Source organism: Onychomys torridus, chromosome 1 (genome assembly GCF_903995425.1).
Source record: "Onychomys torridus chromosome 1, mOncTor1.1, whole genome shotgun sequence".
In the NCBI taxonomy this organism is placed as follows: Eukaryota; Metazoa; Chordata; class Mammalia; order Rodentia; family Cricetidae; genus Onychomys; species Onychomys torridus.
In genome coordinates, this window is record NC_050443.1 from 143,916,643 (window position 1) to 144,059,831 (window position 143,189).

At 46.2% G+C, this 143,189-nt stretch overlaps 2 protein-coding genes across 2 annotated transcripts; both read left to right on the forward strand.

Moving 5' to 3' along the window:
• Positions 1–5,651: 5,651 nt before the first annotated feature.
• Dmrt1 (doublesex and mab-3 related transcription factor 1) lies at positions 5,652–114,677 on the forward strand. Its single transcript, XM_036180420.1, has 5 exons — positions 5,652–6,007; positions 10,271–10,454; positions 45,643–45,926; positions 67,130–67,274; positions 114,514–114,677. The coding sequence occupies exons 1-5, from the start codon at positions 5,657–5,659 to the stop codon at positions 114,675–114,677; spliced, it is 1,128 nt and encodes a 375-aa protein (XP_036036313.1). The 5' UTR covers positions 5,652–5,656.
• Positions 114,678–121,719: 7,042 nt separating this feature from the next.
• On the forward strand, positions 121,720–134,788 carry Dmrt3 (doublesex and mab-3 related transcription factor 3). The gene is made up of 2 exons (XM_036181681.1): positions 121,720–122,485; positions 133,138–134,788. Exons 1-2 carry the CDS (start codon positions 122,014–122,016, stop codon positions 134,100–134,102), a joined length of 1,437 nt encoding a protein of 478 aa, XP_036037574.1. The 5' UTR covers positions 121,720–122,013; the 3' UTR covers positions 134,103–134,788.
• Positions 134,789–143,189: the final 8,401 nt, after the last annotated feature.

Genomic DNA, 143,189 nt, shown 5'->3' on the forward strand with positions numbered 1-143,189 from the left:
CCTTGAGGTAGAATATAGTATATACATACCAGAAAATTCACCTGTTTTAATCGTATTCTAATTTTAGTAAGATTGCAGAGTTCTGAAACTCTATCACTTTAGATCATTCTATCACTTTGTGAAAGTACTTTATACCTTTTTACACTCACTCTCAGTTCCTACCCACAATCCTTAGTTATGCTAGTTTCTTTTCTTCCTGTATTGATTTATTCCTCTGGTCATTTCATATAAATATGTGTTTTATAAAATCTTGGGCTGGAGAGATGGCTCAGCTGTTAAAGGCTAGGCTCACAACCAAAAATAAAATCTGGTCTCTTTTACTCATAATAATGTGTTGGGGTTTTTTGTGTGTGTGTGTGCATGTGTATAGATAGGTGTGTTCACATATGTGGAGGCCCAAGGTTGGCACTGGGGATTTTCCTCCATCTCTCTTCCACCACAGAACACACACACACACACACACACACACACACACACACACACAATCTCTCCATTTAACCCAGCTCAATTGTTCAGTTTGTCTAGCCATCTTTTCTCTGGCAATCCCATCCCTCAGGCGTTGATATTACAGGTAAGCCATCATGATATTACAGGTAAGCCATCACACTTGTGCTAAAGAAGTTTATCCATTCAGCCATCTCCACAGTCCCAGAATGTATTTGTTTTGTTTTGTTTTGATTCTTTTCTCATACAATGCATGCCAGGAGCAGGCCTTCCAGGGATATCAACTGGACACAGCATAACAATTAGAATAGGACTAGGCACAAACTCTCATAGCAGGGCTGGGTGAGGCAACTCAGTAGGAGGAAAAGGGTTCCATGGGCAGGCGAAAGAGTCAGAGACACCCCCACTCCCACTGTTAGCAGTCCCACAAAAACACCAGGCCAACAACCCTAACATATGTGCAGAGGACCTAGTACAGACCCATGCAGGCTCTGTTATTGCTGCCTCAGTTAGAGTAACATTCCTAAGGCTCACCCGTGCTGGAACATTTATCAGTGTGTCATTCTTTTTGATTGCTGAATAAATGAATATTTCATAGAGAGACAGCAAATTTTGTCTACAGATCCTTTGAATTGTTTCAAATGAATAATACTGCTCTGCATTTTCATATTTTCGTTTTTCTAGGCCAGATGGTAAAAACTTCAAAGTGTCTGTACTATTTTAAATTCCTGTTAGCAGTCTCTGAGAGCCCGGTTTCCCCATATCCGTGTTGACTATGCTTTAGTTTTGTAGCTGTCATTGAAAAATTATTTTGAGACTGGGTCTCACTGTTTATCCCAGGCTGCCCCCAACACCGGATTTATAAGTCTATGCCACTATACCTGTTTTTGTCTGTGTTTTTATTTTCAATTAAAAAATGTATGTACATGAGTGTTTTGTGTACATATATGTATATGTACCACCTGAATGCCTGGTGCCCATGCAGGACAGAAGAGGGCATCAGCTCCCCTGACACTGAAATTATAGATAGTTGTGAGCCAACATGTGAGTGCTGGGAACCAAATCCAGATCCTCTGCCAGAGCAGCCAGTGCTCTTAACCACTGAGTCATCTCTCCAGCCTGTGTCTGTTTTAAAATCACAGATATCCTAGGAACGAGGGCTTACCTCACTGAAGTTTTGATCTACATTTGATCTACATTCGATGGTACCAAACAGCTTTCCATGTGCCTATTGGTCATTTGTGTGTGTGTGTGTGTGTGTGTGTGTGTGTGTGTGTGTGTGTGTGTGTGTTTTACTGGGAATCAAACTCAGGGTTTTCAGCATGCTAAGCAGAAATTCTGCCACTGAGCCTTATCTCCATTTTAAATTACTGAATCAAAATAGTTCTTTACATATTTCAGATGAGAGTACTTTACCAGACAAGATTCCTAAATATTTTCTTTCAGTCTGTTTTATTTTTTTATTTATTATCTTTTTACCTTGTAAATGGTAGTGTTTGAAGCACAACTTTAAATTTTGATGAAGCCCAATTTATCAATTATTGTATTCTATTTTTAAAATGTTGTAACTAAGATGTTTTATCCCAGTTCTGTTTTAGCTATTTCTAAAGACACATTTTAAAATTACCCCTTCTTGCTAGTGTGCTATGGACATATCTCTATATCATTGTGTACAGACCTGTGACATCTCTTTTGGGCTTTGGTGTTCTGGGAAAGAAAGGAGACAAGAAGGCCAGGATTTTCAAAATATTAGTAAGAGCTTGACCTGTGGATGATTGCACAAGCCTATACTCCCTGCTTTGGGAAGGCTGAGGCAGGGGGTTCAAAAATTCCAGACTTTCTTGGGCTGCTGAGAGAGTTCAAGGTCAGCCTGGGCATCTTACTGAGACTGTTTTAATTTTTTTTTTTTTTTCAAATATGAGAAAGGGCTGAGGAGGTAGTGCAGTGGTAGTACACTTGCCTGACAACAGTTTTTTGTTTTTAATGCACAAATAAATAGATCAAGTAGAACTGCTGATTCTTGAGGCCTATTTTCTGCCCTGGGAATTGACCTGGGGCCTCATGCATACTAGGCAAGCATCCTCCTACTGAGATATAGTTACAGCCTCTCCTGTCTGTGGATCTTTCTTGCATGGTACATCCCTCTGTGCTTCATGAATAAAAATTTCATTTGCCTTTAGTTCCCTCACAACCTTCTAGGTTTCAAGGCCCAGGATGTGTTCCTGTTCTGAGTCTTGTAGAGTTAAGTCGCTCCATCACAGAGCCCTCACAGTCTGGGTTTTTAGGGAAGGTGCTTCTGCTCATGTCTGTTTCAATGTCTAAAGCTGGACAGGGACTTGGTGATGATTCAGCTGCAGTTTATTAAAATGAATAAAGAGCAGCTAGTAACAGTTGGCATGTGTTTTTAGTTAATTAATTAATTAGGTAGTTAATTTTGTGGTATTGAGGATTGAGCCTAGGGTTGAAAGACAAGCACTCCACTACTGAATTACATACCTAGTTCCATCCCCCACAGTCTCATTATATAGCTCCAGATAAGCTGGAACTGGCTGTGTAGACCCTATGGCCTTGAACTCTCTGAGGTGTGTCTGCCTCTAAATGAAAGAAAGACTCTAGGTGTATGCCGCCACATCTAGCTGTCTTTTTACTTTTTAAGATAGAATCTTACTAAACTGCTTAGCTTCATTTTGAATTCATTCTGGTGCTGAGGCCAACCTTGAATTTGAAATCTTCCTGCTTGAGCCTTCAGAGTAGCTGGAATTAGGGGCCTGTGCCATCAGGCCTGGCTACCGTGTATATTTCAGTGAGAGACTTTCAGGCCTGGGTTCAATCTGAAAGGCAACAATGGTCACCACTTAAGAGGTTCTAAGATGAGTGTTGCATCAGGACCCCTTCTTTCTGAAATGGACTTGCCTAGGCATCTCCTGTACAGTCCTTCATAAAGCTAGGAGCTTCTTTCGAAGATATTTTTCAGACAGTGAACGCTAATGGAAAAAATCCACACAGAAGGCAAAGGCTTGGGGATTGGAATGAGAGAGGCACATTAGGGGCATTTCAGAGGTAGGTGCCCTGACCATGCCAAACTGCTAAGAAGGCACGGCCACTGTCCCCTTTTTCAACGAGAAGACAAGTGAGCTGGCTGTGCCCCTTTGGGAAAAACAGCCCTAACGTGGAAGGCAAGTGCTAACCCCGGAGTGGAGGGTTGTAATGACGAAGGCCTCCTAATAGGACAAGCCTAGAAAGTGAGACACTGTACAGGGTCAGGGAGAGCTCCAAGCTGGAGGCTGTCAGAGGCTAAGAAATGCAAAGAAAACCAAGGTGTTCAACTTCTGTTTGTTTGTTTGTTTTTTTCCACATAGAAAACAGTACCCAGCCACTGCAAGGCCCTGAAGTGAGAGGGTGGGGAGTTGGGGGGGCATGCATGGAATACACTGGAAGCCTAAAGAAATAGCTCAGATGGAGGCTCCTGCAGAGACTCAAGAGTTTTCTGGGAGGTGGGGGAAGGGGTCTGTACTGGATTTCCTTTTGTATGTAGCTCAGGCTGGACTGGAACTCACTTCTCCCATCTAGGTCCCTCCCCCTCCCCAATTGCGGAGATAACAGATACTAGCCATCTTGCTAGGCTAGAGAGTCAGATTCAACATGGCATAATGGCTTCAAGAGACACTGGGCTGTGGAGAACCGGTGAGCATTTGCAGACAGAAGACAGAAGGCCATAGTGGAGAGCAGACAGGGGAGCCTAGAAAAGGCTCCAAAACGAGGGAGCTAGGGGGTTTCATTTGTTTTTTGGGGGCACATTTTCATACAATAAAAGAGCAGATCTTAAGCAGGGAGCCGGTGGTGCAAGCCTTTAATCCCAGCACTCAGGAGAAAGAAGCAGGTGGATCTCTGAGGCCAGCTTGGTCTAAAGTACAAGTTCCAGGACAGTAAGGGCTACACAGAGAACCCTGTCTCGAAATACACACACTCGCACACACCAACCCCCAAACTAGCAGATCTTAGCGTGGAATGAGTTTTGAGAATGTCTCCTTTGCACTATCCATTTCCCAGATTCAGGTTTTTTTGTTTGTTTTTGTTTTGTTTTGTTTTTAAATTTTGGTTGCAGGATCTCTTTACTTAGCCCAGGCTAATCACAAACTTAGGGATCCTTTAGTTTCTGCCAGGGTATAGGAATTACAAACTCTGGTCACTCTATGGGGCTCCAAATTCAGTTTATTTGTGTGTTCTTTCCCTCCATTTATTTATCTATTTATTTATTTTAAGACAGGGTCTCTATAACTCCAAATAGCCAGGAACTCATTATGTGGCCTAGACTGGCCTTGAGCTCATGGTGATTTTTCTGCTTCAGCCTTCCAGGTGCGGAGATGACAGGCCTGAACCTCCATGCCTGGCCAAATTCAGTTTTTAAATGCCTGGGATCCATATGCCTGCAAAGTTCTAAACGAAGCTGCTTCAAAGGGAGAAGCTATCTACACCAGAAGCAATGAAGGCTAGAGCTAAATGAACTGGTGTGACATTTATCTGTCTGGAGCCAGGTAGCAGAAATCCTACAAGGGTGTAGGAGTCAGTAAGCCAGGCCTCTAACTTTTGGGGTGCTTGAGCCTCAATCACTGAGGATCTTTATTTGACGTAAACAGAACCGGTCTGTTCTTAGACTTTCCAGGCTCGTGTCTCAATCCTACGGGAGGGTGGGGGTAGGATGGGGGAAAGAAAACGGCTGCCAGTCCCTCTTAGCCAATGGGCCTCCCTGGGGGCTAGCGGTGAGCGAAGTCGACCACACAGGGTGGTCTGCATCTCCTCCCAGGAAAGAGCACCGCTTAGCTCCATTCCTGGGAGCAAGGAGCTCAGAGCGAGCTCGTGCTGGTGCTCTGACGCCTGTGACTTGTAGCAATTTTGCAGCAACGCTGTTGGGTGCAGCTGGTGCAAGTTTGCACTCAGAAGAAGCGCAGTGGATGGAGTCGGGGGACCGTGGGCGTGGCTACGCCGACCAGCGCCGGCTCCCGCCCACGCAATCCTCGGAGGGTTCTGAAAAGTATCTAAAAGTCCTGCGCGAAGCGCGCCAAAAGAAAAAAAAAAAAAAAAAAAAGGTACAACCCCCCCACCCACTTCTCGAGCTCTTCATTTGGACTGCACGTCCATCTGCGGTGCACCCGCCTCCTGGACTCCTTCTAGGGAGCTAAGCGGCCTGTTGGGTGGATCCGCTAGCAGCTCGATGCCTAACGACGACTCATTCAGCAAGCCCTCTACACCGACGGCGGAGGTCCCCCACGCTCCGGGAGCCCCGCCGCAGGGCAAAGCCGGCGGCTACGGTAAAGCGGCAGGGGCGATGGCGGGGGCGGCCGGCGGCTCCGGCGTGGGGGGCAGCGGAGGCGCCTCGGGCTCCGGGCCGTCGGGCCTGGGCTCTGGGAGCAAGAAGTCCCCGAGGCTGCCCAAGTGCGCTCGCTGCAGGAACCACGGCTACGCGTCGCCGCTCAAGGGCCACAAGCGCTTCTGCATGTGGCGGGACTGCCAGTGCAAGAAGTGTAGCCTGATTGCCGAGCGACAGCGCGTGATGGCGGCGCAGGTGAGTTCGGGCTCCCGGGAAACGAGGGGCGCAGGCGAAGTTCTGCAAACGAAGTCGGAGAGGGGGGGCACCGACGAACGCGCGCTAGAGGCGGGCCGCGGCTTCCAGACGCTGGGGGTGGGGGGTGGTGGAGAGTCGGGGACCCTACTGACCCAGGAAAAACGGGGGTTCTCTCTGCTTGAACCCCGCGGATGCCCGGGAATCCCGGCGGTGATGCCGGTTTCGGGCCGCACACACGCGCCCTCGCCCTCGGGAGCCGAGTGGAACTCCGCTCGGCGTTCCCTCCCTCCTGACCCCGTCTTCCAGCTGAATTTCGGGGTTCGCCACGCGCTTGGGCCCCGGGGTCTCTAAGGGCGCTCTGTGAGCAGAGTGGCGAGGTTCCCCGACTCAGAAGACCCCGGAACTGCGCCCTCCCACCAGGGATGTTGGGGCGCCCGTGCGGACTTCCCGAGATCCCAGACATTGCTTGCAAACTGGCGAGGTTTGCTCCACTGGGAGGGCTGCGGGCTTTGAACTCCAGGTCCAAGCTGTATGTTGAGGGGTTCGCCCCTCTGGGGAGACTCCCCATAGCCCCGAGCCCCCCGTTACACAGAGAGTAGCGGGATTCGCTCTCCAGGGGTCCCTAGCTTGGCATCCCGCTTAAGCGGCCCGGTAGGCGGAAGGGTGGCGCGAGGACCAGTTTTAACCCTGGTGGCGCGGGAATGTGCTGCTCCTGGGGCTTTCTGGAAAAGTCCTTGGGGGTGGGCGGGAGCGCAGCGTGTTCGCGCCACGGTCGGCGCACTTTCCGGGTTCGCCCCGCGGACCCGGCCAAGCGCCTCAGCCATTTTGAGCGGTCTGAAAATGCGAGGTTTACAAACTTGTAGTCCCGACCCAAGTTATCCCAGTTCAGATTACTTTGAAAGTGTTTTAGTCATGCTTAAAAATTAAAGAAAAAAAAATACAGGTGCAGCGGGAAGATGCCAGCTTGAAGCCCTGTAAATCATTCGTGTTTTTTTTTTTTTCTTTAAATAGCTTGAACAGCAGGCTAGTAATTTAGCATCTTGACGGAAATAAATGTCGGTACCTAAAGGATTTTTAGAAAGCAATAATATACATTCTTTCCCCCTAAATGTTGTTTCATCTTCAAGCAGGTTATTTAAAATGAAAAGATACCAAAGAGATGTTTGCTAAAGACGAACTACTTTTGGTTAAGAACATCTTTGAAAGTGATGTGGATGAGAAGGTTGGACAGAGCTGCACAAACCTTAAAGATTATACACCCCTTTGGGTGTCATATTTTTAAAATGTCTTAAATTATATATGCTTGGGCTTCACATATTGTGAAATTAAAGAAAAAATTTTTTTAGTTTCTTAAAAGACGTTTTTAGCTTAGTCTGTAATGAATGAAAAGAATATACTCCACCATATTACATTGAAAACCATCACAATGAGATTATGAAACCTAAGAACTACTAAATTATGCTTGTAGGTAAAAATGATTAGATTATGTGTTTGGTGTGAAGACTAGTTGGAAGGAGTTTCCTCAAAGGAATACAATGTTCTAATGGAGATATTAATTTTGAATCACCTTGATTAGGGGGCTAATTTTGAGGCTGTTAAAAGCCGAGTTAAAAAAAATTCAAAATTTCGTACAGAATGGGGTATTAGGACTTTCTGCACCAGGAGTATGGTACTATGCAAGACAAACTCTTAAAAATCTAGATAACAGTTGGGTTTTGCTCACTTGTAAATAAATTTGAAACAGATATTAAACATAAGTTAAACAATCGCATCTTTAATCAGTTGAATAAACATTTCCTAACAGAGAAGGTTTTTGAAAAGGTATGGTTCATGGCATAGTCAAGCTGTGCATTTGGGGTATGCTAGGGCATCCTGGGGTTTGTGTAGGTGTGTCTTGATACACTTCAGAGGTCTGCAGGGGCAGCAGCTTCTTTTTGTCCAAGTCATTGCTGCTCTGTTTCTAAGCCTCTTGGTCAGTGTAAAAAATAAAAAAACGGGTTGGGGATTTAGCTCAGTGGTAGAGCGATAGACAAGTGCAAGGCCCTGGGTTCAGTCCTCAGCTCTGGCAAAAATAAATAGTAAGTAAGTAAATAAATAAATACATAAAAATTAATAAATAAAATAAAAATAAAAAACAAAACCTCACAACAAACCCAAAGACAAGCTTGTTTAGTCTTAAATAAGTGCTTATTTAAGGTCTCACATCCAAAGTCAGAGCTTCCTGTGATTATGAGCAAAACTTACCAAACTGATCTGTTAAGTTTGGACAGTAGTTTTTAAAATGTGTTTATTATAGTTGTGGATTGTAAAAATTGGGAGCACAGTGTGCAGGTGTGGAGGGCAGAGGACAATTTTGTGTAGTAGAGTCCTTCCCACTTCTAATGTGGGTTGTGGGATTGGACTTCGAACCACAGATTTACGGTAAGAGCATTTACCTGCTGAGCTACGTCTCTTTGGCCCAGTTAGGGGTTTTGTTTTTTCTTAAGTTCTGTACACAGAGCCTAGGACCTCACACCTGAAGTGAGTACCACTGAGCTGCATTCCCAGCCTGTGGGATCCTGCTTTGGAGTTACCATTTTGATTTCGCCTTTGCTCTTGGCTTTAGGCCTCTGGGGTGTACTTTACCGTCTCTTGTTATATCGACAGTGGTCAGTTTCCAGAGAAAGTCTTGTTTTTGTTACATGTAGTAAACAAAACACTCTATTTTCTTTCTGTCTTTTTGCGACCCAACTTTAACAAATTGTTATTTAAAAGACAAGTTGAATAAGGACCACACACAGGGTTTAGTAAAAGCCTGCTGGGTTCTGCTCCAGTTCCAGCTCTGCTTCCTGCCTGAATCACCTCAGGCCTTTTCCAGGGACTTCAAGCTCCGGATTCCAGCCCCCTTCTCTCCCCTTAGCTCCAGCCTGCCTTGGGAAACAGTGCTCTCTGGGGTACCTGAGCAGTCCCTGGCTTTCCTGCCCACTCTTCTTCCAGATTGTTCTGCCCTTCCCCTGGCATTTTCAAACCCTGCTCACCCCATTCCTCACAGCTCTGGTGGGATCCTCCTTCTCCTCTTTTTTTTTTTTTTTTTCTTTTTTCTTCTGGTTTTTTGAGACAGGGCTTCTCTGTGTAGTTTTGGTGTCTGTCCTGGATCTCGCTCTGTAGCCCATGCTGGCCTCGAACTCACAGAGATCCATCCGCCTGCCTCTGCCTCCTGAGTGCTGGGATTAAAGGCGTGTGCTGCTGCTGCCCCTGCCGCCGCTGCCACCACCACCCAGTTGCTAAATTCTTCTTGTCCTATGCGGATGCTTACATTTTAAAGGCATTTTTCTTTTCAAGGAAGGATCTTGCTGTGCAGCCTAGGCTTGCCTCAAACTCTCTTCTGAATGCTGGGATTCCTGGCATATGGCACAACACTTACCAACATTTTAAAGATATTTTGACTCGAATTCTTTTCCTGCAGGCTTGCTGTGTATGTCTCACGGTGTCCAGCATATTTTTTCTTGATGTTGCCTCCTTGTTTGTGTCCCTCTATTTTCTTAGAAGTGGTAAGGAACTTGGGTCTAAACTGAGCTTGCTGTCAGATTTTTCCCAGTACACTGGCCTTTTACCTGTGTGTGGAATGAAGGAGTGAATGACTTATTTCTCCTTTCTAACCCATCCATCCTAGCTTTTCTGTGGGGTTGAGTCCACAAGTTCCCAGCTTGGCATATTTTCGTTACCTAGTGTCTTAGTCAGGGTTTCTATGGCTGCAGTGAAACACTATAACCAAAAAGCAAGTTGGGGAAGAAAGGGTTTATTTGGCTTATATTTTCACATTGTAGTTCACCATTGAAGGAAGCCAGGGCAAGAACTCAAACAAGGCAGGAAGCTGGAGGCAGGAGCTGATGCAGAGGCTGTGGAGGGATTCTGGTTACTGGCTTGCTCAGCCTGCTTTCTTACAGAACCCAGGACCCCCTGCCCAGGAGTGGCCCCATTCACAATGGACTGGGCCCTCCCACATCAATCACTAATTAAGGAAATACCCTGCAGGGTTCCCTATAGGCCAGTCTTACTGAGGCATTTCTCAGTTGGGGCTCCCTCCTTTCCAGTGACTCTAGCTGGTGTGGAGTTGACATAAAACCAGCCAGTACACCTAGGGAGTCAGTCAGGTGACTGGAGAAGGCGGAAATGAGAGCCGCTTAAACCTTCCTCACAGATGTGGAGAACCACAGTGGTTTAGTAGAACTTTGCAGCTGAGTATGCTTTGCTGGACGGTGACTCGCTGCCCTGTGCTTCCAGGTTGCCCTGAGAAGACAGCAGGCCCAGGAAGAGGAACTGGGCATCAGCCACCCCATCCCGCTGCCCAGTGCAGCCGAGCTGCTCGTCAAGAGAGAGAATAATGCCAGCAACCCGTGCCTGATGGCTGAGTCCAGCAGCTCGGCCCAGCCTCCACCGGCCAGCACACCCACCTCTGCTGCCTCAGGTAATCTGGGGGCTTGGGTTCCCATGGGACGCATATAAGGGAAGAAGGAGGGCGGTAGTCATGTAAACAGTCTCAGGACCCTCCTGAGCTCCACCTGACATTTTCTGCCCCACTGCTTTGCCTTTGGCTGCTTCCCAGGATGCTCTTGGCTTCTAGAAGCAAACTGTAAACAGCTTTGACTTGCTGTTCATCAGTGTCAAGAGTTGTAACCACAGAACACCTGGGGAGAAATGAGGTTGTTCATGATCATCTCCGTTCATTATGGGGTCCTCCTGGGTGGGAACTTGGGGTCCTTGTTTCCTGGGGCTGGGACTTCTCTAATAAGGGACTGCATCCCTTAGGGAAAAGGGTCTGAAAAGGCAAGTTCTAGGTTTCACATTTGAATAAGGAGAGGGAACATGGGAGGCATGTATGTTGGCTTGTGTTCTCCCTGTGTGCTGAGTGCTTTCAGGGGCTGTGTATATGCAAATCCAACTCCCTGCCTTTCCAGACTCACTGTGAGGTAGGGATAGCAATTCTTTGTAACATGCTTGACAGCTGAGGTAGGAACTAATTGACTGCTAAATTGATTGAACTAGGAAGTCAAAAATCAGTCTGTGTGCCTTCAGAATCCAGTGTTCTCCCTCAACCCCAAAGAACCAAGTAGGTGAGCACTCACTGTCTACCGTGGAAGCCTCCAGGCATGTGTGCTTCAAAACTATTCTACTGATAGACAATGAGAAAATTGGGTTTCTCCAATGCTCTGGCCACAGTTCAAGTCCTCAGTAGCCACATGTGGCCCAAGACTACCACAACGAATAATGTATTTCTGTCCTTCAAATAGTTGGTAGTGGGATTTGAGAATTAAGAGCACTTGCTGCTCTTCCAGGGGACTCATGTTCAGTTCCCAGCCAGCTCACCTGTAACTCCTCTACCTGTAACTCCAGATCCAGAAGATCCAATACCGTTTTCTAGTGTTCATGGCCCCTATGCATGTGGCATTTACACACACACACACACACACACACACACACACTCACACTCACTCACTCACTCACTCGCTCACTCACATAATAAATAGAAAACAAATCATAAAAAGTTGATGGTATTGGTTTAGAAAACAGGGGTACTTAAGAAACCTGATAGTGTTCTTTTGAGTTCAGGACTTTTGGCAATAAGAAGTGCTCCCATCTGGGGGGCAGAGATTTCAAAACCCAGGTGAATGCTTGAAGCTGAAGACAGTACTGAATCACCACACACACAGGCATATATATATATATATATATATATATATATATATATATATATATATATATACACACACACACACACAAGTATACACACATACATACAGACAAGGTATATAAGCACATACAAATACACATACAGACATATGCATACAAGCACATCTGTAGGCACCCATGTATAGACATACATACATACATACATATATATACACACACAAACACATATACAGACACAAAATACATATATAAACAAAAACACATACACACTCTTTTTCTTTTTCTTTTCTTTTTTTTTTTTTTTTTTTTGAGCTGAGAATCGAACCCAGGGCCCTGCGCTTGCTGGGCAAGCGCTCCACCACTGAGCTAAATTCCCAACCCCTAACACATACACACTCAGATACCATACATACAAAAAGAGACTCATGCACCCATACACACATTCGTACACACATACAGATACACAATCCATATACCTATTTACACATTCAAACATACTGTTAGATACAAATATACCTACACACATACAGATACATAAACACAATCACGCAGGTACACACATAGACACATTTACACATGCTCATACAAAGACACACATGCACATACATATGCACACACAAAAATGTAGACTATGCTTCCCTGTATCTGCATATTAGTGACAAAGTTTAGTTTGTAAATTAGGTATAGCAAGATATTAGTAGCAGCTAATAACTGGGGTAATTGTAACAACTATGTATAATAAAATTTTAGGTAAGTGAAACCCCGGCACAATAAACTATGGGTAAGGGGGAGCTACTGTGCATACTTCGAGTCACAGCATATCTTTAGGGTCTGCTGTGGCTCCTTGAAACCCAACCTTGCACTGTGTGCCACCTTAATCAAGCTTTCACCAGTCACTGTTAGCTGGGCTTAACCATCGGGATAACATGACTCAGCCCTGAGTCAGTAGCTGTGCATCTTGAGACAAGTTGCTCAGGTACTCTGGGCTTCTTGTTTCCCTCTCTCAAGAGATGAGAGAGTTCTTGGTGGGGGAGGAGTGTCTTCCCATGAGTCCTGGCTGTAAAGGATAAGGTAAGCGTGCCTCCAAGAAGCAGGTATGTGTGTCTGTGTCTCTGTCACTGTAGATGGTTGAATTAACAAAGGAGAAGGTACCAATGCCCCATGTGTCACTGTTCTTTGAGTCCAGCCTGAAGTTCCCACGCATCATTTCAGTAAAAATTGCTGCATGTAAAAGGTTGACCCTTATTATATACATGAGTATAATGCTTACACACAGCCTTTTTACTTACTACAGCTTGGGATTCTTAAAGACTTATTTTTAATTATGTATATGCATATATACATACACATACACATGTGTATATATGGATGGGGTGCATATAAGTACAGAAACCTAAGGAGGCCAGAAAGCATCCAACCCTCCCCGCTACTGGAGGTGTAGTCACAGGCAGTTGTGAGCTTCCTGGTGTGGGAACTGAATCCTGGCCCTCCCTTTGCAAGAGCATAGGTACACTCAATCACTGAGCCATATCTCTAGCCCAGTTTGGAATTACTTTTTTTTTTTTTTAAAGAAATTTTTTTATTCATTTTACATAACAACCACAGATCCCACTCTCATCCTGCCTCCTGCTCCCCCCCCCCCCCCACAAGCTTTCCCTTCCCCAGACCCATTCCCATCCCCTCCTCTGAAAGGGTAAGCCCTCCTATGGGGAGTCAGCAGAGCCTGGTACATTCAGTTGAGGCGGGACCAAGCCCTTATCCCCTGCATCAAGGCTGAGCAAGGCGTCCAACCATAGGTAATAGCTCCAAAAAACCAGCTTATGCACCAGAGGTGGATCCTGGTCCCACTGCCAGGGTTCCCCTCCAACAGACCACAGCTTGGAATTCTTAATGGCTTAGTGTTTTGTTAGACAGATTTGAGAGGGCAGAGTTGGAAGTGACTTTAGTAACCAACACAAGTGGTAGGCATGGTGCTGGCACAGTAAAATCTGCCAGCCCAGCTCCCTAGGGGCCTGGAACTAAACTCTTGCTGTCCCGTGTCTTGCATGGCCTCTCGCCCTCTCGCTTGGTAAAATGAAGTGAACCTTTTTTTTTTTTGTCCTTGAATCTCAGTTATCTTCTTTTGGCTCCTTAAAATGCCAAACGTGAGTAAGAGAGCTGAAGAATTATTGCCGAGGCTACCAGCTGAGTTTTAAGGACACTTCAAAGGAACTGGTGCACCAGGCTGAGCTTCTCTGAAGAGCTGAGGCCTAAATACAGGACAGGACGTACATCAGGAGATGATCTCTGCAGTTAGTCAAGGACTGGCTAAGACTAACTACAGGTTGGATGACATAGCCCTCAAGGAATGGCTCTAAGATTCTTGCTGTTTTGGGTGGGGATTAGCGTAAAAATAGCCTTTTGGATAATTTCCGTGTTCATTATTGGTTCTTATGCCAGTGGGTACTCCACTGATTAGCAAAGAGCTCCTTCCTGGGTTTTGATGCACCCAGGGAAAGAACATTGGTTTTTTTGGGGGGAGGAGGGGTTAAAGGAGAGTGACTTAAAAATAGTAATCTAGCATTTTCCCCTATGATTTCATCTTTTGAATTTTAGCATAAATTGAAATTTTTTTCCTAGAAGTTTTCAGCCAGTGCTTCTTTTTCCTTTAACCTCCTGTGTCCGTGGACACGGTTTTACCCACAGATTCCCTGAGCCCTGCACAGCTCTGCTCCTGTGTCTGTGGACACTGTTTACCCAGATTCCCTGAGTCCTGCACAGCTCTGCTCCTCCTGTGTCTGTGGACACTGTTTACCCACAGATTCCCTGAGCCCTGCACAGCTCTGCTCCTCTCCTGTACTGCACAGCTGTCAGATGAAGGGCTGCATTGTAGAGCACTGGGTTCTGCATGCATGGCCTTTGTGAGGACCTGAATGTTATCTCTCCTGGGCTCTCCCTTCTGGAGCACCCTGGACTTCCATCCACACACATACCCACCCTCCCCCAGATCAAGCTCCACCCTGCTGTCTGGGGCTCTCTCAGGCAACTCCTGCTTGTGTGGAGCTCAGTGGCCTGGCTTTACTCCCCTTCCCCAGTTGGGCCACCTGGGCCTGTGTCTAGGGGGGAAAGGACCCTTCTGTACCTTTCTTCAGCCACTGGCTTGGAGAGCGCACGGCAGACCTGAACCGTGGCTGTGTGAGTATGGAGTGACCAGTACACATTTTCTAGAAAGGGCTCATGATTTAGCAAGTAAAGGCAAGGGATTATTTACATTTGTTTCGTTCTTTAGAACAATAGACTTTTACCTTAAAGGGTAGTTTTAGGTTTGCCCCAAGATGGAGAGGATGGCATGGAGATTTTCATATATCCTTTAGCTCTGCACAAACAGGCTTCCCCATGATAGCTAAATCCCCTGTCAAAGTAGTGGCTTGTTAATGAACCTGTACCGTGACATCCCCATCACCCAGGATCCATGATACATGTTCAGATCCACTCATGGTGCCGTACATTCTATGGATTTCAACAGATGTGTATCCATCATTACATTATTTTATACAGTGTATTTTTCATTATTAACCTTATAGAAATTGAAAATAACATTTCAGTTTTTTTTTAATCTGCAGTTTTTCCACTTGGTAAGGAGGCAAGCATTCCATTCAGATGGCTATAACAGCAACTCAAACAAACTGGATAGGAAGCTCATCTTTAAAGATTGGAGATTTGAATAAGATAGGTGTTATACAATGTAGGACCACTCTCAGTAGAAAATGGAATCAGAAATGATATTAAGTAGTTAAAGCCTTCAGGAAAAAAAAAAAAATCTCAATTTTTACTTTCAGAGTCAGAAGGGTTTCCAAACTTTCCAGCAAAACAAAGTTCATTAAATGGAAGCAATGGTTGGGACGCTGCATTGGAAGAAAACACTAGATGGTGGTGTCCATCTCACGGTCCCGTTACCGTAAACAGGCTCAGTTGCTTTTGTAGGGCCAGTCTGCTTCATGTCACATCTGACAATTGTACTGCCCTCTTGGGAATTCTCTGGGTAGTATTTTAGTAAAGTTCTAACTATAACCTACAGAGATGGTAGCCCATCACTCTGCCTTTAAAGTCATGGAACATGTAAATACAGAATTTAAGGTCATAAGTAAATTTTATGACAATATATAAAGCACAAAAGAATTTTAGCTGGTTCATACCTGTCCAAGAAAAAAAAAAAAAGCCTACAGGCGAGGATTACATCCACTCATTTTATCCTTCTCTGCACGGCATGGTATCTGGCTTTATGGTCAGTAGTCAGCAAACGTTTCCAGAATGAATCAATAAGTGGTGATTAAGTTGTGTTTTAACACACCAGTGACCATGGACTCGCCTACAGATGTCAGGGTGAGAACACTGACTTCCAGTGTGTATTTTCCATAGAATTTAAAAATTTGCTGAATGGTTGGCAACTTAGGGCTGGTGAGAGAGTTTAGCAGGTAAAGGCACTTGCTGCCAAGCCTGATGACCTGAGTTCAGTCCCCAGAGCTCACATGGGCAAAGAGCACGTGTGTGTGTGTGTGTGTGTGTGTGTGTGTGTGTGTGTGTAAGTGTGTAAGTCAGAGAGGTCTGTATAGGGTATCTTCCACGGTCACTTTCCAGCTTATATTTTGGGACAGGGTCTCTTAACTGAACTTGAAGACCTGAAGCTCACCATTTGGCTAGATTGACTGGTGAGGGAGCCGCAGGGATCTGTCTCTTCCACCTGCCCTCTGCACTGGGGTTACAGATGTGCGCTGTCACACTCGGCGTCTACATGGCTGCTAGGGGTATGAACTCAGACACTTTTGCAACAAACACTATCAATTTCTAGTCTTAGGTCTGTTACAGTGATAAAAATAAATACCCTGACAAAAAGCAACTCACGGGAGAAGGGATTTATTTTAGCTCATAATTTCATAATTGCCTGTTGGTGCAAGGACATCACAGCATCAGGAGCTCGAGACAGATGGTTGCATCGGACCCACAGCCAAGAACAGAGAGGACCAATGCACACGGGCTTGCTTGCTTGCACTCAGCTTAATTTCCTTACCCCCCCCCCCCATTTCTCCACTCTTAGGACGCATAGGACATTCTCTTGCCTAGGGGATGGCGCTGCCCACACTGGACTGGATGTTCCCACTTCATTTGACTTAAATGAGACAGTCTCTTGAAGACATTACTCCTGGCTAACTATTGTAGGCAGCCCTTCATTGAAACTCTCTTCCCAGCTGATTCTAGGTTTTGTCAAGGTGACAGTTAAGCTAAATGTCACATCAGCTGAGCTATCTTTCTGGCTCCTTGAATTAATTTCTTAATAGATTAAGAAAAATATCGTGCTATATAATTCACTCATTTAAAGCATACATTACGTATTTTTAATAAATTAACAGGGTAGTGAAATAATCTAACTATCTAATTAGTGGTGTTCCCCATCCATTCCCTACCCCAGTTTCTGGGTATCCACTGACTTATTTTTTTCTCCACAGGCTTATTTTGGACATTTCATATATTGTCATGAAATAAGATGTGTGACTGTGTGTTTGTCTTTTCCCACACGTTTGCCCATTCCTTACAAGGCTTATCCATGTTGTAGCATGGATTTATTCTTAATCCTTTAATTACTATTTGATATCCCACTGCATGGGTTTTACCTACATTTTGTTTTTCTGTGTATCAGTTGATGGACACCTGGACTGCTTACACATTTTAGCAATTAAGGGCAATGCTGCTATGAGTATTTAAGTGCACAGTTCTGTTTAAAGGTGTGTCTCATTCTCTTGGTTGTATATTAAGGAGTAGGCTGCTGAATCTTACGGTAACTCCGTGCCTGGCATTTTGAGGACTTGCTAGGCTTTTCTGTAGAGGTGCACTGTAACAGTCCTACCAGCAGCATCTAAAGGATGCAAAGATTCAAACTTCAGTCTTGAAGGAGATAAACTAGGCCTGGTGGCATAGCCTGCAGTTTTGAACCTGTCTGATAGGGTGGTGGTGAGGGAGTTCTAGGCCAGCATTGGTAGTTTAGCAAGTTCCCGTTTTTAATTTTTTTTTTCTTTCCAAAAAGGGACTGAGGCTGTAGCTTGAGGGGGGAGCATTTATTCAACATGTCATTGTACAAAGCCTTGTGTTGATTTCAAGTGCTATGACATAATGAAAATAATAATAATACAAAAAAACAGATAAGGTGCCTTTTTTCTGGCAGGCATGGCAGGTGCTAAAACCAGCCTGTGTCTCTCTGGGAACCTGAGAGTTGGTGAAATGGACAGCTGTCCTTCATGTTACCTTTGGAAAATGTTTGGTTAGAGGGACCCAGAGTTTCCTGCCGGTGTTGGAGAGCTTTGGACAGTGGCACTTGCTGTGTTCAGCTGCTGTAGTCTTACTGGTGTTGGACCAGGAAACCTGTGGAAGGCCAGAGGCTCCTCCTCTATCACAGTTTCCCTCTCCTGTCTCAGAGTTGCCCTGGAGTCCTTGGACCACATATCCCGTTATCACTAGCTGAAGGCTCCTGCTCACCCTCTCAGCTTCCTGCTTCTCTTTTGGTCTTGTGAATGCCTTTTTGATCTGCTTTGATTAACTAACTTAAAAAAATCTTTCTCATATCACAAACTACACTGCAATTTAAGCTATGCTACTATAATTAATTTTCGATTTTTGTGTGCGTCTGTACCATGTGTCATGGTGTGCATACCCTGGTGTGTGCCAGAGGACAACTTCAGGTGTTGGTGCCTTCCATCTTGTTTGAGGCGGGGGCCTCTTGTTTGTCCCTAATTACGCCAGGCTAGCTGGCCCTGTGCTTCTGGGGACTCCTCTGCCTTCCTCCCCTGTCATACTGTGGGAACACTGGGATTACACATGTTGCTACTGTGCCCAGCTTTACTCGCGTCCTGGGGATCCAAACTCAGGTCCTCATGCTTGTGTAACAAGTACTTTACCCCTTGAACCATCTCTGTAGTCCCTATTAACTCTTTATTTGACGTATTCAACTCTCACCACCATCCATCTCCAGGACTTCTCACACTGAAATTGTTCTCATTAGACAGTACCTTCTGCTCCCCATGTTAGCCAGCTTGACTGTGGGAAGCCTCGTGGACCAGCTCCCCTTCCTTCCCAGCATCACAGGCTTTGAAATCACCTGTAAACTGTTCGTGTGTTAAGATACTCTGAATCCCTTCCAGTATCCATTTTCTTCCTTCTCAGTCCTCAGTTTCGCTGCCCTGATGCTTTCTCTTTTTCCTGGGTATGTTCTATTTATGTATTCCTCTGGGGTAGCAGAGACTCGGGGATCTCTCAGAGAGCAGGTGTGGGGGGTGTGGGGGAAGGTGAACTCAGGCAGTGGTAAATGTCATACCTTGGTCAGATGACCTGGACTCTGAGCCTAGGCATGCAGGCAGTCACACACGAAGGAAGGGAAGTAGATTTGGAGTCTGTGGCCCTCCGTGACTCTAATTAGTTCTTTGTTAGTCTGACAACTGTTTGTGGCTCTCACGGACTGATGCAAGGGTGTTACTGCATTTCTGCCTCAGCCTGAGGTAGCTGCTCTTCACTTGACAAAAAATGAAATTCACAGGCTGTTTTTGACTCCCTCGTGGAAATTCCCATTAATATTGGTTGCTGTTGCTGAACAAATGACATTACTAACCAAGTTTGCTCTAGTCTCTTAGGCCTGAGGACTGACTTCCTAACAGCTAACCTGGTCTTAGTTTACAAGCACCAAACATGCTTTCCAGAGCAGAATGGGTAAGTGACTTTTAGAGGAGACTGTAAATAGCTGGCTTGTTGTCAGAAGAAAATATTGATTCAGTGTTATAGTTATAGCAGATTTTCTGATGTGTATGGGCAGTAAGAATTCTTAGCTATTGCTTCGCCCAGCCAAATGTCAGGTCAGTTCATTGTGTACTAACACATGGCTTTCGGTATTGATCTCCACATTTATTCCCTCTTTTTGTACTTTCCCTTAACTCTGAGCTCAAGGTGTGTGTGTTGGGGGGGGGGGCACCGGAGGGATGTCTGAAACACACGGGCCATGCATTAAATCAGTGGGGTGGGCTGTATTCACGAAGCACCAGTAGTGTTTGCTAAAGTGAATTCTCACTTGCCCAGTCTGCCATCTGAGCAGATTTCTCCTCCTCTTCTCCACTGCCTTCAGGTTTCTCTGTTTTACTTATTGAATGAATATTCATTGAGCAGGCTGTGTTCTCAGTGTGTGATATCTAACTTTGCAGGAAACCCGGGTCTCTCATTGATCTTATTTTTTATTTGGTAAATAAGTCCATAATTGAGATATTTTCAGGAGGGAGTGTTGTGAAGAGAAGTGTATGGGAGGGGTGGGGTGGATGCCCTAGCTGTTCAAACAGTGTGGTCCAGGCAGAAAAGCCTCTGAGAAAAATGAGTTGGAGCTAGTCCTCAGGGATGAGTTGTTCCAGTCAGGGTCTTTGGGGAAGCTCTTAAGATGGAGGAGAAAGCAAGGGGAACTGCTTACAGCAGGCAGGCGGCCAGTGTCTGCAGTGCCTTGAACAGGGTGACATTAGTGGGCCTGCATCACCCTGGGCTGTGTAGGCCAGCGCGGGTGGGTGGTGGGATTTTATTAGACGGCCATGGGCAGTCACTGGAGTGTTGAAACAGGGAGCATGTGGCCTGATTTACTTTCATCTAAGATTGCTGCTGCTGAGTGTGCCTGTTAGGAGCCAAATGGGAGCACAGGTCTACGGGGAGGCTCAGTGGGGAGCTGTGTGGACAGGTGGCGGCGGTAGAAGCAGGAAGTATGGGACTGGAGGTTGTTTGGGAGGTAAGGTTACCTGTCATTTGGGTGGCTGTAATGAGAGGGTGGCATTCCCTCCAGACAGTGGCCACCACACTGGCTCCAGAATTAAGCTCTCGGGGGGGGGGGGGGGGGGGGGCTCTGCCAGACTGAATGTCGAGGTTATATTTCAGCTTGGATAGAGGACTGAAGGGGCCTTAGAGGCTAGGTGTAGTGGGACTTTCCCCTGATCCTGGCATTGGCTGAGGCAGGAAGATCGCAAGCTGGAGACCAGCCTAAGTTACATAGAGAGACTCTTCTTATTCCTAAAAAAGGGAAAAGTGTATCCCAGAGAGATGGGTCAGTGATGAAGAGCATATTCTGGTCTTGTGAGGATCGGAGTTCAGCTCCCAGCACCTGTGTGAGGTATCTCATCACATACACAAATCCCTCCCCCCACATGCACATAATTAATTTTTTTTTTAAAGGAAAAAGTGCACTCCCCAATCTCAATCCAGGGAAGGTGTTGACTTTTGAATGCCAAGAGGGACTTGGTAGATACCATTAGGCAAAGACCTTTCGGGGAGAGAGGATCCTGGGTTTTCATGATCACACGAACCCTTAAGAGTAGAGTGCTTTCCTGGCTGTCCCCGATGTGACAAACAAAAAATGACACACTTGATATATGTGGCCTGAAGGTAACAGCTTTCAAGAGAGAAGCTCCATCCACTACAGGAGAGGCAGGAGGCAGCAGAGGCTTGGACAGCCCCGCAGCCAACAATGTGTTCTAAGTATCACTTGAATTTTTTCCAGTGACCCATCCATGCCTGTCCTTTGCCCATTTCTCATTCTTATTCCTTCCCTTAGCAAACTGGAGTTTCCTACTAGCTATAAAAATTGACCCTATGTGGTAAGAGCCTCAATGTCCTCCACTACTCGGTGTCCTAAACCATGAAAGCATGTTAAGATCGGCCCCGTAGAGAACCGAGGCAAGAGGCACCATGGAACTGAGCATTCTAGTAGCTAGCAAAGGACCCGAAGGTGCAGCTCTCTTTTCTTTTCATTTTTAAAGCTTGAGTGCTTGCCTGTTGTGTACAAGGTACATACAGTTTATATATTTATTTCGTGTGTGTGTGTGTGTGTGTGTGTGTGTGTGTGTGTGTGTGTGTGTATCTGCCTGGCTGCCTGCATTGTATGTATGTATACCATGTGCACATAGAGCCTGCTGAGTCCAGAAGAGGGTGTTGGGTTCTCTGGAACTGAGTTATAGATGATTGTGAGCCACCGTGTGGATGCTGGGAATCGAACCTGATCCTCTGCAAGAACAGCCAGTGCTCCTAACCACTGAGCCATCTCTCCAGTCCACCACTTTCAGTTCTCCTAGGGCCATTTTAGCCAGGCCAGTGAAATGTCCAAGACAGGCTACAGCAGTGTGCTCTTTGTTTTCTTGTTTTGGGTTTTTAAATCCAACTTCAGCTCCTAGTTCAGTTCTAGCCACAGCAGATTAAAAGTTACAAGTGTCAGTCAGTGACTGAGTCATTTCACAGCCCTGGTCTAGAACAGTGCTTCTCATCCTTCCTGATGCTGCGACCCTTGAATACAGCTTCTCATGTTGTGGTTAGCCCCAATAATAAAATTATTTCATTTCTACTTCATGACTGTAATTTTGCCACTGTTAGGAATTGTAATGTAAATATCTGATATTCGAAGTTTCCATACTACTGTTTGGTATGTAGTAAACTGTGGTATAGCCACTCTGAGAATGAGTAGATGCACAGCTGTGTCTAAGTGGCCTGCAGGGTTGGTTTCACATCCCCCACCCCATATACAATTCTAGGAGGCTCAAGCCACCTTAAATATATTGATCACCATTTATTTTTGCAGTCATAAAATATACTAAAATCAACTTAAGGAAGGAAGGGCTTATTTTGTCTCACAACATTGAGGTTGTAGTTAGTGATGGCAGAGGATTCCCGATAGCAGGTGCTTCAGGCAGCTGGTCACAGGGCATCCGAGGTCAAGAAGCAGACATCTATGACTGCCTTGCTCAACTTGCTTGCTCCTTTTTATACAATCCAGGACCCCTGCCTAGGGAATAGTGCAACCCTCAGAGGGCACGTCTTCCCATTTCAATTAACCTAATCAACATAATCCTTCATACCTATGCCTAGAGGCCCATCATCTCCTAGGTAATTCTAGAGCTCCTCTGGTGACGTTGAGATTAACCACTGTATTCTCAGTACTTTTGAGTCTTTTCTAGAGGGCTCACAGTAACTGATACCATGTACATGCTGTATAAATAGTTGTAATCATGGTCCGGGGTGTAGCTTGAGTGCTTGCCTGTTGTATACAAGGTCTGGGTTCATTCCAAGTGCTCCAAGAAAGAGTTATTTTTCGATATTGATTAGGGAATAATGACAAGGAAAAAGCCCTGTACATATATAGTCTCGAGGCAACACTGCTGGTGAAGGACGTATGAAACAAGGAACTGAGCGTAGGAGAGAGCTAGTATCTGCAAAGTAGAGGAAGTCCAGAAAATTAACAACTTGATGTGGATTCAGCATAATAATTTTGGAGATTTGGGTAATTTTTTTAAATTACCTGTTTCAGTTGAAGTTGGTTGGCTCCTCAATTGCAGATCCTGAAAACAGGTGGTAACTATCACCTAGTCAGCTATTCTGATCATAGAGACTAACTTTATTCTTAATAGGCAGTCATTCAGCTGTTTTAAAGTCAATTTTTCATTAATATGGAAGGAATGTCGTCATTAGTGTTATAATATAATGTCAGTTACAGTGCACTGCTCCCCTCTGAGAACAGCATATGGTAGTAAACACTTGATTGAAGGTCTTGAATATTGAAGATACTAAGGAAAAGAACTTTGCTGCTCTTTTGATAAAGTTTTATCTGGAGAGGAGGATCTATCATCATTGGAAGAATCTAAGATGATTGGAAAGGCCTTCTTATCCCTCTGATTTTGAAAGGCCACTTCATTGGTTTGTATATTCATTTCTTCACTTGCAAAGTGAATAAAATAACTATGCCTCCTGGATTTGATAACACACCCATGTTTTCCACAAGATACCTAGGATATGCTGTTTTCATCAAATATGGTACTGCTGTGAAAAGATGAGCTTGCAGACTATGATGAAGACCTAGAACACGCCCTTCAGATGAGTTCTTGCTGTGGGCAGCTGAAGGAGCATGATTGTGGTCTACATGCAGCCATAAGCTGGTTTTTGTCAAAGTCAAGCTGCATGACAGGGCTAGAGAGATGGCTTAGTGGTTAAGGGTGTTGGCTACTTTTCCAGAGGACCCAGGTTCAACCCCCAGCACCCACATGGTGGCTCACAGCTGCTGTGGATATTGTTCTGTATAAATAAAATGCTGATTGGTCAGTAGCCAGGCAGGAAGTATAGGTGAGACAAGCAAAGAAGAGAATTCTGGGAAGTGGAAGGCTGAGGCGGAGAGACGCTGCCAGCTGCCTCCATAAGAAGATGGTAAGATACCAGTAAGCCATGAACCACGTGGCAACTTATAGATAATAGAAATGGGTTGTTTTAAGATACAAGAACAGTTAGCAAGAAGCCTGCCATGGCCATATAGTGTGTAAGCAATGTAAGTCTCTATATGTTTACTTGGTTGGGTCTGAGCGGCTGTGGGAATGGCAGGTGAGAGAGACTTGTCCTGACTGTGGGCCAGGCAGGACTGGAGAAAACTTCAGCTACACACAGTCATCTGTAACTCTAGTTCCAAGGAATCAAATGCCCTCTTCTAGCAACCACAGAATATAAACACCAAGTATTTCCAGACTCCGTCACATCCAACTGTACTAGAAGTATTAGGTCCTCACATTAAAATGGAAGTCAGCTTTTCCCTTTTTGTACCTGTGCTTTTCTTTTTGTCAGCTGCACTGATAGTGTGGTGTTAGCCATCTTTTATCCTTTCTGTTGACCAGCCACACAGCTCAGGATTCTGAGGTTTGGGGGTTAGCTTCAGCATATGGCAGGGGTGGGGGATGCACCTCACGCCCTTGCTGGCCTCACAGCTGAGATGGAAGGCACACATTAGAACATGTACCTGAGAGTAAGAAGCAGGGCCTCCACATAGATGTCACTGTCAGTCACTGTCAAGAAGAAATGTGGAGAAACTGAACAGGGTATGCCGCAGTGTTTTCCCTGAGAAAGGGGCTGTTCACTTGGCAGCCTGGCTGTGAGCTAACTTTGCATAGTTTTAGGAGTTTTCTTTTTATCACTTACAAAACCGGGGTTTATTTGCAAATAAACAGTGTTAGCTTTTCTTTCCATTAAGGCCAAACAAAGCAGAAGAGGGTCTCACAGATGCTATTCAGCAAATGCGGCGTGCTACCAAAGGCAGGAGGTGGCCCGGAGTTAACAAGCAGAAATAGTGGACAGCGCGTATAATTTCTCATTAGCAGGAGTGGACCTTCTCCCAGCATCCTTCCCTGGGAGCTGCTCGCTTGCAGGGTCCATCATTCTCATTCCCTTATCACTCTCTCCTGAGTTATCTTAGAGATGAAATTATGAGTTATTGGAGAAAAGGAGTAAAAGGCACATCAAAGTGTGTGTGTGTGTGTGTGTGTGTGTGTGTGTGTGTGTGTGTGTGTGAGACATTGGATAAGAGGCCGTATTGGTGGGGCTGTTAGCTTTGGGTATGCTGTCTTCCTCATGGAGCACCTGGCTTTGTTTTTCTCTAAAAGATGTAGATAAACTAGGGCGAATCCAGGAGAAGGGCAACAAAAATGATGTATGACTCAGAGGGAAGGAGAATAACAGTCTATAAATATTTGAAAGGTAATATAAAAGGGGGAGAGAGATTATTTACAGCAGTGGAGGGGATTTTGACAGGGAACAAAAGCTTGCATCCAGAAGCAGTGGGAAATTGAATAGGGCTGGGAGAAAAAAAAAACCACACACACAAGAAAACAAAGCTGAAGAAGTGTGATTAAGCAAAGAAATGTCATTCCCATACTAGTGTTTGTTGCCAGGAACCAGGATGGCAGGAAGGAGTGATGTTCTCGAACCGAGGACGCACATGGTGTGAATCACATTTTCCTAATTCTGTTGCCTTCATTCTTCCCTTCTTAGATGTGTTCTTCGTTTAATTTCCAACTCCGGTGTTCAGTTTCCAGAAGTGTTAGTAGTTAATTCTAACATGACCAGCTTTTTTTTCCACTGAGTGTCTTCCTTGTGGCAGGGATGGTCTTAGCCGCTTTGTTATTTATTATTTTCATTTAAACTTTACAACAACTCTGTAAAATGGGAACTATTTTTTCCGCTTATGAGATTCAATAACTTTCTGGGTATCACGTGTATTGAGTTGCATCAGGTTTGGGGTCTTGGCGCAGTCAGGAATGCTACCATGCTAGACTCCATGACCCTGGTCACTGTGTCTACAGTAAGTAGTTGGGATCAATCAGGTAGCATTTTATATCCAAGTGCAGGAATAAGTAAAATGATTGGTGTTCAGAACTTCGTTTTTCTAGTCTTTTTAATAATTTTTTGTTGCTGTTTTTATTACTGATTTTATTACTATTTTATCTTATGTGTGTGGGTGTTCTTGTGTGTATGTCTGTGTACCACACATATGCCTGATGCCTGCAGAGGCCAGAAGAGGACATTGACTCCCCAGAACTGGAGTTACAGCAATTATGAGCAGCCATGTGGGTGTTGGGACTCAAATCCAGGTCCCTCCGAAAGAGCAGCCAGTACTCTTACTTAACCACTGAGCCATATCCCAGCACTCTGTTTTCATTCTTCAGAGATATTTTCTCAGTAAGTGGTAGGTTATGAATATATTAGTTTTCTTTTTCTGTAAATTCAGGAATCCCATAGGCAATTAGCCATCCCTACAGAGTGTCCTGTACAGTCTTGTTAAGGAAAAGTATTTTCCACATCAGGCCTCATCCTGGATCTCACATGCCAATGGGATGGGTACCTTTTGTGGTATTCTGCCTTTCTGGTCCTGCTGCTTTCAATTAGGGTACCTCCGTACCCAAACAGAATAGGCAGAATAAGCCACTCAGATAAAAGTGGAGTCGGGAGCTGGGGCTGTATCTAGTTCAATAGTAGGGTTCATATTTAACACAAGTTCAGTCCCTAGCTCAAGGAAAGAGTTGGGTATCTGGGCTTTTCATCATCATTGCAAGGATTTACAAAGTTGGAATCCAATGGCCTGGGTGCTAAAGTAGACTCCCAGTACTGCTATATATATCCCTTGTGTGCCAGGCACCTTTCTGGGTTCCAGCTGGCTCCTCACGCGCTCAGCTTCTGGGACCTATTGAGCATAGCCATGGACAGAGCACTTGAAACATAGATTTTTACATTTCAGAGTGTTACAAAGGAGAGACTCGAAGTCAGCCACGCTTCTGTTGGCAGCTTCAGGCATGGTTCCTTTTTGGTAAACATTGGGTGTCCTAAGTACAGTTGGCACTTTGGAGGAGGTTGTCGATATTCAAAGGGCTCTTCCCTGGTGAAACTGACTGGCTCTCTAAAGCAAAGAAGGCATGACAGGGCGGGGGCGGGGCGGTGCCGTGCCAACCTGGATGGAAGGATGAGATCATCAGGAGTAGGAGAGGCAGCTGTGACGGAAATACGTAATGTACGTGTATGAAAAAAATGGAAGGCAGTGTCTGATCATTTGTTTTGCTTTTTTTTTTTTTTTTGGTTTTTTGAGACAGGGTTTCTCTGTAGAGTTTTGGTGCCTGTCCTGGATCTCACTCTGTAGACCAGGCTGACCTTGAACTCACAAAGATCCTCCTGCCTCTGCCTCCCGAGTGCTGGGATTAAAGGCGCATGCCACCACTGCCCGGGTTGTTTTGCTTTTAAGAGATGGAGTCTGACTGCGTTCCCCAGGCTGGCCTCAGGTTTAGGGGCTCAAGTCTCCCAGGTAGCTGAGACCACAGGCATGTGCCACCATATTTGGCTCAAGCATTAGATTTGTATTAGGGACATAGTGCCATTATGTTTCGAGGATATTACTGTACCAGTGCCACAATACCCTTTTCCTTACCTTTAACTAGGGTGGCATTCGGTGAAGACCACTGCTGTGCTGACATGGAAATCTAACACGTGGCTGAAGATGGTGGCGTTTTTCATCGGCAGTTGCCTATGTGCCTGTCTGGTATCTTCCTCCCTTTGGGACTGTATGCCTTCTTAAACACAACGAGCTTTGTGTTTCTGTCCCTGTGAGTTGCCTGTGGTAGCAGTTTCTAGTGTATTCCATGCTAAAGTCACCCCTACATTACTTTAGCTATAAACTGTAATGATTCTTTCCTGGCCGTATTTTTCCCAAGGCCTCCTATCTCAGTTACTTGTAAGGCTACTCCTCCCCTTTCTTGTTTGTCTTTGATCTTTTATAATTGGCTTAAAGCTCGCCATATTTAATCTGCAGTGACGTTGTTTCTCCTCCCTAGTTTTTCTTGCTCAGCCCCTGAGAATTTAATAATCTGTTTCTTACCGTTTTCTCGTATTATTTTTACGGTGTTGTATTTTCTGTGGCAATGGTAATCATCTTTTCTCCTCGTCTGCCTGTTCACTTTATTTTAGCTGTTAACGCAGGTATGCAGGGTGTCGGTAGCAGGCAGCATTGTGCCCAGGCTGTGGAGTTGGTGGACGCGCCTGTTGCAGCTCGGCTGGACCAGAGCTTGTCCATACTAGTGATTCTCTCTGGAACAAACTCTGGTTACTCACATGCAAGGAAGAACAGTTGTGTTGCCTCCTCTGAGGATGACTTTTTTGTGACTGCCTTGAGATGGCGTCCATAGTCTCCCAGTAAGCCCTCTCTTCAGCCCAGAGGGCCTTTCGGGCACAGCACTGCGCCCTCTTCTCCTGTAGTCAGGTGTGCTGGATTTCTCTCTCCAGGAAGTCCCAAGGCTCTAGGACCTCGAATTTCTCACGTTTTCTCTTGACTCTAAGCCCTTCTCCTCGCTGGCAGGATTCTAACCAGGGGTCTTGTCCGTGGACAGGCATGTTTTGACACTGGGATCCATCATAGTCTCTTTTTTAAACTCCAGTACACTGTGGGCTTCAGTTACCCGCTGAACTTTTTTAGTTTTTTGAGATTGGGTTTCTCTGTGTAGCTCATAGACCAGCTGGCCTTGAACTCACTGAGATAAGCCTACCTCTGCCTTCTGAGTGCTGGGATTAAAAGCATGAGCCACCAAGGCCCGACACCTTTTGAGCTCTTTAAATCCATATTTCTTTAGGAAGATTTGGATTGTCTTTTCATCTGATTCTTCAAGGAGTTTGTGAAGAAATGCCACAAACTACCACTTTATTTTAAATCAACCATTATTTCTAAAAACAAACAAACAAAAAAACCCCTCAATTTAATTCAATTTTAGTTTTACGGAGGTGTAACTCACATGCCATGTAAAGTTCATCCCTGAAAATATATTCACAGGGTTGTGTATCCTTTAATTCTAAAACATTTCACAGGGCTTTCTGCTCTCCCAACTCCATATTCAGTCACTGTACATTTCCTCCTCCATCCAGCCTCTGGCCACCACTTGTGTATTTCATTCGTTCACTGTGGGTTTGTCTGCTCTGGACATCTCATGCAGCCAGTGTATGTGGTGTGTGTGTCTGTCTGTCTGTCTGTCTGCTTTTACTCAGCACCATGTTTTCAAGACTTTACCCATGTGTATTAAGTATCCATACTTTGTTTTTTATTTACTTTATTTTTCTTTCCTTATTGTTTAGTATTCTATTATATGAACCCAGTCAGTAGAGAGCATTCATGTGCAAAGTTTGCCGTGACCATTTCATTCTTTTTGCATATACAACCAGGAGTAGAATTATTGTTTCTTACTTTGCGGGACATCTAGACTGTTCTACAAAATATTTTACATCTCCACAGCAATGTAGCTAGAGGGCTCCTGTTTCTTAGCTTTGACACCATGATGGTGCATGGATCTGAGGCCAGTCTGGATTACATAGTAAAGCTGTCTCCAGACAAACAACAGCAAAAGCCCAGCATTTGTATTTGTCCCCTGGGTTACGCTGCTCTATTGCATGGGAGACAGAATCTCACAGTGGCCTTGATTTGTGCTTTGCTGATGGCTGGTGATGCTGACCATCTTGCCATGTGCCTCTTGTTCAGGAATGCGTCTTTGGAGAAATGGTTATTCAGGGCTGGTGGCACAGCTCAGTGGGTAAGGGTGCTTTGCTTCAAGCCTGGGGACCTGAATTCAGTCCTCAGGACCTGCATGGTGGAAGGAGAGCATCAACTTCTGGAAGTTCTCCTCTGACTCTTCACTTGTGCTCTGTGGTGTGCATTTGCACAATTCCAAGAATGAATGAATGATGGAATACTAGATTCTTAAAAATGGCTCTTGGAATCCCTTTCCCTTTTTTTTTTTTTTTTTTTGCTTTTTGACATTTTATTTATTTTTACACTCATGTTATTCATTTATTACACTCATGATATTAATTACATTTGTGGTATTCATTGATTTACAGTTGCAGTATTCAATAACTATATTTATGATATTCATTAATTATATTAATTGTTAATTACATTCATGATTTTATGTCCTGATACTACTGTCCATTTGTAGGGCTTTTCCATTACGCAAAACAGAAACTCTGTACTTACAAAATCATTGCTCTGTATTCCTTTCTTTTCCATCTTGAGATAACACCTAATCTTTCTGTCTTTATGAATTTGTATATTCTATATATTTCATGTAATACAATTCTATAGTATTTGTCCTTTTTAAAATTAATTTATTTATTTTTCTATTATCAGCTTGATACAGTATAAATTCAGCAACATTTGTTCCAAATGGTGCTGGCATAACTGGAGCCTGTCCTGGAACTCACTTGGTAGACCAGGCTGGCCTTGAACTCACAGAGAGCCACCTGGCTCTGCCTCCCGAGTACTGGGATTAAAGGAGTGCGCCTCCACCGCCTGGCCCTTTCCTGGGTATTTTAACAACCTTTGAAATATTTATGTCTTTGTGACAGTCTCCCTTGGTACCCCTGGCTGGCCTGGAACTTGCTATGTTGACCAAGTTCCCCTCAAACTCACTAGAGAACCTCCTGCCTCTGTTTTGAGTGCTGAGATTAAAGATACAACCCAGCTGTGATGTTTTTATTTTGCAATCCTTACTAACACCCAACACTGTAATTAAAACCTTTCTTTGTAGGCATATGGGCTGTTTGTCCAAGTCATGACCCTTGCCTTATTGTTCACTAAGGAAAGAAACTCTGTGTTCTCCTGCTCCCAGTAAGATTTCTTTGCTCAGAAGAAGCCAGTGTTGTTTCTTATCCACTGGGGACCGAAGCTGCAGTCTCCCAGGACAGTTAGGGGTTGGCTGATGATACCAAAGTGCTGCCCACGGGCTTATAAGACTATGCCACAGATAGGTGCCCTGCCACCAGATAGATGCCCCTTCCTGACTGCGCCTGGTGGCGTGGAACTTAATGTCCTCTTTCAACACAAGCTGTGGCCTCCAAGCAGCTCCTGGTACTTTTGTGACATGGAATTTCCCAAGGCATGTTAGGTTCCTGGTGATCCAGAGGTACAAAACCTTTATTTCAGATCAGTAGATGGGAAAGAAGTTTCCATGTGAAGCAGGTGACCGAGAGGCCAGTGACATAGCTTTTGTCATGTTTCTTCAGTGTCCTAGTGGTTTATGAGACAGGTTGGGTATAACTCATGATAATCTCATTCAATTTCTAACTTCTGCTAAAATTTGAAAGACTTTCTCATTAAGGAAAGGCCAGGGCTAGCTAGAAGTGTATAGCTCAGTGGAAGAGCACTTTCCTGAGAAGGATGAAGCTGTGGACTCCGTCAAAATAAAAGGAAAGAATATTTTTATCTGAGTGTGGTGACACATACTTTCTTGTCATAGATACTTGGGGGACCGAAGCCGGAGGATCTTGTGAATCTAGGAATTCAAGACCAGCTTAGGAAACTGCTGTACACACACACACACACGCACGCACGCACGCACGCACGCACGCACGCACGCACGCACGTGCATGCACAATAATGCATTTTAAAAATAAAACAACAAACGTCAAGGATGTAGGCTGGCATGCCTGGAACCAGAGTTAAACCTCATTGTTGGGGTGGAGGGAGGAGAGAAATCAACAGAAAAGCAAACAATAATCTAGCTGTGATAACACATATTTATAGTCTCAGCACCCAGAGCTGAGGCAGGAGATTGAGAGATTGAGGCGAGCCTCGGAGTGTGTGTGTGTGTGTGTGTGTGTGTGTGTGTGTGTGTGTGTACACATACATACATGTTCTAAGTTTTCAGAAGTCTGTTCTACTCCCCAGTTTCTGCCTTTGAATTGCTGGAAAATAGCCAGCTCTGCCATTATTTAATAAAACCCAAACCCTGTGATGCCAACCAAAACAACAATGGAAATAAGGTGCCACACCTGATTGGCTAAGCTATGTCACCTGTCTCGATGGAAGTTGGTGTCCCAGCCCCTAGGGTGGCATTTTCACAAGTGCCCTCTGCACCTCAGTGGTAGGCAGGTTTACGATGGAGCAGGCAGCTGTAAAGACACTGAGACCCTGGCACCAGGTCACACAGTTCAGAGGACCTTACACACACTGTTTGGGAGCCGCACCCAGCAGCTATGTGGGCGCAGCTGGCTGACAGAGGTGCTCTTGGAACATAGCAAAAGAGGCCAGCACTAGAGGGGGTGGCTTTAAGGATGGACCGGAAGATCCCCAACTGAAGGCTTTGGGACAGTGTATAGCACCCCGAGGCCAGATGACTGACCCTGCTTTACTCTGCATTTCTCAGTGAAAAGATGGCCATGACTGTAACAGTCTTGTCACAGCGTCTCGAGAACTCTTGGCCTCCGGGAACCATACCTCCAATCTGAGTCCTAACAGGAGTCATTCTGTCTCTTCCAGACTATAAGGGCCATAATGACAGAGTCCCTGTCAGCCATCGGCAGGGTCTGCACACCATACTCACCACTTCTCTCTTCCTCTCCTGTGTGGCATAGAGGACAAATGCCAGGTCACCTACTGAGGCTCCTCAGCTGTGGTCTCACTGTCAGTGACCTGTGGGTGCGTAGATCTGCCACTTGTACTTCAAGATGGATAACATTGCGTGTAGGGCCTTCCTTGCAGCTCAGTCTGTAAACGCTGCTAAATTTCATTCTTTGTGTTTTATTTGATGTCATCTGGTAAAAATGAAGGCTGTTTGTAGAAACAACTCTCATTTGAGGGGAGTTTCGTACCAAAGGATGGGAAGAAGGAAATACTTTAGGGGACCATACAGAATCCCGATTGTCTTCTCCCTTAGCAGTTTTTCACTCCTTGGGGCTGTTTCTGAACACTGGTAGCAAAGAGGTGTATCTTTAGTGTACAGGGAGCTTTGGGGCTTCCAGAGGAGGTGCCTGTAGAACAGAAATACCAAGGAATGGCCAAGCATTTGGCTTCCACGGGTTCAGCATGCAACCCAGCCCTCTGTTCTTTCCTGGCTAATATTGAACAGTTGTGTAAGGGGATGTGGCCTTGGATGCCAGTTTACATTTAAATCCCCAAATCTCATTTCCATCACTAATTTGATCATTCTTCCTTCTACGTCATATAAATGGGGGAGCATGGCTGCTCATTCTCAGATTTAAAGTTTCTCTCGCTGTGATCTGCTCAATTCTACCTTTTCTCAGTGTGGCATTTAAAAAGCATGATACAGTTTGTGGAACTCTGAAAAGATTAGCCGGATCGGCAGGTGTGGCCTTGTTGGAGGAAGTGTGTCACTGGGGGTGGGTGGGCCTTGAGGTTTTCAGAAGCCCACACCTGCTCCAGTGCTTCTCTCTTTCTTGGCCTGTGGACCAGGATGCAGCTCTAGGCTGTTGCTTCAGCAACATGTGTGCCGCCATGCTCCCTGCCGTGATGATAATGGACTGAAACTGTAAGCAAGCCCTGAGCTAAACGCTTTCTCTTACAAGTCGCCTTGGTCGTAGTGTCTCTTCACAGCCACAGAACAGTGACTAAGACATAATTAAACACAAAATCAAAGGAAAGGGAGTAGAAAGGGCTTGAGATAATTTCCTGTTTGGGCTATCCACTCCCCCGTAATGGAGAGTTGATTATGTTTTATTTTCTTTTTATTTGAGGGGAGGTAAAACTGGAGGTGAGGAAAGTCCATTGGGGTGATGTTTGAAACAGTCTAGGCTGTGGTTCAGTGTGCTCGTGATACGCACCTGTCCTCTAATGTGGCCTTAGAGTGCAGCATTACAGCCCTAAAGGTCAAAAGCTTCCTTCACAAATTTGGTAAGATGAAATGGTTTGCTATACCGGCGTGCAAAGCCTGGAGGTCACAGACTATGCTAGGAGAAATAATTATGTGCTGTAATGGGCAATTACTGATAATGGCCTTGCAGGGTGGCAGAAAATACCCAGTCCCACCTTCTTGGCTGGAACGAACATTGAATAGCACATTAACTTTATAGCAAGCTGAAAGTTCGGCCCTGAAACCGCAGCCCCCGCCCCCACTCCCATATAAATAAAAGTCTGTCTTGGGAAAGCACTGTAGCAGCAGCATTAAGTCAGAAGCAGAGAGGAAAAGGTGGGGCAGGGGGCACAGGGTTTTGGAAAGGGAAGGAATGGTGAGCTGTGTCCCACCTCGTGGAATCTGTCACTCAGTAGCAGTCTTCCCTGTTCCCAAGAGTGCACAGTGAGTGGTTGTCGCTCTCCTGGCACCAGATTTATGTTTGACATTTAAAATAGCCCTGTCAGGACTGCCTTGTGGGAGAAGCAGATTGTTCCCGCACTTCCTGATTATGGCTTTAGGGAGTAATAGCACACTGACTGCCTTCAAGGCTACCGTCTGACCTCTGAGAAGGCCAGGAGGAGAGGTCTGTGCTCCATTCCAAGTTAGGTTGCCTTTGGGAAGGCCTGCAGGTGCAAGCCAGCCCCCTATGGTGCCCTAATGAGGAGCACTGTGGACAAGGACTTTGCTGGGAGTTGTCCCATGACTTTCTGGCTGCATGGCTAAGTATGTTAGGACTGTGCTGTGGTCAAGATAACAGTAATAGCATTTTCAGAACATTTGCCGTGGGCTGGAGCCTACGTATTAGACATGTAAGGACCTTTTAGACAATTATACCTGTGTTCGGAATAGGTTCTGAGATGTGAAACAGTCAAGTTGCTTGCCTGATGGGCAGGTGGCAGGAGAGTCCAGATCTGTTTCAGCAGTTTGACTCAGAGTTGGTACTCTCACCTTCAAGTTCATTGTCTGGCCATCTGTAGTCGTTAATTGTGATCCAGGCTTAAGGATTGATTAGTCTGGAGGTGACTCATTGGGATTCCATTGCTTAGAAAGCCACCTCAGAATTAGACACTGGCCTCCAATTGCTAGAAAAAGAAATGTCTAGAAGACAGAAGTTTTCAAACATTTCAGTTGCAGAACCCCTTGGCATTCTTAAAAATATCTGAGGGTCTCAAGAACCTTTGCTTATATAGGTCATATCTGTTGATACCACACAAAGACTGAAGTTGAGCCAGGCGGTGGTGGTGCACCCCTTTAATCCCAGCACTCGGGAGGCAGAGCCAGGCGGATCTCTGTGAGTTCCAGGCCAGCCTGGTCTACCAAGTGAGTACCAGGAAAGGCGCAAAGCTACACAGAGGAACCCTATCTCGAAAAACACCCAACAACAACAACAAAGACTGAAGTTGAAAATCTAAACGTATCTTTGAAAATTCGAGTAAGTGTCCTAGTTAGCTTCCCATCACTGCAGCAAAACACTCTTAGTCAGGGTTATTATCACTGTGATGTAACATCATGACCAGAGAAACTCGGGGAGGAAAGGGTTTACTTGGCTCACACTTCTACATCACTGTTCAGCATTGAAGGAAGTCAGGACAGGAACTCCAGCAGGGCAGAAAGCTGGAGGCAGGAGCTGATGCAGAGGCCATGGAGGGTGCTGCTTACTGGCTTGCTTATCATAACTTGCTCAGCCTGCTTTCTTGTGGAACCAGGACCATCAGTCCAGGGGTATCCTCACCCACAATGGTCTGGGTCTTCCAACACCAATCACTAATTAAGAAATGCCCTACGGGGTTGTCTACAGTCTGATCTTGGAGGCATTTTCTTTCTTTTTTCTTTCTTTCTTCCCCCCCCTTTTTTTTTTTCAAAACATGATTTCTCTGTGTAGTTTTGGTGCCTGTCCTGGATCTCGCTCTGTAGACCAGACTGGCCTCGAACTCACAGAGATCCTCCTGGCTCTGCCTCCCAAGTCCTGGGACTAATGGTGTGTGCCACCACTGCCCGGCTTGGAGGCATTTTCTTAATTGAGGTTCCCTCCTCTCTGATGACTTTAGAGTCAAGTTGATGTAAAACTAGCCAGCACAGTGACTGAAAGCAGCTTGGTGAGGAAAGGGTTTATTTAGCTTACATGTTCCTATAACAGTCCATCAGTGAGGAATGTCAGCAGGAGCTCAAGCAGGAACCTGGAGGAAGGAACTAAACAAAGGCCATGGAGGAGTGCTGCTTATTGGCTTGCTCCCCATGACTTGCTCAGCCTGCTTTCTTACACTACTCAAAACAGCCAGACCAGGGGTGGCACTTTCCTTAGTGGGTTGAGCCCTCCCACATCAATCATTAATCAAGAAAATGCCTCTACAGACTGGCCTAATGTAGACCTGATGGAGGTAATCTCTCAGTTGCATTCCCCTCTCTCCAGATGACTCTAGCTTGTATCAAGTTGACAACAAACAAAACCCAGCAGCCACACAGCACAGTAAGCCCATTAATTGCTAGCATAAGAAAAGTATTTTAATGAAAAGTATCTACAGAAATTAAGAATGAGAGCATCTCTGTACATGTCCTCAGACCTCCTTTCTGGTTAAGAGGGTGCAGCCGTGTGTGCACAGCTGTTACTGGGTGCTGTTGCTTTCACTGAAATAGTGAAGAAAACTTAGCATCACAGAGGTAAATTGCCTAAAGAGAGCCTTTTCAGATAGTTGGGACTACTCTTGACCCATACTTGACAAATGGTCATCTTTTCTTTATAAGAGACAGGGTTTCATTCACTATGTGGCTCATGTTGGTCTAGAATTCACTGTGTAGCCAAGATGCCTCAAACTGATAATCCTCCTGCCTCAGTTTCCTGAGCTCTGTGATTACATGTGTACCGAAGCACCACCACTCTGCCTTGGTCTGTGCCCTCCTCCGTTATCCCCATTGCTCCCCTCCCTGCCCCGTGGAATCTTGAGTTGAACAAAAGCTACGTGAAGCCATATGAAGTAACATCCAGATTTTGCTCTCCATACTTTTATGGAGGGGTCTTCTGCTTCACTTCAGATCCCCTTTGGGGACCAGCATTATGTCATCTATCTAACAAAACTTTTTCCAGGTGATGGGCAGGGCAAGGCGACATCCTGAACCACCATTCCATAACAAATGGTGGAGTTACAAAGATAATCTTGGAGAAGCACCATCAAAGTATATTGTTATCTGTTCTGAACAAGTGTCAGGTGACCTGGAGTTTGACAACTAAGAGGTTACTAAAGTTGGAACACAAGCAAGGTCTGATATTGCCTGGAAAGGTTCCAATCATTTGCATCAGTTGCTTTCTCCACAGATCAAAGTTGGGTGTAAAGCATGGCTAGGAGGCACCAACTTAATTAGCTCCCCGTAATCCTCAGTCATTCTCTCTGAGCCATTACATTTCCATAATTTTGCAGCTCTTCCATGGAGCTTCCCTATGTTTCTCCACAACTGGTGACCTCAGTGGGCCTGATTTAATCTGCTCAGATGTAGGGGGGCTGCCCTTACCTTTTTCCCCAGGGTACTCTTGAGGAGTGAGGGATAAGAGATTTAGATAGAAATATAGAGGGGAGAGAGAGACAGATAGAAACACAGGATAGTCTTGGGACGGCCTGGATCCTTATCCACTGGCCTCCTCTGTCTCTGCTAAAGGGCTTTTTAAAAAGTGCAAAAGACCTCCCCCTAGCACAGCCAAGTGCATACCCTTCCAGACATCTGGTAACCAGGCACGTGGTTAATCCATCCCCTTATGCAGCCCTGCTAGGTAAAGCAAGCTCAGATCTCACTAGGAAACCTCTGTGGGTTCCCACCCTCAGACTTACTCAGGGCCAAAGGTGAATATGACTTACCCTCCCCTGATGCACCTACTGGCCCTCTGGGTCAGAGTAGCCCCGGGTTGGCTGTGGCTGTTTCTCCATCCACCATACCTGGCTGGTGGGGGAGTTCCTGGCTGGGAAAACCATCTGCATGTCTAGCATAACCTTTTGCTTTAGGGAAATGTACTCTCCTTAATCTGGGGGGATAATTACCCATCCCTAGGCAAGCTTGATCATCTTTACCTGTATTGTGCTAGCACAGATGTCTTCTGGACTGCTCCCCAGGCTTTAAAACCACAAGCCACTTAGCACACAGTTTGGCTTTCTCTCAGTTCCTTTCTTGGGAACTCTGGCTTGACATGAATCCGGCCACATTTGTCTCCGAGTAATCCAGATAGACCTGCAGTAGGAGTTTTCTTTGGGCCACCAACCAGCTCCCAAATAAAGACATAGAGACTTCTTATTAATTATGAAAGTTCAGCCTTAGCTTAGGCTTGTCCCACTAAACTTAATTTAACCTGTTTCTCTTCATCTCCATTTTGCCTCGGGGCTTTTTACCTTTCTTTCATTCTGTATGTCCCACTTGTCCTGCTTCCTCCATGTCTGTCTGTCTGGCCCCTGGCATCTCCCTGGTGTCTCTTTTTCTTTCTTCCCCAAGCCTAAATTCCTCTTCCTAGTAACTCTCCCTATCAGGAAGTTCTGCCTGTACCTCCTCCCTCTCTATTGGCCATTCCGCTTTTTATTAGACCAATCAGTGGCCTTAGTCAGGCAAGGTGAAACAGCAACATGTATTTACATAGTTTAAAAAATGCAACACATCTTTACATAGTTAAACAGATATTCCACAACATAAACAAATACAACACATCTTCACATAGTTGAACAAATGCAACAGATTGTTGCATAAACAAATACTGTGCAGCAGACCCCTTTTTCTTTCCTGCTTTACTATTTTTTTAAAAAAATTCCTCTAGTTCTTTTACTTCAGTGACACTCTTTACATGCCCGTGGTCTAAGTCACTGAGCTCTGACAAAGCCGTTCCTACTTTATAAAGATCTTGCCCCACTAAAGAAGCTGCCAAGGCTCCATACCAGCCTGGAAGAGCCTGCTGGGTCAATCTTTTCTTAATTCCTCTGTGTACACAGTTCTGTCTGGCACAGTGAACTCTGAGGTTCAAAGATAGCTTTTCTTTCTCTTTATCCCCTCCACCCCCCGGTTTTTTGAGACAGGGTTTCTCTGCATAACAGAGCCCTGGCTGTCCTGGAACTCACTCTGTAGACCAGACTGGCCTCGAACTCACAGAGATCTGCCTGCCTCTACCTCCTAAGTGCTGGAATTAAAGGTGCACGCTGCCGCCACCACCCAGCCAAACATATCTTTTCGTGTTCCTGGTTTCCTCAATAGCACCTGCCCCTCCTCTATTGTTTCCATTCTCAGACGTTTATGAGGATTTCAGATGGAGACATCAAGTGTTCCCAATGGCTTTAGTAAGCCAGTCCATTAAGGACTGAATTGTGAGAGCCCACAGGAGTTTCCTTGTGAGATGAGTCTGCCTGACACAGCAGAGCTGCACAAGGTGATGGTTTAATCATGGGCAGGGTTGCCAGGTGTTTGGAAGGGTCTGCACTTGGCTGTGCCTGGGGGGAGGTCTTTTGTGCCACTACTTGGCATTCCTTTAAAAGCCCTTTAGCAGATGTAGTCAGGGCCTGATGGAAAAGGATCTAGGCCCTCCTGAGGCTATCCTGTGTTTCCTGTCTCTCTCTCCAGCTATATTTTTGTTGTTCTGTTTTTTATTTTTTGAGACAAGGTTTCTCCGTGTAGTTTTGGTGCCTGCCCTAGATCTCCCTCTGTAGAACAGGCTGGCCTCGAACTCACAGAGATCCACCTGGCTCTGCCTTCTGAGTGCTGAAATTAAAGGTGTGTGCCACCACCGCTCTGCCTCCAGCTATATTTCTATCTAATATTTCCTGCTGCTCCTGCTTGAGAGTACCCTGGGGAAAAGTGGGGGTGGGATGGCCCTCCACACTGAGTTCCCTCATACTGTCTCAGGTTGTGCAGCCTTTGCCTTAAGGAGAGGTGGGGAGCTACATTACTCAGTTTTTCTGCATCCATAGCAGTCAGACTGATCCATCTGCTCCCATGTCCCACAGCCTCATGAGCTGGGCTGCCATAGGCTCTTTCATTGCTTGTTAAAAAGTCTTCCCTAATTCCAGTGGTTCAGTTGCTGAGTATTTCCTGATTTCACAAGTTCCTTGTAAGGGACCTTTGTTAAGGCCCCTATCTGCATGTCCGATCACAGCTTTTCACTCTGCCCTACTGAAGGTTGGACTTGAGGAGTGTCTCCTATTCCTTTTACCCCCACTCTCATCCTCTCCTTTAACTTACTTGCCAAACCAGATGCTAGTGTGGAGGATGCTGCCGCACCTCCCTTTCTTGTTCCACTCACTTGTTATACAAACAGCTTCCTACTGGGCTGCCATCTTGGCCACATAGGAGTTTCTAACTACACACACAGAGGCCGGGCAGTCTTTGCTGCTTGCTGTGCATTAATCTCCAGGACTGCAAAAGTTTCCTCCAAACCTTTTAACTCTTTTCAGGGCATCTCCATATTCACATGGTGGACCCCACGCATCAAGCCGGCATGCCACCATGTACTACAGAGACGTAGGCTGCCATGCCGGGGTCCCTCTCACACACACTCCTAATTCTGATGGCTCAGCCTCAGCTGCATGTCTCACTACCCGTAGCAAGAACCATGCAACCACGGTCATAGCACAGAGGCACGCTAACACAGACCACACAGGAAAGGACAGCTTTCTTGGAGTTTCCTCCACAGATGGTCTCCCTCAGGCTTCTCAGCCTCTGTTGCATGCCTTCCTTGCTACTCATAGCCAGCCAGGATCATGCATTCACTCTCCCCAACTCATCTTGGTTCTGCCATGTCCCTGTTCTTGCACCAATTATGTTGTGTGGTAACTTTTTCAGGAGAGACATAACACACACATCTACTCACTTCACATAGGGAACCCATGACAGACCAAAGTAGAGATACCACCAAAGTCCAGTTTAGTGAAACAATGAGATTTATTGGAGTTACAGGAATATGGGTGAGGGGTTACTTATGGGAGCAGCAATGACTTAAAGATAGCTGCATCACCAAGGCCCATCCCAGCACTCAGGACAGCTTACAAAGCTGGGAACCTGGGGCACACTGCACAGCCTGTAGGCAGCTCAACAGGTTGTAGTGTCCTTTCCAGGTGCCTCAGTTGGTTGGAGCCTCTTCCAGGCAGCTCAGATTGTCTGAGTCTTAATTTTCAGCTCAGCTTCAGCTTTTATTGCTTACTGTCAGGCAGGAGTCCAGTGAATCTGCTAAATTTCAGGGACTTCCTGAAGCTGTTGAGTTGTTTACCTTCCTGCTTAAGGAGCTTCCCTGTAGGGTGTTTCAGTATCTGAGGAAACTGGTACACAACAGCCTGTCTGTTCATCACTTTCATGGCTTAGATTACTCAGTTGTTCCTCAGTGTGGGATGTTCCTGGAGCTGATTAATATGGACATGGGAATGTCTTACAGAAAATGATTTTTTTTTTAAAAAAGCAGCTAGCTAGTCTATCTTCTTGTTCCAGTGAGGAACACCCCCATTTTACTCTCTAGATCCACAGAATGTCATATTCAAAAGACAGTGTTAAGCAAACAGGGACCTCCTAGTTCTGAGTTCAAATTAGTTCGTGAAGCGTAATCTTATGTTTCAGATTTATTCATATTTACTGGTGAAGGTTTTACCTTACTGGCAACACAGAATTTTGAAGCTAAGTAGCACAGACATCTGCAAAATATAGAATTACACATTAAAAAAGTCACTTCTTTTCATTGTGAAGACACTTCATTGTGAATCAAGTGTTACAGTTTGCAGTGGTAAATTTTCGTTTCGTTGATGGTCCTTTTCTTCCTTCACATAAGAAGTAGGTATAATTCCAAGCTTGAATAGAGGGTCAAGTGCAACAATGCTGGGAACCATGACACTAGAGAAGAGAGGAGAAAGCCTTCACCCACCTTAAAATGAATTACTGGTTAACTACTATTAATATGCTGCAGGCCCAGAGACCAGCATATAACACTTCAAGATCAATAAGGGTGTTTATCATGTATGGGTATTGATCTTTCATGAAGGAGTGAATCATATTTCACATTGCATATGTTAGTACAAAAAAAAAGTAACAGGACTGTGAAGGCTTGTCGGAGAATAAGATGTTCAAAAGGTGCCTGTACCAAGCCATGTGTGAGCATTACAGCGGCTGGCCTGCAGATGGATATGTGGAGACAAGGAGCTCAGGGTGTATGTGATGGTACCCACTTCTCTGCCTTCTGCTACCCTTCCAGCTGAATCTGGTCCTGCTGGTATTCTGTGCAGATTAGGACTATATGCCAGTAGTCATAACACTTAAAACATCAGATTTGGTGGTGGTGTGTTCCTGTATTCGTAACACTTAGATTGAGGTCTAAGGATCATAGATGTGAAGCCAGGCTGGGTTACATAAGGAGACCCTCACTCAAAAAACAAACGTGAGTGTCTGGTTAAAGTGTAAGGCCCTAGGCTCAGTCTCTAGCAGTGGGGAGAGAGATCTGACTTTCTGTTACAGTTTGCATCATGGCAGAAAAACCACTGAGTTGATGATCCTATAGGGGGTCACTGGTTAAGAAAAGCAACACCTTTACTTGGGCTTGATGCCATGGACTATCCCTTATTGATAGCATTAAACAATATTGGCAAGTTTTCATTCCAGAAAGACACAGAGCAGCGTCTAGTTTCAGATTTTTTTCAATACAATCATTAAGATACATCTTTTGCAGTCCCTGCCTCTGGTCTTTGTATTAGTGGTATTGGCTGTGGAACTTAAAGGACCCTGACATGATGTCTTAGGGTTTCTATTGCTGTGAAGAGACACCATGTCCATGACAGCTCTTATGAAGGAAAACATTTAATAGGGGCTGGCTTATGTTTAAAGGTTTAATACACTATTGTCATGGTGGGAAGCATACAGGCAGGCAGACTGGGTACTGGAGAGGTAGTTTAGAGTTCTACATTTGGATTTGCAGACAGCAGGAAGAGAGAATGACACTGGGCGTGGCTTGGCTAGTGACACACTTCCTCCAATAAGTCCACACCTCCAACAAGGCCGTACCCCCTAATAGTGCCACTCCTTATGAGCCTACATGGGCCATTTTCCTTCAAACCACCACACATGAAACACGAGGCCTGGAGACTGGCTGGAGGACCTCACAACCAGACCAAGGGAATGCGAGAATGTTTTAATGTTTTTCTCCTTTGATTCAGAATGAAGTGTATTTCTTTTTCTTTTCTTTTCTTTTTTCTTTTTTTTTCCGGAGCTGAGGATGGAACCCAGGGCCTTGCGCTTGCTAGGCAAGTGCTCTACCACTGAGCTAAATCCCCAACCCGAAGTGTATTTCTTGTTTGTATGTGAAGAACAACTTCATGATATGTATGTGTACACACATAAAATTTTGTTTTCTAGTTATTTTGAGTTGGAATTTTTTTGTTTGTTTGTTTGTTTTTCGAGACAGGGTTTCTCTGTAGCTTTGGAGCCTGTCCTGGACAAGCTCTGTCGACCAGGCTGGCCTCGAACTCACAGAGATCCATCTGCCTCTGCCTCCTTAGTGCTGGGATTACAGGCATGCGCCACCACTGCCCGATGAGTTGGAATTATTTTTAACTTTTTTTCTGAGGCAGGGTCTCACCAGGTAGACCTGGCTGGCCTCAAACTCAGAGAGATCCACTGTCTATATGCCTTCCAAGTGCTGGGATCAGAGGTATGTACCACTGTGCCTGGTTTGAGGTGGAAATCTTAGTTTGAGGGTTTCCATTGTTTATTGGAATACTTAGCTTGGCCTACTTAGATGACCCACCAGTATTCAGTGCTGGATATAATCCACTACTTCATTCATCCCTTTCTTTTTAATGTCTGTATGATTTGCCGTTTTTTTGAGATGTTTGTGTCTCTTTTGTAAGCAGATTAAAGGACCCAACACTGAATACAAAAGGATTAGATATCAAAAATGACCAATTATGCCAGTGAATTGTTTTATTTTATTTTATTATTTTTTATGTGTATATGTGAGAGGATCCATGTATTTATGTGTACCATTTGTGTGCCTGGTGCCTGTAGAAGAAGGGGGAATTGGGCCCCCTAGCAGTTATGAGCTGCTGTGTGGGTGCTTTTTAGCAGGCCAGATGCTGTTGTTTCCTTCACAGCGCAGCGGAAAATCCCCGAGACCCGACTTCCTCTTGACCAGCTCTGGATTTGGGTGGTGTCTGAGCAGGCATTGACACTGCAGCTGGAGCCTCTGCCGCTCTGCCACCTTTGGCTTCTGTGGTGTCACATCGGCTTTCCTCAGTTCATGCCTTAGCTCCATCCCCTTCCCCAGATGTAGCCATTGCTGCGTAGTGATTGCCGGATCTCAGCTTCCAGTCTCGGTGGCTCCCAGGAAGTCTCAAGCTCCTGATTTTTGCTGAGCGCCAGTGTCTGCATTAAACAGATCATGCCCCTCCCTCCCTCTACCACACTCAGACTCTGCTCTTCACCCCATCCCCAATCTTCAGTCCTGATGTCCCATCCTCCGCCATCTGTTTCTTTTCATGTCCCACACGTCCCGTCCCTGCACCAGGCTACCCTTCCATTTGTAGTCTGATGGACTCTGTCTGATCTTGTGTCTCTCCACAGTTGGTCTTTCTCATCTCTCTCCTTCACTTTTTCCAAGACTTTCCATCAGGTGGAGCTCCCACAGCACAGCTCTGTCCACCATCCTTCCAGCTTACAAATCTTCACTGGTTCCTATTACATCCCATCTTGAGCACTAGAGAAAGGCTCCCAGGCCTGGCTCCAGCCTACCTTTCAGTCCATTCTGTCCCTGCTTTTGTCCTGTTCTGCCTGATGCCTCACCCGCCACTCTGTCTTCTGCCTTTATCTCTTTATCCATGTTCTTTTCTCCTCATTTCCCACCTTTTATTTTACACCCCCCCCCCCCCCCCCATTGAACCCAGGGCCTAGATTCACCAGTCAGCCCTAACCTCAGCTCTCTCCTTCCCTTTCCAGAGTTTGGTACACATTTTTTTTTTTGTCCTGCAAAGGTCTAATTCTTCTCTAAACTGCAAGTTAATGTTCCCTTCCTCCGAATTTCCATGGTAGTTCACGGGTGTTGCTGTTACACTGGATGGCAGTATGATTGGAAACCCCGCCGCAGCCTTCACCCTCTACAGCAGGCTGCCTGTAGACAGTACAGGGGATGCTCCTGCCGTTTCAGGGGCTGGCTCATCTCTTAGAACATTGAATGAATGCCCATTGGATTGAGGCCAGAGACACTAGTTCAGTCTCTCATTTAGACAGGATATGCAGTGGAGCCCCTCCTCCATTTCAGTTGAAGAATCAGCAGAGAGTTCGTTATCTGAATCCCCAGATTCTTGGCAGATCCTGAGGAATGGGACGGGTTAAGTACTCTTTGGGGGACTAAACCGATTCTCTTCTCAATTGTGTGGGGAAAAAAAAAAGGCTTTATTGCAACCCAGCATCCATTGGCTGGTCCACAAAAGTTCAAGTAGTGCTAACTGTACTTTTGCAGAACAAGTTGGTCTATTCCTGGTCCATACTCTGGTTCATACTAAAGAATACAGTATTCGCCCTGGAAAAGACTAAAGAATACAGTATTCGCCCTGGAAAAGGAAACAATGTGTGCTCAAACTCAGTCCCTCCCTGAGTCCCTGGGGTGACTTTCCATTATCATGTGGTAAGAATTCATAGACAGGTTAACTGGATTCTATCTCCAGTTTCTGGACATTTGAGGGGGGGCATGTTGAGGTTACACTCTCAGGCTTTATGGAATTGAATCTACCTCTAAAGTCATTTGGTATTCTCAATAAAAAATAACTTGGCAAGGGTCTTTCAGCTCTGCTGCTGCAGGGAAGAGCCTTGGAATCCTGCCCTTGTGGCTGAAGCAGTGGATGATTTCTCCCTTGCATTTCCAGGCTCTTTGCTCACCTGGAGGGTGATCTTTCAGGCGTGGCCAAGGTTTAGAGGGCAAGATTTGTGGACTCCCCACACTAAATCTTACACATTGTCTTTTTTCTTCCATTTTAGAGGGACGCATGGTCATCCAGGATATTCCTGCTGTCACCAGCAGAGGGCATGCCGAGAACGCAGCTGACCTGGTGTCTGACCCCGCCTACTACAGCAGCTTTTACCAGCCGTCTCTGTTTCCTTACTACAACAACCTGTACAACTACCCGCAGTACTCCATGGCTCTGTCTGCTGAGTCCTCCTCTGGGGATGTGGGAAACCCCCTTGGGGGATCCCCTGTGAAGAACAGCCTCCGGAGTCTCCCAGCACCTTATGTGCCTGCGCAGACTGGAAACCAGTGGCAGGTATGACCCGGAGTTAATGGGATATGCGAAACACACATGCATGTAAAATGTACATGCATGCACACATGAGCCATGCACATGCCTAGTTCAGCACACATGTAGTCACAGTGTGAGAAGCACATTGGTTTTTCTTTCCATTTGTTAATAACGCCATTTAACTCCAGAGTTTGACTGCAGGGACTTGGAAGGGTTTATGCATGTATTTGGGTGGGTTTCTAGTTGTAGCTTTTCTCACATTGTCGTTTTGCTAGGTATTTGCAGAAATACTCAGCTGGCCAGAGTTAGATATGTCTGTGGTCCCCCACCTCCTTCAGCCTTCCTTGACTTGGGGCAGCTTAGAATATATTAGGTGCAGCTTCCTGGGTGGCAGGCACCCCCCACAATTTTTTACATTGGAAGAGAGAGTATTAGGATGTATGTGTTGGCATGGCAGAAAGGGTTGAAAGGGAATTAAGTTGTGTTGCAATGGCCCAATAACATAGGTGGGTGTTTTTAGCAGTGGATATCAGCCTTTCAAAGTACACGCACATGTATTATTAAAATAGTGTGCAGTCAGGAGCTTTCAGTATTTGGAGCCAAACAGTATTTTGCCTCATTAGGGAAAGAGCTTTGTCTGGAATGGTTCTGTTTCTGGGGGTGGACCCATTTCCATCGGGTCATTCATCATGTCAGAAGCACTCCGAGACTAGACTACAGTGTATACTCACGCTCTAGGAGTGGGTAGCTGAGAGGCTAGACCCATACCACCGGGCCGCAGAAGATGCTGTGATCCTGCAAGGACTGTGCTCACCATGTTTGTGTGAACACGTGGAGGCTTCCTCAGCACGGATTTGATTTCAGTTAGTGTGACATATATTCAGGAGTTGGTGCAAATCTTTGATGACCTTTTCTCTTTCCGTATTTTCTTAGCTCTACTGAGGTATAACTGAAAAATTGGATACATGCGTATGGTACAGTATGGTGTCCTAATATATGTGGACACGGTGCATTGCATATCACAGTCAGGCTAATGAAGGCACCACCTGTGTGCATGCTTGCATTCACGTAAGAATTAGTCCGCAGTTTTCAGCTACACAGCATTATTGATGATAACCACCACATTGTACATTAAACTTCCAGAACTTAAAATCGAAAGTAGAAACCTTGATGTGTATCTCCACTTCCCTAACCCCAAGCCTCTGGAAGGCAGCATTGTAAATTTCTGTTTGAATAGTCTTTAACTTTCTTCAGCCCAATTCTAAAATGTTATGACCTGACATTTTCCTCTCATTAAGCCTGTTTCATTCACCTTTAAAAAAAAATAAGGCAGTTATTAATATTCAAGTCATCCCACTTTGGAGACTCTCTTGCTTACGCTCAGGGATCTGACTAGTCTTCTGAGCTACAGATTTCTCTTAAGTTTTCCATATGCTTTACAGTTTTGTGTGTGGATGTATATATGCATGTTTGCATCTGTGTGAGCAGGTACATGTGCACACAGCATGCATGCAGAGGCCAGAGGTTGACCTCGGGTATCTCCCTCAATCGCTCTCTACCTTATCCGTGCAGGAAAGGCCTCTCTTGAATGCATGTATTTGGCTAGTCATAGCAGCCATCTTGCTCTTGGGGTTTCCTGCCTCTGCTCTTCTGTGGTGGGATTATGGGGAGGCTGCTACTCCTGCCTGACATTTACATGGTTCCAGGGCATTTCCATGGGTCTGGGAGATCAGGTCCTGCTTGTACAGCAAGCCTGGGGAGGCTGCCATGCCTGCCTGACATTTGCGTGGGCTCTGGGACATTTGCGTGGCTCTGGGACATTTCCGTGGTTCTGGGACATTTCCGTGGGTCTGGGAAATCTGGTCCTCCTGCTTGTACAGTGGGCACTTTACTCATTGTGTCCTTCCTCAGCCCCACATTTTACTTTTTAGAAGGAGACTTAAAACGTGTGAGTATTCAAATTGAGAGGAGTTGTGAGAACAATGGAAGTCTGGTGGACTTCCTGTTAGACCTCTTCAGACCTTTCCAGCCCAGGAGATTTTATGGTTTGGGGAAGCTTTTCAGTTGGTTTCTGTTGATAGTTCTCTTCCTGAGGGGAGAAAGAAGAATCTTAAAGATTTAAATAAACTTTTAACCCCAGCACTCGGGACAGAGGCAGGTGGATCTCCCTGTTCAAGGCTAGCCTGGTTTACAGAGCAAGTTTCAGGACAGCTAGGGCTACACAGAGAAACCCTGTCTTGAAAAACAACTTAGCAAACAAGATTTAAACAAAGCAGACCCTCTAGCTCCCAGAGGTCCTGGACATTCAGCTCTTTATTGGACCAGTCAGGTGTTTTAGACAGGCAGAGTAACACAGCTTTGCAGAGTTAAACAAATGCAGCATAAAAGAATGCAACACATCTTTGCAACATTAAACAAATATTCCACAGCATAGATGAACGCAATATATCTTAAACTAATAGTTTACAACAGTTAGTCCTACTTACTTTCCAATGGAGGAATGACATTGTCTTTTCTAAGGTGAGAGCATCAAGACTGAGAGAGGAATGACTTTCTCAAGGTCCCCACAGCCACCAAGGGAAAGAGCCAGGGTTTGAACTCGTGTCTGTCTGGCTTTGACATGTGTGTCAGCAGGTTCTGACCATCAGTGGGTGTGTAGCAAACTCAGGTCTGCAGAATGTGCCTTGCAAGGGTCATTTGTGAACAGGGACCCTGGGCATACCTGTGAGCATGCAGCCTCTGCAGGTCAACCTCAACTGCCGGGTGGATCCCCTATAAATGCTCAGGCCCTTGGTTGCTTAGGGCTTAGAGTCATTACCTAAGCCCTGTGTTTTCTGTTGAAGATCTTCTTGGTAATCTCCTTGTTTTTCTTCACTCATGCAGGTTAGGGACAAAGCACAGGTGTCTTGAAGAGAGCTGATGTGTGGTTGTTTGATTGAGGTTGTTGAGGGTAGCACTCTCCTGAGTGTGGTAGCCTGCAGAGGTTGCCCAGTGAGATCTGAGCTTGCTGCTTAGGGGATGGATTGATGACATGCCTGGTCGCCAGGTGTTTGGGATGGTCTGCACTTGACTGTGCTGGCAGCAGCGGGGGGTGGGGTGGGGTGGGGGGTGGGGTGTGGTGGGGGTGTGGTGGTGGTGGTGGTGGTGGTGGTGGTGGTGGTGGTGGTGGTGGTGTCGTCGGTGTCTTTTGCTCCACCCCCTGGCATTCCTTTAAAAGCTCTTTAGTAGAGACAGAAGGTGGGTTTTGACCCAGGCCCTCCTGAGGCTACCCTAGGGTTCTTACTCTCTCTCCTCTATATTTCTATCTAAATCTTTTATCCCTCACTCCTCAAGAGTCCATGGGGGTAAGTGGTCTCCCACAGGTGGAACCACTGAATAGGGACCCAGGGACTCGGTGAAAGGGGTGAGGGGGCATCCCAGGTGTAAGGCATGCCAAATAGGAACTGAAAAATGAAGGCGGCGGTATTTTACTCTCGGCTGTGAAGTGCTGAAGTTGGAGAGTAAGGCTCCAGCGTAGATCTCTCTCTCTCTAGGTTTCTTTCTCTTTCTGTTAACTTCTACCTGTGAAAATTAAGGAAAGTAGAGTTTTGTGATATACTGTAGAAAAATTTAAAGTAGAATGTAGGAATATAGTGTTAAGAAAACTTAGAATAAGATAAGCAACAAGACAGAGACTATGTCCTTAATCTTTTTTTTTTTGTTTGTTTGTTTTGTTTTGTTTTGTTTTGGTTTTTTGAGACAGGGTTTCTCTGTGTAGCTTTTCGCCTCTCCTGGAACTCACTCGGTAGACCAGGCTGGCCTCGAACTCACAGAGATCCGCCTGCCTCTGCCTCCCGAGTGCTGGGATTAAAGGCGTGTACCACCACCGCCCGGCTGTCCTTAGTCTTCTAACTATGGGACTAGGAACATAAACTGGGAAAAATCAGAGGGAAAATCTTATCAAAGAAGAGCTTAACGGAGAGAAAAAAGATTCCGTTGGGAAGCTTTTGGTCCCAAGTGGCAGGGGAAAGAGTTTTCCCTGAGGTGGATCAGGTGAAATAAAACTTTTCACTCTACTGACACTCCCACTGCATGGAAACACAATCAGTTTCCTTTTGGCCATTGAAGACAAAGTTTAGAGAACAGAAGTTTTGAGAAAAGTTGGTGGTCTTTCTCTCTCAAAAAAATGAAAGCTTTCTTGTGGAAAAACTTAATCTCTCTCTAAAAAAGCCTTTCAGGTCTTTGCTTCTCAGAGCTTTCTCTTTCTGTAAGGGCAGAAATTAGATTGGAACTAAACTCTCGGAAAATGGCAAAGCCTCTGTGCTAAGCCCTGTCTCTCCAAGCCAGTATTAGAAAAACAGTGGCCAGAGTTCCCTAAGGCAAGGGCCTGGTGAGAGAGTGCAGGCAGAAAACAGAAAAGGGATAGATTCCCCCCAAAAGGTGCAGGGCCTGGGGAAAGCTGCTAGTGCAAAACATCAGGGTCTAAGTTCCAAGCAGCAGCTGCAGTGGCAGCATGGGAACAGCTGAGGCAGGAACAGGGACAGTTACCTCCAGGAGCAGTTAGCAGAGGAACAGAGCCATGGCCTGAGACATCTGAGGCTCTGCATCTGGGGGTGGGGCAGAAACAGCCGGGGACCAGACAAAGATCTATGGCGGGGGGGTGGGGGGGGGGGGGGGGGGGGGGGGGGGGGGCTCTGAAAGGGCTGTGAAAAAGCTTTATTTTAAGTAATTTCATTTTCTTTCACTTATCAGGCAGAGGAGCAAGCAAGCCCTGAGGGGTTTTGCTTCTGGTATCAGAATGCCTGTCTGTCTGAAGTGCATGCAGATAGGTGTTACTTGCTTCAGGAACAGTGCCAGGAAAGAAATACACATATCAGTGCAAGCTCAGGGAGAATAGAAATCTCCCCATCATCTCCCATAGCGAAAAAGTGAAAGCCTGACCCAAAAGCCTCCCATGCTAAAAGCAAAAACTTGACTTTAGCCATAAAATGGAAGTGGTATACTTGAAAGGAAATCTGGGAAACATAATCTATAGGTTGTTTGTAACAGCTGGCTGATATAGAGAAATGCATTGTGGGAAATGTAGTTTTTCAGATCAAAATGACATTACTGCCTGAAAAAAGTGAAGTTTCTTTCCAAAATGTTGCTAGAAAGCTTAACTTTACTTCCCAAAAACTAAGAACAAACAGCTTGACTCTCAGGAGATGATGAAAATGCTAATACCATTTATCAACAAGCCATTTTAAAACCCTTTAGAAAACATGGGGAAACAGTCGTTACACTGGGAGATGGCTTCAGATGTGAAAGAAAGCTTGTGAGATTGAGTTGGGCTTAGGATTCAAGAGAGAAACATGGACATCATTACAAAAATACTCATGGTAAACTTAAAAAGCAACTTTAAAAAATTAAGAAGAGGGAATTTTACCTCATTTTACCCTTAGTCAACTCTAAAAGCCATTGTCTTCCCCTCAGGTAAGCCGGAGCCACACTGTTTTTGTCTGACTAGTAGCAGATTAATGCAGGCGTGAGATAGTGCATAATAGCAGAAGGTTTTTCCTAAGAGCTTTACGGCAGTTCAATATGGTAGTTTCACCCTTGTCCTGAGGTGAAGCTTCTGCTGTAACTGAGTGGAGTCAACAGCCTTTGTCTGAGTTGGGGCACAGGGGAGATGCAGTGGTTTTGGTAAAGGGACAGCCCCTAGTTAGAAGGAAGCCATCTGCCGCTGAGCACATCTCTGCCGGTTCAGGAATGGCTGAGAGAGCTTGGTGGGAAAGGTGACTATAGGAAGTGGCATTGTTCTGAGAGTGTTACAGCCCCTTAGCAACAAGTGTTACAACTCATAGTTGCTGAGTGAGAGTCATTGGTGAATTAGGCTCTTGTTTCCAACTGTCAGGCGAACTTTCAGAGTGATATCAAAGCTGACTATAAACTCTGAACTACTATAAACTCTGAAGTTCAGAAATGATTTGTGTGTACTTCTTGTCTTGTTAATAGTTTAGCTAAGAAATCTCTTCTAGTTTTAAGAAATCTCTTCTAGATGCTTGCTAGTGTAAGTTAGTTCTGTATAGTGATAATTGTAGTCCTTTAGAGAGTTTGCTTTTGAATGTAAGTTTGTAAGATGTATAAATACATATAGTAAATGAGCATGGTAATTGTAAATATGTAATGCTTATGCTAGAATTCTGTTGATGCTAATGAACCAGAGTTTAGTAAAAGCTAGGGGAATCTTTAAGTTTGATGTAATTTATCTGATGCAGTTTGCATCAAGAATTTGATTTAAGAAAGGGCTTGGTTCAGCTCAGGCCATTATAGACATCTTAAGACCCATTCCAAAAATGATATGCCATCTTTATCATCTTCTACTCCTGAAGAAGTGTGGCAGCCTTGGAGATGACTGTGGATGGTTGTAAACTCAATAGGAACCTGGGCCAGAGCTGAGTTAAGCTCGGTACCCCCTCCTGCCAGAGTCTGAGAGTCAAAGATATGCAAATTTCTTCTTGATAGCTTCCAGCCTAATCTAGAGTGTGCTTGATGGAAAGCATGTTTCTATGATGGGTAATAGAAGGAATAATCAGGGAGAATGACCTAAGACAGACCTCTGTCTATCTGATGGGTTCTGAGGGGCTCTTTAAAAAATTAAGAGGAGAGACCTGTGGGAGCCTACAAAGGTTTCCTAGTGAGATCTGAGCTTGCTTTATACAGCAGGGCTGCATCAGGGCATGGCTGGACCATGTGCATGGTCACCAGGTATTTGGGATGATCTACACTTGGCTGTGCTGGGGGGGAGGTCTTTTGCTCCACCCCTTGGCATTCCTTTAAAAACTCTTTAGTAGAAGGGACTGGTGGGGTTGGACCCAGGCCTTCCTGAGGCTATCCTGTGTTTCTAACTGTCTCTCTCCTCTATATTTCTCTCTAAATATTTCTCACTTCTCCCTGCTCAAGACTACCCTGGGGGATAAAGTAGGGGTGGCCCCTCCCCCCACATGAGTTCCTGAAAGACCTAGTCCCATGGATCACTCTTTAGAATAAGCTACATCTCACTAATTTGAATTTACGTTTGGAATCTGTGTAACACTTTTCTATGAATGAAATGGGAAATGAGGTACAAGGAGGGACAGTCTCAGTGTGTGTAGCACAGGGTGATGCTAAGAGACTGAGTACAAGGACACGGATATGGCAGATTCCTCTTCAGCCTGACGTGGCCAACTCTAAACACACTTGGCTCTTAAAAAGGTTTTAGTCATGCTCCCCCAAATTCCACTGGAAACAAATTCTTACATTCAAACAGAGCCAGCATAGCTAGCTGTAAGCTACCAATTTGTAAAATTCCAGCTGCAGATCAGCATGGTGATGAGCAGACCTGAAGTGGGTCCCGGAGTTTCTGCTCCATCTCATTTTGCTGCAGAGAGCTGCAGAGATGCATGGCTCCATGAACAGGCTGCTGACTGGGGGAAACAGTGCACATTAGAGAACTGGAGTTGTAACGCTGTATCTCAGTTAGGGTGTACTATTGCTACGGAGAGACACCATGACCACAACAACTCTTACAAAGAAAACATTCAGTTGGGGTGGCTCACTTACAGTTTCAGAGGTTCAGTCCACTGTGATTGTGAAGGGGAGTAGGGTGGTACACAGGCAGGTGTGGTGTGGTGCTGGAGCTGAACTACATCTTGGCTCAGAGGCAACAGGAAGTCGACTGTCACACTGAGGGAAGTTTGAGCAAAAGAGACCTCAAAGCCCACCCCCACGGTGACACACTTCCTCCCACAAGGCCACACCTCCTAATAATGCCACTCCCTTGGGCCATTTTTTTTCAGACCACCACATCCTGGAAGGCCCATATCCAGTTATAACTTTGGGTTTACCCATGTCACTTTGAGAAGAGACTCTTTACTCCAAATCTCTGCTCTCTTAACCTACAAAGCTTTAATTTGGCCGGCTGGTGGATGCATGAGGCAGTGTGGGGCTGGAGTGAGGAGATGGCTGCCATGCTTGAGGGTTCCCATGTAAACAGGGAAACTCTGCAGATAGTAACTGTTGCTTTTATTTCAGTTCTCACTATTTCCATTTGCCACACTGTTTTAAAATCTACTGAATTCTTTGCCATGTTTTCATATCTACTTAGCCAGCTACTTCAGGCATACTTCCTAATAAAATAGTTACTGTTAAAAAGCAGAACACCATGATCTATGGATCAACGTATGAAAGGAATGACCATCCTATTTTTAAGGAAGAGTTTGATTCCCTAGAGGCAATAAAATTGCAAAGCATAGACAAACAATAATGGCACAGATGTGTTTTTAAAATGTCATAAAAAAGAAGCATTGGTTGAACAGTAGATACTTACAGGTTAAACAGTTGGTTAGTGTTGAAGTGACAGAGGTAGGTGACTTACCCTGTAACCAGAAGGGATTTTATGGTTTGTTTTCATTTTGGGGGGACAGGACCTTGCTCCATAGCCTTGGGCAGCCTGGAACTTGCTGTTGACTAGGCTGGCCTTGAGCTCACAAAGATCTACCTGTTTCTGCCTCTGGAATACTGGGATCCAAGGTGTGCACCAGAGTTGTCTTTATAGCTAGCAGAGAGGGTTCAGTGGATAAAGACCTTGCTGTGCAAGCATAAGGACCTGAGGTTTGGATCTCCATACCCATGTTAAAATAGTAAAACCCAGGAATGGTGGTACTTCCTTTATAACCCTTTTGTAGGATCGTCGGGGTGAGCAGGCGGGTTCCTGGGGCTTGCTCACCAGCCAGGCTAGCCAGATTGGTTGAGCTGCAGGTTCAGTGAGAAACTCTGTCTCAAAAAATAGGGTAGAGAGTGGTAGAGGAGAACCCCCAACCTTGACCTCTGGCCTCCACATGCATATACATTCATTCATATATATCTCCACATACACACATACAAAAGAAAGAAAGAAAACACTCAAAGCTTGCAGAGGTGTTACAGCAGGGGTCTAGGAGGGATGGAAGAGTGGTTATCAACTGGATTTGTTTTTTTTTTTTTTTTTAAAGACAGGATTTCACTTAGGCAGGCCCATGATTTACTCTATAAACCCAAGTGGTCCTTAAATTTGTGATCCTCTGGCCTTGGTCTCCCGCATGCTCAGATCACAGCTGTGTGCCTCCATGTCCACCTTCACCTTCTTTGTTTCTGGCGGATGTGCTGAGCCTGCTCTTTGAGCAGTTGGGGTTCTCTTGTGGCTCATTCCCTTCCTGAAGTGCTTTCAGCAGTGTGTGTGTGGGGAGGCTTGTGCTGTTCTCTGCTGCCTGCTGCCCTCAGTGACTCAGGCTCTATCCAAGAGCTGGTGTGGGAGCCACATTCCTTACATTGCTCTTCTGGACCCGGATGCTGCTGAGACTCAACTTCCCTTTTTATACTCCGCCCCATTTCCTTACCACTTTAGTGCCATTGTGTGTTGGGGAGCAGTGTGAATGTTTTTCAACCAAAGACCTCTTTTGGTTTCTAGAAAATAGGTATTGTAGCAGAGATCATAATTTTGTTTTAAAGATAGACATCTGAAAAAAATCCCTTGACTCTTGTGTGGAGTTAGGTCTCCTTCATGCCTAGCCTGTAAAGTCAAGCAAGCCACAGACTGATTCAGCACGTATTAAGTACCCAATCTCTGGGGGCAGCATCCCGGAATCCCAGAGCGTGTGCTCTTGTGAACACCACCATACAGGCTGACAATGGTTTTAATGGCTTCTGGTCTGTCTCCAGCCTGCAGAGATTTGTGGCCCAATCATAGATTCCTGTCCTGTTGTGAAACAGGAATAACATTTGTGACATTGGAACAGACTCACGATGAATGGTTGCTTCCGCTGACCAGCAGCTCCATTTCCCTTCTGCATTTAATTGCCTGCAAAAGCTGTTTATTGCCTTGTGCACTCCTCCACGGCAACATTATCTCTTAAATAAACATGTTGTACCTGGCTGACAAGGGAGAGGTGCATATCAAGTGAGCAGAAATAAATATGGGAGGACTCAGAGCCGAGCCTGGGATCTCCTTCAGGCTCACAGCTGGCACGCTTTTGTTGGCTCTTCCTAAGCCTGTGCCACCAGACGTCTGGGTTCGCACCTGCCTCAGTCGGGTCGTGGTCAGGTGACAGCCTTAGGGGTTGCATTCCTCTGGCGGTTACTTTGGTCTCTGTCTGAGTCATCCCATGATAATGATTGTCCACTGACAGCTATGTACCTCACTGGAATTCATTTATGTATTAAGTAAACATACACCAGGGGCTGCTACACCTTAGAATTGACTGCCAAATGAAATAGATAGAAAAACATAATAGGGTAATTGCAGTTAACAGTAGTTCATAATAGTTTAAAATAGCTAGAAGAGACAGTGTTGGGTGGATATGAAGACCCTGATTCCACATCGTGTCTGTATATGGAAAAAACATGAAGGAATATTGGGAATCACCTCTATATAGTCCTTGGTTTGAACTGAGATACAGGCAGGAAGGGAAACAGATTCTGGCATATGACACTTGGCACAAAAAAGACACCTACTGTAGGTGTTCCTGGGATGCTACTCCAGCCCTCAGCTTGTGAGGGCCAGAGGACCAGGCCTGGCATTTTTAAAAGCTGCCTTTGACTGTTTGCCTGCCTACTGATGTTCTTCATCAGTAGTAGTGAAGTTTAGTTCTGGGACGCCATGGTAAAGCATGGTGAAAGCACAGGCTACATGGAGGTAGCTTCACCCTACCTTCTCCACCACGGTGCAGTATCTGTCCCACAGGAAGTGTGGCTGTGTGAAGCCAAATCTTAGATCCACCCCAGTTCCCAGGAAAAGTTAAAATTAATAATCCTTAAATCATTTTATGTGTGTGTTGTCTATTCTTATTATTTCTAATAAATTTATATAACATTATTTTAATATATATGGATGGAGGGTGAGAGATGGACATGCTCTCTGTCTCTCTCTCTGTATGGCCCTGGCTGTCCTAGAATTAATTATGCAGACCAGGCTGGCCTTGAATTCACAGAGATATGTCTGCCTCTGCCTCTGGGCTCTGGGGTAAAACGAGTACACTGTTAAACCTGGCTTGTGTTTATGTTTTCAAAGACAGAGTGTCCCTATATAGCCCAGGCTGGCCTTGAATTTAGATGTCTACCCTTCTGTCTCAGACTTCTAAGTGCTGGGATTACAGGTATGGGCAAGTGTACCTGACTTTCAGATCCTCTTAAATTTAAAAATGATAATAGCAGAGAGGAGACAGGAGAATATAAAGCCCCTTTTCTGGCCTGAGAAGATTGGCCCGACTTTTGTGAGGAACCTGACCATGTCTTTTCATTTTAGCCAAGCATACTTCTTACGGTCTTGCTGTTTATGAGCTGCCTGTCCATCCTGTGGCCCACATTATCACTAGCAAGTTTCCCTTGTCCCACTTCCTTTTTCAGAACCCATTTCTTTTTTTTCTTTATTAAGGCCTTTTTTTTTTTTTTCATTTTACGTACTAACCACAGATCCCCCTCTCTTTCCTCCTCCCACTCCCCTCTAATTTTCATCCCCCAACCTTCAAAAACGTAAGGCTTCTCATGAGGATTCAGCAAAGCCTGGTTGAGAAAGGGCCAGGTCCTTACCCTTGGATCAAGGCTGTGCAAGGTATCCTACCATAGGTAGTGGGCTCCAAAAAGTCAGCTCATGCACCAGGGATGGATCCTGATCCCACTGCCAGGGGCCCATTAAACAGACCAAGCTACGCAGTTGTCTCACTTATGCAGAGGGCCTAGTCCAGTCTCAGGCAGGCTCCACAGCTGTTGGTCTAAAGCTCATGAGTTCCCATGAGCTTGTAGAACCCATTTCTTTTTCTAGAATTAAGTGGTCATTGGCCACTGTATTGACTACTTTTCTGTTGCTGTGGTAAGACACCGTGTCCAAGGCAACTTAGAAAAAAAAAATCATTTAATTGGCTTATGTTTCTAGAAGGTTATAGTCCATGATGGTAGAGCTGAGACATGGTGGCAGGAACGGATGAGAACTCATGTCTCAAAGCACAAGCAGGAAGCCAAGAGCTAAGAGTAGCATTGGTCTTTTGGAGCCTTAATGCCTGCCCCCTGGTGACATACTTCCTGCAGCCAACCTACACCTCCTAATCCTCCCCAAACAGCCACCAACTGGAGACCAAGTATCTAAATGCCCAAGACTTATGGGGGACATCTCGTTCAAACCACCCATATCTACTGTCTGATGGTAGGTGGACATTGGCTGTCTTGTCAGAGAGAAACAAGCAGCATTCACACACCATCAAGGGAATTCATAAGGATTGTGTACTTTTAAATATTTTTATGACAATCTCTTTCCTCAGGCAAACAGGTGTAGTATCTGCTTTAGGAGTATTAGAGCTAGCCACCATAATTTGGTTTCTTAAAGATTAAGTACAGAGGCATAACTCTGTTGATGCCTGGAGGATTTATTTTAATTCATGTTCCATTACTATCATGTGTATTTATTTTATATCTTACGTATTCATTCATTCTAGCAATCTTATGGTTGCTTATTTTTTACCTTTCTAGTAGGCAGTCATTTTTGTCAAAAACATTAAATACTTTAAATATCTCCTTTTCTGATATATGTTTTTAATACATATTCAGCTTAGATGATGAGGGTGGGTAAAGATGTTACTGTTCTTTGGTTAAGGGAGAACTATACCGAGCTCAGAGGGGCTGGGCTGAGGACTGCCCATTTTTACAGAGCACTCTAGTAAACAGAGTAGATCCCAGGAGAAAATTGAACTGGCCTCTGAGGGGTAGTAGGGGACAGTAGGGAGCAGACGACCCTGACTCAAGACAGCAAGAGATGGAATAAGGCCCTGGGCACCCTAAGGAATCATTTTTTCAGCCTAGGTGGAGCAATGCCAGGAGCATCCCAGGACATCCAGAGTGTGACAGATGTGCCCGAGGCTTTGGGAGAGGCCTGCATGTGCCGGGCTGTTCCATAGAGTGGTCGACCTTCTTAGGTGGTTCTGTTTGAGCACACCTTGTGATGTGCTGGAACACTGGAAGAGCTGGCAGTTGAACTGGAGTCTGGAAGAAGTCTGTTAGCACCCTGTTGCCAGGTTGTCCTGTCACCAGTGCTGTGTGACACAGCATCAGGGTAGCAAACACTGTTGTCTTTGAGACACTGTGTGAGGTGCTTGAAAAATTAGATCATTGGGTCACAGGATTCGAAAGCTTTCAGCTTTGATTTCCTTGGGCTAGTGGCCAAAATCTTACCTATTTACATTTGCCTTTTTGGCTAACTCTTTTTTCCCTCTTGCTAATAGATGTGAATCTGATATAAAATTAGATGCTTTTCAGAACATTTAAGTACTTGACTGAGTATTACATTCCTTGAGATCCCATTTCTACGATGCTTAGTGTTCCTCATTATTTGAATAAAGACTGAAATCAAAGGAATGCATAGCAGAGACAGGTCGGTCCTGTTTTATTTGTTTGTTTCAGTACAGTATTAGAAATACAAGGAAAAAAGGACACAGTTCTAAAAGCATCTTTAATGTGTCGTAAGATGCGGATAAGAAACTTTATTCACTCGTTGGCACTCTCAAGTGCCCGACTGTACAGCATGGTGGAAGTGGTTGAGGAAGAACCAGAGGGCAGCATACTTTTCAGGTGTTGAGGCCAGAGCTCAGTTTCCCCAGGAGAGAGAGAGAGATGCTGCACTGTAGGAAGACAGGTCTGGACAGGATATGCTGTGAGATGGGGGAGGGGAATTTATCACCTCTGTTGTTGAGAATTCTCAGCACATGGTGACAGTGAGAAGTAGATAGACATGCAGTTAATCTCCGTCTTTTAACAATCTCTACAGAGAATACACCACTTCTACCTGCTCCTAGGACACTTCCCCATACCTTCTTCTTGGTGTCCACACAGGCCCTGTGAGGCTCACCTGTGGTGTACAGCTTCCTGGGTGGGGTTTAAAGGGAAGAGAGAAAAAGAAACAGTTTATCTCTTTTTCTAGTTTTTTTTTTTATACCATTTCCCATCACATTTCATAGCATAAATATTCTTTTTGCCTTTTCTATTTTTTACCAACCAGTACTTTGATAAAGAAGGCAGATAGTCCATTCATGTGTCTTGTATTTATGAAAAACTAGAAAATGAGAAGCCCTGGAAATTTAGTGAGTGAGTGAATGCATGCAGGTATGGGTGTGTGCCTGTATGCATGTGTGTTAATAATGTAGAATGTTGAGGGTTTTTTTATTTTTTAAAAAATTGAAATGTAGCAACATCTCACAATAGAGATATTTTTTAAATATCTAGCAAAAATATTTAAATGCTCAAATATTTTTAAAAGTATGTGATAGGAAGGCATATTTTGTCCGAGTCAGCACAGGGTCCTTGAATGTGGTCCTCAGTGAGTGGCCACCACTTCATGTACCATATTGTCTTAGCCCTCAACACACCCTTGTCAGGTCTTGTTAGCTCCATTTTAGTGAAGAAATTGAGGCTCAGGGAAACAGACCCACTCAGCATTATCACACCACTGGTTAGTGGGTAGCTGGAATGCGAACAGGCTTTACCTACTGTGGAGGGCTCTTCTTTCCCAGAGTGCCTCTGTCTTCTATGTAAGGCACAGCACATTTCTTAGTCTTTGACTCAAGCCTGAAATTTATAGTATCACTAAATATGCCACTTCTTAGGCTTATTTCTCAAAACCTGTTGATGCACGTGTGCACACACAGAGAGAGAGGGGGGGGGAGGGAAGGAGGGAAGGAGGGAGGGAGGGGGGGAGGGAGGGGGGAGGGAGCGCGCAAAAGCGAGAGTGAGCTTAGCTTTAGGGAAACCTATTTTCATTTATTCTTGAGTCATTTGATGTGACCTGTTCCCATGATGGTCTTGGAGGGGGATGGGCCTCTTCATGTCATTCATGAGTTGGGGATGCCCGCTAGGAGTCACCAATCTGCGCTGGAATCTTTAAACAGTTGGGGACAGTGTGTGAACTTGTGCCTCTACGTCCACTTGGAGGGTGTCTTTGACACCTTGCCCTGAAGGCAGTCTGTCATGTTCCGTCCTCATAAGACAGCCTTCATACTGCTGATTTATGCTAAAAGTATCCTAATGTTTCCAGCAGCTCATGTGTGACAGGAATATAACCCATATTTCTTAAAGCAGATAATCCAAGTGGCTTATTTCCCGATACTGCTGATAGGGCTGTATCTCTCGGTATCTGCCATGGAGATTCTGACGGTAACATATTGTTTCTGGGTCACTAGCTTTGTCTAAAACAGTAGGTTGGAACAGAGTAGCAAAGGTTAATTAAGTTTGTCCATCATGGTAGGAACACATATGGATGACTCCGATGCATTGTGCTCTAAACATCAAAGTTCCTGAATGTGTGGTTGCTGGCGTCTTTGCTTCTCATTTTCAAACGATCCAAAATGAAGTTTCTTAACTCGGTGCAGAGTGTTGAAAAGAGCCGGGCTGTGGAAAGGCAGTGGCCCTTTCAATAAGCAAGTGTCTCCACTGAAATTGGGAAGGTGTCTTGGGTCAGTGGAAGAAATCAGGAGCTCCAGGCAGGTCCCTTTCTTTCCTGCCTCCTTTCCTCGGTGCCCTGAGTAGAACCAAGCTCCTTGTTGACAGTGTCTCCATATGTTGATGATGATTAAATTCTTAGGACTCAGCGAGGAAACAGGACATGTCTCTCGGATCTTTCAGGAAATGCTCACTTTCTTACTCTGAAGTTGCGTTATTCTTGTAGTCAATAACTGGTATTTTTTTCAGGGTAACATGAAGAGTATCCTCTCAGCCCTCTACCAGTCCAGAGAGTTGCTGTACAATGCCATCAGACATTTGATGTATTAGCAGCCTGGGAAGCCCTATGTCTGGATAATTATTAGCCAGGTGTTTTAGGATAAAATTTGTCCCATCTTTTCTTCCAGTTATTTTACTGTTTTTTAAATATATATAATTGATACTGGCATTTATGTCTGGCTGTGGGAGTTTGGTTAAAAAGTTAGGGATGGAGCTGGACGGTGGTGGCACATGCCTTTAATCCCAGCACTCGGGAGGCAGAGCCAGGCAGATCTCTGTGAGTTCGAGGCCAGCCTGGGCTACCAAGTGAGTTCCAGGAAAGGCACAAAGGCAAAACTACACAGGGAAACCCTGTCTCAAAAAACAAAAAACAGGGCTGGAGAGTTGGCTCAGAGGTTAAGAGTACTGACTGCTCTTCTAAAGGTCCTGAGTTCGATTCCCAGCCCAGATGGTGGCTCACAACCATCTGTAATGAGATCTGGCACCCTCTTCTGTACATCATAAATAAAATCTTAAAAAAAAAAAAACCCTCAAAAATCAAAAAACAAAAAAAAAGTTATGGTTAGAGTATTATTTTTTTAATTCTCTCAGAGTGTGTGTGTGTGTGTGTGTGTGTGTGTGTGTGTGTGTGTGGTTTGTGTCCATATGTATTCCATATGTATTGGTGCATGTGTTCATGTGCACAAGCATGTAGACAAGAGGAAGTTGTCAGGTGTCCTGTTCCATCACATTTGGCTTTATTCACTTAGACGAAGGTCTCCCTCTCAGTCTGGAGGCAGGCTAGTGTCCAGCAAGTCCCGTCCACCCCTGTCTCTATTCTTCCCACTCCCCTGCCAGCACTGGGGTTGCAGCACTGGTAACCACTCCTGGTTGATTTTTTTTTTATGGGAGTTAAACTCATGTCCCTAATGTTTGTATAGCCTGTGACTTCACCTGAGCCACCTTCCCAGCCCTTGTGTTGTGTCTGAATTTCAGATTGTGAATCATACAAACAAGGTTCTCTCTCGAGCCCAGAAGAGTCTTTGTAGAATTTGCAAAGATAGTACTCTAAGGTAGTCATAGCTAGAGATTATTCCAGACACCCAGCCCTCTTTCATGAACCTCCTGGCATATACCAAGACCTCCCAGTTCCCAGGGAAAGGGGATATTTTAGATTGTACTTTGTTTTTTCTAACTAGGTATCTGTTTTTGAAGGTAATTGCTCCCCGTTAGCTGTGTCTTGAGTGCTTTAGACTGAGCCTACAGTAAGAAGTGTGCTTCACGTGATTTATGTACACAGACGCTCACAAAGCAGTTCGATCCACAGTGCATACACTGTTCACATGGATTTGGCATTATGTTTATCTTTGGTCTTGTTGATCTTGAACTTCTGGGCTCAAGGGATTCTCCTGTGTGATCCCTCCAAGTTGTGTGTGGATGGTGACTGCATTATTTCAGGGCCTGTGATGAGCGGCAGTTCTGTATTTTGGAAAACATCGTCTAAGGAAAGTCAGTGCCACTGATGAAGACAGAAGATGTGAGATGTTCTCACTAGAACACAGAGCATCATGGCTGAAAAATGTGCATTTGGGTTTCATTTTTAAATTAGCAGTATCCACAGATGAATTGCTTTTATGGTGAAGTCAAGCATCGTAGACCACTTAAGTCCAGATACAATCTTGAAGTCCCATGGCAGGGAGGGTATTCCTGTCAGCCATTTGGGGCTTATGAGTAACTGTCCATGTGCTCCAGGATCTGGAGACCTGAGGGGAGGGTCAGCTTTGGTTCTGTGTTTCCACATGACTTTGCCAAGCTGCATCCTATGGTTGTTTTTCCATTTCTTGAATTTAGTGAGATTAAATTCAAACTCGTTCTTCATTTCTACTGGGAAAGGCCCATCCATCTACACGAGTTTTCTTACGCTTCTTCCTATTGCTGTTGCTTTGGTAAGCTTGGGCTTTACACTCTAAGACGGCTTAGATGGATTGGTTCTTAAATTATCTTCTTTTTGCTTATCCTCCCCCGACCCTGGCTCTCAGGAGAGGAAGGGCATCCTTTCTGTGCTTAGACCAGGACAAATAGGTCTTGTGTTCTTCAGCGTCTTGGGTGCAGCCCTCATGGTGGACACCCTCCCCACAGTGTTCTGAAGAGTCCCTGGGCTCCCTCTCAGGCATCTGGGTCCTGCCAAAGGCCTCTCCCCCCCCCCCCCCCCAGCTCCCCTCTCTTTCTGTCCCTTCCTCTCTCCTTTTCTCTTCTGGGTCGTTCACTATGTGGCCACATTAGAGAAGGTGGTGAGAACATAGAGAGGAAGGACTTGAGGACTAGGTGGCGACAGGCAGTAGGGAGCCTTGGATTACAGCCAAGGGGACTGTGCCAGCCAGGGGGACTGTGCCAGCATCACAGGACTTGGCATTTGATCCTTTGTTGTTCTAGCAGCTCTGAGACGTGTGCATAATAGCAGACACTCAGCCTATACATTAAAAATAAGTCTTTGCAAAGGGCAGCACGAAGTGTGGACAGTGAACACATGTGTGTCTCAATGGGCAAAAGGGGCTCCCTGATGAAGCTCTCCGCACAGATAAGGTCTGCCCTGGCTCAGGTGCATGGCTAGGTGAACCTGGGAATAGGCATTGCAAACCAAAGAAATCATCTTAAGGATGGCAAATGTTGATCTCAGCCTTTACCCTCTGTGCCCTGGAGACCTGAGGTTCCAGTCTGAAGAGTTCTGCCTTCCCTGTAAAAGTGTTTCCAATCAGAAAACTAAAGGTTCACCTCAGATGGGGCTTGGAGGGCTTGAAAGATTAATCTAAGCAAGTCTCAGGGTCTGGTAATCCCTGCAGTCAGTTGTGTTGACCTGTGGAGGACTCTTGGGGAGCACTGTTCTCTTTAAGCCACAGCTTCCCTGTGAGCTAGCTTACTGCCAGCCAGAGCTTCTCCTTTGGCATCCTTCACCTGGAAGGAGAGCTCAGCTTCCTCCAAGATCAGACATTTCTGTCTGAAACCTTACTAGACAGACGGCAGATAGGATTTGAGAATTTTTAAAGAGGAGATGATGAGGTTGGACACTCTTGAGCTGTCCTGCAATACTACTGTTACTGGAGACAGGGTGGTTTAAGCCCTGTGGGTCAGACTTATCGCCATGCATTTTCTCAGCAGTCAGTACAACAAAACCCCAGGCAGGCTTCAAGGTTTGCTCTGGAGTTAATACTGACACTAGGAGCATTTGCTGCCTGCTGAGCTCCTGCCTGTGGGTCACACTCCAGTTTAGAGACTGGGGTGGGTAATAAGAGTATAAAACATGTCGCTTGCTGGCCAGCCAGCCACCACATGCTAATAATAATAGCAGACATAATTCACTAGAATCTTGAATGTTTTAGATTTTGCTTGGTTTGTTTATTTGTTTAATATAAAGGAAAAAAAATAAAATCTCAAAGAAACAAGTTAGTATTGCATAACGGGGGGGGGGGGGGGGGGGGGAGGGGAGAAAAGCAGCCATTAACATAACTGAGTAATTCCTCCATTTACCACTGAGGTTGTCTTTCACGGAGAGGTGAGGAAAGGGCCTTCAGGGTATTAGATTAGTTTGAAACAGGTCCCCCAACCTTGGCACAGTTGTGGTGTTGGGGTGAACAGTTGATTGTCAGGGGGACTGCCGTGGGCCCTGTGGGAGTTATAGCAGTGCCGCTGGCCTTTATCTCTAGATGCCAGTAGCAAACCGTCTTTGCTTCCGGGTTGACAGTTGAGCATGTTTCCAGATATCAAATCTCCCCGTAGGGACAAGGTTGTCCCCAAATAAAAACTACTGGTTTTAAGATCAAACAAATATCAAAGGCTTCATTATCCACCCATCCTGTCTAAGTCCAGAGTAGCAGGATTGTGTCGTCTGTCTGTCTGTCTTGTCTATTTACAATTAGAAGGGAGCAGGAAGTGACCTGGAGTTACGCCCAGGCCTTCTAGGGTGAACATCAGTTCAGTTTTAACTTTGTGTTTTAGTGGGCTCTGTATTCTTAGAGACACCTTCCTCCTCTGCTGTGAGTAGATGATTATTTAGTGGTCTCAGTTTCCTTCCTGAGTCTGGCTTCCAATGGCTTCGCCACCTTTCCAGCCCTTTAAGCTTTTCTTAACTAATTATCCCGTCTACCTTTTGCCTCTGGGCTTTTCCTGTTCTCTTATTCTGTAGATCTTACTCTTACTCTATGGCTTGCTGTGTAGCTGGATGCCTGGCCCCTGGAGTCCTCCTCCTTCTCTGGCTCCTTCTCCCAGATTTCTCCTTCTCTCTCTCTATTCTCTCTGCCTGCCAGCCCCGCCTATCCTTTATCCTGCCTTGCTCTTGGCTGTTCAGTTCTTTATTAGATCATCAGATGTTTTAGACAGGCAAAGTAACAGCTTTACAGAGTTAAACAAATGCAACATAAACAAAAGTAACATCCTTAAAAATAACATTCTACTACATCTCCCCCTTTTTGTCTAAATAAAAAAATGAGAAGGATTTTAACTTAAACATAGTATAACTACATACAACAAAAATAGTTATCAAGTAAGAATTAATTTACAATATTCATTTACATTTAGCAAATTCAGAGAAAGTACTCTACTACCCATCCATCTTAGTGACTCCAAAGTTTTATATATAATTTACTTTCTATCATAATTAAGAAAAAGTTCAAGTATAACTATCATAACACAGCATCACAGAATTAAACAAATGCCACATAAACAAAAGTAACACACTTTAAAATAACATTCTACTACGATTTTTCTTGAAGAACTGACTCGTAGATGTCGTCAAACCTGAGGGAATGTAACTAACTCAGCACCCAGAGTGAGGAGCCCATTGTTCACAAGGGCATCTGTGCTTAAAATCAGTCCCGGACTGTTAGGCCCATGCTCCTTTTTCAGACTGTGTAGCCGACTCTTGGGAAGCCTGCAGCTTTAGTTTGAAGGGTGCTGGAGTTCTGCTGAGGCACTTAACAGAATCCATAAACCCCTCCCAGTCTTAGAAGGTCTGAAGATACAGCTCAGTGGGTCAGGTACATACCATGCAAGCGTGAGGTTCAGAGCTCAGATGCCCAGCATCTGTGTACGTATGGGGCAAGCCTGGCACCCACTTGCAGTTGTCAAGAGGTGGACGGAGGTGAGATCCCTGGAGCAAGATGACCAGTTGGAGCAGCTGAGTTGGTGAACTCCAGGTTTAAGTGAAAGATCCTCCCTCGATATATAACGTGCAGAGTTTCTGTGACATGCTGAAATTGAGGTATGGAGTATGTGACAGAGCAAAGCAGCCCATCGTGTGGGGTGCAGAAAGAAAAGACGGACCCAGGAGGGTCAAAGACAACCTGTCCTCCAGAGCCACACCCCCCCAGCCTACTTCCTCCAGTTAGGTCCCATCTCCTGATGTTCCCAGAATTTCTCAAGTTAGTGCCATGCGATGGGGACCAGGCCTTGGGCATGAGGTCCTGTGGGGACATTTCACATTCAAGCCATAACAAAGATGTTCTTTAATTTTTCTGAAGCAGATGAAGACCTCAGAGAGCCGCCACCCCGTGAGCTCCCAGTACAGGATGCACTCTTACTACGGGCCTCCCTCCTACCTGGGCCAGAGCATGTCCCAGATCTTCACCTTTGAGGACGGCCCCTCCTACTCAGAAGCCAAAGCAAGCGGTAGGTTCTGTGGTGGGTATCTGGGATGGAGATGACACCTAGCAGCGGGTGAGTAGTAGTTTTCTCTGGGTGTGGCTCATAGGAGCTTTGGGAGGTTTTTAAATTGTTATTAATTCTTTGAGACTATCATACAACTCCTCGCAGATCTCCCACCCTTATATCTATCCAACTTCTTCCTTCTCCTTCTCTCTCTCCCGCCCTCCTCCCCTCCCCCAATAGAGTCCAGTTTGTGTTATGACCTGCCCTGGATAAACCAGGCAGCACATCTCTAAAGACATCTGACTTTCCTTCTCCAAATAGCAATAAAATACCAATAGCTTCTTAGCTGGGGTGGAGTTTTGTGTCCGTGTCCGTGTCCGTGTCCGTGTCCGTGTCCGTGTGCGTGTGTGTCTGTGTCTGTGTCTGTGTCTGTGTGTCCGGGTGTGTGTGTCCATGTGTCTGTCTGTCCGTCATGCGTGCATGTGCGCTTCCTCCATGCTGGGATTTTGCTGGCTGGAGCTTGCACAGGTCTTGTGCATGCAGTCACAGTTGCTGTGTGTTCATATGTGGAATTGTCCTCTTTCATCTGGAAAGTAGTGTTTCCTCAAGTCACCCTCCACTTCTGGCTCTTAAACTTTTCCACGTAGACCCCTGGGCCTTGAGGAGAAAGGATGTGATGTAGATGACCCATTTAGGGTTAAAGACTCTAAAATCTCCTAATCTCTGCAATGTGACCAGTTGTGGGCCTCTGTAGTAATTGTCATCTACTGCAAAAAGAAGCTTCTCTGATGAGGGTCGAGAGATGCGTTGATTGGCAGTATAGCAGTAAGTCCTTAGGAGTTGTTTTAATACTATGTCCATTTAATAGAGTAATAGTGGGCTTTCTCTAGGGCCCATGAGCTGTCTAGCCATAAGTTCTTGGTCTTGTTGGCAGGGTTAAGTGTGGGTCCTATTTTTGTGGTATGGGCCCTAAAGCCAAGCGGAAAGGGATTGGTTTCTCCCTTAACACTTGTACCGCTGTTCCACGAACTGGGACTACCTTACCAGGCAGGTCATTAATGAAACTCCCAGGGTCTACAGCCAGATGAGATTGGTGATTACTTTCCTCCAGATGAACATTCTGTAAAGAATTCAGCTACAAATTGGTTTTACTTTGTTCTTTTTTATAGTTTTATTTTCTTTAAAAGTATCTTTTAGTTTGTTTACTTTTCAGATGGTATTTTAGTTACAACATTTCTCCCTTTCCCTTCCTCTCTCAATCCCTCCCCCACATACCCTTCCCTGCTCTGCTTCAATTTCATGGCTTCTTTGTCTTCAGGTGTACTATGTGCATTTGTGTATTTGTACAGGGGAAATGGAGGGATCCTTAAAGAAGTAGCGGGGGGGGGGGGTGTAAAATAACAGCATGCATGACTAGAAAGGCCACATGGACTCATACTATAAACAATTTCCTAAAACAAGAACTACATGTCGTTCCATGTATAAATAGACATACATAGCTTTCATGAACTTACTTCATGTGAGCTGATGTACTCCTCCAAGAGCCAAAGACCACCTAACAAAAATTCCCATACCAGATATGAAAAGCCTCTTTTGAGTTGGTTTATTCTTAATACAATTTCCCCCCTTTCTGAATACTTGTAACAGTAGACTACTATCCTCAAATGTTATTTTCTTTTTATCTTTTTTAATTAAGAAAAATTCATGTGTGTGTTTTATCTGCATGTATGTCTGTGTACCACATGTGTGTCTGATGCCTGAAGGCAGGAAGAGGGTATTAGATCCCCTGGAACTGGAGTTGTGGGTGGTTTTGAGCTAACATGTAGATGCTGGAAGTCAGCCCTGGGACCTCTGGAAGAGCAGGCAGTGCTCTTAACTGATAAGCCATTTCTCCAGTCTCCAGATGTTACGTAGTTGAGGAACAGAGTGACATGCAAGGCTCAAACCCAGGGATTGTTGCTGATACTGAGCAGGGGCTTTGAGAGGATACCCCAGTGCCCACGGACACTTGCAATGTGTTTCATCTCCCCATGGCTTTTTTCCTTAATGAAGTGAAGTTCTGTACAATAAATAGTTGTTTCACAAAGAGTCTTGCTTTAAAAATCAAAGTGCATTCATCTTTTTGGGGAAAAATAACACGGTAAAACACTTTTTAATACTGTAGATCTGGGCTTCTGCAGTAGCAATGCAAATAATTCTGATATGGCTGAAGTTAAAAAAAAATGAGTGTTTAATGAACCAAAGCACTTTGAAATACACAATTCCTCAACTTCAGTTTTAACCTTCTCCCTAATAGTTATGCTGAGTTGGTGGGCAGGTCTTTCCTGGCTGCATTTCCAGAGCCCATTTTTAAGTGAATTATACTTAAGCATCATCTTTTAGTTTAGGAAAACTAGACGCAAACAGTGGAGCCCGGAAGTAGCAATCAGGGCAGTCCTGAGTGAACGGAAGGGACTGGTCCAGACATTTGTGATTACCTTGTACTAAATGGAAGGAGACATTCCTTTCTTAAATAATGTGACTATGGAGTCCCTTGTACTAAATGGAAGGAGTCGTTAATTTCCTAAATGATGTGACTATGGAGGAAGGCCTTTTAAAATTCTATTACATGTTTGTTGAACAGGGAGGGGAGGCCACATGTGGGTGTGAAGGTCAGAGGACTTCGTAGAGTGGCTTCTCCTCTTTAACCTTGCCATGGATTCTAGGGATTGAGCTCAGCTCGGCAGCCTAGAGTCAGGATAGGCTCCCTCTACCTCCTGGGCCATCTTTCCAGGCCAAGGATTTCTTTGCTAAGCTAAGGAAAATGAGAATCAGAACTATGACCTGATCTTCACGTTTGGAATTAAATCTTTAAAAGCTGGGCAGGAAGAACCCCTGTCCACAGAAGCAAAAACAAAACAAAAAAGCCGGGCAAATGCTGCTTTATTTACTCCCCTAAAATCCAGTAATAGCTTCCGTGGATATAGGACGTTTAGGTCATGGAAACTAGGCAGTCTGGCATGAAGAAACAGAAGTGCACGTGATGGCTGCACTTTCATTTTTATTGATACTCGGTTGCCATGCTTAGAGCAGACTGTGCCCTCCCTGTTTCGTAACATCCGTATTCTCCCTGGTGCCGCCTTCGGGCCAGCGTGCTCCTTAAGAAGAGAAAGCACACATACCACGTTCCCTTTCGGTCTGCTTGGACAGTCTCTCTTTGCTCTTTGTTGAGTGAGTGAGTGAGCGAGCGAGCGAGCGAGCCAGCAAGGGAGGGAGGGAATGAAGAAGTCTGTCTGTTTTTAAGTGAGCTGGCCCCATCAGGGAACGAAAGCCTGAACAGTCAGGCTCCTGACTCTGCTGTCAGACAGAAGCCAGTGTCCAGTTCGGAGATGAAGCGGTTACTGAGACCTGTTGTCATGTAGATAATTAGAAACGAGTTCCCCTTAACAGGAGGAAACCGCCCATGCTTCCTACTCTGGCAATAAGGGAATAACTTGAGAAGCACTGGCCTTCTTGAGATAAAGGTGTTGCTTGAGAGCAGGGCAGTAAGACAGAAAGATGTAAGGGGCGATTTATTGGAGCAGAGAGGAGCGGATTCGAAGAGGAGCACTAGAGTTGTCTGGAGTCATGGCAGAGGCGGCTGTAACTCAGAAGGAAAGAGGTAATGGTCCACGAAAGCAGGGTTGGCCGCATTGTGACCATAGCATGGGGCATCAAGAATTGCTTACTTCTCCTGAGGCCTCTGGCCTTACTTCCTGGGACTGTCTCATCCACTGATAATTAGTCAGAAGCTCAAGCTGTGGGCAAGAGGGAGACGGCCCTGAAGAACCATAGATAAATCTCAGGATTGTTAACTTGGAATTGTGGAAAAAGAAAAATGAATTAGTGGAGAATCTGAAACCCAGCTAACGGGTGAAAGGAATGTGGTTTACTGATGTCTGGCTGCCTGAGTGCCGTGTATGAAGCTTTTACAAAGCCAATAAGGAAGGTTGGGAAAATCATTGGGGAACCAGGATGTCCACAGGTTATCTTTCAGCATGTGGGGTCCCCTGCTTTAGTGCTTTGGAGCAGGCTAGGCCCCTTTGGATTGTGGGTCTGAGGGTCTGAGACAGTGGCAGGATGTGGTGTGTGGGGCTGGGGACATCATTTTAGTCACTGAGAAACTGTCCCTGGTTGGCTGGTCACTAGTTCCGCCTAGCACTGTAGTCATGGTTGAGTTGAATTCTTTTCAACAGCCCAGCATGTTTCTACATGTTTCTACATGTTTCTACATGTTTCTACATGTTTCTACATGTTTCTACATGTTTCTCAGATAACCCAAATGGTCTTCTAAGTGATTTGAAGAATGGTCTTGTAAGTGGGCTTAGTGGTTTTTTTTTTTTTCATTTTTATTTGAGTATGTATTTGTCCATAAATTTTTCAATTTTTTTAATGGATAAACCTAACTTATTGGCTGTCTTTGCCCAAGCTAGGGATTCGAACCCATGGATGCTAGGGAAATGCTGTACCACTGAGCTACAGCCCCAGGCCTTTAAAAAGATTTTACTTTGAGATAGTTGCTCAGGCCAGACTTAAACTCACTGTGTAAATCAAGGTAGCTTCAAATTTGTGAGCCTCCTGCCTGTAACTATAGGTGTGTACCATCTTGCCCAGCTAACCTTGGTATCTGAAGAAATGGGTGTGAGCTTAGTGCTGTCCTCTGGACTTGCAGTGGAGAGCAGCAGGAGAATCAGTGTTGTGGGAAAAAAAAGTGTCAAAGATTCCCCTGCCAGCTCACTTCGATTGTTGTTCTCTGTGGAAGAGATCTGAGCAGACCCCATCCCATCCACAAATGATGATTGGGATGCGTGTGTAGGTGGGAGCTGAGGCTGTGTATGTGCACCGCCCATGCTTGATTATTAATCTCTGTGTGTGAGGTGCTGGGCATTAAACCCAGGATCCCACATCCTAGGCAAGTGCGGTACCACTGAGGTATGTTCTCAGCCTCTGTGAGATGAATTTTCCACCAGATTTGAGAAGTCCGTGATACATGCACGAAGGCTCTGAGTAGAACTTGGATGTGTGAAGTCTGAGTGGACCAGGGAACCACCCCTACTAGAAAGAAAAAGTTGAGAGTTCAGTACACAGACACTGAATGGGTCAGTCTGACAAGATCACCTGAGAAGTGAATGTCCAGGAGGGCATAGAGGACTGAGGCCCCGAGCCTGGGAACCTCAGTGTGTTGAGCATTGGTCGATGGGATGAGTGAAGGAGATAAGCAGCCGGTGAGGTAGATCACAACTGCCGGTGTGGGTCAGCGGTGTTTCCGAAGTCGAGTGAAGAAAGCACTTCAGTGAACCAAGCCAAGCAGTGCTGACAGACCATAGGACAGGAGAGCTGGGCTTGCCATTGGCTGGTCCCAGGTAAAAATGTTGGAGGGCCTTGCTGCTCTGGTGGGGAGCTTGGGCCGTCTTCATGCTTGCAGAGCCTGGGACCCAGTTGCTCAGCAGTTCTAGTCTGGTGCTGGACACTGGAGGAAATCTGGAGAGCCAGCCACGGGTGTTCAGTCCTTGTTGGAAGTCCGAAGGAAGTGGGTTTCAGTGTTAGCAAAGGGCAGTGGCAGCAGCGGCAATGATCACTGTAGGATAGATGCACTCACTAGCAGGAGGTGAAGCCTGGCAAGCAAAATGCAACAGCTTTTCTCTCTGACTTCCTTATCTCTGGGGAGACTCTCCTCTCCAGAAGTCAGTCCTTCTGGGAAATACTCTTATAGACCTACCTAAAGGTGTGTCTGTTAGTTAGTTCCAGATCCAGCTAAGATTAACCATCACAGCGGGAGCCAGGGAGCCAGGCCAGTGGGCTCCAGAGTGGCATCTCCAGTGGGCCTGCAGGTACTTTCCCTACTGGTTGCAGAAGAGTGATACATAAAGGAGTCAAGAATGAGGGGAGGCTGTAGCTACTTGACAGGGCAACTAAATGTCTAGTGAGCTTGATGTCAGACATGGGGCTTGTGGTTGATATATTGTGTACCCCAATAAACTTATCTGGGGGTCACAGAACAGAACAGCCACAATATTAAACATAGAGGTTAGGCAGTGGTAGCACACACCCTTAATGCTAGCATTCCAGAGGCAGAGATCCATCTAGATCTCTGTGAGTTCAAGGCCACACTGGAAACAGCCAGGCATGGTGACACACACCTTTAATCCCAGGAAGTGATGGCAGGAAGCAGAAAGGTATATGTGGCATGAGGACCAGGAACTAGAGCTGGTTAAGCTTTTAGGCTTTTAGCAGCAGTTCAGCTGAGATCCATTCGAATGAGGACTCGGAGGCTTACGGCTTGAGGAAACAGGATCTGATGAGGAATTGCTGAGGTGAGGAAGCTGTGGCTTGTTCTGCTTCTCTGATCTTTCAGAATTCACCCCAATAGCTGACACCGAGGTGGGTTTTTTTTTTGGTTTGTTTGTTATTATTAATAAGACTGTTTAAGAGTCATCTACAGGGCCTTGTAGTTTTATCTTTGTGTAGTAGTCTTGCACCTCACATGAGATAATCATCTGAAACTGTACTGGGGTGTTGTGTAGGTCACAGTTAGGGCGACTGTCCCTTCTGTGTGGTTCCAAGTCACGTGTACCCACTGAAGAGGAAATGCATACCCATGAAGCCGTTAGGTCCCCTCTTCCTTTCCTAAGCCCCTGGTTAGCACTAACCTGAGTTCTGCCTCCAGATTTCCTATTCCTGATGTCCCATGCAAATGGAATAGGTGACACACAGCCCTTTGTCTGTCCTCTCTGTCTCTTAACCTCAAGTTTTCATGGTTCATCCACACTTTAGCGTGAATTAGCACTCCATTCATTTTTATAGCTGAATGATTGTCTGTGGTTTGAATGTATCATGTTCTGTTCATTCATCCTTGGATGGACGTTTGGATTATTGCCATTCTCTGACTGCCGTGAATTGATCATGCCGGCAGGACGCTCATTATTGCCTATTTGATTACTTGTTCTTAGAGCGTCTGAATTTCTCCTTAGAAGTATGTATTCATCAGCTTTCGTCACTATAATAAAAAGACTGGCTTTAGAAGCTTTCAAAGAGTAAAGGTTAGTTTTGACTCACAGTTTTGGAGATCCCCACCTATCACTGCGTGGGCCCATTGCTTTGGGTTTCTGGTGGGGGAGCCACATGGCAAAGGGACACAGTGGTATAAAACCACTGACCTTGTCAGCCAGGTAGAAAAATGGAACAGGAAGAGGTTAGGGTCCCATGCCTTTTTCAAGGGTATGTTCCAGTGACCCAAGCACCTCCCACTGGGAATTGACTTTAAGGTTGGCACGTACTAGGCAAGCACTGTACCACTGAGATGTAATCCCATCCCTCTTTTGGCTGCAGGGCTTTGACAGGCAGCCTAGGCTGGCCTCGAACTCATTCAGTAGTCCAGCCAGGCTTTGAACATGCCGTAATCTTGCCTCCTTAGGATGACGGACCTATGCTGTGAGGTCCTGTGGCCAACTCTGGGTTCTGCTACCTCCCAATAGTGCTACCCTGGAGACAGGGCCTTTTAGTGTGGGTCTATCCAAACCATCCAGAGTGGAATTTCTAGGTCTTGTGGGAGTTTTATATTTAATTTTTTGAGGGACATTAACCTGTTCTCCCAGCAGCTGCCCTGTCTTACATTCCCATCAGTCTATGAAAGGCTCCCACTTCCCCATATCCTAACCAACACTAACTTGTTTTCCAATTTTCTCAATTATGGCTCTCATAATTCATCTTTATTATACTATAAAAGTATCTAATCGTAGTAGATTGGAAACTCAAAGTAAATAAAGTGTAGGTCCTTCCCTCCATATCATTTGGAAATCACTGATTTGCCCAAGTAGAAGGACTGGTGTGGGAGAATGTGTGGCCAGTTCATAGCAACACATGGAGGGTGTTAGGGAAGTGACTGACTGTGGGCACATCCAGGAAATGATCCTCACTCCGGAAGGGATGACATGGGGGTACCACAGCAATGCCTCTGTTTCACTAGGTGTACATGTGGCTATAGGTGGGCAATGTTAGGTCTTGGGCAGTCTTAAAGGCAGTCTGTATGTATATCAAGAAATGAACTCCACCTGAACCATAGGAGGATGTCTGGCAGTTAGATAAAAGTCAGCCTTCCTCACTTGTGAAACTGGTTCCTGTCTGCCAACAGGAGCCATTTCCCTCACCTGGCAGAAGGGACATAGGACTACCAGGGACTTCTGTCAGCCTAGCAGAGCCCGTGCTGGCCTCCAGGCTCCGTTAGTATCACAAGTACACATTAATACATTTCAGAGTCTGAGCTAGCATCCCAGCCCTTCTTAGCAGCTCCCCCACGCAAAGCTCCCTCCAGCTCCTGGACCTCCTCCTCCTCCAGCTCCTGGACCTCCTCCTCCAGCTCCTGGACCTCCTCCTCCTCCAGCTCCTGGACCTCCTCCTCCTCCAGCTCCTGGACCTCCTCCTCCTCCAGCTCCTGGACCTCCTCCTCCTCCAGCTCCTGGACCTCCTCCTCCTCCAGCTCCTGGCCCTCCTCCTCCTCCAGCTCCTGGACCTCCTCCTCCTCCAGCTCCTGGACCTCCTCCTCCTCCAGCTGCCATTCTCCTTATTCTCGTATTCATCCTCTCTCCTTACTCCCGCTGACTCTCTTGTTACGCTCTGTTCTATTTCTTGCTCTCTCTCTATCTCCACTGTCCTTTTCTACTTCCCCAACCCTGGTCACATCCAGTCTGCCTCTTTGTCTCCCTGCTCTCAAATCTGCAATAGAAACCTTAACCACATCATGGAGCATTCATGTCAACAATTTCTTCACTGTGCCCCGTCGCATACAGGTAGCATCTGTAAAGAGGCACATTTTCTACATTTTGCTTTCTTTAGTAAAAGTTCTTAGCAGGCAGCTTGACACCTGCAATGAGGTTTGGATTGTTGTTCGAATCTTTGGTGGTCTTTTAATAAAAATCTCAGAGCCAGATATCAGGGTGAAAGCTGAAAGATCAGAGAAGCAGAACAGCCAGCCACTAGTTCTCACCTCCATGAAATCCTCACTCTAAAGAGAGTAAGTTCCTGTCTCCTCATGCCTTGTATACCTTTCTCTGCCCTGCCATATTACTTCCTGGGATTAAAGGCATGTGTGCTTCCCAAGCAGAGGCATGAGATCTCAAGTGCTGGGATTAAAGGTGTGTGCCGCCACTGCCTGACTCTGTTTCTCTCCTATACTGGATCAATCTCATTTAGCCTAGTGTGACCTTGAACTCACAGAGACCCAGATGGATCTCTGCCTCTCGAGTGATAGAATTAAAGGTTTGTGCCACCATTGCCTGACCTCTGTATCTAATTTAGTGGCTGGCTCTGTCCTCTGATCCTCAGGCAAGTTTACTAGGGTACACAATCACCACATTGGATCACCTGGGAAAGGCAGATACATTTGAAAGATTTGGTCAGCTTCTGTGATGATCTCGGCGCAGACAGGAGAAATGGTTGCCTCGGGCTCCTGTGCAGTCACTGACAGTGGATGCCGCTCCTCTGCACTGCCAGACCGTAGGCAGAATGGTTGTGCAGTCACCTGTGACGTGTTTAGTGTTGTATGGTGGAGTTGCGCTTTGTGGGCAAGGTCTCCTGGCAGCACCTCCAGACTCTGCAGGTGGGAGCACAGAGGTTATGCCGCCGTTTGGAAGCGCCCTGAGATCTCTTTTTCATGGGTGCCTTCAATGTGAGGTGAGTGACCTGTGGTAAGTGGCTACGTGGGGGGATAGGATGGTCTGGTTAGTAAAAATGGGCCTATGAATCAGCAGCTGTGTAGCCTTAGCCACAGCAGGCCTTTCGCAAAGGTTGGTTTCATTTCTTGCTTTGGAGGGTGAGGGTGAGCCCTGTGAGGTCACATGGCTATTGTGAGGTTCTGATGGGGTCCAGTGTGAAGAAGCTCAAGTCTGCTGTAGAAGGTGAGGGGGGGGGGTGTGCTCTGAGAGTCTGCCTGGGAAGTCGTGGGGTTCTGATGGGGTCCAGTGTGAAGAAGTGAAAATACAGTAAACGGTGACAGATGTCACACCCAGTTCCTCCCTTCAAGGATAGTGCTGGTGTTGCTGGCCATCCTTGTTGTGGAGGAGAATGTTCTAGAAATGTGTTGGTCCGGCTTAGTCCTGTGGAAAGTGAGCCCAAGACTCCAAGGGATGCTTTTGTCCTGTGTGCTCTGCCCCGAGCTGTGTGACCTAGTCTATAGGAGAGAACACTGGCTCTTGTCCCCCTACCTGAAGGAAAGGTGACCGTGTCTCATGCAGTGTTTAGAAGATGTCCTTAATTTAAACTAGGCACCGTAGGAAGTAGCTTGTTTGCTACATTTTAAAGAGCGCTAGACTGATAACTTTAGTTTTTTGTATGTGACCTTTTATTGTCAGCTCTTGCTTTGAAGAGAGAGGTGAGTGGAGCATTCAGTGGCTCATGTGACAGAAGCTGGTACCTGGAAGAGACTAGAGCCCTGCAGTGGGAATGGCCCTTAGGGTCCCCAGCTCTGGCCCGACAGTGCTGTGCTCATATGGTATCTTAGAGCTCCAGTTCACTCAACTGGGAAGCTGAATGCAGTAACGACAGTTTATCTGTTTTCATATATATGGATCCATATAGAGCTGTGCAAAATCATGGGACACTACTGTCCACACTGACGCCCCCTTGTCACATTCCTGTTGCCTCAAAGGCCTTCACCCTGCCCTTACACCTCTCTCTATCAGCAGGTGTTGAGCAGTGGACTGTGTAAATTAAAAGTATTGCTTTATAAAGAAGGGCTTAGTTTTAGCCCAACAGGGGTCCTGATGGAGCTGAGTGTATGTGTATTGTATATTGGGAATTTCAAAATTAGTTAGACATTATAGTCTGCTGAATAAGGAAGATAAAATATCCACATTTTTAAGCATTTACAAATGGTAGCCATTTTTAAGTTGGGAATGAAGTATGTTGGTGTTTCTCAAGGAATGGAAAGGAAGCAGAGAGGGAGAGACTGTTAGGGACCAGCAACTCCTAAAGAACATAAAGAACAGTATAGACTAGTTGATGTGCTCTGGGTGACAAGCAGAGCTGTTTTTATTTGGGTCCTTTTTCTTTCTCTATGAAATGCAGGCCCTGCAAAGGCAATCTGGACAAGATTGAGAGCTGGTGGCCCCCAGCATAGCTAAGTGTAAAATGCCAATGTTGAACAAAGCCAGTCACCAGGCTATCATCTGATAATGGAGGTGCTTCTCAGGGACCTACCTTGGGGAGGTCAGACTCTGCCATGTAAGGCATGGGATCAGTCATCTCTGCACTGAGGAGGAATGACCAGGGTGTGTTCTCCTGTGTGCACACACAGGTGTGGGGGGCAGGAAGGGGGACCTCTAGGATGCTTCATGTTCTGCTGAATGAGTAAGAGGACCACTCTTCGGATTGTCTACTCTTGTCTCAGCAGTGCTCGGGGAAATGTTATCTCCATATAGGTATGGAGTGCATCCACTAGGTTGTATACATCCTGGACTGTATTACAGAGAATCTTGCCTTGGGGGAAGCCTTCAGTTTTACAGACTTAATTCTTTACATGAGCCTGGCTTTTGGTGAAGAATGTAGCCTTGCAAGAGACTGAGATGAGGCTTTACCAGTATTCCCACTTACAGAGGGGGGCTGGCAGGATGCTTCCTCCAAGCCTTGTCCATGGTATTTAGTGGTAAGGTTCACTAGGGTCCACTCCCACCTTGGAACCATTTCCCTGGCGGGTCTCTCTCCTTTGTTTTCCCTTTCCTTCACTTCTGGTCTTTACATTACTCTTACAAACACACGTTGCTTCTGCAGTGTCTTTAAGACAGCGCCCTGTGCACCTTACTGGTGTAACTTATGTTGTATTATTACCACCATGTGACGGATGAGAACACTGAGGCATGGAAACAGCGGCTGAGAGACAGGGAAAAAGAGGGGCCCTGGTTTCCACATGCCAGGTGTGGAGGTGAAGCATAGTGAGGGCAATAGTCTCTCTGAAGCCTCTCTGGCCAAATGGTCTGCCATGTCTGTTTGAAATATGTTCAAAGAGATGACGGCTATGATTGGAGATTACTTAGACGTGGCTACAATGGTATTTCTGTTGCTGTTGTGGTGAAATGTCAGAATATGGTCCTGTAGCATAGGCCTCCTTCCGAAGTCCCCCACCCAGAGCTGCTTTTCTCTGAGCTCACGGCACAAATCTTAGGAACAGCCTGAAACCAGCCAGCGGGTCAGCTGAGATGGTTCTCTTGACTAACACGGGAAGGCCACTTAGTTTTATGGTTATATTTGAATTTCCTTCTTATTTAACAGGAGAGAGTTGAGCATAGTTCATATTTGATGAGGGCAGGTATTGGAAGGTTAGTAGCTAGTTATTATCTTAGAAATTATAAGTAGTTAGAAATAGGAACACCACCAGCTACTTCTTACATAGTCACTCTTTCCTTTGATTCTAAGCTAAGTCAGTTTATGATTTCTTTATGATATACTACTTGTTTTTTTATTTTTAGTTAACATGAGCAAGACTAGTCCAGTTTCCCCCAGATAATTAAAAGTTTTTATTACATGTATTTATTTTTGCATGTGTACTGCGTGCGCGCGTGTGCGTGCGTGTGCGTGCGTGCATACTTGTGCATTCACTGGGGGGGGGGGTGTTGGAGGATAACTTATGGGACTTTCATCATGAGGGACCCCAAAACAGAACTCATCAAGTGCCCTTACCCACTGAGCCACGTCACTGGCCCTCCCAGATCACTTTTTAGAAAGATACCATTCTTTGACTCTCTTAGTGGCCTTTGATGGCTTGCATGGAATAGCTTTCTGTATCTTCAAGTTTCGTTTCTCTTGGAAGCTTTCCATCTAGGGCACGGTACACATCAAGTTTGCCTGTGCCCTCAGCTCACCCAGTAACTATTGTTTTTAAAGCCGAGAAACTCGAGCCTTGTCATGGCGGGCCTTGCATCTGGCTGTAGCCACTGAAGTTAGAACTGCCAGATCATGACTGCAGAGACTTCATTTGACTCTGACTCGAATCTGCCGGGCCGGGCCTCTGGCATAGTGAGGAGTAACTTAGGAGTTTATTTTCCCTGCCCAGCTCTTTGGAGGCACGGCCCCAGGCCAAGTACAACTTGAATAACCTTCAGGAGAGCTGCGCTGTCCTTCCGTCCCGGCCGCTGTCTTTGAAAATTGCCTGCAGGGTTAGTGAGCAGGAACAGTTAAGATTTACAAACAATGATGAAGCTTGTCATGCATCTTTCACCATTCATCATCCGGGTGCCGTGCCTGGGCGGTGAAGTGTTCTTCATAAAAACCAGCTCAGTGTGAAATACACCTCGCTGCAATGTTTACTGCTCTGAAGCCCGTCAGCGGCCCTTTATAGTAAATCCAGATTGCGATGTGACATTACAGTATATCATTGCCCGGCGCAGTGGGGTTTACACTGGGAATGAGTGCAGTGCACACCAGATGAGGTGTCCAGAGTGAGTTATGTTAGAATTTGGCTGTTATATGGGGATAGCTTTTGTTTTCTGAACACTGAAAGTTAGCTTTATATGTATTTATATTTATATATAGGCATATACTTCCCATCCTGCACATATACACAGGATATACAATATGTGCCAAGGTCAGCTTCCACATGGGTTTCGGGTGTAAAGAATGGTGACCAGATTTTATGTACCTTCCAAGCTGTTGTTCATTGAACTTGGCACAGATGGAAACTTTGCTGGGGAGCGAGGGTCAGTTCATTGAGAAAGTCAGTTTGAGCTGTGTGTAAAGTGGTCGTGTTTCCATACACGAACAGGGACCCTTTTCTCTTGGGACTATTACTGTCCTCTGTAATGTCCCCTTTGGTAGAAGATCCCACGGGCTGATCCCACTGTAGTTGAGCACTGCATTCCTCTTATGTACTCCTGGGGCAGTCTCTGAAGTCACCCCCTTATTTATTATTTTTTTAAGTGGGTATCAAAATCCTCGTGCTGCCTCTGCTATCTTGAGAGATGCTGCTTCCAAATAAGAGATTTATGTTGCTTTAGCTTAAATCTGCGGAATAAAAGATAGACTGAATTTATTGAACGATCAGGTTTATTTACATTCACCCTAAAAGCGCCAATATTAAAAATGGGCTCCATAAAAATAATATTCAGAGATAACAGCTTCCCCTGAAGTCCCCTGATCATCTGCTTAACACATCTATTTTCAAACTCTCTGTTTTGCACAGGAGGCTGTGAGAACGATCTGTGGTCCTCACCCACTTAGGCCTGCCTGGAGTCTAGGTCGACCCAACACACCCTTTAAATGAAGAGCTAAGCAAAGCTCTCCGGGCCACACCCCCTGCCTTTTGAGGTTGATTTCTCTGTTTGTGAAGTCTTTGTCAAGACTGACTAACTGTCCATCTTTCTGGAAGAGGCCTCAAGGAGACACTGCAGCATATGGTGCTGGCTTCTGGGGACATGGAGGGGCGAGCCCTCAGTGCCCAGTGGAGGGGAGACTGGCCTTAAATTCTCCAGCATCATCTCTTGGCGAGGCGATGGGGCCAGCAGGTGGAGTGGTTCCCATCTACTTTGAGAGAAAATGAACACCCAGTTAGTTTTAAGTTTCAAACAATAAGTGTTAATTATAATCGTTTTCTAAATATTTTATTGGACTAACAGTCATTTATGGTCTGTAAAATTTAAATAACCTGCTGCTGCCTTGTGCTTTTATTTACCCTCTCTGGCCGATGGTGCCTTCTGCCATGACTCTTGTCTGAACCACCCTGGGAGAGGCACACTAAGATGACATGACCTTGGAGTCTCAAATTAGTTTTATCCCTGTAAGGTTAGGCCAGGAGGTGGCGCTGATGCCTCTTGTGCCAGTTTCCTTATTGGGCTGAAGTCATTTGGGGGCGGAGGGGGTTCTCTATACATTTCCAGATGGTAGTTCAGCCTTGAACATGTAACTGTATTGTTTCTGCTGCTGCTTAGGTAAATTCAAAGGCACAGGAGGGCCAAGGGAATCATGTTTCTTCCTTCATCTTTTATAGGTTAGACACAAAAGTGCAGTAATAAATGAAACCTTGCCTGTTCTCATTGGGAATTAAAATGGAAGTCTGTGCTTCTGCCTTTGCTGGTTATAACAGTGGCTCTTGAAGTCATCCAGCCCAGCCAGTTCCTCATTGTCTCTCCATAATCCTCAGAAGACACTGCCTTACCTCAGTGATTAGAAAAGTAAATTCAGGGACTAAAGAGATGGCTCAGTGGTTAAGAACACTGACTGCATTTCCAGAGGACCTGGGTTTAATTCCCAGCACCCACATGGCAGCTCACAACTGTCTGTAGCTCCAGGTCCAGGGGACTTGACATGCTCACACAGACGTACATGCAGGTAAGACACTAATGCTCATTTTAAAAAGAAAGGAAAAAAAAAAGAAAGAAAGAAAATTCAGGTTGGGTGGTGGTGATGTTCACCTTTAATCTCAACACTCAGGAGCAGAAGCAGACAGATCTCTGTTTGAGGCCAGCCTGGTCTACAGAGTGAGTTCTAAGACAGCCAGGGCAACACAGAGAAACCCTGTCTTGAAAAACAAAACAAAAAAGAAAAGAAAAATAAATTCAGTGAGCGCTGACTGCATGTCTTTATGCCTAGCATGTACCCCTAAAAGAGGGCCACAGTGTTCTCTGAGTGCCAGTAGAGTCTAAGGACATGTCTCTTCATGTGTGCCCAGCAGCATTGCCTCTGAGCACAACCTGTGCTCTGTGGTCCTGCTCTGACTCCAGGCTTGACCGTGGTCTCCATGAGCCCCAGGGTGGGTTTTCTTTAGCTAGAAAAGCCAGGGTACTGCCACACTGCAGTGTGCCAATGCACAGCCTTGCCCAGGCATGCTTTCTTTCTGTTACTTATGTGGCTATAGAGGGGGCTGGGGCTTGATTTATTAGTTTGTTTGTAAGAGCTTTACTGAGATATATTTCACATTCCATAAAGTTCACCCTCTTAAGCTGTTCAATTCAGTGGTTTTTAATATATTGGCAAAGTTGTGCAACCATCGCCACTGTCTAGTTCCAGAACATTCTCACCATTCCAGAGAGTCCCTACAGCCATTAGCAGCCACACTCCATTTCCCTCTCCCACCCACCCCTGTCTGTAATCATTTGCCCATTGTGGACTTTTTTCTTTTTTCTGAATTTCTGGGGAAGAAGCTTAGGGATATTTGGTATGTTGAGCAAATGCACTATTTCTAAGCTAAATCCCTAGCCCGGGCATTTTATATGTGTGGAATCTAATAATATTTGGTCTTATGGAGCTGATTGCTTAAGCATGTTTTTAGAGTTCATCTATACTGTAGCATTTATTGAAGCTTCATCCCTTTATATGGGCAAGTAACACACTAATCTATTGTAGCACGAATCTTAAAAGTTCTTATTAATAAAATCTAACCCAAGGCCAGTTATTGGGGTGAACACTGGAAGATCAGAGTCACAGAACAAGCCACAGCTTCCTCACCTCGCCAGTTCCTCAGCTGGTCTGTTTCCTCAGACTGGATGCCTCTCAGTCCTCATCCAGAATGAATCTCAGCTGAACTGAGATCCTCAGCTGCTCTAAAGCCTAAAAGCTTAACCAGCCAAATGCTTCTAGTTTCTGGTCTTCACGACTTATATAATCTTTCTTTTTCTGCCCCCACTCCCTGGGATTAAAGGCTCACTTTCTGGGATTAAAGGCATGTGTCACCAAGCCTGGCTGTTTCCTATGTGGCATTGGAATCCAGAGGTATTTCTGCTTCTGGAATGCTAGGATTAAAGGCGTGTGCTAGCACTGCCTATCTTCATGTTTAATATTGTGGCTGTCCTGTTCTCTGACCCCAGATAAGTTTATTAGCCTGCACAATATTTTTGGGAACACAATACCACAATCTATGAGGGGGTTTGATGAAGTCTGAGATTGAAAACAGCACAATTACAGCAGGAGCCTTTTCCGTCACGGAAAGCTTTCCTGGTGTGCTTTATCTCCAGTAAGCTTGTAGAAGCCCCTTCTGCCGAACATCTGAGTATGTGCAGTGACCAGAGTCAGCTACATGAAACAGGAATGTGGTGTGTACGGACTGTGTAGATGATCCAGGTTATGTTGTTTCTGTCTTCTGCTCAGGATGCCATAACTAAATACCACAGATGAATGGCTTTTGGCCCAGAACTTTTTCCTCTTTGGAGGCCAGAAGTCCAAGATAACTTGATGTTGGGGTTGGTTTCTGGGACGGTCTCTGTCCGTGTGTGTGTGTGTGTGTGTGTGTGTGTGTGTGTGTGTGTGTGTGTGTGTGTGTGTGTAGGGGGGGGGGAGGGAGGAGGAGGAAGCAGACAGCCAGGCTGAGGTAGTTCTGACTTCTTACAGGGAGTTCCCTCATACTCTGACTTCATTTAACACTGCCTGTGTCCCTGAAGTCCTTTCTTGGCCCAGGTCCATCGGGGTCTAGGGCTTCAGCAGCCTCAGAGGGAAGGACACAGTCAGTTCACAGCACTGTTGGGGGGTTGTATCTCCTCCATCTGATAAGGTTCTCGGGGAAATAGACACCAAGATTTAGTGTGTCCGTGGGGTAGAGTCTGCCCTGATCTTACTGCTCTCTCTCACACTGACGGGTGTCAGCACCTTGCCTGGGGGGGGGACCCCAGGACCAAGGGAGTTGCTCAGGACCCAGGTCTTTGAACAGTCACGCTCAGTCCTGGGGACATTATATTTTCCAGGTTGTTTCCTCCATCCTGAGTTTCCATCCCTATAATTTGGGTTCTTTTTCAAATACCTGAATTCAGGAAAGAAATTCTGGTCCTCGGCTCTAACAGCTTCCTGTACCGTTGCTGTAGATTCGAGTGAGTGTTTGCCAGTTTTCTGGCAAGGATGGCAGGAAGTCGGGCCTCTCCACCAGAATGCCAGTGAGAAAGTGGTGAATTGCCTCTAGGAGCCGGCACAGAAGCTCCCAGAGAACTTAGGATTGGGTCGTGAACTGGCTGAGGTCGGTCAGCTTCAGAGCCAGTCATGGGAGATGACCTCTTGCACTGTGCAGCTCGTGATACAGCTCATTTTGTCTAATCCTAACAACGCTCTCACGGTTGTGAGACATTTTCTTTCTTCTGACACGAGCAGGATGTACTGCAATCCAATAAAATGCAGGCACAGATTAACTATCCAGTCACCCAGACTCCATAGGCTAAGGACTCAGTCCCCCAAACATGCTTCATTTCAGACTGCAGCTGTGAGCCAACATTTCTCTCTGGTTGACTACAAATTTGGGAGTTCCTATACCTTCATGTTAGGCTCAGCGGTGTTCCATGGAACTCACACAACTGCTCTGTCTACTCTTATTTTTCTAGAAAGGATTCTACCCAGGAATGCTGCATCAGAGGGGTTCTGGCAGTGGGGTGGGGGTTGGGAACAAAACTTCATCTCCAAGCCTCTGAGTTCCAAGCTCGTTCATGGGGGGCTTGCTCTTTCTGGTAGTGAGTCACTCCCCTGAAGGTGGGAGCCCACTAAGAGTCACCTCATCCAAATGAAAGAGACCCCTGTCATATTCTCTCCCAGGATAGTCCAAGGATTTGAGCAGGTCTGTGTCAGAAACTGGGTACACATATCTCTGTGTAACACTACAGATAGGCAGTGTAACAATTAGTGACCCCTATCTTAGAGGTGAGCAGACTGCTGAGGAGACCACGGGACAGCTAGTGTGGGAGATGCGAGGGTTCGAACTCGCCTAGAAGACTCAGGTTGGCACTTCATTACACTCTAATGGAATTAGGACGTGTTAGGCCACTTCTTAATGGATCAGAGCTCTCATCGTGGGAGTGGGCTTCAGACGAGAGAAGGAGCATGTCCCCATTCTCTTGACAATTGCTCCTCTGACTCTGCTATGGGACGGCATTAACATGAGGCCCTTGCTGGATGTCTGTACCAGATATCGTCTTCTTAGCCTCCAGAACTATGAGCCGTGTGTGAGTGTGTGTGTGTGTGTGTGTGTGTGTGTGTGTCTGTCTGTCTGTCTGTCTGTCAGATAGTTTGTTAGAGAAGCAGACAGCAGAGAGCAGTGAGCTCTAGGTGCTCCTGACTTCAGTCCGTGACTCCTTCAGCCTCAGACCCCAGCACTGAGTCCCCCTGCCTCCACTTGCCTTCCTTGACCTGCTGCATCTAGGACGGTAGCTGGCCAGCCACACAGGGCACTGAACTTCTAATTAAAGATCCAGTTTCTCTGTCATGCCAGCCGCCTTTCCACTGCTCAGTAGCCGCACTTGGCTTGAGACGACAATCCTGAGGAGAGGTAGAGTTTTTCTATCAGTGTAGAGTGTCCCATTAAATAGCACTCTTTTATATTGACAGATAGAATAACTCGGAGTTTAAAGCAGAGACAAAGGCGTGAACACAAGTACCATACATTGAACAAATACCATCTTAAAAGTCTAGCTTTTCTGGGAACAGCGGTCCTTATTCAAATAGCCCGTCAGGCTGAGCGGGTGTTACTGACAGATGCATTGAGTGGGTGCTGACAAACACTGACTGATCCTCCTCCTGAGCTGCGATGCACACTTTAAAAAAAAAAAAAAAAAAAAAAAAAAAGCGGAAAGGGAGTGACTAACGTAAAATGTGGTTGATCTTGGTCCAAGAGTGAGTGCTTGCCCACAGTAGAAAACTTGCCTTTGTAGCCTTGGGGCAACACATTAGCCTTGGGGACTTGGCAAAGATTGCTGCCATTAAAGCCAAGGTTGCGAAAGTGGCATTTGTCACTATCTGATACGTGATTGACGTGTGTTCTCCTGTTCTGTGGGTTGCTGCTACACTCTGTTGCTTGTGTCTTGGTGTGAAAAAAGGGTTTTATACTTTGATAAGATCGCTGAGTCACCTTTCGTCTGTTGGCTGTGATTTTGATGTCGCCACTGAGAGGTGCACAGTCCAGCGGCATGAAACTCCCTGTTCTTTCCCTGGGAGTTTTCTAGGTTTAGCCCTTCTGTTTACCGCAGGTATTTGATCCTCTGAGTTAATATTGGCTTATGGTATCCAGGTAACCGGCCACCTCCATTCTCAACTGTGTGGATACCTAGTGTTCCCAGCATCACCGTGGACAGAACTGTCCTTTCCCCCCTCTGCACCAGAAGATGAAAGTAGCCTGCTTTAGAGCAAGGTGCATGCGTGATCCTCCTCCTGTGGCCTTCAGAGAACCATCCTTGCTGGGGATCTTCTTGCTTGTCTGTTCTTTTGTCTGCTGGTCCTTGCCAGCTACCCAGGCTGTCTTTTTTCCCACTCCTTAGCCTTTTCGAGGTAAAGGAAACAGATGAATCCTTCCCCTCAGAACATATGGCAGACCAGTAAAATATTGGTTTCCAAGTTTTCTAGCTGGAAGTGTATTTTTCTGTTTAAAAGTGACAGATGGTAATTTGTTTAAACCTCCGTTTTTAAGAGGCCTCTGAAGCCACTTGAGTGCAGGGTAGGGTGCCGCCCCTCTAGGTGAGCTCCAATGGCAGAGCCTGCTCTCCTCGCTGTCCCTCAGGAATGCTGCTAAGGAAATAGAGCAGATAAGCCAAGAGGCCCCGTGTTAAAGGCAGTCTGGTTGCAGGCTGGTGTCGTCAATCACCCTTTAATGTTTACAGAAGCAAAAAGTCAATGTGCAGTTGTTTTAATTTGCCACACTCAGGGCTGAGAGAGTGATCGCCGGAGGGGACAGTTAAGCTGCCTGTGCTTCTTGTCAGCCCCGTGTCTGATTCCACACTAAGCATTTTCTGATGAGCAATAGATTAGGTTAAATACTGCTCTAATTGCACCTTCCGCATACCGCTGTCACCGCCGCGCCTTGTACGACATTTCTATCAGCACTTGCCTGAGGCTGTGAGGGTTTCTGCTGCTGAGAGTCCTGAGTGCTCATTTTCATGAATCAGTGTCCGGTTTGGAAGAGCAGTTGCTACAGCATTAACTGGTCCATAATAAATTACACCCTCTCCGGACCTCTTGGAGTACATCAGGACGGTTATAGCCGTTCAAGTGAGCTTTGGAGTATAAGCCACTTGTTTACCAAACCAAAAGCTTGTCTCCGGGGAATGGAGACAAGTGATTTTTAATAAAAAAAAATCCTGTTAATAGTACATTGCTGATGTTAAGCTTGAGAGGGAATTCTGTACAATTTCCTCTGAGCTGGTAAAGTTGTTCCCCACTGAAGTTATCCCGAAGTAATTTTCAAGGCTAGAGACACAGTCAAAATCACACTACATCTAGGTGCAAGCCTGTCTGCAAAGTACTACTTAATTGTGTGTCAGCCAGTGAACTGGGCTCTAACAGGAGAACTTCATACTTCTGAGTGCCGCTAGAATTGGGGCAGAGAAACCAAGTTTTGGAAATGTATTTCTGTTTGGATTGCTTGGCCGTAGTCACAGTTTTTGGAAGGGTGGGTGCTGCCTGGTGTGTATTTAGAGATTTCTGGAAATAACTGCGTTCCTTTTGCATATTTGACTAACCAGGCATCTTATTCTTGATGGCAAGACAGAGTTGGATGTGGTGGCCCTGGTATGAAATAGACATTTCACATTTAACATTCTAGAAGAGCTTGCTTGTAGTTTTCTTGCCTCTTTCTTTCTGTGAGCTGGACTGTTTTCTTCCGCTGATGTTTTTCTAAGGCTTGCTCTGATGTATTATAGTGCTTCTTTCAGTACAGTACTAATTGTATGTGTGTGTGTGTGTGTGTGTGTGTGTGTGTGTGTGTGTGTGTGTGTCTGTCTGTGTGTCTGTCTGTCTGTGGTTTGAACCCAAGGCCTTATGCATACCAGACAAGCACTCTACCACTGAGCCATATCCCCAAGCTGAGGACCGAACCCAGGGCCTTGCGCTTGCTAGGCAAGCACTCTACCACTGAGCTAAATCCCCAACTCCAGATTTTTTTTTTTTTTTTTTTTTTAAGATGACGCTTTTTCAGATGTGCTGAGTACATGGGACACTTGCCATGTTTAAGCATATGCAGCTTGGCGATGTTGAATACAAAGTGTTGAGGAACCGTCACACTGTGTTTTGGCAGGATGTTTTTCATCATCCTGTTGGATGCATTTTTAAATTCCTTTATTAATGAGAGGAAGGACCCAAAAGGCAATTTTTTTCTGGTAACAACTGAAAACAGGAAACTACCTTTAAAGTACCAATTCCCCATTTCCACTTCTTTCAGTCCCTGGACAGTATGTTCTGCAAATTTTTTTCCAGGGCCTCATGCATGGGAGGCAAGATCTCTGTGATTGCGCTATCTCCTCATCCTCTTTATTCCACTTTCTCTCCGGGTGGGTTTACCAGCGACCAGAAACCTCATATGGGTGGAGTCTGATAGAATCTGCCCTTTTGCCTCTTGGTCTGCTTTATCCAGCACACTTTCGGGGCTCATCCATGACATAGAATGCATCAGCGTTTCACTCACTTTCATGCTGTATCACAGCCCACTTTATGGATTTATCACCCTTTTAAGGCTCAGTTCTTGCCAGCATGTGCTCTTTCCCGCCTTTGGGCTGTTGTGGAGTAATGTAGCTACTGTACATGTTAATATGCAGATGCCTGTTCAGGATGCCACTTCCAGTTCTTTGGGAATATATCCAGAAATGGAATTGTTGTGTTATATGGAAATTCCATTTCTATCTTTTTGTGGAACTGTCTAATTTTTGTTATCTGCTGTGGACTGGATGGTTTTGCAGAAGTTTAAGATTTCATTGACTGTTTTATATGAATTTTACAGTGACCATTACTGTGAACTCCCTAAATACACAATTATAATTAAACTTATATTTTATTCTTTTTAATGCCATCGTAAGTATAATTGTTTTCTTAATTTCCTTTTCAGATAGTTTATTGTTATTGTGTACATATGCAGCTGATTTTTGTGTGTTGATTTTGTATCCGGCAACCTTACAGAATTCATTAGCGCTAAAGTGTATGTGTACGTACATGTGTGTGTGTGTGTCTGTGTGTGTGATTTATTTAAGATTTTTTTAAAGCTAGATGTGGTAGAACCAGCTATAATCTCAGCAGTTAGGAGGCAGAGGCAGGCAGATCTCTGAGTTCAGGGTCACAAAGGGGCTTCCAGGACAGCTAGCACTATACAGAGAAACCCTGTCTTGAAAAAAGCCACACCAAAAAATCCCCCCAAAAACTCAACAACAACAAAACAAAACAAAAACAACAAAAACAAAAAACCCAAAAAACCTCAAAAACTAGTGAAAAAGTTGGGATAAATTTCCCTGGTTGGTCTTATAGCTTTGAGGTGCAGAAGCTTTCCTCTATGTGCCGGCAGTAGTTAGTTGGAGTCCCTGGCTGGGTTTCTTTGTTGGAATCTCATGTAGACTGGAACTGTGTGGGCAGACTTTGTGTTATTCTCTGTACCTCCCACTTCTGTGATTTATGCATGACTCTTACAGTTACTTTAAACATAAGTCTGTACGGCTCATTGCAATAAATACAGTGAATACATGCTGTTAAGTTTGGTGGTTTTATAGTTTCTCTCATGGGGCTGTTACACCTGTTGTTTCTTTTCTTCTACTGTGTGTGTTATAATCCCTGTTATATCCACAAGAAAGAACATTGTGCTGGCCTAAAGATAGACATAGAGGGGTTGGGGATTTAGCTCAGTGGTAGAGCGCTTGCCTAGCATACGCAAGGCCCTGGGTTCCATCCTCAGCTCCGGCGGCGGGGGGAGGGGGGAAGACATAGAACCAAAGTGGAATACAATAGAGAACACAGAAACTCCCACCCTTGCATATACAGTCAGGTAAACTTTGGCAAGGGTGTTGGAAAGCTGCGGAGAATATTGAGGAGGCGATTCTGAGAAAAAACAACAGATACATAAAAAATGTTTAGGCTTTCACCTAATCCTATACAACTCTGGATAGGTCAGAAACAAAGTGTGTAGCACAATTACAGAAATCTTAGAAGAAAATGTAAGGCAAAAGTTTCATGACAGGATATGACAGTGGCTTCTTGTATATAATACAAAGGTATGTTGGCATAAAATTTAATTTATGAAAAAAATTAAATCTACATATTAAATACTGTCCAGAGGCAGCCCTGCAAAGTGGGGACATATTTGCAAGTTGTGTGTCAGTAAAAAGCAATGTACAGAGTGCACAGAGAGCTAACTGCCAAAACTCCACAACCAAACAAGTGTAAAAATGGGCAAAGGATTTGAATGGGTATTGCCCCAAATAGACATGCAAATGTCAGTGAACAAGTGAAAAGACACTCAGTACCACTAATAGGAAATGTAAATGAAACAGCAGTCTGCTTTCTTACACATCCCAGGACCCATCTGCCTAGGGATGACACCGCCCACAGTCTGTTGCCCCGCCCCTCTCCACAGTATCAGTCTTAAAGAGGCATTTTCTCAGTTAAGAGTCCCTCTTCCCAAATATGTGTAGGTTTGTATCAAGTAGACAAAAACCAACCAACCAGTACATGACCTAAAGGGGATTAAAACCAGCAGCCTAAAAAGATACTTGTAACCCCATGTCCATAACAGCATTGTTTACACAAGCTGAAGTGGCTGAAAGGATGGCTTATCAGTTAAGAGCACTCACTGTTCTTCCAGAGGACCCAAGTTTAATTCCTAGCACCCAAATAACGACTCACTCTGTGTAACTTCAATCCCGGGGGCCTGATGCCCTCTTCTGGCCTCCTTGGTAACTGCGTGCATGTGATGACTAGATAGAACATGCAGGCATAACACCCACATACATGAAATAAAATGAATACTTTTTTTTTTTAAGCTGAAGTGGGAAACAACCCAAGTGTCAGCCTAGAAACAAGGGAATAAATAAAATGAGTTACATATAAATAGTAACTATTTTTCAACCTTAAAGGAAAGACATTCTGATACATGAGACAATATGGAGGAACCTCCAGGGCATTGTGCTAAGTGAAAAAGCTAATCACAAAAGGCAAACACTGCTCGATTCCAGTTAGATGGGGTCCTTTGTCAGAGACCATAGTCACTAAAAGTCAAATGGTCACCAGAGACCAGGGGGAGAAGAGAGTGGAGAGTCACTCAGTGACTGTAGTTTCAGGATGGGAAGATGAGAGGGTCCAGGAACCGGAAGAAGGCGGTGGCATAGTAGAATTGGTTAGATGCCCAACTTTTAAAAACTGTGCAGATAGGAAATTTTATCTGCATTTTTCCACAATGAGAAATTGGGGGACATTGTAATGTTGTGTGACAGGACTTTCCTGGGGAGATGCAGCACACACTCACCCCGGTTAGGGAACCCACAGGAGACCAAAGTACAGCTACCACCAAAGTCCAGTTTGGTGAGTCAGTGAGTTTTATTGGGGTTACTGACAGGAATAGGTGAGGGGTTCCCTACAGCAACAGAAATGACTCAGAGATAACTACATCACCAGAGTCCATCCCAGCACGCAGGACAGCTTACAGAGCTGGGAACCTGGAGCACGCTGCACAGACTGTAGGCAGCTCACCAGGCTGGAGAGTGTCCTTTCCATGACTCAGCTGGCCTGAGCCTCTTTGGGTAACTAGACTGGTCCCTGGCCATCAGGCAGCGCGTCGACTGGTAATGTGAGTCGACTTTGCAGCTCGGCCTCTGTTCATCTCAGGGAGAGTTGGCTTTTATTGTTTCCTGTGTCAGGGAGGACACTAGTGAATCTGGTCACTTTCAGTGACCTCCTGGACGTATTTTGAGTTGTCTGTTTTCCCGATTAAGGAACTTCCCATAGGATAGAGTGTTTCACTCTCGGAGGAAGGTGTTGTACAGCAGTACCACATTATCAAAGTGACAGTATTGTTTTCTCCTCTCAATGTAGTTGACACTAATGGGTTTCCTAATGTGGAATCATTTTTAGACTCCTGTGACAAATCGTGCCTCATCTAGAATCACTGCCCTTTTAATGTGTCTCCGAGTTCAGTTTGCTTGTGTTTATTTATTTGGTACCTTATATCTGTAAGGGACCTTGAACTTGATTTTTCATTCTGATTTGTGGTATCCTCGCTACGTTTTTATATAGTAACAGCTTATTCATATTGATTGCATCTTTTGTTGGAATAGAATTATCTACGAGGCCATCCAGGCTGGGCCTTTTTTGGAAGTAGAGAGTAGTCTTTTTCTTTACTTTTCTAGTTCCTCTGTGATAATCTTTTTAAAATGAGTTTCTTTATGACTCAATTTTAGTAGTTTGCCTTTCTCTCAAGAGAAATAACCTGTCCTGGCGGTGGTGGCGCACGCCTTTAATCCCAGCACTTGAGAGGCAGAGGCAGGTAGATCTCTGAATTTGAGGCCAGCCTGGTCTATAGCCTAAGTTCCATGATAGCCAGGCTACACAGCAAAACCTTGTCTTGGGGGGCTGAGGAGGGAGAACTGTTTCTTTTATAATTATTTTTAAAACAGCGGCATTGCAATAACATTCTTAAATTTTTAAAAAATTTACTTTCATTTATGTGCCGGGTGTTTTGCTGGCATTTATGTCTGTGTACCGTGTGTGTGCAGTGCTCATGGAGGCCAGAAGATGCTCTCAGATCTCCTAGAGCTGGAGTTACAGATGGTTGTCAGCCACCATGTGGGTGCCGAGAAGAGAACCCCGGTCCTCTGGAAGAGCAGCCATCTTGAGCACTGAGCCAACTCTCCAGCCCTTTGCTCTCAGACATTTTTGGAAACAGTACACCCTAGGTTATGGAAGTACACATTTCCTAAGTTAATTTGTTTTCTTCCCTTAAATGTACTTCCTTGTGCTCATAGTCCTATGGATTAGTTACTTTCTCGCTGCTGTGACACAAGACCTGAGGAGGGTCCCTAATGGCGGCAGAGGTGTGAGCAGGAGTGTGAGGGGACTTTGTCATTCTGCCTCTGTCCTCAGTAACAGTGATGAGTGCTGATGCTGATCTGAACCCCAGGCTATGCAACAGTATTTTCACAATGAGCCCGCCCGCCCTCCTCAGCTAAACCCCATCATAGACAGACACCCGGAGATTTCTTTCCTGGGTGACCTGTCAAGTTGGCAATAGCGATTAACTATCGTGTTATATTTCATAGCACCACTGGGCAACTTCATTTGTTCCCGTGTTTGCTTCTTAGACGGGGATACCGAATATCTGTGTGATAGCCTGGGCTCCACATAGGCACAGAGCCAAAGCCAAGCACCTGCAATCTAATCATGAGTTTGATGTGTAGGACGGTGAGCCTCCGCAGCAAGAGCAAGGATGGGGGAAGGGAAGCGTGCCGACCTGAAGCTGAAGGCTTGAAGGTGTGAGGGCAGCCGTGGGGGAGTGTGGAGACTTTTGCGGAGTCCTTAACAACCCTTCCAGACTCACCCCTGAACTGTTTGCTGACCCAGGGGCTCCTGTCTCTAGTGCTGAGATGGTAAACCCTCACTTTTGAGGTGTCTCTGTGTGCTTGAAAAGAAGCTGCAGGGGAAGAAATAAGCCACTCACAGCGGCCTGCCATTGATCAGGATACTGTGACAGCCAGGCTCGTCCCCACTTGCTCAGAGCTGTCACAAGGATAAAGCTTGGCATCTAGTAAGTGTGTTTATGAGAGTATCCGAACTCAAACCTCACAGACAGTTGCACACTTGTCTTCTGAGACAGGGTGGTCTAACAACTAACTCACGTCCTGGATTTTTTGTGGCATGAGTTTTTATTTCTCCAAAGTCACCGAGATATGAAAGATACAGTCCATTGTCCAGTGGACTCCCTTTCCCACTGTGACCATCAGTTAGAGATGAGGAGGACTGTTTGGAAAGGTCCACCGGCAGATTCCAATGTGATGACCAAATACCATATATTTGTTTGTTTGTTTGTTTGTTTTTCGAGACAAGGTTTCTCTGTGTCGCTTTGCGCCTTTCCTGGAACTCACTTGGTAGCCGAGGCTGGCCTCGAGCTCACAGAGATCCGCCTGGCTCTGCCTCGCCGAGTGCTGGGATTAAAGGCGTGCGCCACCACGGCCTGGCCCAAGTAACATATTTTAGGAGGATCCCTTCTGGTAAGGAAGGCAGAGTGGGCACCAGGAGAAAGGAATTACTTTTACCTTTCTTGACCAAATCTCTGTGCTTGGGGAAGGATGAATTTAAAGGCATTGGTGACCCTTTGGAGAATGTGGATGCCTCATGGGCATAAGCACTGATTTGTGTGACCAGCTTACTTCATGTTTTTTGTGGGAGGTAGGTAGCCTTGTGTCCTGCTTGAGAGCACTGAGCTAGGGTCTCCTCAGACCTGGCTGTCAGTGGCCTCATGGCCTTGGCAATTACTTGCCCTGACCGAGCCCTGGTTTTCCCGACTACAGGTTGGAGCTGACAGTATGCCTTCATTTCGTCACTGTGGTTAAGTAGATCATGCAGGTAGAGGGCTTCTCTTAGTGCTCAGCTCGGTTTTAGTTCCTTTCATTGGTTGCGAGGATCCACCGTCCTTTAGAGGACCCTGACTGAGTTTGAGCTGCCAGATTCTTTAAAAGATTACAGTTGAAAGTGCTCCGGTCAAGATGGATGCTGGGAAAGAAACGGAGTGATTAGTGAAGTCAGCTTACTGTGGTTTTCTGTCCAGATCACTGATCACTGCTCACATGATCAGTACACATTTGCATGTATACAGGTGTGTGTGAGAGAGTGCTCCCTCTCTCCCTCCCTCCCTCCCTCTCTCCCTCTCCCCTCCCTCCCCTCCCTCTCTCCCTCCCTCCCCTCCCTCTCTCCCTCCCTCCCCTCCCTCTCTCCCTCCCTCCCCCCTCCCTCCCCTCCCTCTCTCCCTCCCTCCCTCCCTCTCTCCCTCCCCCCCTCTCCCTCCCCCCCTCTCTCCCTCTCTCTCTCCCTCCCCCCCACTCCCCCCCTCTCTGACTTCCAGCAGCCCCACTCCTCTCCTGCCTTTGAGAGAAAACAATTTGATAAATAACATGGTGAAGTAACATTGATTTTGTGCCTTAGTCTTCTTGATTATTTACATTTTAACAGGAGGCTGGTGTTTATTCTGAAGAATTGAGTAAAGATGGTATTTCTGATATTTTGGTTCTTAGGTGGCAGACATATTCTGAGGATCGAATCTTGCCTCTAACCTCAAATTACCCTTTCATAAGTCCCCACCTCTTTGGTATACATGGAAGAAATCCTGATTCTTGGTTTTAGGAATCCTTTTAATTCTGCTTTGTTTCTCCTTCTGTTTCTGTGCTCTGTAATAATCTCAGGTGCTTGATACGAGGCAACATGTTCTGAAGTAGCCCTCCTCTTCCATGGTGTTCTGAGCACATTGTGTGTGATGTGTTCAGATTCTGGTTGCTGGCTACTTGCATTGAAAGGTTTGTGACCACCTACTAGGTTCACAGGATGGCCTAGCAAATTGAAATTGTCGCCTAAAACATAGTTTCCCAAAGGGCAACTACTAATTAATTGTCTGGGTCTCTGTTCTATAAAGAGAGGCTGTATTAAAAGAAACTCACTTCAGATTTCGAGTTAGAACTTATTCAAAGTGGCATTCTCCACACCTTGAAGATCCCTGGTGATTCATCTGGACAGGATTACTAAGTGCTAGCCCGAGACCTTTTTCTTGGCATAATAGTGTGCACCAGCCATTTTATCTCAAGGTGAAGCGCGCTCTGTAGCTTTCATAATTCACTCATTCTAAAAGGACCCTTTAGGGGCTGGAGAGATGGCTCAGCGGCTAAGAGTGCTTGTCCTGCAGAGGACCAGAGTTCAGTTTCCAGCACCCGAACGGTAGTTCACAGTCCTCTGTAACTCCATTTCCAGAGGATCTGATGCCCTCCACTGACCTCCTCTGGCATGGAACAAGCATGTGATGCACATACGTACATACATGCAGGAAAAATACACATAAAATAAAATGAATGTCTAATTAAATAAATCTTTTTTAAAAGTAATTTAAAAATCAAATTTAAAAGAGAATAATCTGAAGTAATTCTTGGGCTGGTAATGGCTCAGTGGATAAAGATACTTGCTACCAGCCTGACAGCCCGACTTTGATCCCTGGAACGAATGTGGGATGAACTTCCTATTCAAGTTGTCCTCTGACTTTCCTGCACAAACAGTGGTGCAGCCATACACAGGTAAATTAATAAGTAAATGTAATTAAAAATGTTTAAATTAATTCTTGGAAGCTGGCTGTTAGGAACATATTGCTTAATATACGAATCTATTTTTTTCTTAAATGTACAGTTTTTCTTCTTATTTTAAAAATTTTGCTCTCTAGTTACCCATAATTTGTTTTTCAAAAGAAAACGACACCACTTTAGCCAGCTATAATCTTGGTGTAATAATAAATTGTGTTCTCTTTCTCCCCACTTTTTTTTTTTTTTTAAGATTTATTTACTTAGTATGTATAGTGTTTTGTCTACGCATATGCCTGCAGGCCAGAAGAGGGCGCCAGATCTCATTACAGATGGTTGTGAGCCACTATGTGGTTGCTGGGAATTGAACTCAGGACCTCTGGAAGAGCAGCCAGTGCTCTTAACTGCTGAGCCATCTCTCCAGCCTCTGCTCCCTCAATTTATTGAAGCCAAGCTCTTGATTTATCCCATCCCAGACTTCCAGACTTCCTGCTGTGAAGCTCCACACAGACTTGTATTTCTGCAGAAGTTTGGAATCTTTAACACAAGTGGTGTTGTAGGTAGCATATTGATTCTTCACTTTTTTCTTTCTCAGTCCAAAGTTAATCTTGGAGATCCTTCATGCTAGCATAAATAGGATGTCTCTGGTTTTTTTGTTTTGTTTTGTTTTGTTTTGTTTTTTTGTTTTTTTTCCCTTTTAAGCTGGTAATATGAATTATTAATTAATAGTTCAGTTTGGATGAATCATTGTTTATTGGTTGATGTCCTCATTTTGAATCTGCCCTCTGGCTTCCTTTGTTTGTTTGATTGATATTGCAAACAAATACTGAACTTGTTCTTGTCCAAGTTCTTGTGCTGGTGCTTTCTGAAAAGGGGACATTCCAGAGCAAGCCTGCATTTCGGACTGGAGTGAATGCTGCTAAGTCAGCCTCAAGACCAACTTGCATTTCTAGCAGAAGCACGTTCCTAGCAAGGGTGTGTTTCCCAACATCTACATTTTTTTTGTCCGGGTGAAATGTAGAGTCTGGTGATTGTCATCACCATCAGTCAGGCGTGGGGAGGGGGCTCACCCAGCGGTGGGCAGTGCCTGGGGTGTTGGATAACTGGACCATTTTCTCCACCACTGCTCCTGCCTCACCCTACAAGAAAAGTGTAAGAGTGGGTCACAGGTTACAAGCCAAGCCCCTCCAGCGTAGTCCGTCTCTACCTGACAGCCACCTTGTACTGAATCCCAATCGATCTCTGCAAAAAACCACCAGCTCTGAGCGCTGTGGAGGTAGCTCCGTCACGGAAATGTTTGCTGTGCAAGCCCGAGGGAGGACCAGAGTTCAAGCCCCCAGAACCGCATTTGGAAAGCCAACTTGGTAGCCTGTGCTTGTACTCCCAGCTCTGGGGAGGTAGAGACAGGTGGTTCCTTGAGACTCCCTGACCGACTAACTTAGCCGGTGTGGGAGCTTCCAGCCAGAGACATAACCCATTTTCGAGAAAAATTAAAGTGGCCAGTGCCTGAGGGATATCACCAGAGGTTGTCCCTTGGCCCTCACATGCATGAGCTCACACACTCGTACACACAAAAGGGAATTACTCTGAGCTTTTGCCTATATGATACGGCAACAGCTGTGTCTACAATACATGGTATGTCCTTTGTAGGAAAGATGGAAGATAGGGCCTGCCTGTGCTGACAGGAGTGTGTGTTTACTGTATTCGTTAAGGCTACACTGGAGAACCATTGAGACTCACAAAAGATGTTCTTGCAGGGACTGGACTCAGACTGGAGCATCAAGGTTCCAAAGAACCAATCATGTTAGAAAATTCATGGTCCAGGCCACTACTGATTGGATTTCAATCCAATGGTTACATGATTGGCACTTGGTTGTGACTTGGTTTTTTAAGTCTCTCACTGGGTCACTGGTATAAGTCTTCTAAGAACTCCAGCCCAACGGTAGAGGAATTGAGCCTCATCTCAATTAGCAGCCATGTCCCCGGGATTGGAAAGAGCTCTGTCCGTTATTGACAGCAAATGTTAATGTCTGTCAGGAATGGAAAGGTCTTCATTTCTTGCTCCGGAAGTAATCACTTGATGCTAAATTACCCAACTCTTATTTTGTACTCCATTAATTCTGACTTGGAGCAGGTGCCTAAACCATTAGAGCTGAACAGAAATGGAGACCCAGGAAATCATAGCACAATGGTGGGATCTAAGCTCTAGAAGAGAGAGAAGATAAGGTCATCGAGCTCAGCACCTTCTCTTTACAGATCTGAAAACTCAGGTCCCCATGAAGGCGTCACAGGGGTCAGTATCGTTCTGAGAGACAGACAGTCTGAATCCAAGAGTTTATCACTGTGCTGTTAACCATTTCCTTTCACTCAGGTTTTTAGGTTGCAGCCTGAGTCGACCCTGTGTTAGCCTCCTTGATTGATAGATCCGTCCCCACAGTGGACCTGCCCAGCCAGTAAACGTTTCTGTTAGATGTAGCAGGAGCTGATACTGCTGACCGGGGGTGCTGAAGCCTGCTGGGGTGAATTGGTTCATTTTTCATTGTCTCCACCCTGGCTTCATGGCAGGTCACAGGAGGTGGCGTTGGGTAATTACTTACCTACCTCTGTGCAACCGGGCCTATCTTGCCGCTCTGTGCTTTGGGAACTTGGTGTGGTGAAAGACCTGTGGGAACGTCCTGCTGGGGCCCACCCAGCCCTGGCCTTCTGACTGACTCTCTCCACTCTGCCTCTGTGCTACCCTCCTCTCAGCAGGAGTCTGCTGAAGGGAGCTGTTCCGTGACAAAACTTTGGGGAGATGATAACACACACATCTACTCACCCCTGAGAGGGAGCCCATGATAGACCAAAGTCACACATACCACCAGAGTTCAGCTTGGCGAGCCAGTGAGTTTTATTGGGGTTACTTACAGGAATATGGGTGAGTGGTTATTACAGGAGCAGAAATGATTCAGAGGCAGCTGCATCACCCAGGCCCAGCCCAGCATGGGTGACAGCTCACAAAAGCTGGGAACCTGGACACACTTCACAGCCTACAGGCAGATCAACAGGTTGGAGAGGGTCCTTTCCAAGTAACTCCGGTCTGAACCTCTTCCAGGCTTTACTGGGCTCTGCTTCTCCCAAGCAGCTGGTCTGGACTGTCTTCTTTGTAGCTTGACCTGTCTGAGAAGGACTCCCAGCTTTTATTGCTTACTGTGTCGGGGAGGGGCCTAGTGAATCTGGTCAGTTTCAGGGACTTCCTGAAGTTATTTGGAGTAATTGCTCTTCCTGCTTAAGGAGCTTCCTGCAGGATGGAGTGTTTCAACCCGGAAGGAAGCAGTTATACAGCAGGAGACACACAAAGAGGTGTGTGTGTGTGTGTGTGTGTGTGTGTGTGTGTGTTGCCCTTTTTTTTCTCTTCTGCAAAGAAAAACACAATTCCTTGAACTCATTTTACTGTCGTCTCTGTGGCTCTGAAATTCCCACATTAGATTTCCATTGAAGCCTTTGGCACCAGGTGCTTGCTGTCTCCATGGCCATTGTTGGCATTTCCCTGGATGTCATTGGCGTCTCCAGGGCCTGCAGGCGGTGTCCCTTCTTCCCAGGACAGATAGAGCCAGGCTTCCTCTGTGTCCTACCATTTAGGACTTTGAAGTCCCTCCCTGCACTTCAGATATGGCTCAAAAAAGAACGGTGGTCATAAAAAGGAAATCCAGAGCTTTGCTGTAACTTCTTGTAGCCTGAAGTTTTCCTGTGTCCCACAGTCGCCTGGTCTCAAGTAAACACATAGAGGCTTATATTTAATTACACACTGTTTGATCTATGGTTCAGGCATATTGCTAACTAGCTCTTTTATCTTAAATTAATTCATTTCTATTAACCTACATATCACTATGTGTTTCATGGCTTTACCTGTGTTCTATTACATCTTGCTCCCCCAGTGACCCACAGTGTCTTCCCCGACTCTGCCTTTCTTCTCCCTCGATCTCAGCTTGGATTTCCTGCCTGGCTCTAACCTGTCTCGCCATAGGCCAAAGCGGCTTCTTTATTAGGCAGTGGTGGCAACAACTTCTAGTCCATTTTCTCAAATACTGGAACCAGCCCAGCTGTACAGCTTCACAGCACCTGTCACAGGATGGATCCCCGAAGTCTCTTATGAAACAGCCAACTGAGGCACAGTTAGTGTCAGAAACTGCAGCTGTGTAGCAGACAACTTGATGTGTTTGGAGACATTTGCCACAATTGGGCACAAGCCCATCTTTGCCGTCTTTTATATTATTTATATTTACTGTATTTTTTGCTCCTTTATGTGAAAGTTAACTGTAGGTGCCATACGACAGATCTCTAGGACTTAAATGAAATTTGGAACTCTGTGAACCCATCTGCATATCTCTGTTTCTGTGAGTGAGATTTTTCTGAGTACTCCGTGATTCTGGGATTGTCAACACTTGGCCTTCTGTGCCTGGCTTATTTTGGTTGGCATGAGCTGCAGGTTCGCCTGTGTTACCATTAATAGCAAGAGCCCCTTTCTGAAGGCTGAATAATATGTGGATGTGTGTAGCATGCCTTCTCTACCTCTCTGTCAACAGACATTAAGTTGCTTCGTGATAATTGCCATTGTAAGTTGTGTAGCAGGGAACGTGACCATGACTGTGCAGATTTCCTCACGGACCCTGATTTCCCTTCCTTGGGTTACATACCAAGAATGGCATTTGCTGGATCAGATAGTACTGAAGTCTGTTAGGAAGTAAGTTCTAGAGAGCTGGGAATTGGGAGCCCTGTGTAGCTCTTTCCTGGTTTCACTTTTAGAAGGGAATCATGCAGCCAGATAGAGGTGGCGCACGCCTTTAACCCCAGCACTCAGGAGGCAGAGGCAGGTGGATCTCTGGGAGTCTGAGGTCAGCCTGGTCTACAGAGTGAGTTCCAGGACAGCTAAGACTACATAGAGAAACCCTGTCTCAAAAAGGGGTGAGAAGCATGGGACTCCATTCACAGCCTCCTTTTCAGCACCACTGTGGCTGCCTGGACAGGTACTCAGCCCCTGACTTTGTGAACTGAAGAAGAATGCTAATTGAGAAGGACCGGAGTCCTGAGTAGGAAGCTGTGGGTAAAGCCAGCAAACCTGCTTCAGGGTACTGTGGCTTCTTGTAGACTCTCCAGATCCGAGTGCTGACACTCAGCTGCTGTGTCCTTGGGCATGTTAATGGCCTTCTGAGTCTCAACGGTTCAAACCTGTCAGAGGAGGATATTAATGAGCACCTCCAGGGAAGGTTTTGGTAAAGATGAGAGACACTTAAAACACAATGCCCTGAACACAATAGGAGCCATTATGTTTGATAATTATGCTAATAAATAATGTGGGCTGCACCTCATCTGCAAGCCGGCTTACCTAAGTCAGCACTTGCTTCTCCTGCCTTGCTGGGGCCCAGCCTTCCCAAGGCTCCTGTTTCAGGTCCCTGTGCTCATTAAAGAAGTGGTTCACTCCCACAATTCCAGGGAGGCACTTGCATCCAGGAGCATGGCACCTCCAGGGCCGGCAGGTTCCTTTGCTTGCCATCTTTTGGAATGTTGCCTTTTATTACTAAAATAATAATAATAATGCCCTATCCTTTGTTATTTGGTTACTTGTTTTGGCATAAAAGGTTCTAGGTGCTTTTTAAATAAAGTGTATTTACATAAAATCATTACTTAAATACTTTTTATTTTAAGTGATTTTATTTAAGTACATATGTTGGTTTTATTGATACCTGTCTACTTTGTCTCAAATCTTTTGCAATCAGCTTTCTTCTCCACATGCAGAAATGATTATTTTAAATAAGCTTAACATTTAAAAATTTTCCCTTTATCATTCAAGAGCATTAGCTAGATACTACTAATAATATCTGTGTTTCTTTCCTTCTTAATTTTATCCGGCTCAGTGTTAGAACTAGTACTGTTTCAGAATGGAAATAATGGAATACTCACGAACAAGTACCTAATTAGAACTCCAAAACCTCAGTACAGGACTGGGCAACAGGAGAGTTCCCTGTGAGCAGAAAAATAAAATTATTTCAGTGTCTGCTTTTTAAATACTGGCCCACTGCTGTGTGGCTATGAGGGCTGCATCTAACTAATCTGGAAAGTAGAGTGAAGGGAATCTGGTTGTCATGTGTCAGCTGGCAGGACCTCAGGGGCAAGTCACATGAGCAAGCTGATGCTGTCCCAGCACGCAGACAGGCTGAGCACTGCCTATGATCTTGGTCTGCTAGAAAGTGTCAGTAGAGTATGGCAATCTGATGGCTGGGTGTCCTGGTGCATACTTGCAGTTCCCGCACTGGGGAGGCAGAGGCAGGAGGACTGCTGTGAGTTTTGAGGGCATCCAGGTTTATGTCATGAATTCCAGACCAGCCAAGGCTACATAGTGAGACCCTGTCTCAAATAAAACCAAACCCTTATGTGGGAAAAATGAAAGGCAGTGATTTGCCCACTGATAGCAGTGTGTTCTGTGGGGGAAGTGATGCAGCACTTTAGAAGTTTACCCTGCCACAGCGTTGACATATCTGCGTGTCTAGAAACTCCCTCTGTAACTTGTCAGCAAGCAAATGAGCAGCATCCGGAGTTCATGCCTTGGTGAGTTAGTTTAGTTGGACGCTTTTCGCCAAAAGCTCCATGTCAAGTACTCAGAACAGTTTAGAGGCAGGCCTGTAATTTGGCAAAGTGGAGACAGCTGGAGAGGACCAGGAGCCTGGGGACACCTAAGATTAGAACACAAGGGACAAGGTGAGGGAGATATAAAAATCAGGCCATCATAACAAGCTTCATCTTGTTCCTGAGTCTGCTTCCGGGGTCATGTGTCTGGAACACTTTCTGATGCTGTTCCTTCTTCAGGGAACAAATAAGAGGCCAGGACTTCTGTTCATGGAATTCCTGGTTTGAGCAAACCAGTGTCACATTTAACTCCCGTTTTCCTTAGGGATGAAGAGTTGCTCAGAGCTGTCCTGTGAATGTCCCGGGGCATGTCACTGCTGAGTCACCAGGCTGGCTCTTGACCCCGTGTCTCTGATCGTAGACATTTCCTTAGGAGTGGAGTGTTGTTCGTTGTTTTGGGTCTTTTTTCTTTTGGGGCCCCACCACCCAGCTTCCGAATAAATCACACACAGAGGCTTATTCTTAATTATGGATGCCTGGCCTTAGCTTCGCTTGTTACTAGCCAGCTTTCCTTAACTTTAAACTTTGTTTTTTAAACTTTTGCCTCTAGGCTTTTCCCGTTCTCTTACTTCTGTAAATCTTACTCTTCCTCCGTGGCTTGCCGCATAGCTGAGTGGCTGGCCCTGGAGTCCTCCTCCTTCTCTGGCTGCTCCTTCCTTCTCCTTCCTCGCTTTCCTTCTCTCCTCCCAGATTTCTCCTCCTATATATTCTCTCTGCCTGCCAGCCCCAGCTATCCTTCCTCCTGCCTTGCTATTGGCTGTTCAGTTCTTTATTAGACCATCAGGTGTTTTAGACAGGCACAGTAACACAGCTTCACAGAGTTAAACATATGCAACATGAACAAAAGTAACACACCTTCAAATATTATTCTACTACAGTAGAGACATTTTAGTCACAGCTATTTCTTTTGTACCCAGAGCAGTGGTTCAGGAAATACTCTCTGAATTAAGTGACCACCTTGCACCTTCTTAGGGAGAGTTTTAGCTTCTTCTGGAGGCAGATTAGAAAACAGAGGAACTCAGTCCACACTGTATGGCCGAGCATTCTGCTCTCTAACGGAACACTCTGTGTCCAACATCTCAGGTGTGGCCAGAAAACTGCCTCAGATGTATCTTTTATGAACTATGGCGTCATCAAAAGCCAGTGTGTAGACCTAACTGTTTTGCCATTTGACATTTTTGGTTGCCAGGAAGCTTGCAGCATTTCTTTATGTCAGCCTGTCTCTTTGGAGATGAGCTCGTACTTTCCAGAGTGAACAGAGGACTCCGTCCGCCTTGAAGAGCTGAGGAGGCTGTTTGTTAGGGGCTCACTCTCCACCTTTTGCTTTGGGGGCAAGCCCATAGCCCTTCTGAGGGCTGGACTTTCACTCTTGGTTTCAAATTACAGATTTAATTAGTCTTCACAGAAGATGAGCCAAGTGTGAAAATACCTGCTCTTCAGAATGTGGGACCAGGAAGGCGTGTGGGGGTTGCAGTCAATGCCTGAGCATTTAAATAGTTTTCAACAGTAGCATTAAGGGTGAAATTAATTATATTGTGACCAAGTGCCAGCCTGTTAATTAGACAGAGGCAGTGGAATTTATATTTGCAGTGTTGATCTTTTTTTTTTTTAAGTTGTACTTCCTCCCTGTTTTAGAGGATAGTAAGAGTAGAGACTTAACTCTCCAGGATTTAAACGTTTGGAAAGAGAAACGTCCTTGTCATTTGTGTGGAATTATTTTGTGGGCTGATACACTGCCATTTTACATGGTCATTTTGTGTGTGTATATGAAGGATGTGTGTTGGCTCCATCATTGGACACAGTGCTAGAGGTGTGTCTGTTGAATTGAGCTCATTTTTTAAATTGCTCACAGCTTTAAGCAGTCAATCCGTAATAAAAGTAACCTACATAAAATGTAGTCTGATGGCCATGGGTAGGTCAGGGAGGGTGACCGGATGTCATTAGCTTAAGTGTCATGTACCATGGGCCAGAATTCTAATGGAGTTATCAGGAGAGCAGGACTTAGTAGCTACTTGAGTATGGGAGGGAGAGGGTGAGCAGAGAACACCAAGCAAGAGCCTGAGCACACTGGTACCAGACCACCAAGGACCTGGGTGGATGTTGGAGGAAATGGAAGGTCCTCTTACTCTGAGCATGCCAGGAGTAAGCCCATTTAGGTTGAAATGGTAGCAGTATCATTCAGGAACAGATGGAGTTTTCTGTGGAAAGGCAAGACATGAAGCCACCTTCATGGAAATGCCATTAAAGCCTTCTGCGACAAGAGAGGGCAAGTCCAGCGGTGTGGAGGAGATCTGTGCTCAGGACTGGGTGAGAGAAGAGGGAAGAACTTCTGGAGACATGATAACCTTGTGGCCTAAGGACAGGGGACAGGACATGGTACCTTTCTCCTGCCTGGGGAGAAGAAGGAGATGGAGTTTCAATGAACAACAGGTCATGAGTGGGTTCCAGGAGTCTTTAGTTAGTCTAACTGTATTAGGCAGTTCCAGTTTCACATGCCTTGAATTGGGGGATAATGAAAAGAGAAGGGGGTCCAGTCTGGGTTGGGGAGATGGGAAGAGTTGGGAGAAAGGAGGGATATCAGAAGATTGACACCCAATCCTTACCTACATGCAGGTGTCAGGATGACACGGAGTCAGAAGTGATAGATACCGTGTGGAAATGGAGGGATCAGCAGGAAGAGGGAGGCAGAAGAAGCCAGGGCAGAGTGGGTGTGAATCTGAGAAGTACACAAGGCACGTGGGTGTAAAGTGGTACCGTGAAACCTATGTTCTGTGCAAGGAATATGTGTCAAATGGCACAGACTGTGTGTAAAACCATTTGACTTCGCTTTTAAAATTAAATAAATTATTGTATGATCCAATATTTCTACTTCTGCCCCAAAGAATGCAAATCAGAGCCTTGAGCTATTTGTGAACCCTTGTTTACAGCATTATTCACAACAGAACTGTAGACACAACCCAAATGGCTATTGGAAGATTGTAAAAACAAAACATCCTGCTCACTAAGCAGTGGGATATTCTTCACCCTTTAATAGGAAGGAAGTTAGGGCTCATGCTCTAACATGGAGGAGCCTTGAGGACATGGTGCCCCAGACAGGCTCTCACTGGTCCTGGCTGGCTGAGGATTCACCTTGAAAACCAGTCTGGCCTAATTCATGGAGAACCACCTTTTCTGCCTCCCGAGTGCTAAAGGCATCACCACCATGTTGGGCGAGCGGCCCATGGAGCTTGCTTCTGTTTTGTTCAGTTGACCATAGTTGCTGTGATAGCTATAGGTCTAACGGTTTTCAGATGCAACTGCACAGACGTGACCACCGCTGTCACGGCATCTTGATGTGGGCTTGAGCCCTTGTTTGTATCACAGAGTTCCCAAGGACTGCCACTCACGAGCCCTGCTGTCCACATTGAGTCTCACTCGAAAGTCTTAGACTTAATGCTACTGCAAATACAGACAAAAATCAGTAAAAAATACTTGCAGCTAAAAGTCTAAATCTGTGTTGGACTTGAGGCTCTTTTTGCCCGTGTGCGATGTTGCCTTGTTTTCATGGTTCTGTTTTGCCACAAACTGTCCTTATATGTGTGTCAATGGTTAGACGGCTCTGCTTGCTCAGATAGTCTTAGTTCGGTAATGCCAGGATTTATCTCTTCCCCCGTAAACCACCTTTCCCGTTCTGCCAGTGAGGTGCTGTCGTGGCTCTCTGCCCTCACCGCTTCAGTTAAGTCTTCCTGTAGGTTGGCCCCGCTTCAGAAACTGTTATATGTAATTGAAGTCCAACACACAATGCTGTAAGAAGCACAAATAGTAGGCTCTGGTTTCAGTTTGGAATTCACGGTAACTCTCAGTCTTTCTGTTATGTTGAAGACTTACCTGAGACGTTTGGGGGATATTTGAGCTATGGTGTCGGTGAGACTTAGTTTGCTTTCCAAACCACTGCTGAATAAGAATGAATTATTTCTTGGTTCCGCCTCAGACGCGGACTCCAAGCAGTCTTGTGCCTCAGGAGAGAAGTCAGGACACACCGTTAGGACCTGAAAGCTGACAGGAGATCTGTCTCCTTGATTCCTGGTGCCGCACTGTCAGGTGAATGGCTACAAGAAACCTCTGTGTTCTCAGGGTCTGCTTGTGAGTTATGAAATCAGATGTTCAGAGGTCTCTTCCGTAAAACGGTGTCCTGAGCCAGGTGTGGTGATGCACTCCTGGAATCCCAGGTGAGCTCAGGGTCATTAGAGCAAGGTCAGCACGAGCTTTGTGAAGCTGTCTCAAACGGTTTTAAAAATGAATAAAATCAACCCCTAGGCGAGGGTGTGTGTGTGTGTGTGTGTGTGTGTGTGTGTGTGTGTGTGTGTGTGTGTGTACATGTGTACACAAGTGTAGTGGTACATGCCTTTAATCCCAGCAGGTAGCTCTGCCCAGAGACAAGCAGATCTCTGAGTTTGAGGCCAGCCTGGTCTACAGAGTGAGTTACAGGACAGCTGGAGCTACACAGTGAAACTCTGTCCTAAAACAAAAAACGAAACAAAATGGTGTCCTATTGTCTATAATGTAAACGAATGTTCCATATACTTTAAATGTCTTGGTGACTTACAATGTTTACTATGAGCCTGGAAGTGGTGGCAAACACATTTAACCCCAGCACTCAGGAGGCAGAGGCAAGAGGATCTCTGAGTTTGAGGATAGCCTAGTCTACAGAGTGAGTTCTAGGACAGCCAGGGCTACACAGAGAAGCCCCATCTCAAAGAACAAACAAAATGTACAATTTCTAATCCGTAAATACTGTTTAAACAGATGTTATTAAAACAAACAAAAACAAAAAACCTGTGCAATTTTTGTTTTATTTTGTTTTCCAGTACAAAGGCCTGTTTTTGACTGTCACTGTCGATCAGGTTGGTTGGATCTGCACAGGCAGACCTTTGGATATCGAGGCTTGCCTATCTTGCCTTCCTTTTACGATTGAGGAGACTGAGTCAGAAGGTGCTACTGTGGTGTCACCATCTGATGGCAGAGCTTATGGTTCAGTGCCCAGTGCCAAGGTGGTGTGGGGGCAGACAGTGAAAGATGGTGAGCCTTCCTGAGGGCAGAGCTGCAGTGTTGAACAATTTGTTTACTCACAGGCTTTGAGACTGAAGCAGACCATGGTGACCCACAGCAAGTGATGCCATGCTGTGGTCCTTCCCGGGTCCCAGGTGAAGTAGAACACTCAGACAACCTGTCACCGTCTCCCCTTTTTAAATAATGCCATAGTTGTATATATGCAGTGTATGTGGGGGGTGGGGCAGCGCCAGGATGCGTGTGTGGAGTTCAGAGGAGAGCTTTGTGGGGTTGGTTCTTCTTCCACCTTCGTGTGAGTTCAGGCCGCACGTGGGCAAAAAGCTCCTTGACTGGCTGAGCATTCCTGCCACCCTCCTTTTCCCATTTCGTGTTCTATGTTGAAACAAACAAACAAACAGGATTCTTCCCTTTGTGTGTTAAGCTCCAGGTCAGCAGGTGTCACATTTGTCTCTGACTGCTGTGATAAAACACCTTTACGAAAATAATTTTGGAGAGAACGGGTTTATTCTGGCTCACAGTTCAGGTTACAGTCCATCCTGTTGGGGGACCGTCACAGTAGGAGGAGCTTCAGGCAGCTGGATTTCGTCACATCCGCACCTGTAGTCCAGAAGCAGAAAGCCATGAGTGAATGCAGCTCCCGTCCTTCACTTCCACAGTCCCTGATCCCAGCTAGGAAACGAAGCCACCCACAGTGGGTGGGGCTTCCCACCACAATGAATGCACCCAAAATAATCCCCCACAGGCATGCTCAGAGACTAACCCGACCCAGACAATCCCTCACAGGTGTGCCCACAGGTCTGTCTTGCAAGTGATTCTAGATTCTATCAAGTTGACAATTAACACTAAACGGGACAACATGGGGCAGCAAAGGGGCCAGTCCCAGCAGAGCAAAGAGGACTGTAAGCACAGATGGGCAGACTCCCAGAACAGTGCTCTCCTGGCATGTAGCAGAGGGCATTTGATAGGCCTGTGGGTTTGGGGGGAATTAAAACATTCTACCATTTTGTGAATTGTGTACAAATGTTCAAGTAACCTGAGTACAAGGAAAGAAATACGTCACTGTTGTGTAGACATGGATTTCCTGGTGTCGTTTTTTTAACCCATGAGTTCCCCAGTGCTTGAAAGGGTTGGAATAATCCCTTGAGGAGGAGGAGGAAGTGCGGCAAGTTCTGGACCCATCTTCTTACCTCAGTAGGGCAGCTGCATGTCAACACACTGACCGTAGAGCTGGCCCTAGATTTTGGACCTGATAAGTAAGATGTAGTTTTAAGGAATGAGTTACCCAATATATCCCTTCCAGCTCTTGTCGCTAGCCATTAATTCCACTGAGGGGGAAAACACACCTAATTGTTTCAAAGATTATTACTTTTTTTTTTTTTTTTTTTTTTAGTAAATTTCTAGTAAATGGGGAGATTAATAATGGGCTATTTTTTTCTCAGCTTGTGGTTTCTAATTACATCAGTTACAGCTCAGCCTTCCTCTTAACTGGAGCGCAGGCATGAACTGGAAAAGAATGAGCTAATCCTGATAGATCAGGTGGAAGAAAGCCCTCCATTCAGGTCTTTACCTTTCATCCCTTGTTCTGAGTGCCAAGAATTAATGCTGTTTGAAAGTACATACTGATCCTGCCAAGCTCCGGCAGCTGAGATAATCCTAATTATTTTCAATGTTAGTGAGAAGGGCCGCAGTTCCACTCTGGAAGAACGTTCTATTGTGAAACATTAAATATCTGCTAAGTGGTATTGATTGGACACGATTTTATTTCCAAACACTATGCCTATCGTGAAGCAGAAGAATTTGTTGTTGAAGACATTTTCACAGCTTTTCATCAGATTCCTTTAAGCCTACAGACCAGCAAGAGGCCAGCACTTTAGTGCCCCTTGGCAGGGGCACCCAGGTAAAGAGCCTGTAGCCCAGGGAATGCATTTGCATTTTATTTTCCAAGGGTTTCTTAGTAAGGCTTTGATAGTGTTTAACCTACAGAAGAAAAACATTTTTTTTTTCCTTCAAGCATGAATATAGTGTTTTCTCACATCACCGAAAGAGAATTATTCGTTCCAGGCCATCAACTTCATTCCAACAGATCATTCAAGTTAAAAGTCAGGGGTCTTTGCAATGTCAAAAGACAGAGTGGTTTTGAGTGGGTTTTGCTTTATTATTTTTAGGTTTTTTTTTTTTTTCTTACTTAACCTTGTTTGCAGTGTGTGTTATGTCTCAGAAAGAATACTTTGTTTAGATAGCACCATTGAAACCATGTTGGTGAGAGCTGGGATGTGTACAATAGGTTTGTTTTTAGCCCTTAGATGCTGTAAGCCTAATCGGTGGCTTGAGAGGAAGCGTGTCCTAGACCTGCTGGTTCACACAAGGGCCAGCCTCCTGGGCTTAGGACCCCTGACTGACAGAAGGACAGATGAGCAGCACAGGCTTTCCTTCTTCTCCCTCTGAAGTGTGCGCTTTAATTCCCGTCTCCTGTTTCTGGGAAGGCCCAGTGCTCGCAGGGAAGTAGAATCCTTAATTGATGTTTGCTACTAATGCTTCTTCCCCTTCCGATTTAGTTGCCCTCTCCCCCATGCACAAAGCGAAGCCGGAACATCATCAGTGAAGATGATGACAGTTGAGCATCTCTGGGCCAATTACTCTTTCTTTGGGTTATTCCCCAGAGTAGAATTACCAGGTCAGAGGGGATGAGCAGTTTTACGGTTCTTATCACATGTCACTAGACGGCTGTCCAGAAAGATGGAACCAATTTCTCGTGGTAGCAGTGCTGTGTCCCCTCAGTGCCGAGGACACCAGGAGTTAGCAGCACACTTGCCAAGTGACACAGACAAGCTTTTTGAGTTGAAAGCAGCCCTCTGCAGGGCCCACGAGAGTCAACTTAAAGGCGAAAAAGGATCCTGTCGAGTTTGAGACTAAATCATTTACGACCACAATTGCTGCCTTTGCCTCCAGGAACATGACATAAAGTATGGTTAAGTGCCTGGGTACCCCAAAGGACAATATTTAAGGATGCTGTTAAAATAGATTTTGTGAAATTGTCACTAACAACACCAAGTGGGCACTTGGGTCTTTCATGAGAATCCAAAATGAGTTAAACAGATTTGAGACTGACATTAACTTCAACATCCTCTTATTCAGAGACAATACTAATCCTTGAGCAGATGTAAAAATAACCTGCTTTTAAGTCCAAACTGGAGAAACAGTTAAAAAAAAAACAAACCACAAGTGCTTTTCCAAACAGATTGAGTTTCTTTCCCTTCCTCCTCTCTGGAACTCAGCTCCATGTGACTAGGGCCTCAGTAGTAGCATATTTGTGGTCCCAGCTGACGGAAATAAAGGGCAGCTGGGAGCAAAAGAGGCGGTCCCAGATTCGTGTCTGAAATTCTCACTCTTCCCTTTCTTAGTTCTTAATTGGCTGAATGAGAGAGGACAAGGGCACCTCCTTCAGCTTCTCACTGAGTGCCAATGACAGTTCACTGGGAGGCCCTTGCCTGCTGCCAGAAGCCTGAGAAGGACAGACAGTTTGGTCCCTTACTCTCACACAGGGACCCAGAAGGTTGAGCAGCCAGTTTCCAGGTTGTGATAATCAAAACTAAGCTGGTGTAGGGGCAAGAGCATGCCAGAGACTTGGGGTCCTCCGTATACAGCAGGGAGAGTAATTCTCGTAGTGAGTGGCTTCTAGGTGAAACACCTCACTACAGTATATGACCTCTGGAGCATAGTCAGTAAACGTTCACTCCCTTCTCTGTGGCTTGGTGACAAAACTCCCTGGTTTGGTGTTGGTGTGAGACTCTGCAGATGAACAGGTAGATTCCGATCTGCACTTCAGATCTGCCTGCAAAGATGATTTCTGAGCAAAAGTCTGGTGTTTGGACAGGTTCTCTTTATATATGTATATATTTGATGAGGGGCATACCGATGTGACTTGCAAAGAATTTGAAATTCAAGGAACAACCCCAAGTTTAGTAAGAAGCCATTGTGTACTGCAATAACGTAAGAGCTCTTTGGGCCCCGTGTGTGTGGGGGGGGGGGGGGGGTTTGCTGTATTTATATATGTGCACACCTGCTCTTTAGACATTTATTATTTAATAAATTTTTTAAGTTTACAAACTCACACCTTCTCTTAAGGAAAATTAAACAAACACCTTCAATACAGAAAAGAATTGTCAGAAAATTGACTAAATTGCTTCTCAAATTTATACACTGAGTTTTCAGATGATCTCTTTCCCTGTTGGAGGGTGAGGTGTCTGTGTCAGTCACATTTGGAGCTTTGAGGTATAATGTGGTTGGCCAGAGTAGTTAAAGGTCCATTTCTTGATAACCTCAATTCTGTTATTTCTGTGTGGCACCTAAGTGGCACCATGCATTTCCAAACCCATAACAAGTGTAAATAGTGTTCTCTTGTAAAAAGGCCTCTTTTCAGCACGGTAATATACCTTATTAAATTCCAAACATAATAAGTATTGATGGCAAACACATCAGGACCCAGTTCAGCTTCCACTATGATTTAGTTCTCTACAAATGACTTCGGCGCTCAGCTCCCAGTGCATTTTGCTAATTACACCATAGATTTCCCTATTGATGAACACAAGCTGAATTAACACAGGAGCACTAATGTACCCTTTCACCATTATTGTTGTACAAGAAGCCGTGGCAGATGCTGGCAGTTAGTTACACAAACATTAGTATTAACGATTGGCCATTTGGAATTGGTGACAAACTACTGCCCGGCAGAATCCTGAGGCCGAAACCAATCAGGAAGTTAATGAGGAGAGAAATTACCGAGGCAGCTTCCCCTTAATTACATTCACACTAGGCACGAAGGGAGTTCTGGGGGCGGATCTAAACTCTGCTAAGGTTAAGAAGGTCAGAGACCCTTTTGCTTAAATTTTGTATCTACTGTGACTTCTAAGGTTGCAAAAAAAAAATTGTTGGGCCCATTATTATTATTTTTGTATCCTTCATATTTAAAGGTCAGTTTCCCAGTGGACTTCTCATGTTCATAGAATAGTTTCTTAAATTTCATATTTTAGTGTGGTATAATTCAATTTATCCTTTTCTACTAAAAATATCCCTTATGCTCACTGCCTTTTACTTCTTTATGGTTATGCCTGCTGACCACCCCTCCCGACTTTTGTTGCCCAGTGGTAGCCCAGAGAAATAAGAAGTTGACAGGCTGCCCAATTCACCCGAATGATCTTGCCTTTCCGTGGGTGGAAGTGTAGGGGGTGGAGTCCTGCTTAGGGATCACTCCTCAGGTGTGGATCTCTAGGAGAGGAGTTTCCTTAGCATCCTTTACCTAAAGGGGAGGGTGGAAATCTTCCAAAGTGGGTGGAGTGGTGTTTTGGTGGTTGCTTCTCCGTGAACCTGAAGTCTGGGATCCTGCTACCTTCCTCACTTTGCCTTCAGTTAAGCAGATGTGCTGTGCATATGACTGGCTTTTATTCTAAGGGAGTGAAGGAGGGGTTCTGAGGGGTAATAGAAACGACAGTGAGTGCCTCTCTGTTGGCGCTTACTGGACTACTGAAGAAAGACTGGCCATTTTTAACATACTCTCTCTCCTCACTTCCCAGTGTTCTCACCGCCCAGCAGTCAAGATTCGGGCTTGGTTTCCCTCTCCAGCAGCTCCCCGATGAGCACCGAGAGCACCAAGGGAGTTCTGGAATGTGAAACTGCACCCTCTGAGGCTAGCAGCTACCCTGTCAACCAGGTCCTGGATGAAGATGAGGATGAGTGAGCTGCCGCTGGTCGACTCCCGGTGTCCATAGGGTAGTTAGCAGAGGGCTTGTTCTGTTCTGGTAGGGTTTGTTGTTTGATTTGACTGTTCCCGTTCACAAGTTTTGGTTCCTATTCCTTAGACTTAGGTTAAAACACTTGTAACAGTGCAGGGTTCCTGACTACCAACTGCAAAAGATTGAAAGTGCCTGGCTCACCAAGTTTAAAGGGCAGTTGAGTCTCTCTCTCCCTCCCCACGCCTGCCCCCCTCCCTTCCTGAGAAACTAATTGACTGTCCTCCGACCAAGTAATCACAATTACAGGCTATTTTGGGAGTTAAAATGAAATCTTAGGTGCCTTAGATTGTTATCAAGTTTTCAGGATTTTAATAAAACCAAGAAAATATAAATTTAGCCGAGTACTTGACCAGAGAGAAGAGCAGGCAAAATGACTTTAGAACTATGCAGGAAGTAAATGGAGACTCTGTTGCTGTGTTGCTGTTGGGCAATCGTTGTTTCACACACTCCAAATCCAAACAACTGAAATACAGTGAGAGAAAACTGTTAAAAGGCTGTTGGTACTCCTTTTCCAATAAAGGATAACTTAAAAGAATACAGTGTGAAGTAACCTGGTGAGGCATTTCCTGGGTGGTGTTCCTAGAATGAGTTTAACGTGTACATTTTCTTTACTACAGGGGAAAAATGGAGGCAGTCCAGACGATTTTGTAACCTTAGGTTGTAATCTGAGTTGAAAACAAGTACATTTTTAAAAGTTACCACTGAAATTTGAGTTCATTATTTTGTTAAAAATTGCTTTTGGAATACTTCCTCATGTTACAGAAGCCATTCTGAAATGAAACTAGTCTAAAAAATTAATTGTGGTGTGTGGTTGCAGCTGTACCTGAAATAAAAACGTTATTGATGACTGCATTTTCTTGTGTGTATACTTGGGGAGCCGCATTAAACAGGAAAAAAAGAAATTACTTGTATTTTTTTCGCTCTGTGCCTTGAAAACATCTATTTGATTTCACCCCCATCTGTTGTAATCAATAACCTGACCATCTTGTTTTTTATTAAATGCACTTACTCTTAATTTCATCCACCAGTGGTTTTAGAGAGAATAATGTGGAGTTACCTATATAGGTTTGACATTATAAATCACTTCTTGGGGCTGAATCGTATAGCGGTATCGATTGATCCTGATATATCACAGAAATTTACTGTCACCTCTGTTTTCAATTAAAGATACAATCAGTCAGATAATGACTTAATTGGATTTTACAGAAGATTGAGTTTTATTGCCCAGTGCTTTACGAGTTTAGTTAAGGAAGATCATTTTATCACACTTGTCAGGCCGCTGCTACTGCAGCCTGTGCCCTTCTGCAGCTGTAGCTACTGTGGCGACCGACGACAGCGGAGACTGCCCGCGCGAGGAAGGGGTTCCTGGTGGCTTTCCCGTTCCCGCCTAAGGGCTGTCGCTGGCCCGAGGCGGTGCCCACGGTTGGGGTCCCCTCCCTTTTCAGGCTTCGCGGCTTGGGTGCGCGCTTTAGAGGCGCAGAGAGACTAGGCAGGGGGCCTGACCCCTCAGCGACACCCATAAGCTGTGTCTGTGTGTCCGTCCCGCGGGAAAATGCCTCGACGTCCACTGCTCGCCCCAAACCTAGTGCGTGCGGCATCCAGGACTCAGGACACGGCTGGGGACTAGCCACAGACTGGGCTACTCCCAGGGGTACCAGCGGGGTAATGGGGGCAGGCCACGCCCGGGCTACAGACTGACAAGTCTGCGGAAAATATGTAAGGAAGAGACTTGGGCCTTGTTGGTAAAGGGGCATTGAAGCGACCTTTGCATTTATTCGTGGAGGAGGAGGAGGAGGAGGAGGAGGAGGAGGAGGAGGAGGAAGCGGAGGAGGAGGAGGAAGCGGAGAAGGAGGAGGAGGCGGAGGAGGAGGAGGAGGAGGAGGAGGAGGAGGAGGAGGAGGAAGAGGAAGAGGAAGCGGCGGCCGGTTCAAAACAGGGCAGGACCAGTTCAAAATAAATCTAGCCGGCCACAAACAGCGGGATCTAGAGGAAATCCAGATTCTAACAGCAAAGTCACTTTCTCCTGTGGTTCCGTAGTACGTGTGGGAAGCGAGTGTGAACACATGCGTGCAACTGGGGGTGCGGGGTAGCTCCCGGGGAGCTGTTGTCTTAATGAGTCTGCGAACCACGCGTGGGAAACCGAGGCAGGCTGGCATTCCTATAGAGGTGCCGGACAAGCTCCTACTAGTATTGAGGGATATGGGAGAGCTGTCGCTGAGGCTGGAGGTCGCAGGGTACCACCTAACCGGTCGTTTCAACGAGACCCACCGCGCAGAGGCCACGAGCGTGTAGACCTCGCAGCGGAACCGGGGCCACGGTCACCCCAGCCGCAGACCCTTGCTGTCATAATGTAGAGTGGACCCAGTGGGCCAGCCTCGCCGGCAAAGCGTGGGTCTCCCACACTGCGGGTGTGCGGGTCGGCTAGAAGATGCTTGCCCCCGCGGGAAGCCGAGCGCCTCTGCTTTGCTGACTCGGCAGTGCCCGGCCAGCACTTTCCCACGCGGCGTTTGGAGTCCCACTCGGCTCAGTTTAGGACGCAAAGGGCGTGGACACAGCCTGGGTGGTAGCGTCCTGGACGAAGACGAGCGGCCCCTAGTCTTCCACTCAGCTACGGGGAAGTTCCTTCCCGCCCACGCTCGGAACAGACGCACAAACTTCCACCCACCAGCGCCTCGAAGGAGCCTCGCCACGGACCGGGGCGGGGCGAAGGGGGTGGGCGGAGCCAAGGTGTGCGGGGGCGGAGACTCTTACCGGAAGTCGCTGCTTCAGGCGTCGCTGCAGCCGGGGAAAGGGGCGAGCTCTAGGTCCTGTGTGAGGCGCCAGTACCCCAGGCCCTGGTGGTGCTGAGTTTCGAACTCCGGGAGTCGAGCTCGCACCCACTATTCCTGCGGGGGAAGTTTCCCTCTGCACCTCCCAGCCTTTACTCGCTTCTGTGTTCTCCGCTAGAAGGCAGGTTTGGGGAGTTTTCTGGGGAAAAAAAGTCATGGAGAAGTCCATTTAGCGCTTCGAGCTCTCGACCTAGGGAAGGGAAACGTTTGCTTTGTCCCTTGAACGTTACTCAAATTACCTGCCCGTCTCGTCCCCCCCCCAATCTTTGGCTTTTAAAACTACAGAAAGGCTGTGTATTTGAGCTGTCGATCATTTTACCTAGGAGACCCGGTTCGCCCCCTAGATGCACACTTACGCAAAAGGAGGTTGTCTCCCTTCCAAAACAGTTTGCGGGCTGGGGGGGGGGGGCGGTCAGCGAGGGTGTGGCCATCCATTTGAAAGACCCTTAGAAACCTCTGAGTGAGGGGAAGCAGGAGAGGCACCCTCTCCCCAAAAGTTGGTGCCAGGCAGTGTCGTCCAGGCTGAGTGTGAGGAATGTGCCCCCAGGCCAGAGCCGCTGCTGGCCCAGAGAGTTCTAGAACCCCAAGGACAGGGCAGCATTTGCACACAGCCAGCCCTCTCTCTAGGCGTCTCTTAATCCAAAGGCAGGCAGCTCCTACTTCTACACGCCTTCTTCCCCCCTGAGAGAGTATGGGTAGGTGACTGTCCAGAACCGCTCTCCCCATGCTCAAGCATCCCTCAGGTCTACTGGATGCGGGTCGCCCGAGAGGAGCTTCAGGGATATCATAAGGACAGAGTTTGAGGCTCTCCCCAACCAGTTGGGGGCGAACAAGGACATTACTGCCGCCCCCAAGGCCCAGTCGCCCCCACCTTCTTTTAACTTGAAGCTGGCTAAAGAGAGGTGCCGAGAGACACTGACTGGGTGAGGGCAGAGTAGCTCACGTTAGGCTCCCGAGTAGGACGAGGGGTGACTTGTTTTCCTGCCTGTACATAGCTTTTTACAAGCCCCGCCACCCGGCTCCTGTCAACACCAAAGTAACCGTGTTCGCGACTTGGCCAACAAAGTAGAAACGCCGACTTCTCCCTGCGTGAGAACACAGAACAGATGTCTCCATGTGTCTTAACATCCAGCACACTATGCAGCTGTCCTTTGATTAAATGTTGCTGGGTGGGGGGTGGACGACACCTTCCAGGACCCCCAGATTTGGAATCAGACACCAGCACTTTCTGAACAAGAACACTGGCCTTGGGAGCTTCTGATATTCACGCATCAAGCCGCTGAGTGTGCGCCGGGAGGAGCAAGCGCGTCGCCGTTTGGTTTTTTTTTTTTTTTTCTTCTTCACCCCCTTCAGTATTAAGACCTGCCATATCTTACCCAGTTAATTGTGGTTTGAAAACACCACCCAGAGGAGCCGGCAGTGGGTGTAGTCCAGTGAGGTTACTTTCGCTTGTAATCCTCCCCCTCCCTTCCCAATTTCTTTGATGATTTTTCCCATAAGCGCGTAAGCTGCAGGGACTTAGTAGAAGCAGGCCGCTCCTCCTAAACGTGATTCGGACCATATGCTTTCCACATTCATTCCCGCATGGGCTTTCTTCTCTGAACTAACTGCTAACACGTTATAGTCACCTTGAAATTTCCTCTGCTATTTTCCAATTAAAAGCTTAATAGCCCTGGAAACGGAGTTCATGTGGTGAAGTTTACCATAGCCCCTTGTTCTGAAAGGCTTTCGGCTGGGATCCCATTATGTGCTTGAATAAACCCTTTCTGCAAACAGAAATGGGGCTCGGGGTTGTCAGGTGTTGGGTTACAATAGACTTTGAGGCAGGGGACATTTTACCAACATAAATACAAACCTGTCCCTATAGGGAGATGTTGTCAAATACTGGGATATGGAAAACATTCCCATCAAATATGAGAAAAAGGATTACCGCGCTATATCAAATGAGTATTTAGATCCCAACCCTCGATGTTCACTGGAGTGAAACGGGGCCCAGTACCAAATAATACCAGAATGTGTGAGTGGTACCAGGATAGGGTGGCTAGGTGACCCAGGAAGGAAAGGGGACTGTCTTGAGAGTGAAAAGGTCCCCCAAAACCTGATGCAAAGCTCCTCGGCTTTCCTTTCCGAGAGAAAGTCGTTACTCTAATTTTCCGGATCCGTTTCGCTGACCATTTTAGGAGAAATTCGGCTTTGAGGAAAGTCCGTGGTCCTTGTTGTGTTTCTCAGACTCACAGATTCAGATCGAAACAGTGCAAATTCCCAGGCTCCTGTCCTTCACAGTTCATGAGAAATGACTCCCGTAGGCACCCACTTTTCTGTTTCAGGCCCTACGACCCACGGGTTACCTCTGTCTCCTGTCCCCACAGTTTACGAAACTCCTTCCGGTTGTTAGGAACTTGTTTTTCCTGGCGAAGCATGGAAAGGGGCCAGATTAGGAAAGGGCGAGAGACTGGGTATCGGTCCCGTGCAGCTTTTGGGGGAGTCTCTCAGAAGTAGCATTCGTGTGTAAGGGTTCCTTCCCGGGCTCCACCAGGTCAGCCGCCAACAACCACCAACTCCTCCACGCGTCTGGAACCCGGGTGGCTAAGGGCGTCGAGGGGAAAAAGGTACGCAACTATGTATTCCCTGTTCCAAGTTCTCTCCCCTTTCCAAATCACTCTCCCAGGCCGAGAGCTTGCTGCTTGAACTTGGGGCGGTGCAGCCCTAGACTTTATAGTAAACCCAAACCGCTAGCGGCGCTCTCCTCCTTGGCCGGCTGTCGGGTCGGCCCTGGAAAGCGACCTCCAGAAAACGACTGTGGCCTCTGTGCAGTCCAGGGGTCAGGGACCGCAACAGACCCGTTTACGTTAACTTTCAGCCACACCGCAGAGAGGAGCTTAAAGCAGGACTCGAGCCGCTAGCAGATCGTCCAAGACTTCCATCGTCCCCTTCCAATGGAGCTGTTAACCGGTCCCGAGTCTACGCTGTGTCTTGATTTTTGTTTGGTTGTTTTCTTGGTGGGATGGGAGAAGGCAGTTTCCTCTGTGCGTGTGTAGTGGTAGCCGGCGTTGGACAAAGCAGTACTGAAAACAAGCAGAGAATAATAAACAGTTTATGCCGCCTAGAAACAAAGAAGGGTTATGCGGTCATCTTATACACGAGCCTCTTCCCACTCTCACTCAAAGATTTTTATGAGTAGGATCCATCCCTTAGCCGTAAGTAAATCACAGCGCCTGTGGGGATTTGAACTGGGCAACTCCGGAACTTGGTTGCTGATTCAGTGACCGTTGTGGGAACAAGTAGATCATACTGGGTAACTTGGGGGCCACTAATGTGTCTTCTAGCTCCGTTCTCTGAAAGTTTAAACCATGCTTAAGGAAAAACATCCAAGAGAGCACTTCCCGGCCTTCCAAGGCAGAGAGAGGTCTTTCAAGGCAGAGGTTGTTTATATTAAAGACAGAAGGAGGTAGGTAGAAAATTAAAATTACCCAATAAAACGGGTTATCTTCCTGAGGCCTGACAGGTTTTAAAAACAAAAAAACAAACAAAAAAAAAACCTCATTTTCTTCTGCAGCAACGAAAAGGAAACTAGATTGCAAAATGAAATGAAGAGTCCCCAAACTTCCGGATCACAATCACCCCTCTCGCTCCTGACTCCAAGATCTAGTACTTGAAACCTAGTCCTCCCAGGGCCGACCTGCGGTACACCCTTAATTCCCTTGCAAGCTCCGAATTGCTGAGGCCAAGTGTGGGTCTAGGGCTCCTTGATTCTAGACCAGGCCTGGAGCATCCTGAGAGGGTAGGGGAGAGGCCTGCCCGCTCGCTTACAAGCACTCACCCCCTCCGGACCTCCCCCCACCCCCCATCCGCCTAGCGCGCCGGGTGTACCGCAGCGGCACAGTTGGGAAGAGGTAGTGGAGAGCTTGGAGGAGGGGGGCTGTGAGCGCCCCCGCCAGAGACGCCCGGCTGGCTGCAGGTGGTGAAGAAGGTGAGGTGCAGGAACCCGAGGGGTGCCAGGGAGGAGGAAAGTGTGCGTGGGGAGTGCAAGGAGGCAGGGACCCTGGGGGTGGGGGTGGCGGTGGGAGGGAGGAAGGAGGGACTGGCAGGGGGGAGGGCAGCGGAGGAGGTGCTGGGTCCAACCAGAGAGGAAGGCAACAGCAGAGGAGTTGGCTCAGACCTTAATCAGAGCTCTCAACGGCTCCTTGCAGCGGCCCGAGAGTCTCTGCGTAGGAGGACCAGCGGGGTGGAGCTTGCGCCCTCCAGAGCAGCCGACCGAGACTCGGCCGGCGTGGGGACAGGCAGGCCACGAGCCAAGCGGTTCAGGCGGCCAGCGCCTCCGGAGCCGGGGAGGCTTGCTGCGGTACCTCCGGCCGCCGCAGACCATCCGAGACCTCCGGGAGCAGGCCTCCCAGCTCCGCGGTCCGGCTCCTGCCGCCTTGCTCCCGCCGCCGGCCGGGGGGAGCCCCTGGGCATGAACGGCTACGGCTCCCCCTACCTGTACATGGGCGGCCCGGTGTCGCAGCCGCCGCGGGCGCCCCTGCAGCGCACGCCCAAGTGCGCGCGCTGCCGGAACCACGGGGTGCTGTCCTGGCTCAAGGGCCACAAGCGCTACTGTCGCTTCAAGGACTGCACCTGCGAGAAGTGCATCCTGATCATCGAGCGGCAGCGGGTCATGGCGGCTCAGGTGGCGCTGCGCCGGCAGCAGGCCAACGAGAGCCTGGAGAGCCTGATCCCGGACTCGCTGCGGGCTCTGCCGGGGCCCCCTCCGCCGGGGGACGCCGCCGCCACCGCCGCCGCCGCCGCCTCGCAGTCGTCGCCCGGCTCCCAGCAGACCCAGCCGCCCGCGCCGCCTCGTCCCGCCGCCGACTTGGCTGCAACCGCCGCGCTGCGCTGGACCACGGAGCCCCAGCCCGGGACGCTGCCGGCGCAGCTCGCCAAGCCAGGTGAGAGCGTCTGCGGGGCGGGGGTCGGCCTCCTCCAGCGAGGAAACTTCGAGTGCCCTCGGGGATCCGTGTGGGAGGCCGGGGGGCAAGGGTGTGGGAGGTTGACCTGGTTGGGCCTACCTCCCCAGCAAGCACCGTGAGTCTTGAGAGCCTGCCCCTGATGCGGGTGGAACCCGGGAGCCTGCCAGAGAGGCGGGCCAAATAGCCGGGCTGTGCGTCCCTGTCTCCTGGTGCCTTCTCTGCTCTGCAAACGACCTAAAACGACGTCTGGGAGGGCCGCCTTTCAGTGCACCATGATGAGGCGGGTTTTCCTGGCTGCAGGTTTTAGTGGGGCTCTCCTATGGGGGTAGGGGTAAGTAGAAGCGGGGTAGCAGTCAGGGCCCAATGCTTTGCTGTTTCTAGGTGAATCTTGCCTTGGCCTGGGACGCGGGAGCAAAAAGAAAGGCGTTATCTTTAACTTAAAGGAGCTCACACGTTCTTTAGCTGGGCTAAGAGGACTCAAGACTAAGAATTCGGTAAAAAGAGTCGCCTTTTAAGAACTATAGATAAAAGGTCCCTGAAGTCTTCAAAGTGAGACCAGTTAACTCTTTTGGCCGAACTACCTCTTTGGTCCTTTAATTCCCAAGCTGCTGTGGTTTGAAGACATTAAAAACAAAACTTGGCCTACAGCAGGGGAAACCCAGCAAGAACTTTTTCAGGCTTGGGCGGGCTCGCCGGCTGTGGAATAAGGGAGGCTTCGGGGCCACCTTGTTTCCTTCTTCCTCTCGGAAATGCTTTTATTTGGGGTGGGACGGGGTAAACGGAAGTTTTTGAGCCCTGAAAGTTGGGTGGACCCCAGTTTCTATCTAATTCGGTCACCCTGCTCCTTCCTGAATCTGGCTGCCCCTAGTTTAAGCTTCTTCCTCGCTTTCCTCGGAAGGAACCGCTCCTGACCCCTCTCAGCAACCCGAATTCAGCGGAGTCTGGTGTTCCCCCCTCACTGGGCAAATGTACAAAGGCAACAAGGCCCATCTCCTCGGAATGGGGTGTACTGGAATTAGGGGTGAAAGGCCCACAGTTGTCCAGTGGGTAGAGCCGCTGCTTCCACTCCTCAGCCCCTCAAAGACAGCTAGCTCTTCTTCAGAAAGGGTTTTCAGAGCCGCAGGGTGCTGAGCTGAACTGCTGCACTCAGACACTCACTGGTGTGTGGTGAGGTTGCTGGGTGGCTGGGAGATCAGTCCCGCCTTCTGGCCGGCTCAGTTATGCTCTTGTGGATATTTAACTACAAGGGACATACAAGCATTTCTCTGAAGCACCGCTCCCACGTCCCCTCATATTTGTGGATTTGCTGCAGAAAAATCGAGAAGAGGGTTTTCTGCTTCTGTCCTGTCCTTCAGGTGAGAACAAGTAGGAGAGTTTGGTCTCAGTTCAAGAAGTGATTCCCTGCTACTATCTTTCAGTTTTCCATTTCAGTTTCCCTGGCTCTTGGACCAGAGTCCTCAGGAGTAGAGCAGAAGTCTGAGTTACAATTCAGGTCGGCATTTTACCATGCCCATCTGCCCACCATCGCCTCTGGTAGTACGGTAACCTTGAGTTCTGTGGCCTTTGTTCAGGAGGGGATTCCTGTAGCGTCCTGGGACGCGCCTCCGATTGTTCTCCGCTGAAATGTATGAAGAGTCACGAAACCTAAAACAAGCTGAGAAGGACTTGGGTGAGGAACTCAGCTGAAGTAACAGCAGGGCCTAAGCTTTAGGAGAATAAAAAAAAGGGGGGCAAAGAATTTAACTGCACAAATCAGGCTTGGGGCTTGTTTTCTCTCCCTTTGCTTCTACCAAATACTCAGGGGGAGCCCGAGCCTTCCAAATTGAGAACAAGTAATTGGGGGGGGGGGTAGAAGACCGATGACTTCCAGAGACTAAGCTGTGAGGGACCCAACGTTCAGTTTCCTGCTGGTCACACCACTAACCATGTGAGGGACCCAACGTTCAGTTTCCTGCTGGTCAGCCACTTACTGTGAACAGTCACTAAGTGTGTTTGCTTTTATCATTTGAATTCCTTTAAAGAAAAAAAATCATCAATTGAGGGAGGTTTATAAAACAAAACTGATTATAATTTTTCACTAGAATACAAATAAATGGATTGGTTCTATGCAACACATAAAAAAAGCCACTCTGTTGGGAGTCAACATTAAAATTAATTAAGGTAACTTAAAATGGAGCAGTCAAATTAAAGCTCCTGGTTGAGACTGCCTGTCACTGTGTTCCTGGACTTTTTTGTTTTTTCCAATGTGCTTGTATGTGACATGCTATGCATCTTTAGAAGCATGCTAGATCTTCCTGGATAAGTTAGTCCATTTCGGAGAGTAAGTGGGGCCCTGTTGGGATGGACGGGCGGGGAGTCTGCTCAGCTCCAGTCTCAGTCAGCTAGGAACCGAACCGTTCAGGTCTGCTTCTTTGTGAACTTGGGTTTTGAGAACGTGCTTGGACTTTGGGAGGGCCTCTGCCCTCCCATAGACAGCTGTGGAATGGTTTCTTCCTGAAGACAAGCCCAGGTGGAGTCCATTCCGTCCCTGAATCTGTGAGACAAGAACAGGTCTTGAGAAGGATGTTGGTTAGACATTCTGGGAGAAACCCCACACAGTTCAGATGTGTGAACACCAAAACTCGGCTTTCTGGCTGGAAGAAATCTTTCCTTGTCTCCCTCCCCACCTCGGTTGCTTGTTCTTGAGCACCGCTTTCAATAGGAATTTAAGAAGTTTCTTCTGACTCTTCTGGCTACGGATTGAAAGGCCTCTTCAAATTGCACCCTTTTTCTGCCTGTCAATCAATCTCTGCTACCAGCTCTGCCTGTAATTAATTCGATTTTGATTGCGCCCCACTTTCTAACTTAACCTTCTCTGTAGATACTGTGGAACTCACCTGCTCTGCCCCTTTCTGTCACCTCTGGCCCCTCCCCCCGTGAAGACGTCACAGGAAGCCTAACCTCTGGCAGTGGTCTGGACTTCTGGTCCAGCAGTCTCCTCCAGCCCAGCCAGCCCTTCGGGACCCTGGGCTCTGGGCTCTGGAGATGAGGGAATTTCAGGGTCATGGCCAAGGTGAGACGTTGCAGTCCCAGTCCCTTGTAGCTGGCCGCCTCACCCCAGACTTTTCCCCTGGAGGAGGATCCTGGGTGGCCATAGGCTGTGGTGTATGTATATCTGCTGCGTGTGTGTGTGTGTGTGTGTGTGTGTGTGTGTGTGTGTGTGTGATATGTTGATTGTATATACATATTATCATATACATTATATACATATATATGATGCTATATACATATTATATATAATCGGTTCTTTTAAATGCTCTTTGAAGGAGAAAGAAATGAAAAGAGAGGCATTTGGTTAGGGGCTGAAGAGGCCGGTTAGACAGGAAAGTGAAGTGTCCTTTATCATGAAAAAACAAACAAACATGGTAGCTAGAGAGGAGAGGTTGATTTTGGAAAACGGACTTCATTTTGCACCCCACTGAAGCACCTTTATGATTTGGACTGCCCAGTCTGCTTCCTTAGCTTTAATTTTTTAAATTCCCCCAGAGAAATACTTGTGTTAAGGGAGCACTCATGAAAGCCAGATAAGGAAATCCTGTCTGACTGTACACCCAGTGCAAGGAAGAAGATGGGGACAATTCAGAGTCACCTGGGACGCACACCTATGAATTGCAAAGCTTCTCTGGCTCTAAGAGGCTTGATTGGAAGCAGGGGGCCTTAGGAGAAGCCAGATAGAGAGAAACTGGGGACAGCCTGCCAGTCACTTGAACCTTTCCTTTAGAGCTGGCTTTGGGGTAAAGCATCCGTCCTCGACTAGCTAGGTTTGCTGGAGAGGCTAGTCACAGTGAGGTGGGGGTAATGACTGACCCAGGACTGAGGCTGGCCCAGGGGTCTCTGGAGAGGCTTCTGGTGGCAGCATGGACACGTGACTTTTCTGTGGCGGCCCTGAAAGCAGTTTTCCTCTGGCCACAACCCCTGCCTCACCGGAGGACTCAAGCAAGCCTCCAGAGCCTCAGTCCACTGGGCCTCAGCTCCCTCCCTGCTCTGGCCTACCTTGAGGGGCATCCCAGTGTCTGTCTGGTAGAGCCTAGGATACAGTTAAAGGAAAAATGAGGGTGCTCCTGTAGGAACCAGAGTCTGCCAGGCAGAGAACCCCCCAGCCTGCTGGGGGGGGGGTGCTTATAAATCTGGAGGGTGGCAGTGCTCTCCGCTTACAACCAACTTTTCCTTTCCCTGATGGATGAACTCCAGGGTTTAAAAGATTACAGTAATCACAGGAGGACAGTGTAAATCGAATCTGATAGCAATAACTTTTGGAGAAGGTCAGGCTCAAGTGAAATGTTACCAAGCAACAGGCATTTTGTTTGCAAAATACAATCAAAGAGCATTGATGAGAAATTCCTTTCTGCAGGGAGTCAGCACTTTCTGTTAGCAGCTCTACAGAGGGAAGAGGGTAAATCTTCATAAATCAAAGGCCCTGCAGGACTGGGAACCTTTTCTGCTGGAACTGTTGCATTTCTTCCTGACAGGGAGGAAGAGTGAAAAACCCATGTGCCTGCCTGCTTGCCTGTCTGCCTGCTCTCTTCCTCCCTGCCCTCCAGCTTTCTTCCTTTCTTTCACCTTTTAACCTGTTGCAGACCCCTCTAGCCATTAACCACCCAGGTCCTGGGAGTCCCTGGGAGTCTTGTGTAGCTCTGGTGATATGGCAGGCCTTTGGCCATCAAAGGACCACCACTTTGTCATACACACGTTCTGACCCACAGCACCTCAGCTGTCCCTTGGCCCAAACCACACACTCTACTTTTCTGAGAAGGAGAACTAAGGTAGAGAGGTGGGTGACAGTTTCTGTTTTGTTGTTTGGTTAAACAGGTTTTAAAAAATACAGTTGCCCTCCAAATAATGGTACATCATGAAAAACCCAGAGCATCAACTGTTTCTGGACTCTGTGCTCTCTTGAGTACAGTTCCTAGTCAGCCTTGAATTTCAATGCTGACATCAATGTTCTGCTGTTTTCCACCAATAATAGCCGGTGCCTTATTTAGCTCCGCGTCTTCCGGTGTGGATGTTTAGAATAGCCCCTCCTGTGTGAAGATACCTCAGTCTGCCCTGTTCCTGGCCTCTGTGTGACTTGCTGGGTTGTATTATAAAATCCCATCAACTCAGCAGATACTTTGGAGTTTTGCAAAAGATTAGTTACCCGGAGGACTAGGCAATACTGTGGTCACCTGTGTATACTCTTACCTGGCCCGGTACCTAGGGGCATAAGGGATTTAAGGGGATTTGTTAAGTAGATGGATAAACAGGTAGCCAGCTGCATTTTGTAAATAGCAGGTGCACAGGTAGCTTGGTCGATCTCTGCTTTTTGACAGGTTCTGCCTTCTAAGAAAGAGATCAGGCCGAAGTTTTGTAAGGCACATGACGTCTACAATTGCAAACTGTACTTCCTTGAGGCCACCAGCCCTTTCTAATCAATGTCTCCCCCGACCCAAAATCTTCAAGTTCCAGAATTTCAGACTTAGGATCCTCCTGTGTTAGCCTCATGAGAGCTAGGATTGCAAATGTGCACCACCAGACCGGGCAAGGAAATCATCTCAAAGCCTTTTTTATACACTGTTAAACCAGTATTGATTTTTTTTTTTTTACAAAGCAAAGCATGGGTGTTTTCATGTACACACACACACACACACACACACACACACACAATTTTTAGAACAAGGATTTATTATTATTCCCACTTAGTTCAAATTTCTGCTCATCCCATTTTTAAGGATTCTTCACTCCCAGTGTGAGGTCCACAGGAAGTAGGAAATGCTGCTTTGTGAAATGTTTGGGCCCAGGAAGCCTCTGCCGGCTCCTCCTGCTGTAACTGTGTAGACTGGCATCCTTTGAGAGTGACCCACTGTGGACCTACCTAGAGGTCTGTGTCCCCCCAGATCACAGCAGCAGATGAGATAGGATGGTCCACATGTTAAAGGCGTGGCCCCCCTTGTGAGGAGGGCGAGTCCAGTGATTTCTGAGTTAGGAGGATCTAGTCAGTTCTTTTGTTTCTTTCTAGATGGTAGCTGGATTTAGTTTTGGTGCACTAATTGGCTAGAATGTATAAAACCAATGGCAGGGAAGTCAACACACTTTTCCATTTCTATGTATTTTCAGTAGACCGTTTCACACATATGGCAGGCTTTTTTAAAAAAAAATACTTGAATATGTTTTTTTTAATTATGTTTTTATATGAAGAAATTCAAAGAAAATTAGATTGTTCAAATTGTAATTTTTTTAGACCACACGACACTTTCATGTGTTCTTTTTTTTTTCTCCTTAAATTTTATAGCAAAAAAAAAAAAAAAAAAAAAGTATAGTTGTCATCGTCATCGGGCATATGTGCTTAAGAAGGCGGCATCATTGTTTTCTAAAGAAAGTGTCTTCTCCTTAATTGAAGGCCTCATAAACCGAACAAGAAGTTTGTTTCTGAATGGAATGTATTTCTGCTTCATGGGCTATAAAATGAAAGCTTGAGTATTTGGTAATATTTAAATTTTCCCCCCGATGTTTAAAAAGCATGTCCTCACTTGTAGTGACTGGCCTGTCATGACAGAAAAATTGTGTTGTGATTCCATCTGCTTTTTGACGGGTGGTTTTGGCTTCCTGTACAGTCTAGAGTTAAAACTGTCGGTTGAAATATGCCTCCCCTCCTAATATTCTCCTTAGAGACTCGGTTTCAATACGGCAGAAGGCAGAGGGTTGTGGGATATTTCCTGTTCCATTTTCTCAGCTGCAGTCCCATGTTTCCGTATCTAGAAAGTCTTTGTGCTTTAGACCAACTCGAACGATTTCTAGAGTTCATTTAGGGGGAAAGCCCCTGGAAATGTAAAGAAACACCTGTTATTAAATTATTCTTATCATTGACCTTGAATTTCCCCCTCTATAATTACTTGTGAAAGTCTGTGTTTATAATAGTTTGCAGTGCCTTTATTTTAGGTAAAATAGTAGCATCCCCAAATTGCAAGGATTGTCTATTCGGATTTTCAGAAATTATTTTTGGATAAGGTGTTTGTCTTGGGGTTTTGAGGTCCCCATCCTTTGCTCTTTTTTTTTTTTTTTTTTTTTTTTTTTTTTTTTTTTTGTTGTTGTTGTTGTTGTTTTGTTTGTTTTTCAAGACAGGGTTTCTCTGTATAGCCCTGGCTGTCCTGGAATTTGTTCTGTAGACCAGACTGGCTTTGAACTCAGAGATCCACTCGCTGTGGCTGTGGTGGACACCTAGCACCCTTGGGTGTTGGTGGACATCTGGCTTACATTTACCTCTCACAGGACTTAGTGTTCCATCTTATGTGACCCTGCTTCCCTCACTGGCCCGTGCCTCCTTTGGGAACACACTATAAGCAATGCTGAGCTCAGTGGATTGGAAGGCCCTTAATTCACGTACTGGAGTCCTAGGACATCCTGCCAGCTTTCTTCACATTTAACCATAGTCTGGACACTGAGATGGGAGGCTGATGAGTCCAGAAATCTTCCAAGCTGTGGATGACTCAGCACTGGCCTCCTTCGTTCTTCAGGAAATACCCCATTGTATACAGTACCCTGGCGTGTCTCAGCACCAGGGCTAGGGACAACACAGAGAATGGCTCTCCTGTCTCCTGTAATTGGAGCTTCCCAAGCACTGAACAAGCTGGCAGCCATGCCAGCTCACTCGGAAAACAGATATAAAGGTAGAATTGTGTCCCATCCGACTTCCAATCCTGCCTTCCAGCGTCTAGTGGACTGGGACAGCCTATGTTGCCACCTTGAGGAAAATACGTTTTTATGATGTAGGTATGTTTGAGTAGCCAGAGCTACTACTTCTCTCTCACTGACCTTCTGGTCCTGGAGTGAACCATGGAAGAGTAAACCGAGCTGATGAAGCAGTGCTTCCCCAGACACTCAGTGTCCCGATCCATTCGGGAAGTGAGATTTCACCTTTTAAAAATACCTTTAACTCGAAGCTACTTCTGGCTTTCCATGGTTCTGTTAAGGACAGCCGGGCTTTCCAGGTGTGTAGATCACTCCCAGTTCTCCTGCAAAACCCAAACAAAACCAAACTTTACTATCAGCAGATTGTTGGGATACTCTGTCACAGTTTTTTTCTTTGATGATAAAAATATACGTAACAGATGTTACCGTTCACCATTTTTAGGTCCACAACTTGGTGACATTAAAGACATTTATGATGCTTTAAAACAGTCAGACTGTCCATCCAGCACATCTTCCTTGTCCCTGACTGAAACTCTGTATTCATTGAACAGTAACCCCCTGTCTCCACTCCCCTAGAACAACCTCTTCTGTCTCTCTACTTTATTCATCCTAAGCATCTTGTAGAAGTGAAATGGCATCACTTCTTTTGCTTATTTTAGTTAAACTATTGTTTAGCTTTTCCATGTAGCAGATATCAGAATTTCATTCCTTTTTGAGGTAGAATAACATTCCATTTGTCCCTTCATCTGTTGATGAACATGTGGGTTGCTCCAACCTCAGGAGTCCTGTGAAAAATGTATCTGATGCTTCCCGAACTGTGCCCAGAACATGCATCAATTTCCCCAAGTTAATAAGTTCTGTGAGCTTATGTATGCTTCCTGCTACTTTTCCATCTTTATTCTGTTTCCTTGTTTTGGCCTATTAGCTTTAATATCTATTATTAGCATGAATTATTTATTGCAGGTCAATAGATATTAAAGCTGAATTTAGGTGCCTAGAGATGTATGGCACTTTAAATATAGAATCTCTGCATTACATGGGGGAAAGTATTGGACTTGTTTTCCAAAGCTCCATTGACCAGGGGTCAAAATCCAATTGTGAGCTCATTTCAGAGTTAACACACTGTCACTGTCTACTCCTTCTCCAGGGTTTAGGAATAGAGTGATAGCTGAGTTATGGATGGATGGGGTCAGGAGTCAGGGGAATACATGATGCAGGCTGGTTAGAATATAAATCTCCATGAGCCTTTTTGTTTGGCTGGTTTTTGTCTTGTGTGTCAAGGACATGGAATCAAGTAGCTCAATAATTGGGAGATAAAAGCTGGGCCTGTTGTCCTGGGAAGCAGTTGGAGAGATGTTCGATTTCTCTTGTAAAACTAGGTCTTTGGTGAATCCCAGCGTCACCGGTGGAAGCAAAGGAGGGTTTCATCGTGTAGACTACAAACCCTACAATAGAAACCTAATATTTTTATTTAAAAAAAAAAAAAAAACAACAACAACAGTAATGTAATGAAAGTGAATTGGGATAAGTATGAATTTGTATTATATGTGGGTGAAAGTTATGTGATTTATTATAATTTGAGAATGTTTAAAAACACACATTTGGCCATGGGTTTTCGTTGGTTTTTCTTGTACTTAAGGTACATGTGGTGTTTGAAAAATGTCTATCAATGGGCCTTTGTTTAATGCTCTTAAAGTAAACAACAACAGGTAGGAGGGGGTGCCTTCCAGAAGCTTCTTTGATGAAATTTCACCTCTGGCTATCTGCACACAATCAGGTTTGCCCACAGAGAGGCCTACAATGAGGCTATTGAGGCCAGAAGAGAAAACACAGATCCACATAGCTTACAACCTGACTACTGCCTCGATGGGAGTGGTTTTCTTCTGTTTCAGATCAGTTACTCTGGATTAAGCAGCCACAACTAGCACATTATTTTTTTTTTTAAAAAGGATAAAAATCTATTTGCATGTAGTTTGCTGATTTAAAAATCTGTGTTCCTTTGTGTACAGCCCTGTTAGAATTTACTATGAAATCCTGAGTACTCTTGCCCACTCCCTTTGCCTGTTTAGCACTACAAGCTTGCTTTCCTGGACACTGTCTTGGCTTAAAATGTCAAATTGGCACCCGATCTGTTTCATAGCTGGTCCTGGCTCTGTTAAGGAAGTTCTCTGTCATTGGGAATGTTGCATGTAGGTCCTGTCGTCCACCTCCCTCTTGCCATGGTGGCCAGAGCCCCCTCTTCAGCTCCCAAACCTTCCAGCCATGTCTTCTCCCTTTTAGCATCATCTGCCCCACCATCCAGAACTGGAACTGGCTTTGTTTGGCCTTTAGTGCAAGGCCCAGGCAGCTGAGTTTGCCTGGCCCTCCAGCGGCTTGTACAAGTGGTTTCAAGGGTTGTATTCATCGTTTGCTTAGAAACTTTATCAACTACATGGTAACCTGGTTAAAAGAAAAAAAAAAAAAAAACCTGTCGGAATCCCAAGCCCTATTTAGCATAAACCCAGCACCCTGGGAAGCGGATGGGATTATTAAAGTGCCCTGTGGGGTGGTGTACACCAGGTGGTGATGGCCAGAGCCCCTCCTGTGGCCTCCTTCTGTGCTCTGGTCTGGTTCAGAGCCTCACAGCCCCACTGAATGGGCAGCTCCTGTTGTATGTTCCAAGCCTTCTGTGGTTCCTGGCTTATGTGGCCATTCTGTGCTTAAGACAAACCTCCTCTCCTACGGCATTCCAAGAAAACGCTGATTGCGCCATCCTCTTTTACAGACCCCACTTGCCCACCCCATTTACTAATAGTTTTTGATTTAAAGACTGGAAGCGTGTTATGACCCATGGAGCCCAACTTCCCCATCCCAGAAGCCAGCCAGAGTGCTGTTCGGAGCTGAGCCCAGCAGGCAGGGATTAACCCAGCTGTTCTCTTGCCTTCCAGATCTGACTGAAGAGCGGCTTGGGGACAGCAGTTCAGCAGACAACGCTGCTGCGGAGGCCTTCAGCGATAAAGACGCGGACCAGAGGAGCTCCCCAGATGTGGTCAAAGGCAAGAACTGCTTCACTCCAGAGAGCCCCGAGATCGTGTCCGTGGATGAATCGGGGTACGCCATGCAGAAAAACGGGGGCAACCCCGAGGGCTGCCCGGACAGCCCCAAGTACCACGCGGAGCAGAGTCATCTTCTGATCGAGGGCCCGTCGGGGACCGTCTCTCTGCCCTTCAGCTTGAAAGCCAACCGGCCCCCCCTGGAAGTGTTGAAGAAAATCTTCCCCAACCAGAAGCCCACCGTGCTGGAGCTCATCCTGAAGGGCTGCGGGGGCGACCTGGTCAGTGCAGTGGAAGTCCTGCTGTCCAGCCGCTCCTCGGCTGTGGGGGCGGAGCGGACGGCCGAAGAGAGCCTGGTGCTGCCCTCCAGCGGCCACATCTTTGAACACACGCTGGGCTCCTACCCCATCTCTTCCTCCAAGTGGTCGGTGGGCTCGGCCTTCCGAGTCCCTGACACCTTGCGCTTTTCGGCGGACTCCAGCAACGTGGTCCCCAACCCCTTGGCCGTGCCCCTGCAGCACCCTTTCCCCCAGCCACCCCGGTACCCACTGATGCTGAGGAATACTTTGGCCAGAAACCAGTCGAGCCCCTTTTTGCCCAACGATGTCACCCTGTGGAACACCATGACGCTGCAGCAGCAGTACCAGCTGAGGTCTCAGTATGTCAGTCCCTTCCCCAGTAACTCCACCAGCGTCTTCCGGAGCTCGCCCGTGCTCTCCTCCCGCACCACAGAGGACCCTCGGATCTCCATCCCCGACGATGGATGTCCAATCGTGACAAAGCAGTCCGTCTACACAGAGGATGACTATGACGAGAGATCTGACTCCTCAGACTCTAGAATACTCAACACATCATCCTAAAGTGTTACCTGTGGGTCGTGACCAGGTGACATTTTGTGTGTGCCGGAACCCTGCCCCCCACCCCAGCAGAGCCCACTAATTCTGTATCCTCTTTCCTCCTGTTTCACAAAGTGACTCTGCTCCGTCGTCTATACATTAGCAATAAAAACATAACTTATTTAATTTCCTGCACTTCACTGGAAAATGCCAAATAGGTCTGCTCTGTGGATTTAGTGCTGAGTGTTATAAATGGGTCTGAAGCCAAGGACTGCCTGGGGAGGCTGGGCCCCGGGGAGATTTAGATGGAGCATCAGCTTTACTCCTAAATTCGACCTGGACTGTTAAGTGAAATAGTATACTTGAATGCAACTTTGTAAAAGAGGATTCCTCAGGACACTGGAAACCTTAGGGAGTGGTCTGGTTGCCAACCGACTATGAACAGGGACGTGTTGCCCCCATTCTAGAGGGAGACTGCCCCTCGGAACAGAGCCGACTACACCACACACTCATTTAAGCTTGGACAGTTTTCAGAGACAAACTCCATTAAGAATTATTCTTTTCACATGGCTGAACCGAAACATGTGTCGCGTCAATATAAAACCAATCACAGCTGTGAACTGCATGAAATGTATCGAGAAATGAACACAAGCTTAAGCTTTGTCAGGTTACTGTAGCATGCTAAGGACTCTAGAAAAATAAACTAAGGAGATGGTCGTGGTTGATGTCTTTTCTCCTTGTGGAAGGAAGAGCTCCAAACACGGAACCTGGGGGGGGTGGGGAAGCTCACTCCTAACACGAGGGTCCCGAACTAAGATACCGTTCTGTAGGACACGCCTTAAACCGGGCATATCCTGCAGTGGTGGAGCCTGGGTTCTGCAGGGGTTCAGTCCCTAGCACTCCAAACCAAACCACAGCAACAAGATACAATAAGAATGAAAAACTACCAACAGTGCCCAGCTGAGTGAGAGACAGATGAGAAGTGTGTCTCGAAGAGACCTGACCCCAAACCACTGGGGGCATGAGGTCCATGAACACTGTTGCTCCCGGAAGTCCAACAGTCTCACAGGCAGAATGTAGGTGTGAATCTCCCCATTTTCATTTAGCCAGTTCTAGTATAAGGCAAGCCGTTTAGGGCTCCCCCCCCCACACACCTTTCTTTGGAAAAGCATTTGTTTGGGCTGGCTGTATGCAGCAAACTGCTCTCAACTCTTTAAGAGAAATTTCAAGCAGTGTGTGAGGTCCCCCCTCCCCCATAACTTACTGTTTACGTTCTTTGAAATGCCTGAGAAGTGTGATGACTGATTAGGTCAGGCAATAATGTTATGAACCATATGAATCTAGAAGGGAAAGTAAATCAAAACACCAGAGTCTCTACAGGAGGAAATGCAGGGAGCATCCCCAGACAAGTATAAGCTTGAGTGACGGTCCAAGAATGGTGGCAAACTTTCACCCTGAGACACCTCCAAGCCCAAATGGCTCTGGCCAAAGGGTCTTATTCAAAAGAATCTTCTCATTTTTGTTTCCACAAGGCGCCCCTGGAATGAGTAATCTTTGCGTGAGAAAAATTCTTTGTGTTGATTGGACTGTTATGTACTCGTGGACATAGTTACATGCCAGAATGTTTGAAAGTAAATATTTTGTTATTGAGGCTCTGTGTAAGCATTAAGGCTTCCATAGGGAGAAGCGGAGGAGAGAATAATTTGCCCTTTGAACTTAAAGACGTGATGTGGCTCTTGTGTCTAGTATCTGAGTCTGCCCAGGGCAGATGTGTTTTAAAAGACATTTGCATGCCCATGGTTTGCTCCACATTTAACAAGCGTCGATAACCGCCTGTGTGAACCAAGCGGTCACCAAGGCTGCCTCCAGATGTTCCTTTTTCAGGTCAAATGGTTCCAGGTGGGGCATCATTGGCTAGTGTGCATCCTCACAGCTGGGTCATCAATGTCTTAGATGTCTTTCACAACAGAACAATCTTAAAACTCTGCAACAGCCTACTTGTGAGCTGGTGAAGGTTTGCTCTTTATTTATTTACCCCCACCCCCACCCCCACCCTCATAGGTGTTATCTTTTGAAGGAAGAAATCTTTTGGTGGAATAAGAGTGGGCAGGGCTCCCAAAGTGAGAAATGGGTTGCTAAGCTCCTGTATCCGGCTTCCTCTGCATTCCTAATAGCTGAGCCTCTCTAGAGTGGCCCACCCTCTTGGATTCTGACTCAGCTTTCCAAGTCTGTCTTGCTGAAGCATGTCCAGCTCAAGGAAGCTGAACACACCTGCCCACAGCACTCAGTTTGTCTTTCCCGTGGAGCTGAACATCTGGATGTTGTGGTCAGGAGAAATCACCTCACTGTCAGACACATTCCAACTGTCACACAGCATCTGGAGGCTTGGCTGTGGACTTCCAATAATCACCATCTCTTTGACCCAGAAGCCCGTCCCTTCTGATTAGAAGTTGATTTCCATTGAACATCAGTCTGTCCTTCCCTGTCTGGTGAGATTCTGTCTACTCCTAATTTTAGTTCAGCGCTTCTTCCTTCATCTAAGATTCTGTGAGTGTGTTAGTCCTGCTGTGGCTTCTTCTGTCTCAAAGTGGTTTGCACATCCCAGGGCTACATTTCCAAGGCAAATTCCTGAGCAGACTCCGGCTTAAGTCAGTCCCCGGCAGCCGGGATGACATTTTTTTCATCTCCATTACATCGTTTGTGAATTCACTAGATTAGAGAATGGCTTCTTTCTCTCTGGTGGTGGTTTTCATCTCAGACCTATGCCGAGTAAAAGAATCCAGGGATCTAAACTCTTACCACACTGAAATTTCCAGTCTACCCTCACATGGTAGGGCGAGCCTCACTGTGTAAGCACCAGAGTGCTTGCCCTAACTAAGTCTAGTGCACACAGCTTGGAGGTCAGGGTCAGTCGCCAGGTGGGTACACATTTGAAATCAGAAATAACTGTTTCTGGAAACTTCACATTGGTAAAGGACTAGACAATAGAAAAAATGTGTGGTGCCCTTAGGAGGAAGTCTGGTCTTTCTGGGGCTGTGGAACCTTCTAGTTATTCCACAATTCCCAGTTTACTGACGACATTGGAGAGTAAATTTTACCCTGGTAGCAGCAGTCTTCACAGTGGGGCGCAAGTAATTTCATAGATGGACCAAGAAGCAAGGCATGTATGTGTAGATGGCCAAGTAGGGTAACAGGCATGGGGAAGCAGGGGTGGTGGTGGGGGGATGGGGGTGTGGGGTGTGGGGGTGATTCTGGACCACTGGTGGAGATTGCTAGGTTAACTAAACAACGCCCTCTAATGAGTCATTTTACATATTTAAATTCTCTGAAAAGAAACCGCAGTAGGGAAGAGAGGGGGAGATGCAGCAGTCAGATATTACAGGGTCTGCTTCTCAGGGACTCCTCCCTTAAGGGCCTCCTGCTTGCCCTGTGTATTGATCTGGACAAAGGCAGTGAGAAGGTGACATCTTGGGAACATTTGTCGGGTGCCCAGGAAACAGGCTCTGGCTGCATTTGAACCGACGTATTTGAAAAATGAACCTGATTTTACCGCACACTGTCTCAGTGATTCATTCTTTCTATGCACATTTACTCAGCAGAAGGAAGGGCGGGAAGAAGATGGATGCTAAATTTATATGTTAATTTTAATATTGAAGCTATCCTATATTTGAAGGATAAGATCAATGCTTCAATTTCATTTCTTATGTGATACTGAAAGTTGTCATCGCTGGAGGGAAAAATCACTTCCGAATGCATCCTCCCCAAATTCCAATCTTCCAGGGCAGAGCAGCCTCAGAAGAGGCAATCTTGCCTTTTGCTAATGGTCTAAGCAAGGCGGGCTTCAGGGTTCCCACAGTATCACTTACTAACTCAGTGTCTAGGGGCAAGGGGAGGGTAGTGGCTCGTCCTTACATTACAATGGCGCTTATTTACTAATTGGATCGTGAGAGTTGGCCGGGGTTGCTGGGCTGTGTCATGAGTTTCATATATCCCACAGGCAAAGCCGCCGGACTTAGCCGAAAGTAAACTCAGCAGTTGTTAAGAAGATGTATCCCTCCAGGAGACCAGAGTCACTGCCTCGTGGTTTTAGACCATGACCTCCACTCACACCGGGATTTAGATGAAAGATTCCAGAGGTGTGTGCAGAGTGGGCTGGGGTGGGGTGGGGTCAGGGGGGACGCCTTTGCCTGCCCAGTATGGCAGGACCATGCATGAGAACCCTGCTGGAAGGTGTTGAGATGCACAGGTCCAGGGAGGGCAGATAGACAGCTGGTTTGGGTTGAGAACACACTACTGCCCTCTGTTAGCTTAGCTATTCATGTTGTCTTCCTTTCGAAGTGCTGAGGATGGGCTCTAGGGCCTGTTGCATGCTAGCCCAGGCTAGCCCTCCATTCTGACCTTATTCTATTTCTAATGATTTTTTTTTTTTTTAACCACTTCAGGCTCCCAGTGACCGAACTGGACAGATGTTGTTTGGGGCTGTCTGAGCAACAGTGTGGGTTGCAAATGTCAGCAGTACACTGGTTTGCACATTCTGTCTCTGAGAGGGCTTGAGGCTGCTGGTTTGTATCTCCAAATACAGTAGCAGCATCCGTAGTCACGATTTGCTGCACATTCCAGACCTTCCAGAAACATTATGTCTCATGTGGCTTACTCATGAAAAATACCTTGTTATAGCTGGAGTCTTGAAAATTAGAGGCATGCAAAGCACCTACCTCTGTTCATACCCAGAGGGAATGTCTTATTAACCCAACAGCCGTTTATCCAAATTAGCACCTCAACGCTCCCCCTACCTAGCACTATATTAAAACATCTGGTAATCTAAGTTCATTCCAAATGCAAACTAATTTATCAGAAACCAGTTTCCTCCAGAAACTGCATTTTCCAAGAGTGGCTTGGTATTATGGGATACAGGAGTAAGGGCTTAGAAGATTTCTCTCAGTGTTAGCTGCTGTTCTGAGTGACTTCATTTAGTCCTCGGCCATCATGTGAGGCTGCTTGAGATTGCTCTTCCCATTTGATAGAAATCAAAGAAATAATTTGCCCAAGGTCAGCTACCTGGGAGTGTTGGTCAGTTTCCATCTAAGTTATGAGCTGGGGGTCAAGAGGCCTTTGGAGCTAACCAGGATGGGGAAAGCCTCCCCAGTGAAGGCAACATCAGCATGGTTGTTGACAGTGGTGCCTCCGAGGCTGATGGCAGCAGAATCCTGGCGTCAGAGCAACCAGAACCCTCCCTGTCCATCCTGTAGGCAGCCACCTGAAGGACTGGCCACGGTCACTGTTACTGTTTTTCATTGCTCTGCTGCCCCCTAGGGGTCAGTGGAGGGAAGGAGCCTAACTAGCATTTTTCTCTCTGGTCATTCATTATAATTCCTTTGGTCAAACAAGAAATGTGTGAGTCATTTCAAAGAAATAAACACAAAGTCTTTATTTGTTTCCTTTAAATTCAAGGACATTCCAATCAGGACATTTGTGACTGAGGCCATGGTAGCACATACCCAGCCCCACAGGAGGCAGTGAACAGCATCAGTGTCTAGAAGTGACTTGGATTGGGGAAGGGGGCGGAGTGTGTGTCCCTGGATTTGAAATACCCCTAGGTGTCAGCTAATGATCTATATTCCAGATCGCCCATAAGACCTCTCACTTATAGCTCCAAGAGTGGACAGCCACTCCTTTGAGGAATCCCAGTTGTAAAGAGAGCCAGCAAGGTCCAGTCCCGCCAGAGAACAACAGCTTTAGGAAACTCAGTCCAGCCCTTCAGTAAGGAAGTGATAAACTTCTAGTCATAATATTTGAAAAGATATTGTTTCTCTTTAAAGTGCCTATCCCGAGGAACAAGCTACTCTCTCAGGTTAGCAGATGTGAATATATCCAAATCGCTTGTAATAAGATGTGTGTGTGTGGGAGGGGGGCAACTGGTGTTCAGAAACATCTGGGAACATCAAGTAGATCACTTCAATGGGCATTCACTTGCCTTTCACAGCTGGAGACTGGTTTGATCAATTGCAAGAAAAATTACTCTGACAAAAATAACTTTAAAAAATCTTGGAGTGAGTATGCATTCTGAAATGCGGGTGAAGGGCTCAGCTGACTTACAAGGGCTCCTTCTGAGACTGGCGGCAGAGGCAGAAATGGGGGGCAGAGATTTAGGTAGTGAGATGGAGACTGGGGTTGAGCAGGTTTCTGCCAGGTCCATGTTCTCACCTGCCAGGTCGTGTGAGTGGCCTGGAGCTTCCCGTATCTGTTCCCTGGCTGTCAACCTCAGCTCCGCTGGGAACAGGGCGGACAGTATCAGGTAGTAGAGGCTTCAGAAGGAGGGAGCACTAAGTTGTCTGCCCTGGGATCCTGCTCCCGGGGCGGTGGACCTGGAGCCACAGTGGCTCTATGGCTGTGGTGAGTGGGCAGAGGGCAGTGAAGGAAGACATCTGTGTCCTGGATACTAAGCATCATCACTCTGCATCTACATGGAGCAGGTGGTAAAGGATACAGAGAACCAGAGAACCAGGGTGCCCTTGGGAAGAACCTGGCAGGGGCATGGTGTCCAGCCTCATGAGAATGGAGGGAACAGGGAAGAAAGGGTAATCCTGCCCTCTGGAGGGCAAGTCCATGGGAAAAGCTTCTGCAGATGGGGCCGAACCATTCTCCACCATCCTGGGTGCTCATTTACCTAGCAGAGGCTTTGGCAACTTTCTCTGAGACTGGTAGCCCCAAATGCTGTCATTTCTCAGATTTCCTGAATGTCCCCCCTCCCCCATTCTTAATTTTTAAAAAAATTTACTTTGTTTTTTGGTTTTTCGAGACAGGGCTTCTCTGTGTAGTTTTGGTCCTGAATCTCACTCTGTAGCCCAGGCTGGCCTCGACCTCACAGAGATTCTCCTGGCTCTACCTCCTAAGTGCTGGGATTAAAGGCATGCGCTACCACCTCCCGGTTACTTACTTATTTTTATGTGTATGAGTGCTTTGCCTACATGTATGTCTGTGCACGACATGCATGCCTGATGCCCTGGGAAGCCAGGAGAGGGTGTCACATTCTCTGAGACTGGAGTCACGACAGTTGTAAGCTGTCACATGGATGCAAGGAATAGAACCCAGGTCCTCTGGAGGAGCAGCCAGTGCTCTTAACTGCTGAGCCATCTCTCCAGCCCCATTTCTTGCTGTAGTTCAATGCTAACTGTGTTTTTGTTGGCTGGTTTTAGTCAACCTTCCCAGAGGGGCCTGGTCTGTGATCAGAGCCACAGCCCCCCAGAGCACAAGGAAGCAGAGCAGGCAAGAGTCCAGCCAGATGGTCCAAGGCAGGAGTCAGTCCTTGGATGTGTTAGGTTATCCAGTGCGGAGTTCTTGTTTCACTTTCAAAGATTACCAACATTTACATGGTAGAGGACCTTGCTTATGTGCTGTATCACGACTTTGCTGGGAATCAGGAGATGTGGAAATACTTCGTGGAAGCTTGCTGGCCCCCACCTGTTCTCACTGGTGCCTAGCTCTGTGACTGAATTCAAGACAGATGCGCTAGAAAACTTGGCTTTCTGGAGGGATGTGTTTTGGTGCTGAAATCCCTGGTTGGTGGCTGTCCTGGAGCAGGCTCACCTGAACTGTGTGTGGGGTGTTTCCCCTCTTTCATTTTTCTCTTGGAGAGTGACTCCCCCCCACACACACACCTTTGATGCTCCATTTTCTTCTCTACAATGAGGGCACAAGCATCCAAACTTCCAAACAGTTTTGTTTTTTACTTCTGTGGATCCAAAGTTTTGAAAGGTCCTGCCTACCTAAGAAAATAACACCCTTGAGCCTACCTATGATGTCTGACAGGCTTAAAAGTTAACTAGTGGTTCTGGGTCTCTAAGAAACCAGGATTGAGCCATAAACACACATGACTGCATGGAAAAGACTTCCAGGGTCCTCATTTCTACCTTCAGAGCCACTAGGTGAGGGAGGAGGGGGACACATGAGTGTAAACTGGCCTCAGTCACATTCAATAACCCCAACATGTCTGTGGTTCTGCATTCATTTCACACCCTTATAGAATATGCTATGGTTCTGGCAGCTCTCTAGGCTGTGAGACAGGATTCTGTTCTTCCTTGGGACTGCTTACATCTCCATCTATGGCTTCTTGGCAGCAGGAAAGAATCTGAAGGCTGTTCAGGTCCTCAAGGATGCTGGAATTCCATTGGCTGACCCTATCATGTGGATTCTCTTCCTACAAGGGGCTTGGAGTTCTAGATGCCTGGCAAAGGGCAGAGAGGAACACATGGCAAACCCATGGCTCCTTACCACAAGTGCATTCCAATGGATGACCTGTGTGGCCCTTGCCCAAATCCTCCATCCTGTGGCTCTTCATAGCCATGGATCTGTGGCGTGTAGATGCCTTGGCTGTAGCTTTATTGTGACTGACAGCCACTGAGGAGAAAGATGTTAGATATACTATGACCTGGGAGCATTTCAAGTCTCCCCCGACCCAGCCAAGGGCTGATCTTTTTCAATCTCACCGTGCTTGTGTGAGGATTCATTCTCAAAATAGTCAGGTAAAACGGTCTTTCCCTTCACTGTGCATCCCTTCAAACTATTTTATAGCATTTGGAAAACAAAACAAACCAAACCAAACAGGCTGTTTTCCTTCCCCTTAACTCATTTGAGAGCTAGGTTAAGGGAAGGAACTGGTCCCCCGTGCATGTCTCAGCCATTCATTGTCTATGTGTGTGGAAGTCCTGGAATCACTAAGTCATTAGTGTGTGAGACAGAGCTGGACTTCTTGTGGCTTTGCCTAGGCTGACCAGGGAACCCCAGTTTCAGGGGCTTTAACAGCCCAGACTCCTGGGGACCTCTGAGAGCAGAGTGGAGATCTGTACATTTGGAGAGTCAAGCCCTAAGTACCAAGAAACCCACGCGGCTTTGACCAGCTATGATGAGGTGGTTTTAATTTGATGTAAAATGGATTAGTGTCCCCCTTATGGGGAGATTTTACTTTGTTTTGTTCTTTTTTTCTGCTTAGTGGCCCACCTTCCAGCAGCCATGGTTCCCAGCTTCCTGTTCTAGCCCCCCACCCAAGTACGTGCTCAAATTTGAAAAACAGCCGTTTCTTTTGATTCTTTCTTTCTTCCTCCCTCCCTCCCT

What these genes read in the sequence shown, in the direction of transcription:
- Dmrt1 (XM_036180420.1), top strand. Translation starts at nt 5,657, where the DNA reads ATGCCTAACGACGACTCATTCAGCAAGCCCTCTACACCGACGGCGGAG. An exon ending in AGCGCGTGATGGCGGCGCAG is followed by an intron (nt 6,008 to 10,270) that starts GTGAGTTCGGGC and finishes CTGTGCTTCCAG; the next exon opens with GTTGCCCTGAGAAGACAGCA. An exon ending in CTCAGAAGCCAAAGCAAGCG is followed by an intron (nt 67,275 to 114,513) that starts GTAGGTTCTGTG and finishes CTCACTTCCCAG; the next exon opens with TGTTCTCACCGCCCAGCAGT.
- Dmrt3 (XM_036181681.1), top strand. Translation starts at nt 122,014, where the DNA reads ATGAACGGCTACGGCTCCCCCTACCTGTACATGGGCGGCCCGGTGTCG. An exon ending in GGCGCAGCTCGCCAAGCCAG is followed by an intron (nt 122,486 to 133,137) that starts GTGAGAGCGTCT and finishes CTTGCCTTCCAG; the next exon opens with ATCTGACTGAAGAGCGGCTT.